The 134200-nt window shown below is 38.3% G+C and overlaps 1 protein-coding gene across 1 annotated transcript; it reads right to left on the bottom strand.

The window, feature by feature from the left end:
• Positions 1-15098: 15098 nt before the first annotated feature.
• Positions 15099-124525, bottom strand: LOC121385624 (transient receptor potential cation channel subfamily M member-like 2). The gene is made up of 34 exons (XM_041516371.1): positions 124420-124525; positions 120695-120875; positions 119246-119316; positions 113306-113492; positions 111133-111313; positions 109349-109512; positions 108226-108409; positions 104439-104545; positions 100463-100560; positions 99484-99686; positions 97935-98035; positions 97129-97263; positions 94758-94811; positions 83166-83376; positions 80939-81057; positions 77330-77430; positions 72854-73079; positions 68897-69019; positions 64008-64072; positions 62578-62680; positions 59595-59978; positions 58316-58499; positions 57145-57298; positions 47596-47786; positions 45490-45625; positions 40502-40640; positions 38193-38301; positions 35695-35852; positions 32351-32439; positions 28679-28876; positions 27210-27315; positions 25331-25474; positions 19815-19928; positions 15099-17883 (listed from the first exon to the last, which is right to left on the bottom strand). Exons 2-34 carry the CDS (start codon positions 120851-120853, stop codon positions 17767-17769), a joined length of 4815 nt encoding a protein of 1604 aa, XP_041372305.1. The 5' UTR covers positions 120854-120875; positions 124420-124525; the 3' UTR covers positions 15099-17766.
• Between the last annotated feature and the right edge of the window lie 9675 nt (positions 124526-134200).

Raw genomic sequence — 134200 nt, 5'->3', positions numbered from 1 at the left:
ATAGACGTGTAATATATTCACTACTTATACCCCTGAATAACTCTTTATGATTTAACTAGGACAGCAAAACACGGACTACATTGTGGTCGTTGGCCTTCACAAATTCAGGCCCGGTTACTTAAATAAAATCAAGGGTGGAACAAGATATGTTCAAAGAGCTCGATCGCAGGTCGGGTGTACTTACGTTTCTTACACCCCCGTTGTTGAGAACACTATGCATTATTTTTGATAACACATGGTTGTTTACACATGCACGTGTGTTAAAGGGACATTCCTGAGTTTGCTGCAATTTTTAAGATGTTATTTAACAAAGACTTTTTGACAACTGTAATTACATATCAAATATATTTCCCTGCATATATTAGTGGCTGTATATTAAACGTGTTTCTGATCGTTCATATATTTGTACCAGGTTAAATTTTATTTTATTTCCTAAAAACTATTTTTTTCGTCCGTACGAAATTATTTGAAGACAAAATCCAGTTTGGACTTCTTACAAATATTAAGACGACCAGAAACACATTGAGTATACAGACACTAATATTCTAAACAAGAAAATATATTTAATCGTAGAAATAGTCGGAAACATCTTACAATGCCGCAAACTCGGGAATGTCCCTTTAACACTTTCAAGACATACGACTGGCTGCTCCTAGGTGATGACCAGGTCACCACTTCCATACATTCAATGAAAAACTACACGATAGAAATCGATTACATTGTGATGTATAATTAACCTGACAATCATGGTTCTGTGACGTGTAAGTAGCTACAAGTACAACGGCTGTAAATAACTTTTAGTCGAAAAAGATCTTAAAATTTGCTTACAACCTGGTTTTTGAGGATGTGTAAGAAATAGACTAATACATTCGTGTCCGTTAGATACCAGTTATCCCACAACTCGTTGTTTAAAAACGTAGCAAACTCGCTTTCGCTCGTTAGATACATTTTAAAATAACTTGTTGTGAGATAAAAGGTATCTAACGGCCACTCGTGTATTATTCTCTATATGTTATGTCAAAACACGCACCTATAAACCAAGGCCGTACCCTGATCAAAATTCTAGGGGGTGGGGCATTACTTTGTATAACACTTTGAAACACTACAAATTAAACCCTGAGATGTGTATGCTATTTTCTGGAGTAAAAAACGAAGAAAAACGTGAGATTCTCAGGGGGCAACTGCCCCCCTTCCCCCTACCCACCCCCCACCCCCTGAGGGTACGGCCCTGTAAACTAGTATATCATTAAAGTCACGGACCATGTTTTCAAGCCGTGTAAATTAACACTGAGTTAGGTCAATCTACAGAACAGTATCACACCTTTATAAAAACGTTTGTTTTGTTTAACGACACCACTAGAGCACATCAAACATTTGTGAAAGTGACATACCCTAGTTTCAACCCGTGAAAATGCACACTAAGTTTAGTTAATCTACAAACCTGTATCACATGTGGATAAAATTACAATTGAGTGAAACATGACTTTGAAATGTTGAAATACCCTCTAAAAATAGACTAAAACTCGACTCCATAACTGTTACTTCTCAGACGCACGTGCGTTTTTAAAAATATGAGAAATGCATTTTGTGATATTAAAAAAAACAGGATGACCAAAAACACTTCGAATGTACGGAAATTGATAATCTAAACAATAAAATATAAGTAAAGTATGATTTAAGTTATTAAAAACGGTTATAATAGTAAAACATATGCGTTAGTGTTTAAAAACTAGGGTATGTCCCTTTAATTCTGGAGGGGCGGGACGTAGCCCATTGGTACAGCGCTCGCTCGACGCGCGGTCGGTCTGGGGTCGATTCCCGTCGGTGGGCCCATTGGGCTATTTCTCGTTCCAGCCAGTGCTTCACAAAGGCCTTTGGTATGTGCTATCCTGTCTGTGGGATGGTGCATATACAAGATGCCTTGCTGCTAATCAAAAAGAGTAGCCCATGAAGTGGCGACAGCGGGTTTCCTCTCTCAATATATATGTGGTCCTTAACCATATGTCTGACGCCATATAACCGTAAATAAAATGTGTTGAGTGCGTCGTTAAGTAAAACATTTCCTTCTTCCTTTTCAATTGACCGCCCCACCCACCCCTCATTATTTTTATACAGGTTCGGCCCTGTGTGTTATGTCATGTACCGTACTGTGCTTTAGGGCCCAATCGCAATCTGCATATAACATTTAACGTCGTTTGCTCTTTGGCAATAACAATTTTGTTTGTCTTATTGCCCGAGAGAGCATCAAGTTGAGAATGTCAAGGCTATGACACCAAAGTCATTATTTTACTTGAGAGAGATAGGTATAGTGTGTTAAAGGTTGTTTTGTTTAACGACACCACTAGAGCACATTGATTTATTAATCATCATCGGCTGTTGGATGTGAAACATTTGATAATTGTTTTATATGTATTTTTAGAGAGGAAACCCGCTAAAAAAAAATAATTTATTAGTAGCATTCCATTATTTACGGTTATATGGCGTCAGACATATGGTTAAAAACCACGCATGTATTGAGAGAGGAAACCCGCTATCACCACTTCATAGGCTACTCTTTTCGATTAGCAGCTAGGGATCTTTTATATGCACCATCCCGCAAACAGGATAACACATACCACGGCCTTTAATGTACCAGTCGTGGTGCACTGGCTGGATCGAGATATAGCCTAATGGGTCCACCGGCGGGGATCGATCCAAAACAGACCGCGCATCAGGCGAGCGCTTTATAATTTTATATTTTATAATGTTATGTACAATTTTTTTTTAATAATAATAATAATCAAGGTCGGAACATAAATGTTTGTCATCTATTTGCGGATAATTAATAAATCAATATACTCTGAACAGAAATAAACTTTAACTTTTAATGTCTGAAAATCCATTTAAGCTGTCTTAATATTAATGTATATACAATGTAGTTTAATTTGGAGACCGTTTAATTCGGTCAACGTGCCCCGGGGATGCAATATTTGGCAATGGCGCACATTAATTTTGACTTCGTGGGTGGTGAACGAATGATTGAACATTTTGAGTGTATACCACACACTTCATAAGTTGCACTATACTTGAGACTGGGGAGATAACAGAACTCTATAGATTTCAAAACGACACGGCGAGTTTCCGTAGGCGTGGTGGGTGGTGAGAGGGTGGAGGTGGGTGGTGAGAGGGTGGAGGTGGGTAACTCGGTGCTCTCGCTCGATGAAAGGAAGAAATTAATGTTTTATTTAACGACGTACACAACACATTTAAATTACAGTTATAGTATAGGGTCCAAACGAATCACTACGTGCGCGCGCCCGCTCTCTCTCTCTCTCTCTCTCTCTCTCTCTCTCTCTCTCTCTCTCTCTCTCTCTCTCTCTCTCTCTCTCTCTCTCTCTCTCTTTCTCACACACACAAGCACACACAGACATACACACACAACCTATACACGCACGCACACACACACACACACACACACACACACACACACACACATAGGCACACACATACATACACACACAACCTACACACACGCACATACACACATAAGCACACGAAAACACACACACAATATAGATACACACCACACATACACACACAGACACACACACTGTGACACACACATACACAGAGACACAGACACACACACATAGACACACACACACACACAGAGAGACACACACACACACACATATACAGAGAGAGACACCCACCCACACACCACACACACACACACACACACACACACACAGACACACACATACAAACACAGAGACACACACACATACACACACATAGAGAGATACACACAAACAGACACACACATACACAAACACAGAGACACGCACACACACACACACAGACAGAGAGAGAGAGAGAGAGAGAGAGAGAGAGAGAGAGAGAGAGAGAGAGAGAGAGAGACACACACACACACATACAGATACACACACACACACACACACACACACACACACACACGACACACATACACACAGACACATATACACACACACACACGCAGAAAGACACACGCACACAGACAGACACACACACACACACACACACACACACAGACACACACGCACACACACCATGTTTGTCCGGAGATTTCTGCTGTTGAGTTTGTTTGTTTTGTTTAACGACACCACTAGAACGCATTCATTTATTAATCATCACCGGCCTCAGTGGTGTCGTGGTTATGTCATTGGACTTAAGGCTGGTAGGTACAGGGTTCGCAGCTCGGTACCGTCTCCCACCCAGACCGAATTTTAACGACTCAGTGGGTAGGTGTAAGACCACTACACCATCTTCTCTCTCACTAACCACTAACAATTAACAACTAACCCACTGTCATGGACAGACAGCCCAGATAGCTGAGGTGTGTGCCCAGGACAGCGTGCTTGAACCTTACTTGGATATAATCACGAAAATAAGTTGAATTGAAATGAAAATAAATCATCGGCTATTGGATGTCAAACATCTAGTAATTTTGACATACCGACTAAGAGAATTGTTTTATAATTTGGATATATGGATTAACAGAATCGTTTTAACGACAAAAAATACATTAGAAATAAGTGTTGCGTTTTTACTTCAAAATAAGTTACATTTCTGATGCTAAACTCATACGGTTGCGTTGTAATTTCCCCAACTCCCTACGTACGTAGGAGTTGTATACGACGAGAATCGAGTTGTAAGAGCGCTCAGACTAGAAACTGGACAGTCGTAGAAGTCGCGAGAGCAGAATGTTGTCCAACTTTGTCGTGGCAGTTGGTAGTGTGATTCTAGCATAATAAAATATGCAGAGAGATCATTACAAGGGTTATTGTTTATAACTTCAATCTCTTACAGATAGAAGTCGTGAGAACAAAAGTTGGCACACTTTGTGCTGGCAGTTGGTAGTCTGAGTTTAGCATAATGATATAGTGTTTGAATTTAGCTCAAGAAGACACTGTATGAATTTAAACATGCAAAATATCACATTAACAGATCAGTCATATTTGACATATACAGAACATTTTGATAAATATTTTGACAATTTTCTCTGAGCCTGAGTGACAACAAACTGACAAGTGACATATTAAACATTAATATTATTGTTATTAATTAAGTCTGTCAATTATCAATCAAAATTCAATGATAACAAATATACTTTTTTAATTTATTTACTTACTTACTACCTTGCTTATTTAGTTTTATATATTTATTTATATACTTATTTATTTATATTTATTTATTTATATATTTATTTATTTTATATTTACTTATTCATTTACTTATGTATTTATTTATTTATTTATTTATTTATTTACATTCAACATTAACGTTCAGTAATAATTTCTACAGTTTTCTTTAAATACGGCAACAATAATTACAGATTCTTCTGTTGCAAGGTGTCGACGTTGTGGTATGTTCATAAACTTAATGATTTAAACAACAATTGTAAGCAAACGAAAAGACATGTATCGTTTCGTGTAATAAATCCTTAACCGAATGCGCGTTTATAGTCGCTGTCGCCAATGCTCCACAACTGGTGTAACAAAAACCGTGATTTGTACTGTCCTGTATGTGGGATAGTGCATAATTATAAAAGATCCCTTGCTACTAATCGAAAAAGAGTAGCCCATGAAGTGGCGACAGCTGGTTTCCTCTCTTAATATCTGTGTGGTCCTTAACCATATGTCCGACGCCATATATCCGTAAATAAAATGTGTTGAGTGCGTCGTTAAATAAAACATTTCCTTCCTTATAGTCGTTCCCACGGGGAACGCTGTTTTCTTACTATGGTATTTACTACAAGTTATTTAGTTCTAAGCCGATTGTCTTCTAAACTGCACACATAAATAATGCATTTTTTGTTTTAAAAAAACGGGGTGATGTAACCGAGTGGTAAAGCGCTTGCTTGATGCGTGGTCACCGGCCTCGATGTCGTCGTGGTTAGGCCATCGGTCTACAGGCTGGTAGGTACTGGGTTCGGATCCCAGTCGAGGCATGGGATTTTTAATCCAGATACCGACTCCAAACCCTGAATGAGTGCTCCGCATGGCTCAATGGGTAGGTGTAAACCACTTGCATCGACCAGTGATCCATAATTGGTTCAACAAATTCCATGGTTTGTGCTATCCTGCCTGTGGGAAGCGCAAATAAAAGATCCCTTGCTGCCTGTCGTAAAAGAGTAGCCTATGTGGCGACAGCGGGTTTCCTCTAAAAAACAGTGTCAGAATGACCATATGTTTGACGTCCAATAGCCGAATGATAAGATAAAAAAAATCAATGTGCTCTAGTGGCGTCGTTAAATAAAAGACACTTTGATGCGCAGTCGATCTAGGATCGATCTCTGCTGATTGGCCCATTGGGCTATTTCTCGTTCCAGCCAGTGCTTCAATGGCCGTGGTATGTAGCGGGTATCCTTCCTCAGTGGGCCCAATGGGCTATTTCTCGTTCCAGCCAGTGCTTCAATGGCCGTGGTATGTAGCGGGTTTTCCTCAGTGGGCCCAATGGGCAGTGGGCCCAATGGGCTATTTCTCGTTCCAGCCAGTGCTTCAATGGCCGTGGTATGTAGCGGGTATCCTTCCTCAGTGGGCCCAATGGGCTATTTCTCGTTCCAGCCAGTGCTTCAATGGCCGTGGTATGTAGCGGGTTTCCTCTGAAGACTTGTCAGACGGGACGTAGACCAGTGGTAAAGCGCTCGCTACGACTGGTATATCGAAGGTCATGGTATGTGCTATCCTGTCTGTAGGAAAGTGCATATAAAAGATCCCTTGCTGCATTAGGAAAGATGTAGCGGGTTTCCTCTAATGACTACGAGTTAAGACATACCTAATGTTTGACATCCAGTAGCCGTTGATTAATTAATCAATGTTCTCTAATGGTGTTGTTAAACAAAACAAATTTTAACATGTCCTGATTCATTGGTCTTTTTTTGTTGTTGAATCCCCCACCACCCCACCCCCTATTTACAATTTGTATTGGGTATTCTGTCGAACATTTGTACCGTGCGATCATAGCCGTCCAAATCTCCGTCTAGCTCTCGAACGGCAGAATATATATCAAAAGCCGTGGTATGTGCTATCCTGTATGTAGGACGGTGCATATAAAATATCCCTTGCTACTAATTGAAAAATATAGCGGGGTTTTTCTCTCTAAGACTATATATCAAAATAACAAATGTTTTACATCCAATAGCAAATAATTAATAAATCAATGTGCTCTAGTGGCGTCTTTGAACAAACCAAACTTTAGTACTAGTAGTAGGGCTATCTGCCTCCAGAGCACACTGGACGGCGTTTAGAAATAGCAAGCAGCACTAAGCTTAAACGTCCCTGAACTCAGACTTGCTAACATATTAAAGTGATATATGCGCACTCACAGAACATTCTTTGTTTACCAACACCTGTGAAACACTACAAAGGAAAGAGTTGAATATTAGCGCCAAGTTGCGCAAGATTTATGACATTTTCGTGTCTCACCTCGGCGCGATACAGACTATACTAGGTAACGTTGTACCAAAGAAAAGTTTAAAGTTTGTTTTGTTTAACGACACCACTAGAGCACATTGATTTATTAATCATCGGCTATTGGATGTCAAAAATTTGGTAATTTTGACATAGTCATAGAGAAAAAACAACCCCGTTATATGCACCATCCCACAGACAGGATGGCACATACCACGGCCTTTAATATACCAGTCTTGGTGCATTAGCTGGAACGATAAATAACACCATGGTCCCACCAACGGGGATCGATCCCAAACCGACCGCGCATCAAGCAAGCGCTTTACCACTGGGCTACGTCCTGCCATGGTACCAAAGAAGAAAGTTCCGTGTTGAAATTTCATTTCCTTATTTTCGTGCTTATATCCAATTAAGGTTCAAGTACGCTGTCCTGGGCACACACCTCAACTTTCTGTCCAGGACAGTGGGTTAGTTGGTTAGTGGTTAGTGAGAGAGAAGAGGGTGTAGTGGCCTTACACCTACCCACTGAGTCCTTAAGAACTTGCTCTGGGTTGGAGCCGATATCGGGCTACGACCCATATACCTACCAGCCTGTAGTCCGATGGCTTATAACCAATGCGCCACCGAGGCCGGTCACACACCACAATTATTTACGATATGCTCGTATATTTCAATATAGCGTTAATGGCTATAGCACTTTTATTATTATCAGTAGGCCCATGGATTTTTATGCACCTTTGTCTGCCTGCAAGGTACCCTAAAAAGGACATCCCCTGTTGTCCAGCTCTTTCTCCCAGGATATTGGTATACCCACTACTTTTGCATAGGACGAAATTACCACAAAAACGGTTTCAATGTCAGCACGTTACACCTATTTGCAAACTATATGGTCACATCCGTCAACTTTAGTCTAAATACTTTAGTAGCCACTTCAAAGCTGTCTGCCATGAGATAATCAGTCAAACAGCAGACTACATACGCGGATATATTTCCGGATTTTTTTTTTCAACCACATTTTGAAGATAACTGTGATCGGAGACCAGGTGCACAGAATAATTATGGAGTAAAAACAGTTGCGGCTCTGGGGGTGTAATGCATGAGGAGTGGATAAAACTAAACGCGGATAAATTTATTCGCTTTTTGGTATGCATAAACGTAAATAGGTACTATTCCCGGATAGTGGACTTATCCGCCCCTCATGCATATGGCCCCTGATTGGTAGTAATATGTGACATAACTTGTCCAAATACTATTATCCATAAATAAATACAATTCCATTAGTTATATAGTTGTTATGCACTAGAAGTTGAAACTTGTGTAGTCACCCTGCACTGTCTGGAATGATAAATAGCCCAGTAGGCGCACCAATTGTTAGTTGGGATTATTCTCGACTTCAGTCATGACATTAAACTTACATGTTGTTAACCAGTACCAACACCACACGAGAAGGTAGCAGCGAAGTAAATCATAACATACCGTCCACCATAACATAAATTGAAAAAAAATAGAAAAAGAGAATTTTCCCAGGTGAATCACACATGTAGTGATGATGGCCAGTCCTTGTTTTGTGCAGCAAGAAGATAATGTCGATCTAAATCTGGAAATAATCTTTCATTTTTGGAGGCACCCCTCAATTTGCCATTTCACGGCTGCTAGGAAGTCTCTCCACCCCGACCATGTATTCATACTCGGTATGTACAAATCACTCATGGAAAGTGAGATCTCATTAAACACAATTGTGCACTATAAATGTAGGTGCAATTCCTGTCAAAGATCCAATTTCTTACCTATTTTCAAACTCATAAATTATTTTATTAAAAAAATGGGGTGCATTTTAAAAGCACTAACTTCGTGGGCAAAACGACACTGTTTCGTCAATTTACTTGTCTGCTACCAGAAAACCCGAATCCTCTATGGCTCTTGTGGTGACGTAGAGCAACGTGTGTGCAAGAGGTTACTCGAGCTAAATGAGTAGGTTCACGGTCACTCTACCGACTTCTCTCTCACTATAAGCACTAAAACAATGCACTTTTCTGGACAGACAGCCATTATAGCTGAGGTGTGAGCCCAGGACAGTGTGCTTGAACCTTAATTGAATATAAGTACTTTTTTAAAAAACATTTAAAATATGAAATGAAATGTAACACGTCTTGTCACTAACAAACAAAACAAACAACAAACGATGATTTAAAATTGATATCTAATCTTGTAATAAAGAAAACACGCGAAATATTTCTGTACACTAAAAACATTTAAACAAATGTGACAACTACAGTATTATTTGGTGTAAAATATCACAGGTGATTTATATAAATATATCAAGAAAATTGGTGTAATGATGGTCAACCAAATGCGACTAAAAGTCTCTGGTATGCGTCAGTAAAATAAGTTAAATTCAGATATGTAAGTCTCGTTTACAACATACAGGTAACATGTTCATGATGAACACACACGCACGCACGCACACGCACACACACTGATTTAATGTATCATATGTTCTTAAGACTATATGAAAAAATAGCATCAGTAAATACAAATATAAATTTAAAACTGTATTAAAACAACATTTCTTCAAATAAAGAATTTGACCTTTTGTGCAGTGATAACAGTAAAAAAGAAACAACAACACGGATTGTCTGGGAGCTGTGTGTTAGGATAGGAGTCAAATTAACGTTGATGATCTCTGACCTGACCAATCAAAACACAATGCCAGTGAAATGTCACCTGGACATCACACAGTATTGGCTAATGTCAGATCAAGTCAGTAAGATCTATGTTCTCGTCACAAAACTAAAAACAGAATCAAATTAAAGCTGCAGACTCGCATTGACATTTTATAACAATATTTCTTAATACAAAATACAAAGACAGTTGCTGTTTTAATAAACTCACAGGCCGGAGTTACAAAGCCTGTTTATGTCTTACACATATGTAACTACATGTAAACAGAGAATAATATATGAGTGGCCGTTAGATATCATTTATCTCACAACGAGTTGTTTTAAAATGTATCTGAATGAGCGAAATCGAGTTTGATACGTTTTTAAACAACGAGTTGTACAGGGGTGGGAATTGGTGAACTGTAAAAAAAAAAAAAGAGGAAATCTAGAGGGGTCCCGGAAATTCTTGAAATCCTAGGTTAAAATCTGTGCCATTTGACATATTTTGGAGGAACGGACGATTAAAATGTGAGGAAACGCAATGTTCAATGAGATGAAAACAGCTGATCCGAGGAGAATTCCCACCCCTGGTTGTGAGATAAATGATATCTAACGGACACGAATATATTATTCTATTTCTTACATATCCTCAAAAAACAAGTTTTAAGCAAATTTTAACAACTTTTTCGACTAAAAGTTATTTACAGCCGTTGCAATTGTAGCTGATTTATGCGTCACAGACACGTGATTGCCAGCTTAACCATACGTCACAGTTTAATTGATTTCCACTGTGCTGTTTTTTTGTTTTTTTTACTGGGACGTATGGCACTGGTGACGTGGTCATCACCTAGGAGTAGCCAGTCGTATGTCTTAAAATTGTTAACATGTGTATGTGTGTAAACAACTATGTGTTATCAAAAATAATGCATGGTGTTCTGACCAACGGGTGTGTAAAAAAAACATTTACAACACTTAAATACATGCTTTTAAGAAAAACAGACTTCGTACATCCGGCCCACGGTCTCACATCTCCCCATCGTATAAATCTGTTTCCTAAAGCACAATACAAACACAGCAATAGTTATAATGAACTCTCAGTGTCACAATCAATCCCACATTAAAACATTGTTTCCTAATGTAAAATAAAACACAACGTACTGCAGATCTAATAAACATTAAAAAATAAATATATATAAATATTAACATTCACAACCAACTGAAGACAAAAATCATAAACTTTTGAGATCATCACGAAAGCTGTTCTTTAACTGTAATATATATATATATATACACATACATATATATACGGTTACCGGGTGACACCTCAAAACACAATAACCCCACTGAATATGGAATTGTATTTTTAAAAGTATGGGGACTGTAACTGTAATATTTCACATTCATTACTACGTGGATATTTATTACCTTTAGTGAAATCAGCACTTCTACAATTGTTATAAAAATCCACTAGGTAGTACTAAACCAAATAACTTCCGGCTGGGTCAAAGTTCGAGGTGTAAAGAACTTTTGATAGAGAAGTGAACACCACAAGTCCTGTGATTGGTGATAAATGTGAGTGTGTTGGTTGTCAAAAAAAACGAGTTTCATCTGGACAAAAACTGTATGTAATTATAGTTGTGAAATACAGTTACAGCCCCCATATGTTTAAAATAATTCCATATTCGGTAGCTAGGTTATTGTTGTTTTTCAGGCCACCTGATATAAATTGTACAGGTACATGGGTCGTTGCAATAATCAAGGTATGTTATATACATATAACAAATAACTCTTTGACAATCGAAGTTAAATCAACGTCATTCATACACAATGATCGTATTTATAGCATAATGCTAGTGTCAGACTGTCAACTGTCACAACGAAGTTGGCCAACTCGATGGTTGCGCTGTAATTTCCCAAACTATCTACTTACAACAGATGTGCTCAGATTAACTAAGCAGTCGTAGAAGTATACAACGAAAATCAAGTTGTAAATGTGTGCTGACTAGCAGCTAGACAGTCGTAGAATTAAGTCATGATAGCAGAGTTGGCCAACTTAGTCATGGCAGTTGGTAGTCTGACACTAGCATGATAAAATATATATAGAGATCATTAAAGAGGTTATTGTTTATAACTTCAATATATTACAGGTAACGGGTTGTTAAAATAAATCAAGGTTTGTTGTATACCGGCACCCAATAACACTGTAACAATTCATAAGTCATACATGAAAAAAGTATGTATAAAAATAATATTGTGCAATGAAATAAAAAATAATATTGAATGAACAAGCCTTCTGACAGTACTACTAAAGCAATACATGTCCCTTACCGGGCCCAACACATTTTTTGTATCTCCTAAATTCAAGGGCCATAACTCTGTGAACGAGAGTACCAGTGAGGTACATGATATGCACATCAGAAGTTAATGGAAAACCTTACATATTAATGAATATGTTATGAGTATTATTCAATTCTAATTATGTGAATACAGACAAATTATTTGATTTATTTGTATAACAGTAATCAAATAATCATATGTGACACACCACCATCCCAAGTTGTTCCTACATGTGAGGTTTGATGATCCTGTATGCATCTGTATGCAAGATATGATCTGGACAAGGATTTACTGTTATGTGCAGTAGACAGTGAAAAGTAGGTCACAGTGACCTAGTACTAGTACGCGACACACCGCCAACCAAAGTTGTTCCTACATGTGAGGTTTGATGGTCCTGTATGCATAATATGGTCCGGACAAGGATTTACTGTTACATACAATAGAACATGAAAGGTAGGTCACAATGACCTAGAAATAGTACACGACACACCACCATCCCCATGTTGTTCCTACATGTGAAGTCTGATGGTCCTGTATGCATCTGTATGCAAGATATGGTCTGGACAAGAAAAAGTTAACAGACGAATGGATGGACAGACAGACAGACGACAACGCCATACCATATTACGACCCATCATAGACGTGTGTATAAAAATGGGTAAAATGCCATGAAAGTTAAATGTGATGTATAACGGTACTTGATAAAGCTACATGATAAAGCTATATGCATATAGACAATTTCATCTCATCATCTATTCAGGTATTGCAAATATTGCTATGAAAGTCAAACCTGATTTGTAACCATGATAAAGCTATACACAAAATTTTAGTTCAATATCTTGAGGCATTAATTGCCAAAAAATAATGTGGATTTTTTTTTTCTTCATATTTCCTAAGTTCAAGGGCCATGACTTTGCCAAAAATGAGTAAATCGCTATGAAGTCAAACTTAATCTGTCACAAAACATAATAAAGCTAAACATAAAATTTCAGTTTTATATCCCAAGGCATTGTGAAAAAAACACCCCATCAGGAAAACTATATGTGGGACTGACGGATGGATGGACAGACAGAAAGACACACAGAAGGACAGATATGAAACCCACAGACCCCTCCGGTTGGACTGGTAGGGAACTAATAAATAATAATATTGAATGAACTGAGCAACAATACTTTAATATTTTTAATGATTTGTTTTTGTTATTATACATGTCTGAAATTAATGTTTTTTTAAACCCTGTGAAACAGAAACAGTTACATAGCCCGCACCATTAGATAGTCCACAGGAAGTATTTTTAGGTGTTTGAAACGTATAGCCCTTGGCCAATAGACAGAAAATTATGGCAACGTGTACAGAGGGTGAGGCAAATAATTTATTTATGTGACCCAATAACACACGTTATTAAGTAACATATATACACATGAACCGTTAACATACATGTAAGCCAAGGTACTAATATCATACGGAAAAAAAAATCTTACGGGGCATTTATACTCTGTGACTTACAGAAACAACTTTAAGCCTGCACTGAAGTTTTAGTATTTGAATCCCAACCCGTGCAATTGCCCAATGCAATTGGCAATGCCATGGAAATTGCTGTGCAGATTTTTATTCTCCACGGCACTTTGTTTTGCCGTGGACTATATTAGAATTTTTGCCACTGCTTGTTTTTTCCCGTGGACGTTCTTTTAATTGCAGGGGTTGAAATCCCTAAATTTTATCTCTTAAAATTTTAAAAATAATTTCTTAAGTTCATGCATATATAGATACACATGTATGTGATATTCATACTTACATTTTTGCATTCTATATGAGGAGTTCTTTTTCAATGTTTAAAACAAACAAAAATTTTAAAGGCACTATCACACAAATAAACACTTTCTCATTCAATAACACATACACAGGAATATAAATATCAACACACGTACTAACAAACATTAAGTGGTAGAAGCATATCATGTAACCATTACTCAAATTAAAAACTTACAGGCAGTAAAATGTTTAAAAAACCACAACAAAAATGCCAACAACACACACATAACCTAAAATAAAGAACAGCTATTGCTGAATCCTCAAAACAATAAAATAATTCTCCAGCAAAGCTTTTGAAAACAAATTACTTGTACTTTTAATTAGTGTTTAAAAAAAGCACCTTTAAAAGTGCAAATTTAAGACCTGTAAAAGTCACCTTGAACACTTTGACTTAGGCTGACATAGATAGGAAGGGAAATAGGTTTAATGTCCGACAAGTAACATGAATGTAATGTACCAGTAACATTGGCTTTAGAAAAAATTATTAATGACTAAAATTAAGGGTCCTGGGACATTGAACCTAAACAAAATGGACCCTCTGTACAAAGGAAATTCCTTGTATGTATAGAGGTGTGTGTGCGTGCTTGAGTGTGCATGTGCCCGTGAATGTGTGTTTGTGTGCATGTGCGCGTGAATGTGTGTTTGTGTGCACGTGTGTGTGTGTGCATGTGTATGTGTGTGCATGCGTGAGTGTATGCATGTGTGAGTGTGTGTGTGTGTGTGTGTGTGTGTGTGTGTGTGTGTGTGTGATTGCGTGTGTGCATGCGTGAGTGTATGCATGTGTGAGTGTGTGTGCACATGTGTGTGTGTGTGCATGCGTGTGTGTGTGCATGCGTGAGTGCATGTGTGAGTGAGTGAGTGAGTGAGTGAGTGTGTGTGTGTGTGTGTGTGTGTGTTTGTGAGTGTGAGTGTGAGTGTGTGTGCAAGTCTACATGTAATTCACGGAAAGTGGCATACAAATATTAATTATAATGACTAGCAACGCTAAACCCAACACGTAAAACACACACAAATCACATCAATCAAGTTCACGCACACAGTAATAAATATTGTAAACATGTACATGTATATCTCAATCTCGACACAGAACATTTAATTATTACAAACCAACTCAATTCGGTCATTAAATTTCAATATTTGCAAAAGTAACGGGTAAATATTACCGAGTGTTGACATCAGTTGAGAAAAAAATAAAATACAGCTAGAAGGCACAATCCTGTCAATATGTTTGTACAAATGATAAATTATATACTTCAATTAAAGTGACAGACCCTAGTTCTTTAAACACTACTACATAGGTTTCACCATTAAAGCAGCTAGTTTTTGATAATTTAAATTAGAAGTTGCTCTATTTTATCATTTTGATAAATTATCCACTTTCCTACATCCAAAGTGTTCCTAATCATCTTGGTTTTTGTAATCGCCCATAATACGTTGTTGTTTTTTAATTCTAAAAATATACATTTCTGAGAAGTAATGGTTATTGAGCCAAGCTCTAGTCTACTTTTAGAGGTTAATTTCCCCATTTCAATGACAAAGATTGTTTCACTCTATTGTAACTTTATTCAGATGTGTTACAGGTTTGTAGATCAACCAAACTTGGTGTCCATTTTCACAGGTTGAAACTTGGGTCTGCGTCTTTATTGTCAAAATGGAACAAAATGTTGAGAAAAAAAAAAAAACTTACATGTAAGTACAAGCTAATTAATCCAATTTTGTGTCTATGTATGTGTGTGCATGCTCAATGCATGTTGGTGAGCATGTGCGTAAAGCGACAGTATTTTACAAATTTCAAAGTAAAAGAAATGTAACAGAATGAAGGGGAGGTAACTGTATGTACAACAAACAAATAAAATATCTTATAATATACTAAAACAAACCTACGAAAGAGGCATCCTTCACAAATTAATCTTAAGAGAAAAAGTTGGTGTTTTTTGGTGTTTTTTATCTACACCACTAGAGCACATTGATTTACTAATGACATGGCTACTGGATGTCAAATATTTGGTAATTTATAAGAGAAAGACAAATTATTATATACACAATTTAAAAATAAATAATCATCACTACCAATAATTAAAATGGTGATTGAATCCATACAATATTATGCAGAACAGGTATTAAAATTTAAAAACATAAACATTTATCAACAATATAAATAAACTTCTCCAAAAAATATGGAATACATGCAATATATTGTACACAGAAAGTGATTTTGTAAAATTATATTTTGAGCAAATTAAGTTTAAAGAAGTATCACAGGCAGAGTTGAAGGTACAAAATGTAACATTTGCTACATTGTGATAAGGACGAGTAAATATTAAAATATATCACACTGTTCAGTAACATCACATTCAGTCCTAATGAGTTACTAGATACATTAAATAGATTTGCAGGGCACAATATTTCAAAATCTTAGGTAACTGGAAGTCAGTTCATGTGAGTTTTACTTAGGTAACCGATTGTTCGGTTCCGTGAATATAGTTCTCGTAGCCGATGTGTTACGCCTACCTAATTGTAAAGCTCTTGAATTATAGTTCTGTGTTACATTGGTGGATCAAATGTATTTAAAAACATAAAATGATTTTCACTTTCATTACCGATATATGGTACTTTTAATTTTAGAATGTAATTGTTCACCACGTAACCGATTAGCGGTTCTTGTGATTTTAAATTTGCATAACTGACACGCGAACAGAACAACGGTTCTCGTGAAATATTGTGCCCTGGTTTTGGATGGAACAATGGACGGAATTTCTCAGACAAGTATAATGCATAGTCTAAACTCTAGTACAAGTTGAAAGCTGTAAATGGCTGTTTATGCATTTCCCCGAAACATTCTTCAAAGCTGAAACCATTTTGCACTGGGAGTTTTGAAGATGTTAAATATAACATGTATGTCACATAGTGATATAATTACAAACTTTCAACTGTTATACAGTTTACTCTATATTATGACTGGACTTTCAGTGGTCTCTCCAGTATTCAGGAAAGGGATGGAGGGAATCGGTAGAGCTGGTTTCACTTATAGGAAGGGGTGGTACCTAAGATTTGCATGGTACAAGTATTTAGAAAATGTCTTGTAAATGACGATGAACCTGATTACTCTGGTAGTAGTTCAAGACGATGGCACGACCTGTGATTTTGGATGCCGGATATTACTATCGCTGCCAATGGATGGCAGGTGTATTGGAAATAAGTCTTAAGAGATGTTATTTTACAGACACCTCAGCACATTGTTTAATCAGTGGCTCTTAAGAAAGGAAAGGAATGTTATTTTACAGACACCTCAGCACATTGTTTAATCAGTGGCTATTAGGAAAGGAAAGGAATGTTTGTTTAACAACACCTCACCACAGTTCTATCACTGACTATTAGGTGTCCATATATTAACCATATTAACGGACCGAGAAGAAACCCATTGCATACATTTTCCTAAAAAACAAGGAAAGGAGAACCAGTCCATCGTTGAGGATCGACCCTGCAACCCACTGCACGTCAGATGCACGTGATGCTGCTGGTTCCTAGAAGGCGGCGTCAAGTTTCTTAGCAACCAGACTGAGGTAGTAGGAGTGTCCACCGTACATCGTCATCGTTGTCGACATTGTCTGCCACGTGGCCATCAAAGTGTCATCACCAGCCTGAGAGAGAAGATATTGAGATTATTATACAAGCTTACGTGCACGTGTGTCATACTATATTTTACAAGTTTCGTCAAACCAGTATGATTCAAAAGCGAGTGTAACAAGCAATACAATGTCATGTCCCCTACTGGACCCAACAAATTTTCTTATCTCCTAAGTTCAAGGGCCACAACTCTGTCAAAAATGGGTAAATCGCCACGAATTTCAAACATGATCTGTAACAGTATGTGATAAAGCTATACACAAATGTTCATCTCAATACTGAAGGCACTGTGAAAAAAAAAAAACATTCGTAAAACTATATGTGGGACGGACGGACGGATGGATGGGCAGACAGACGGACAGAAGGACGTGATGAAACCTATAGCCCCCTCCGGTTAGACTGGTAGGGAACTAATAAACAAGTTACCAGTTATTATCAAATTTATGTCATGAGTGAAATAATGTTCACTTGTTATAAGCTTTAATAACTGAAATCAAGTTTGTTATTCTATTTATTATCCCAGCTACATGTATGTTTTTTTCTCTAAAAGCCTTCTATTTTCGATGTGTAAGTATACATGTATATAGAAACGATGTAAGGCACTTTACACACTGTAGTAGTGCTATAACTTTGTATTTTAATCACATTTGCTGATAATTTATTATGTTAAAAACATCTATAATGAATAGCATTAAAATACATTTCAGTGGCGGATCCAGAAAATCCATTTGGGGGGGGGGGGGCAATGACATGAGGTGGAATGCCAAGGGAACTTTGGGGGATGTTTTGAGTGGGGTCGTAAAAAATGAAAATGAATATATAATAAAATTATAACTGTCGCAAACATTTAAAGGGGGGGGGGGGGGGGGGGGGGGGGGGGGGGGGGGGGGGGGGGGGGGGGGGGGGGGGGGGGGGGGGGGGTACCTGGGCCTCCTAGATCCACCTCTACATTTTATTACAAATTTAACAATGAAAAAGACAACAGTAAATATTAACTCTTCAAACTAAGTGATAGTTGTTTTGGGTGTGTGCCAAGTAATGTTGACTAATCTTTAGCAGGGCTCGAAACAGCCTGTGGCCAGGTCCCCAAATGCGACCAATGTCCCATTTGAGTGACTTAAATATTAAAAGATAATGGCGTTAGTCGCCTAAATAATATCTTCTTTAGAGCTATAACATATGAGCCACTATTAATATTTGTATTGCATATATTTATTCCACATTCAAATCTTGCTCGTGATCTGTGGTTTACTTACCTTAATTTGCCAACATCCATTATTATATGCTGGGCCACCATAGTCAATGGTTTGTAATTGTTAATTCATTCAACACTAGCTACTGTACATTGAACAAATACAGAATATTTCTCACCGAGAAAATATGAAAAATATTTTCCCCGTTATTCATAAGTAAGCGCTGGGGTAATAAATTTATAGAGATTATTCTACGAGTCTGTGTGTCGTACTGATTTTATTAACGGAGTGTCAGGATTCTTGTATTGACCAAACAAGAGCAAGGATAATACATGAAACCTGACACAAGTTTCATAAAATGAGTACGATTCACACGCGAGTAATAATTTCTTTATTACTCATAATATTATTTTTTTATGAATATAGGCTAACAATTAAGGACCATTTCAAAACGTTTTGAACGTAACCAGAAGAAAATGACAAATCAACGTCAGTTTCAATTTTGGAACACGATCACAGAGCTAGGACTCGGGAAGCCACAGCATTTTTAAACAAAAAAGTAGAAAAAAGCTAGGTATTTTAAAGAAAAAGTAGAAAAAATAGCAGAAAGTCAAAAAAGTAGGATAGCTGGACAGCCTGCGTCGGGACATATTTTTCACATTGATATCTTGATCACATTGATTTTATGATTTACAGTATATAATGTAATCCAGTAATGATTCTACGAGAATACGAAGACGAGAACATCTCACCCTGAGTATGAAGTGCTGTAGAATGGATCCGTCCTCATCATGGTAACTGAAGACGTGCGTCTCCAGCCAGGCGTTGTCGGTGTTCCTGGGATCATCGGCGTAACCCTTGAATACCTGCAGACAGAAAACACACAAAGACTTAATACATCTTACTTAAAAAGTCGCAGACCCTAGCTATAGTTTCAACACATTAAAACTGACACTAAGTTTGGTTAATCTCGAAACCTGTAACACGTACGTTTGAATTAAAAAAAATAAAGTTTGTTTTATTTAACGACGCCTCTAGAGCACATTGACTTTTATCTTATCATCAGCTATTGGATGTCAAACATATGGTCATTCTGACATATTTCTTTAGAGGAAACCCGCTGCCGCCACATACTCTTTCCGATAAGCAGCAAGGGGTATTTTATATACACTTTCCAACAGACAGGACAGCACATACCACAGCCTTTCATGAAACGGTTCTGGACCACTGGTTGGAACAGAAAATAGCCCAAACTGCAAATGGGTCTACTGAGAAGGATCGATCCGATGACTAACCGCTTCACAGGTGGACACGATACCGCTTGAGCTACATCCAGCTCCCACGTTTGAATAAAGTTACAACAGAGTGAATGTGTGATGTTGAAACAGAGAATTAACCTTAAACAATAGACAACAGAGTTTGTCTCCATAACCCAACGTTCATCCCTGTACATCAGACGTTGGTAAATGGTCAGGCCCAATTTTACAAAACATCGTAAGCCAAGTTTTGCACATAAACGTAGACCTACGACTAAACTACAATTCTTATTACTATCATAGTACAACAAATATATACTCTTCAAAAAAAGTAGGAGAATTCTAATAAGAATTTACAATTGCCAAAATTGTAAGGTATATTAGCTGTGGGGAATGGTTATATGATAATAGTGAATTAATTGGGCAAACATTACAATCAGTAGTTCAGTATTACAGTAGGTTTTATGACCACCAAAGATCTTGCAGAACGATTTGGGTCAGAAGTGAAATTTGAAAGTTGAAATTTTTTTTTATCAGTAAATCGCAAACTCAAACAATAAAAATTACTAATACCAAAATAATAACAACTGTATGATCAACAGAATGAAAAAGATTAACAGAAATAATGTTCCACAGTGATTAATAGACCTTCTTGGAAATTGTCAAAATCGAGAATGACACCCCACACACGTGTACGGGGAAACTGTGTGATGTATGTGCAAAACTATGGAATGTGTTTCGGTGTGTTGATAAACAGACCTGAACGTTCTTTACTAGAACGTCTGTGGTCATAACGTATGTTTGGTCTAATAGTTGATATTAACATTAATATTTCAGGTTCCCCTACTTTTTTTGAAGAGTATAGTTTAAAATACACATATTACACTTGCTTTTGTACTTAAAATACTCCAGCTTCGGTACTGATGTAATTGTGTACATGAAATAAACGCCAAACACGTGTAAACGCACGGTCGGTATAACTGCTAATAGCAAACACAAACTTATGAAGTTTAGTGAAATGGGCCCCTAGCCCGTACGTACAAATGGAAAGAAAGAAAAAAATGTTTTATTTAACGACGCACTCAACACATTTTATTTACGGTTATATGGCGTCAGACATATGGTTAAGGACCACACAGATTTTGAGAGGAAACCCGCTGTCGCCACTATATGGGCTACTCTTCCGATTAGCAGCAAGGGATCTTTTATTTGCGCTTCCCACAGGCAGGATAGCACAAACCATGGCCTTTGTTGAACCAGTTATGGATCACTGGTCGGTGCAAGTGGTTTACACCTACCCATTGAGCCTTGCGGAGCACTCACTCAGGGTTTGGAGTCGGTATCTGGATTAAAAATCCCATGCCTCGACTGGGATCCGAACCCAGTACCTACCAGCCTGTAGATCGATGGCCTAACCACGACGCCACTGAGGCCGGTACGTACCAATGGGGTTCATTGGGTGTGTACTGGTTACTAAACTCCTTCAAAGTATATTTACCCAACAAAAACACCGACCATCTTTTACAATCCTGTGCTCTGAGCAGATAAGAATAATACAAGCTATGAATGACTGAGTTAATAAATTACTAAAGGAAAGGAATGTTAATTTTATTGACACCTCAGCACATTAAAAGCATGGCAGTCTGATGTTTAAAGTTGAAAATTGTATTCGATGCCAAACATGTAGTAATTGTGACATACCCCAAACAAAAATTGCAAGCTTAATAAATAGCTGGTAACAACCTTGTGGCAAGGTAGTAACTACCGCGTTTCGAGCTAGTATTTGGAACCTTTTTACAACCTTGCCGCAAGCTTGCGACGAGCTTCTTGCAACCTTGCCGCAAGCTTGTTGCATGCTTGCGACAAGCTTCCTGCAAGCTTATTCAGTTTAAGCTAGTATTTGGAACCTTTTTACAACCTTGCCGCAAGCTTGCGACGAGCTTGCGGGAAGCTTGTTGCAACCTTGCCGCAAGCTTGCGACGAGCTACCCGCACGCTTGCGACGAGCTTCCTGCAAGCTTGCGAAGATCTACCTACAAGCTTGCATCAGTGGCAGCCATCTTGCATCTTGTATAATTCTTTTAAAAAACAACAATGGTTTTAAAGTGAAAAACATGAACAGTTAAAACAAAAAAATAGGTGCTACATGTTGTCAGATACTTAGGCTACAAAATTAGTTTACCTGTCTGATAGACATGTTCCATTTATGTGGGATAGTCTTGATTAAACTAATATGCTAAAAAAGCTCCTGGTACTATATTCTTCTTCTTCTTCTTGTTTTAGGTTATATTCCTCCACTATCTGGAGATCCACACTGTGGTGTAAAGTCATTTGTTTGTTTCTTCTTGTTTTCTTTTTTCTCCTGTTCCACCAAGCAGGATTCAACCAAACTTGGTCCAAATGATCCTCTTATAGACCTGACCAAGTGTTGTTATTTTTAAGGCCAATAAAAATTCCAAGATGGCCGCCCTGGCCTCTGAATAACTGAGACATTTTTAACTTTTACTCAAGTTCCACCATGCAAATTTAAACCATATGTATTCCTAATGATCCTCTCATGGCCTGACCAAGTTTGTTATTTTTTGGGCAGATTTAAAATCAAGATCGCTGCCCTGGCCTCTGATTGACAGAGAAATTTTTTTGCTTCTTTTCAAGGTCCACCCGGCAGGTTTCTATCAAACTTAGTCCAAGTGATTCTCTCATGACTTACTAAGTGTTGTTATTTTTGTGGCTGATTCAAAATCCAAGATGGCCACCCTGGTCTCTGATTGGCTCAGACATTTTCAACATCATCTCAAATTCCACCAGGCTAATTTCAACCAAACATGGCCCATGTCATCCTCTCATGGCCATGCATATGTTATTATTTTTGGGGCCAATTGAAAATCCAATCATTACAAGATGATTCTGTTTTAACCATATTGTATTATCATTCCTATGTATTAATATTAATTTTGTTTTAATTATTATTGTAAATACTATCTAAATCTGTTACATGTATGTTTGGTTGTTTAGCCACTGTTCCCATTGAATTTGATAAATCATATGAGAAGTTATGAATTAAAAAACAAATAACCATGAAAATTATTTGGACTTAGCTTATTCTCCACAAGTGTAGACATGCTTTCACAGTTGAAGATATACATGCAGCAAGCTTGCAAAAATGAAAACATGCTTGCGGGAAGCTTGCACAGTTGAAGATATGCATGCAGCAAGCTTGCAAAATGAAAACATGCTTGCGGGAAGCTTGCACATTTGAAGATATGCTTGCAGCAAGCTAGCAAAAATGAAAACATGCTTGCGGGAAGCTTGCACAGTTGAAGATATGCATGCAGCAAGCTTGCGCATGCTTTCACAAATGAAAACATGCATGCGGCAAGCTTGCAGAAATACTGACTACCTTACGCGAGCTAAATGTTAGCTTGCAAATAGCTTGCATTGCTTGTACTACCTTGTAACAACCTTGTAACTACCTTGCAACAACCTAGCCGCAAGCATGCATTTTTGTTTGGGACAGACTTAAAGAGGAAACCTGCTACATTTTTCTTACATGTATCACTATCACACAGGCTACCCCTACCAAAAAAACCCTTATTTTTCTTGAATGAATGAATAAATAAAAGAATAAAAGAAAGTAAAATAGAATGAATGAATGAAAGTGTACCCCTGAGAACGGACTTACCAGAATCCTGGACTTGGACAGCGTGTTGAGTTTGTTGAACCCTGAGAATGGACTTACCAGACCCTGTGAGAATAGACTTACCAGAACCCCTGAGAATGGACTTACCAGACCCTGTGAGAACGGACTTACCAGACCCCGTGAGAATGGACTTACCAGAACCCCTGAGAACAGACTTACCAGAACACCTGAGAATGGACTTACCAGACCCCATGAGAATGGACTTGCCAGACCCCGTGAGAATTGACTTACCAGAATCCCTGAGAACGGACTTACCAGAATCCCTGAGAACGGACCAGACCCCGTGAGAACGGACTTACCAGATCCTGTGAGAACGGACTTACCAGACCCCGTGAGAATGGACTTACCAGAATCCCTGAGAACGGACTTACTACAATCCCTGAGAACGGACTTACCAGACCCCGTGAGAACGGACTTACCAGATCCTGTGAGAATGGACTTACCAGACCCCGTGAGAATGGACCTACCAGAACACGTAAGAATGAACTTACCAGATTCCGTGAGAATGGACTTACCAGAACCCCTGAGAACAGACTTACCAGATCCTGTGAGAATGGACTGACCAGAACCCCTGAGAACGGACTTACCAGACCCCGTGAGACTGGACTTACCAGATCCCGTGAGACTGGACTTACCAGAACCCATGAGAACGGACTTACCAGACCCCGTGAGAACAGACTTACCAGATCCTGTGAGAATAGACTTACCAGAACCCCTGAGAATGGACTTACCAGACCCTGTGAGAACGGACTTACCAGACCCCGTGAGAATGGACTTACCAGAACCCCTGAGAACAGACTTACCAGAACACCTGAGAATGGACTTACCAGACCCCATGAGAATGGACTTGCCAGACCCCGTGAGAATTGACTTACCAGAATCCCTGAGAATGGACTTACCAGAATCCCTGAGAACGGACTTACCAGACCCCGTGAGAACGGACTTACCAGATCCTGTGAGAACGGACTTACCAGACCCCGTGAGAATGGACTTACCAGAATCCCTGAGAACGGACTTACCAGAATCCCTGAGAACGGACTTACCAGACCCCGTGAGAACGGACCAGACCCCGTGAGAACGGACTTACCAGATCCTGTGAGAACGGACTTACCAGACCCCGTGAGAATGGACTTACCAGAACACGTGAGAATGAACTTACCAGATTCCGTGAGAATGGACTTACCAGAACCCCTGAGAACCCCTGAGAACGGACTTACCAGACCCCGTGAGACTGGACTTACCAGACCCCGTGAGAACAGACTTACCAGATCCCGTGAGAATGGACTTACCAGAACCCCTGAGAACAGACTTACCAGATCCCCAGACTTGGACAGTGTGTTGAGTTTGTCTTCGATTCGTTTCTTCTCTTCCGGGTCGTCCATCAGTGAGCCGAGAGACTCCTCCGTGAAGTCTGTCCTCAACACATTCCACGCATTCTCACCGGGCTCACAGATACCCTGCAGTACACAGATATATTACACAGATACCCTGCAGTACACAGATGTATTACACAGATACCCTGCAGTACACAGATATATTACACAGATACCCTGCAGTACACAGATATATTACACAGATACCCTGCAGTACACAGATATATTACACAGATACCCTGCAGTACACAGATATATTACACACAGATATATTACACAGATACAGTACAGTACACAGATACACTACACAGATACAGTACACAGATACCCTGCAGTACACAGATACACTACAGTACACAGATACCCTACATTACACAGATACCCTACATTACATATATACCCTACAGTACACAGATACCCTACATTACACAGATACCCTACAGTACACAAATACCCTACAGTACACAAATACCCTACAGTACACAGATACCCTATATTACACAGATACACTATATTACACAGATACCATACATTACACAGATACCCTATATTACACAGATACACTACAGTACACAGATATTACACACATTCATGCTTAGCTCACGGATACTCTATATTACACAAATACATTATTATACAAATACCCTACATTACACAATTACCATACATTATATGTATATGTGTGTGTGTGTGTGTGTGTATATATATATATACACACACACACACACACACAGATATATATATATATATATATATATCACACATTTTCTCCAAGCTCACAAATACCCTGCATTACACAAATATCCAACATTTCACAAATATCCTATATTTTATTACACAAATACCCTACATTTCACAAATACTAGCTTGCATTATGGAAATTACAGAACTATTCCACATATCCCAGGAATAGTTAACATACCCCAGAAATAAACCACATACCCGGGAATAGCCCACATACCAAAGGAATAGCCCATATACCCCAGGAATAGCTCACATACCCCAGGAATAGCTCACATATGTCAAGAATATCCCATATACCTTGGAAATAGCTCACATACCCCAGTAATAGCTCACATACCCAGGAATAGCCCACATACCCCTGGAATAGCTCACATACCCAGGAATAGCTCACATACCCGAGGAATAGCTCACATACCCAGGAATAGTCTACATACCCAGTAATAGCCCACATACCCCAGTAATAGCCCACATACCCCAGGAATAGCTCACATACCCCAGGAATAGCTCACATACCCCAGGAATAGTCTACATACCCAGGAATAGTCCACATACTCTGGGAATAGCTCACATACCCTAGGAATAGTCTACATACCCTAGGAATAGCCCACATACCCAAGTAATAGCCCACATACCCCAGTAGTAGCTCACATACCCCAGTAGTAGCCCACATACCCCAGTAGTAGCCCACATACCCCAGTAGTAGCCCACATAACCCAGTAGTAGCCCACATACCACAGTAATAGCCCACATACCCAAGTAATAGCCCACATACCCCAGTAATAGCCCACATACCACAGTAATAGCCCACATACCCCAGTAATAGCCCACATACCCCAGTTATAGCCCACATACCCCAGTAATAGCTCACATACCCCAGTAATAGCTCACATACCCCAGGAATAGCCCACATACCCCAGGAATAGCTCACATATGCAAGGAATAGCTCACATACCCCAGGAATAGCCCACATACCCCAGGAATAGCCCATATGCCCTGGAAATAATCCACATACCCCAGGAATAGCCCACACGTGCCAGGTATTATAGCCCACATACCCCGGTAATAGCCCACATACCCCAGGAATAGCCCATTCTTTGTTGTCAGATCTCTTGACGGCCACAAACTCCAGCATGGGTTTGTTGTCCTGTAGCACCTTGTTCCCACTGCTGTCCAACTTCCACCTGGAACATCAATAATAAACCTTTTAGATAATGTGACCAACTTGTATAGCACCCCTAGAGGCGTCGTCATTTTCTCTCCTGTGGTCTGGTTTCTGCTTTAGATTGGTTGTAGCTAGTTGCATTGTGAGTATCAGTTATAACTTCCTTCATTTGCTATATACATAACAAGAATTACTAATAGTTATAAAAAGATTTATTACTGAAGTTTGCTCAGCTTCGTACTTGTGTGTCTATCTCGGTTGTACTTGTGTGTCTATCTCGGCTGTACTTGTGTGTCTATCTGGGTTGTACTTGTGTGTCTATCTGGGTTGTACTTGTGTGTCTATCTTGGTTGTACTTGTGTGTCTATCTTGGTTGTACTTGTGTGTCTATCTGGGTTGTACTTGTGTGTCTATCTGGGTTGTACTTGTGTGTCTATCTTGGTTGTACTTGTGTGTCTATCTTGGTTGTACTTGTGTGACTATCTTGGCTGTACTTGTGTGTCTATCTGGGCTGTACTTGTGTGTCTATCTGGGTTATATTTGTGTGTCTATCTTGGCTGTACTTGTGTGTCTATCTTGGCTGTACGTGTGTGTCTATCTGGGTTGTACGTGTGTCTATCTTGGCTGTACTTGTGTGTCTATCTGGGTTGTACTTGTGTGTCTATATTGGCTGTACTTGTGTGTCTATCTTGGTTGTACTTGTGCGTCTATCTTGGTTCTGTGAGGGTTCCCGGTGGGTATCTTCCGTCGCCTCGTGTGATCTAGTCGGTGTCTGTGAGCTGATCATTGCTTGGTGTTTGTCGCGATGGCTTTAATGCAAGGGAGCCAATGTCGGGGTTTCGTCTGTATCACGTCATTCCGTCTGTCCACCTAGCTGGTGACACTTATTAGTATTTATCTGGCTACTAGTCTTGCATTGGTGACACTTACATGTATCTCCATTTCAATTTATTTTCATGCTTATATCCAATTAAGGTTCAAGCACACTGTCCTGGGCACACACCTCAGCTATCTGAGCTATCTGTCCAGGACAGTGAGTTAGTTGTTAGTGGTTAGTAGACCAGACTCATAGTAAGACCAAAAAGAAAGTAAAAGACCAGTACAAAGTTTGTTCTGTTTAACAACACCACTAGAGCACATTGATTTACTAACCATCAGCTATTGGATTTCAAACGTCATTTGGTAATTTTGACTTATAGTCTTAGAGAGGAAGCCCAAGTCCTAAATTTTTACATTTGTAGCAAGGTATTTTTTATATGCACCATCACGTAGACAGGATAGCACATACCACAGCCTTAGATATACTAGTTGTGGTGCACTGGCTAGAGCGAGAACTAGCCCGGTGGGAAAGACGAGTCAGAAATAAAGTAAAAACATGTTACCTGGTAACAACAGGGTCTCCTGCATGATTTGGTCCCCATCGACCCAGAACTCCTCGACCAATCAGACCGGTCCGACCAATGGGATTCAAGGGCAGCCCGTCCTTGACCTGGTATCCTTTATCAAGGTTACTTTTCCGGTTGACATTGAAGCGAGTGTCATACGCGTTGAATGTAATCTGACTTCTCTCTTTCTGGGGTCTGAGAAGAAAATTATTACTGTGAAATAAACAGCCACATTCACTCACACCAAAAATAAATAGTGTTAGTTAAACAGCCACACTCACACCAAAATAATACTGCGAGTTAAAGAGCTGCACTAACACCAAAACTAATAATTTGAGTTAAACAGCCACACTCACACCAAAATATAATAATGTGAGTTAAACAGCCACACTCACACCAAAAATAATAATGTGAGTTAAACAGCCACACTCACACCAAAATATAATAATGTGAGTTAAACAGCCACACTCACACCAAAAATAATGTTTGTTAAGAAACCACACACACCAAAAATAAATGTTAGTTAAGCAGCCACACTCACACCAAAATATAATAATGTTAGTTAAGCAGCCACACTCACACCAAAATAAATAGTGTTAGTTAAACAGCCACACTCACACCAAAATAAATAGTGTTAGTTAAACAGCCACACTCACACCAAAAATAATAATGTGAGTTAAACAGCCACTCACACCAAAAATACTAATGTGAGTTAAACAGCCACTCACACCAAAAATAATACTGTGAGTTAAACAGCCACACTCACACCAAAAATAATACTGTGAGTTAAACAGCCACACTCACACCAAAAATAATACTGTGAGTAACAGCGATATAATCACACCAAAAATAATACTGTGAGTTACATGGTGACTCTTTCACAAAAATAATACTGCAAGTTAAACCACTCTTTCACAAATTTAAAATAATATTGCAAGTTAAACCACTCTTTCACAAATTTAAAATAATACTGCAAGTTAAACCACTCTTTAACATAATAATGTGAGTTAAACAGCCACACTCACACCAAAAATAAATATGTGAGTTAAACAGCCACACATTTTCCCTAGCTTGTTTTAGCATGGTGCAGCACCATGCCTCAATAGTCTAGCACCATCTTGCCTTAATCAGCACCATGCATGCTGCCCTGAGATTAAACAAGCCTTTTTCACTAATTAATTCTAAAATTGCCTTTATAAAACACCAAAAAAGGTATTATTAATTAATAAAATATGCATTTTATATCTTTTACTATTCATTTATTAACGCAAGCACATAAATTACATTAATGTTTATTTCAATTAATTTTCTGTTTATTTTTAATGAAAAGCAAGTGCCCCGAAAATGGTTAAAATGCCCCAAAAATGTACCATGCCTTGCCTAATTTCTAGGGAAATCACTATACACTGAAAATAATACTGTGAGTTAAACAGCCACACTATAGAGCTCACACCAAAAATAACAGTGAATTAAACAGCCACTAACTCACACCAAAAATATTACTGTGAGTTAAACAGCCACTCACACCAAAAATAATAGTGAGTTAAACAGCCACACTCACACCAAAAATAATACTGTGAGTTAAACAGCCACTCACACCAAAAATAATAGTGAGTTAAACAGCCACACTCACACCAAAAATAATACTGTGAGTTAAACAGCCACTCACACCAAAAATAATACTGTGAGTTAAACAGCCACACTCACACCAAAAATAATACTGTGAGTTAAACAGCCACACTCACACCAAAAATAACACTGTGAGTTAAACAGCCACACTCACACCAAAAATAATACTGTGAGTAACAGCCATAATCACACCAAAAATAACACTGTGAGTTAAACAGCCACACTCACACCAAAAATAATACTGTGAGTAACAGCCATAATCACACCAAAAATAACACTGTGAGTTAAACAGCCACACTCACACCAAAAATAATACTGTGAGTAACAGCCATAATCACACCAAAAATAATACTGTGAGTTACATGGTGACTCTTTCACAAAAATAATACTGTAAGTTAAACCACTCTTTCACAAATTTAAAATAATACTGTGAGTTAAACCACTCTTTCACAAATTTAAAAATAATACTGTGAGTTAAACCACTCTTTCACAAATTTTAAAATAATACTGCGAGTTAAACCACTCTTTCACAAATTTAAAATAATATTGCAAGTTAAACCACTCTTTCACAAATTTAAAATAATACTGCAAGTTAAACCACTCTTTAACATAATAATGTGAGTTAAACAGCCACACTCACACCAAAAATAAATATGTGAGTTAAACAGCCACACATTTTCCCTAGCTTGTTTTAGCATGGTGCAGCACCATGCCTCAATAGTCTAGCACCATCTTGCCTTAATCAGCACCATGCATGCTGCCCTGAGATTAAACAAGCCTTTTTCACTAATTAATTCTAAAATTGCCTTTATAAAACACCAAAAAAGGTATTATTAATTAATAAAATATGCATTTTATATCTTTTACTATTCATTTATTAACGCAAGCACATAAATTACATTAATGTTTATTTCAATTAATTTTCTGTTTATTTTTAATGAAAAGCAAGTGCCCCGAAAATGGTTAAAATGCCCCAAAAATGTACCATGCCTTGCCTAATTTCTAGGGAAATCACTATACACTGAAAATAATACTGTGAGTTAAACAGCCACACTATAGAGCTCACACCAAAAATAACAGTGAATTAAACAGCCACTAACTCACACCAAAAATATTACTGTGAGTTAAACAGCCACTCACACCAAAAATAATAGTGAGTTAAACAGCCACACTCACACCAAAAATAATACTGTGAGTTAAACAGCCACTCACACCAAAAATAATAGTGAGTTAAACAGCCACACTCACACCAAAAATAATACTGTGAGTTAAACAGCCACTCACACCAAAAATAATACTGTGAGTTAAACAGCCACACTCACACCAAAAATAATACTGTGAGTTAAACAGCCACACTCACACCAAAAATAACACTGAGTTAAACAGCCACACTCACACCAAAAATAATACTGTGATTAACAGCCATAATCACACCAAAAATAACACTGTGAGTTAAACAGCCACACTCACACCAAAAATAATACTGTGAGTAACAGCCATAATCACACCAAAAATAACACTGTGAGTTAAACAGCCACACTCACACCAAAAATAATACTGTGAGTAACAGCCATAATCACACCAAAAATAATACTGTGAGTTACATGGTGACTCTTTCACAAAAATAATACTGTAAGTTAAACCACTCTTTCACAAATTTAAAATAATACTGTGAGTTAAACCACTCTTTCACAAATTTAAAAATAATACTGTGAGTTAAACCACTCTTTCACAAATTTTAAAATAATACTGCGAGTTAAACCACTCTTTCACAAATTAAAAAATAATACTGTGAGCTAAACATTATTTCTCACAAAAATAGTTAAACAGCCACACTAGCTCTCATGTCAAACTTTTTGCAGATAAGTAGGAGAGGAGAGGAAAGGAATGTTTGTTACAGGACACCTGAGTACATTTAAAACTATGGCTACTTTAAAACAGACCAACGTACAGTGATAAGTAGGAAGGGAAAGGAATGTTTGCTAAATGACATCTGAGTACATTAAAAACTACAGCTACTTTAAAACAGAACCAACTCACAGTGCGAGCAGGTCAAGAGGATCGGCCCAGGACTTGTTGATGATGAAGTCGGATGTGTAGCGCACTGGGTCGTACTCCGGGAAGCTGATCTGTAAGACATACAAAGTCACTTTGAGTAAGTTGAGAATGATTGTTCACATAGCAGGCATTGGAATAAGTTGAGAATGATTGTTCACATAGCAGGCATTGGAATAAGTTCAGAAGGACCGTTCACTTAGCTGGCATCACAATAAGTTGAGAACGACCGTTCACTTAGCAGGCATCGCAATAAGTCAAGAACGACCGTTCACTTAGCAGGCATCGCATTAAGTCGAGAACAATCGTTCACTTAGCAGGCATCGGAAATAAGTCAAGAATGACCGTTCACTTAGCAGGTGTCGGAATAAGTCGAGAACGACTGTTCACTTAGCAGGCATCGCAATAAGTCGAGAATGACCGTTCACTTAACATGCATCGCAATAAGTCGAGAACGATTGTTCACTTAACAGGCATCAGAATAAGTCGAGAACGACTGTTCAATTAGCAGGCATCGGAAATAGTTGAGAACGACTGTTCACTTAATAGGCATCGGAAATAAGTCAAGAACAACAGTTCACCTAGCAGGCATCGATCGGAATAAGTCGAGAATGACCATTCACTTAGCAGGCATCGCAATAAGTCGAGAATGACCATTCACTTAGCAGGCATCGGAAATAAGTCAAGAATGACCATTCACTTAGCAGGTGTCGGAATAAGTCGAGAACGATTGTTCACTTAGCAGGCATTGGAACAAGTTGAGAACGATTGTTCATTTAGCAGGCATTGGAACAAGTCAAGAATGATTGTTCACTTAGCAGGCATCGGAACAAGTCGAGAATGACCATTCACTTAGCAGGCATCGGAATAAGTCGAGAACGACCGTTTACTTAGCAGGCATCGCAATAATTTGTCGAGAACGACCGTTCACTTAGCAGGCATCGGAATAAATTGAGAATGATCGTTCACTTAGCAGGCATTGATCGGAATAAGTCAAGAATGACAGTTCACTTAGCAGGCATCGATTGGAATAAGTTGAGAATGACCGTTCACTTAGCAGGCATCGGAAATAAGTCAAGAACGATCATTCACTTAGCAGGCATTGATTGGAATAAATTGAGAACGACCGTTCACTTAGCAGGCATCGATCGGAATAAGTTGAGAACGACCGTTCACTTAGCAGGCATCGGAATAAGTTGAGAACGATCGTTCACTTAGCAGGCATTGATCGGAATAAGTCGAGAATGACCGTTCACTTAGCAGGCTTCGATCGGAATAAGTTGAGAACGACCGTTCACTTAGCAGGCATCAGAAATAAGTCGAGAACGACCGTTCACTTAGCAGGCATCGGAATAAGTCGAGAATGACCGTTCACTTAGCAGGCATCGGCAATAAGTCAAGAACGATCGTTCACTTAGCAGGCATTGATCGGAATAAGTCGAGAATGATCGTTCACTTAGCAGGCATTGGAATAAGTCAAGAACAATCATTCACTTAGCAGGCATCGGAAATAGTCAAGAACGATTGTTCACTTAATTAGCAGGCATCGATCGGAATAAGTCGAGAACAATCATTCACTTAGCAGGCACCGGAAATAAGTCGAGAACGATTGTTCACTTAGCAGACAGAGCTGCCAACCCCTAGCCACACGTGAGAGTAGCATTCATGACACGCTGAGTCAAGAATGATCGTTCACTTAGCAGGCATTGATCGGAATAAGTCGAGAACAATCATTCACTTAGCAGGCACCGGAAATAAGTCGAGAACGATTGTTTACTTAGCAGACAGAGCTGCCAACCCCTAGCCACACGTGAGAGTAGCATTCATGACACGCTGAGCGTAGCAAATGATATTTGAGCGTAGCATGGCCGAATGTCATAAACAGCAGCAAAAGAAAACATCAAATAACAATGTCATAGTAACCGCAAAAGACTGGGTCATGCTATTTTTAGCATAGATAACGCTTGTCATCGGTTAAGGGATACAGACATACCCGAAATGTAACGAATGTTGTCAAATAAGTCGGGCGATTTTAACAGGATTATGAATGACAAGAATTTTGTTTTTGAAACAGCATCGAAATCCAATAAACCCAAAATTAATTGTTGTGCAATGATGTGATCAATACTAAATTTGAATGCTTATATTCTTATTTCAAGTTAAAATTAAAATTACTCTATTCCTAACTGGCATATGTTCACATGCAATTTTCTATATTCACGGCATGCAAGCGTAACACAACTAAAGAACAGTTCTTTGAAGGTTTTATAGTACGCAACACTGGGGTTGGCCTACAGTAAAACTACATGTCTGTTATTGACTACATCTTACTATAACTGTTTTACAATGGTTCTTAATCTGCAAATTATACTTTTATATGTTGGAATAAAAAAAAAAAAATCCACAGAAATGACGAATTCAGTTTTTAGTTACTGTATTCCAAGATAATTTTAGCATAATTTCCAGAAATCCCCCGCTTTTCAATTATACTCTATAGACCTATAATTTGTGATACAGATGAAACGTATACACTTGTCAAATAAAACATAATTCGTTAGTAGAAAATTTGGTTAAATACACTAATCATCCAGTTATATTTATTTGTTGCAAAAGTTATTACAATCTAATTAAAATTAGCTCCACTATTACATGTGGTATTACTGGTAGACCCAGTAGAGCTAATTTTAATCAGATTGAAATTATTACTGGTTTTCATTAGTGTATCATACTGGAGTTTTTTCAACTGAGTGTAGCAATTTGGGCATGAGCGTAGCAGCATAGCAAATGTCGACTAAGCATAGCAAACTACACCCAAAGCGTAGCAGTTGGCAGCTCTGAGCAGACATCAGAAATAAGTCGAGAATGATTGTTCACTTAGCAGGCATCGGATATACGCTGAGAACAATTGTTCACTTAGCAGGCATCGGAATAATTCATATTTGAATAGGTAAGTATTATTTTTGTGGTTGTTTCTAATTTTTATGAAATTTTAGATCAGTTAATCTCGATTAAAATTAGGCAAAAAATTTAAAAAGTTGCATTTACTCACAGACATTTGTGTCCAGATGATCCAGAAAATCCATTTAGGGGGGACCCCAATGACATAAGGCAGAATGCCAAGGGAACTTTGGGGGGAGGTTTGGAGAGGGATCGTAAATAACATTAAAATTAATATATAATAAAATTATAACTCACAAAATTTAGGGAAAGCCCGAGCCCCTGGGGCCACCCCCCCCCCCTAGATCCACGTCTAGGTTCTCACCAACTGGGTGTGTTAGAGACCTCTGTACATGATCTCACAGGGTAAGTGTGATCTGTTTGCAGCTTACCTCCCACAGCACCTTCTCGTCGGGCACAGGGAAGCGGTGAATGGTGGACCCGGGGTAGATCTGCTGCCGGGACTTGAAGTGCGACTCGATCCTCTTCTCTCGGAGCATCTGAACGAGCCTCTTCTCTTCCAGGGCCTGTTTCTCCTTCTCCTGCTGGTCTGGATAGTCGAAGAAGAAAGGAAGGTTTTATTTCACGACGCACTCAACACAGTTTATTTACGGTTATATGTAGGGAAGAAGGAAATGTTTTATTTAACGATGCACTCAACACATTTTATTTACGGTTACATGGAAGGAAGGAAATGTTTTATTTCACGACGCACTCAACACAGTTTATTTACGGTTATATGTAGGAAAGAAGGAAATGTTTTATTTAACGATGAACTCAACACATTTTATTTACGGTTATATGGCGTCGGACATATGGTTAAAGACCACACAGATATTGAGAGAGAAAATCCGCTGTCACCACTTCATGGGCTATTTTTTTTGATTGGCAGCAAGAGATCTTTTATATGCACTATCAAAGGCTGTGGTATGTACTACCCTGTCTGTGGGATGGTGCATATAAAAGATCCCTTGTTGCTAATCGATAAGAGTAGCCCATGAAATGGCGACAGCGGGTTTCCTCCCTCAGTATCTGTGTGGTCCTTAACCATATCTCTGATGCCATATAACCATAAATAAAATGTGTTGAGTGTGATGTTAAATTATAACATTTCCTTCCTTCCTTCAACCATATGATAAATTTATCATGGACTTTGGATGGCAAACATTTGGTAATTTTGACATATTGTCTTAAGAGAGGAAACCAGCTATATTTGATTACGATCAGGTCAGGTCAGGTCAGGTCAGGTCAGGTCATATGTTTTAACGTGCCCATTCAGGACAAGCTGTTGTAGCACACGGCCGTCATGGGTGCAGGTGTCCACTTTCACCAGCTCCTCTGTCCAGGACAGGAAAAGGTTTGGGCATAGGCACTCAAAGGCAGTTTCTTTTATAATCTTTCTTTAGACAGAAAATGACAGGATTTATTGTTTCCATGGATTAGTAGCAAGCAGGGCCGGACGTAGCCCAGTGATAAAGCGTTCACTTGATGCACAGTTGGTCTAGGATCGATTCCCGTCGGTGGACCCATTGGGCTATTTCTCGTTCTAGCCAGTGCTCCACAACTGGTGTAATAAAGGCCGTGGTATGTACTATCCTGTCTGTGGGATGGTGCATATAAAAGATCCCTTACTGCTAATCGAAAAGAGTAGCTCATGAAGTGGCGACAGCAAGTTTCCTCTCTCAATATCTGTGTGGTCCTTAACCATATGTCTGATGCTATATAACCGTAAATAAAATGTGTCGAGTGGTGCGTCATTAAATAAAACATTTCTTTCTTTCTTTAGTAGCAAGGGATCTTTTAAAACATCTCTTGGTACTAATTTTTCCATTAGTAGCATGGATTCGTTTATATGTACCATCCCACACAGGATAGCACATACCACAGCAATGATATACCAGTCATGCATGGTGCACTGGCTGGAATGAGAAATACCTGAGTAGGGAGAATTGTGTTAATACAGGGCTTCTAGAATTTTTACAAAATCCACTAGACATGGGATCAGTGATTAAAAAAATTTACTAGCCATACTTTATTTTATACCATTTTACTAATATGTTACCTAAAGAGGGAGATGGAGATTAAAAACATTAGGATTGGGGGGTTGGGGTTGGGGGTGGGGGCAGGACATTCATATTTACTAAATAGATTTAAATGTAGCATTTAACAACTTTTTTTCACTAGTCGTCGGGCATGGCAATAGTTGTTATTTACTAGCCCAACACTGAATATCACTAGCCATGGGAGTGGGGCTACCATAATCTAGAAGCCCTGTCGGGCATGGCAATAGTAGTTATTTACTAGCCCAACATTGAATATCACTAGCCATGGGAGTGGGGCTACCATAATCTAGAAGCCCTGTCTGGCATGGCAATAGTAGTTATTTACTAGCCCAACATTGAATATCACTAGCCATAGGAGTGGGGCTACCATAATCTAGAACCCCTGTCTGGCATGGCAATTGTAATTTACTAGCCCAACATTGAATATCACTAGCCATGGGAGTGGGGCTACCATAATCTAGAAGCCCTGTCTGGCATGGCAACTGTAATTTACTAGCCCAACATTGAATATCACTAGCCATGGGAGTGGGGCTACCATAATCTAGAAGCCCTGTCTGGCATGGCAACTGTAATTTACTAGCCCAACATTGAATATCACTAGCCATGGGAGTGGGGCTACCATAATCTAGAAGCCCTGTCTGGCATGGCAACTGTAATTTACTAGCCCAACATTGAATATCACTAGCCATGGGAGTGGGGCTACCATAATCTAGAAGCCCTGTCTGGCATGGCAACTGTAATTTACTAGCCCAACACTGAATATCACTAGCCATGGGAGTAGGGCTACCATAATCTAGAAGCCCTGTAATAGGTAAGAACTATGTTACCTTTGTTGCGTTGTTTCTGCAGGTCAGGTAACATGGGTGGCTTGGTTCCCAGCTGACTGTCCGACAAGGACTGCATTATCCAGTTGAGGGCTTTGTACGTGTGCATCATCTGAAAAACAACCAGCATATAGATATAAGGAAGGAAATGTTTTATTTAACGACGCACTTAACAAATGCTATTTACGGTTATATGGAAGGAAGGAAGGAAATGTTTTATTTAACGACGCACTTAACAAATGCTATTTACGGTTATATGGAAGGAAGGAAGGAAATGTTTTATTTAACGACGCACTTAACAAATGCTATTTACGGTTATATGGAAGGAAGGAAGGAAATGTTTTATTTAACGACGCACTTAACAAATGCTATTTACGGTTATATGGAAGGAAGGAAGGAAATGTTTTATTTAACGACGCACTTAACAAATGCTATTTACGGTTATATGGAAGGAAGGAAGGAAATGTTTTATTTAACGACGCACTTAACAACTGCTATTTACGGTTATATGGAAGGAAGGAAGGAAATGTTTTATTTAACGACACACTAAACCATTTCAAAAAATTGTAAATGTAACCAGGAGATGACAAATCAAATCACACAGAGCTAGGACTGGGGAAGCCACATTATGTCATGAAATTACTTCTCAAAATGAATGAAAGAAAGAAATGTTTTATTTAACGATGCACTCGACACATGTTATTTATGGTTATATGGTGTCAGATATATGGTTCAGGACCACACAGATATTGAGAGACGAAACCCGGTTGTTGCCATTTCATGGGCTACTCTTTTTCGATTAGCAGCAAGGGATCTTTTATATGCCCCATCCCACAGACAGGGTAATACATACCACATCCTTTGATATGCCAGTCATGGTGCACTGGCTGGAACGAGAAATAGCCCAATGTGCCCATCAATGGGGATTGATTCCAAACCGACTGCGCGTCAAGCGAGCGCTTTACTACTGGGCTACGTCCCGCCCCTGCATATAGATATATTTAACCTTCTGGGGGTGATACGATATATACTGCATGTACTGGCAATGTTAATTCTTACTTCAACAAAAAACAACAGGCATATATCTGCCTATGTGTATTGAGGAGCTCTGCTATTTAATTTTTCAGTTTCGTCAGTGGTAGATACTGTATACCTTCGGCTATATCAGTAAACTTTGGTTCACCAAAAAATTATTTTATAACTTGGGGGGGGGGGGGGGGGGGGGGGGGGGGGGGGGTCGACTTATAACAGGGTGAAAACATTTCACCCAAAAATATTACTGTTTTGGGATAATTTTACAAGTTTTGTTATTGAATTATGCCCTGTATTTACATTCAAATATGTTAATTTGAAACATTTATTTTTTATATAACTAATTTTTTTGGCATTAGACCGGTTTTGGTATGGGCAAAAGGAGTGCAATCTCACTCACATGCCAAGACAGCAGTCCACTTAGTTAAAAATAACAACCATCCCTAATAGCAAAAGTTTAAGCAATACTAACTACCTGTTTCCCGAGTTTATTCTGAAATCTGGTCACTGGCATTAATCATTGTTCAAACAATCTTTTGTTGATGAATAACTTCATGAATATTAATGAGCTTTCCCTAAAAATAACTTATATTGGTCTCTCCAGTTCACTAGGGCTAACGGGACACATGTTATTTGGTACGAAAACCAGTGTACACTCCAAAACAGAGTTATCCTCCTTACATATATTAATATGGTGGCAAGACATGTGATTAACTGATATGGTACTTTCAGTTTTATCCTAATGATCTGTTGATAAATAAAGTTGTTGTCTGTGTACAGAACCACGCTGTACAGTGCCAATGCGGTAACAGTCAAACAACTTTCACTATCTACTAAGGGAATATTTTGTTTTGATGCTATGTGGTTTGATTATAATATTGCGATGTAGGCCTACAAAACGGGGAAAACCCAAGTTTGTAAAATAATTCTCTTTTGTTCAAATATCGTATATATGAGCCATTTATTGTTCTCATGTCCTGAAATAAGAAATACTTCAATATTTATAAGTTGTTTTTCATGGGTCGACTTATAAACAGGTCAATAAAAAATGTACATTTTCATGGCTTGAAATTAGAGGCTCGACTTAATTATAGCCGAGATCGACTTCATTTTCCCGTAAGAATACTTATACTATGTTTCAGAACTATAACGGTTTGTTATTACCTGGTCTTCGAGCACCCCGAGTCTTCTATCAACTACAGGAGATATTTTCAGTTATTACCTGGTCTTCGAGCGCCCCGAGTCTTCTATCAACTACAGGAGATATTTTCAGTTATTACCTGGTCTTCGAGCGCCCCGAGTCTTCTATCAACTACAGGAGATATGTTCATCATCCCCGACTGTCGTGACATGGACAGGCTCTGACCGTTGCTCTGTATCTCCTGTAGTTCATCAATCTTCACCATCACATTGTCCAGTCTGCAGAAACAGAGAAACACTTAAAGTGACAGACATTAGTTTTTAAACACTATGGCATATGTCTCACTATTAAAGTGACAGACCCTAGTTTTTAAACACTACGACGTATTGTTCACTGTTAAAGTGACGGACCCTAGTTTTTAAACACTGTGGCGTATGTCTCACTGTTAAAGTGACGGACCCTAGTTTTTAAACACTGTGACGTATGTCTCACTGTTAAAGTGACAGACGCTAGTTTTTAAACACTACGACGTATTGTTCACTGTTAAAGTGACGGACCCTAGTTTTTAAACACTGTGGCGTATGTCTCACTGTTAAAGTGACGGACCCTAGTTTTTAAATACTACGGAGACCCTAGTTTTTTAATACTACGGCATATTAATGTCTCACTATTAAAGTAACAGACCCTAGTTTTTAAATACTACGGCATATTAATGTCTCACTATTAAAGTAACAGACCCTAATTTTTAAATACTACGGCATATTAATGTCTCACTATTAAAGTAACAGACCCTAGTTTTTAAATACTACGGCATATTAATGTCTCACTATTAAAGTAACAGACCCTAGTTTTTAAATACTACAGCATATTAATGTCTCACTATTAAAGTAACAGACCTTAGTTTTTAAATACTACGGCATATTAATGTCTCACTATTAAAGTAACAGACCCTAGTTTTTTAATACTACGGCGTATTAATGTCTCACTATTAAAGTAACAGACCCTAGTTTTTAAACACTGATGTATTTTTCACTATTAAAGCGACAGACCCTAGTTTTTAAACACTGATGTATTTTTCACTATTAAAGCGACAGACCCTAGTTTTTAAATACTACGGCATATTAATGTCTCACTATTAAAGTAACAGACCCTAGTTTTTAAATACTATGGCATATTAATGTCTCACTATTAAAGTAACAGACCCTAGTTTTTAAATACTACGGCATATTAATGTCTCACTATTAAAGTAACAGACCCTAGTTTTTAAATACTACGGCATATTAATGTCTCACTATTAAAGTAACAGACCCTAGTTTTTAAATACTACGGCATATTAATGTCTCACTATTAAAGTAACAGACCCTAGTTTTTTAATACTACAGCGTATTAATGTCTCACTATTAAAGTAACAGACCCTAGTTTTTAAACACTGATTTATTTTTCACTATTAAAGCGACAGACCCTAGTTTTTAAACACTACGACGTATGTTTCACTATTAAAATGACACCCTAGTTTAAAGTAACAGACCCTAGTTTTTAAATACTACGGCGTATTAATGTCTCACTATTAAAGCGACAGACCCTAGTTTTTAAACACTACGACGTATGTTTCACTATTAAAACGACACCCTAGTTTAAAGTAACAGACCCTAGTTTTTAAATACTACGGCGTATTAATGTCTCACTATTAAAGTGACAGACCCTAGTTTTTAAACACTACGACGTATGTTTCACTATTAAAACGACAGACCCTAGTTTTTAAACACTACAGCGTATTTTTCACTACTGGAGCAGTTTCTTGAACTGAAATCCAGTTCTGTATATCCAAAGTGTTTCTGGTCATCATGGCGTTTCTTATACCCTGAAATCCATTTTTAACATTCACAAACTTCTGCAAAGTAATGGTTATGGAAACGAGCTCCAGTCCATTTTTAACATTCACAAACTTCTGCAAAGTAATGGTTATGGAAACGAGCTCCAGTCCATTTTTAACATTCACAAACTTCTGCAAAGTAATGGTTATGGAAACGAGCTCCAGTCCATTTTTAACATTCACAAACTTCTGCAAAGTAATGGTTATGGAAACGAGCTCCAGTCCATTTTTAAAGGTATTTTCTCATTACAACATCACAGAGACTTTATTCACTTGATTGACCAAATCTGGGTCTGTGTTTAGACTCAAGACTCAAATTATTGAAGACGTCAACCGCATACAATTTGTATGGCGTTGTCATGGCTTTAGACTTTCAGACTCTATTGTAGTCTTAAGTCTAGACTTTAAAAAGTTTTATAAGCAACAGGCCAGGTGTCTATTTTCATAGGCTGAAACTAGGGTCTGTGCCTTTATAGGTCCTTGTCGTTTTTAGGGGTCCCGACACACCAAATGCATCAATGTATCATGATACAACTGGTGACGATACAATACCCTTGCTTGCATGTGAATCAATTCCTATTTTGACCATGTATCGATTCCTATTTTAATTTTGTACAGATTTTTACCAACACCAATTCCTATTTACTGACAAGTTATTTCCGAAAAGGAAAAACAGTGAAGTTACTTCCTCAAAGGAAAGCTTACAGAATTAATGTTTTGCTACTTTGAGCTGTGTTGGGAAAGGAAAAGAATCAATCACTGCTGTGAGGTTTTGGTAAACCACGGCCCTCACATTTTATCCCTTAGGTTGGAACTGCCATATCTATACCTCAGAATGGTGTAATAGGTTCTATTATTTCACCTTAGCATACACACTCTCTACCTGGAGATGGACATCTTGGCTTGGTGCTCCACAATCTGGTACTCACCTGGAGATGGACATCTTCACTTGGTGCTCCACAATCTGGTACTCACTTGGTGCTCCACACTCTGGTACTCACCTGGAGATGGACATCTTCACTTGGTGGTGCTCCACACTCTGGTACTCACCTGGAGATGGACATCTTCACCTGGTGCTCCACACTCTGGTACTCACCTGGAGATGGACATCTTCACCTGGTGCTCCACACTCTGGTACTCACCTGGAGATGGACATCTTCACTTGGTGCTCCACACTCTGGTACTCACCTGGAGATGGACATCTTCACTTGGTGGTGCTCCACACTCTGGTACTCACCTGGAGATGGACATCTTCACCTGGTGCTCCACACTCTGGTACTCACCTGGAGATGGACATCTTCACCTGGTGCTCCACACTCTGGTACTCACCTGGAGATGGACATCTTCACTTGGTGGTGCTCCACACTCTGGTACTCACCTGGAGATGGACATCTTCACTTGGTGGTGCTCCACACTCTGGTACTCACCTGGAGATGGACATCTTCACCTGGTGCTCCACACTCTGGTACTCACCTGGAGATGGACATCTTCACTTGGTGCTCCACACTCTGGTACTCACCTGGAGAATGGACATCTTCACTTGGTGGTGCTCCACACTCTGGTACTCACCTGGAGATGGACATCTTCACCTGGTGCTCCACACTCTGGTACTCACCTGGAGATGGACATCTTCACTTGGTGCTCCACACTCTGGTACTCACCTGGAGATGGACATCTTCACTTGGTGGTGCTCCACACTCTGGTACTCACCTGGAGATGGACATCTTCACTTGGTGGTGCTCCACACTCTGGTACTCACCTGGAGATGGACATCTTCACCTGGTGCTCCACACTCTGGTACTCACCTGGAGATGGACATCTTCACCTGCTGCTCCACACTCTGGTACTCACCTGGAGATGGACATCTTCACCTGGTGCTCCACACTCTGGTACTCACCTGGAGATGGACATCTTCACCTGGTGCTCCACACTCTGGTACTCACCTGGAGATGGACATCTTCACTTGGTGCTCCACACTCTGGTACTCACCTGGAGATGGACATCTTCACTTGGTGGTGCTCCACACTCTGGTACTCACCTGGAGATGGACATCTTCACCTGGTGCTCCACACTCTGGTACTCACCTGGAGATGGACATCTTCACCTGGTGCTCCACACTCTGGTACTCACCTGGAGATGGACATCTTCACCTGCTGCTCCACACTCTGGTACTCACCTGGAGATGGACATCTTCACCTGGTGCTCCACACTCTGGTACTCACCTGGAGATGGACATCTTCACTTGGTGCTTCACACTCTGTTACTCACCTGGAGATGGACATCTTCACTTGGTGCTCCACACTCTGGTACTCACCTGGAGATGGACATCTTCACCTGGTGCTCCACACTCTGGTACTCACCTGGAGATGGACATCTTCACTTGGTGGTGCTCCACACTCTGGTACTCACCTGGAGATGGACATCTTCACCTGGTGCTCCACACTCTGGTACTCACCTGGAGATGGACATCTTCACTTGGTGGTGCTCCACACTCTGGTACTCACCTGGAGATGGACATCTTCACCTGGTGCTCCACACTCTGTTACTCACCTGGAGATGGACATCTCCACCTGGTGTTCCACACTCTGGTACTCACCTGGAGATGGACATCTTCACCTGGTGCACCACACTCTGGTACTCACCTGGAGATGGACATCTTCACTTGGTGGTGCTCCACACTCTGGTACTGACCTGGAGATGGACATCTTCACTTGGTGGTGCTCCACACTCTGGTACTCACCTGGAGATGGACATCTTCACCTGGTGCTCCACACTCTGGTACTCACCTGGAGATGGACATCTTCACTTGGTGGTGCTCCACACTCTGGTACTCACCTGGAGATGGACATCTTCACCTGGTGCTCCACACTCTGGTACTCACCTGGAGATGGACATCTTCACCTGGTGCTCCACACTCTGGTACTCACCTGGAGAATGGACATCTTCACTTGGTGGTGCTCCACACTCTGGTACTCACCTGGAGATGGACATCTTCACTTGGTGCTTCACACTCTGGTACTCACCTGGAGATGGACATCTCCACCTGGTGCTCCACACTCTGGTACTCACCTGGAGAATGGACATCTCCACCTGGTGCTCCACACTCTGGTACTCACCTGGAGATGGACATCTTCACCTGGTGCTCCACACTCTGGTACTCACCTGGAGATGGACATCTCCACCTGGTGCTCCACACTCTGGTACTCACCTGGAGATGGACATCTCCACCTGGTGCTCCACACTCTGGTACTCACCTGGAGATGGACATCTTCACTTGGTGCTCCACACTCTGGTACTCAGCCTGCTCCTCATTGCTGCGGTAGTTGTCGGCGATCACGTTCTCCCACTGCACGAGTTGCTTCTCCTCCAACTTGTTGTCAAACTTCTTCCCTGATAGTCGAAAAAACAGTCAACTAATAAGCGTGTAATAATAATGCAAAGTAAAATTATATACACCACAAAATTAATTAAGGGCCAGTACATAGACTAATGTTTTGCTCCTGTCACATTATTTTAGCACAAAATTAATAACGGTAAACTACTTTTTAACATAAAATGAAGGAATAGGCTATAAAAGGTAAAAATTACACATTTTAAGTAAATATTTCAGGAATTAATACATGTACATGTAGTACGCATTTATCAAGTTATTTTACAGCTGATTTAAATTGGCAGAGTTTGAAAGTACAACATCAAAGTATATACAATGAAACTCCTCTAAACCGGACACCCTAGGGACCAAGACAAATGTCCGGTTTTAAGAGGGATCCTGTTTACAGAGGTTAAGTTCTGTCCTGGTTTTTAAAAAGGGGACTCTGTGAAACGTCCGATTTTGAGGGAATTCCGGTTTACAGAGGGTCCGGTCTTGAGCGGTTTCACTGTATTTGTATCTAAATAAATCATGTTACGTATATTTTAGCTGTAACTGAAAACATAGTGAAAATAAATCAATCAGGTTATGTGACAATTAAGCTAAGCGACAGACTACTGTAACAGTAGTAGCAGTTTATCCTTTTGCTATAAACAGTCACAATAATTATTAATATAAAAACTAGCTACTGAATAAATACAGAATAACTAGTTAATGACGTTCGATATCTGCTTTATCATGTGCAGGTAAGAATGGGAAATTTCACGAGGCTCTGCCAAGCGGAATTTCTCATTTGGCCTGAACAGGATAAGGCAGATATCCGACGTCATTAACTAGTTATTATTTATTATCCTGCAAACCATTAAAAAATAAGGGGAAAAGCTATTATTTCTGTTATTTCAGCCACACTGTATGATGACCTATGTCAAAAGTCATAACCTGCTAGTAGCATTAGGATATTACTTTTCTTTATCCGTCATCATATTCTGTAGTGTTTTCCCTAGCTTGTTCTAGCATGGTGCGGCACCATGCCTCAATAGTCTAGCACCATCTTGCCTTAATCAGTGCCATGCTGCCCTGTGTCTGAACAAGCCTTTTTCAGTAATTAATTCTAAAATTGCCACACCCAAATATTTATTATTAATTCATAAAATATGCCTTTTATATCTTTTGCCATTCATTTATTAAAGCAAGCACATAAATTACATTGATGTTTATTTCAATTAATTTTGTGTATTTTTAATGAAAAACAAGTGCCCCGAAAATGGTGAAAATGCCCCAAAAGTGTTTGGTCTATAGAACTGGTGGTTGCAGGATAAAAGATTATTTCCTGCCAAATGTTATGTCCAATTTTCTTTGAAAGTCGTTGTCCCCAAGTTTCAACCCATGAAAATTAACACTCAGTTTGAATGATCACCTGTAAACATTTGGATAAAGTTACAACGTACGGAGTGAAACAAGAGTCTGTGATGTTGAAACAGTGAAATACCCTTAAAGAGTAGACTTATAGAGCTTATATTCATAAACCTTACTTCTCAGAGGTTTATGTATGCATGTGCATTTTTTAAAAATATGAAACCAATTTTTTTGTGGTATTATAAAACACATGGATGACCGGAAACACTTCGGATATAGAGAAATGGATAGTCGAAACAACAAAATCTAATTAATATATCTGATTTTCAGCTATTAAACACAGCTCTAATAGTGAAAAATATGCTGTAGTGTTTAAAAACTAGGGTGTGTCCCTTTAACTACTAAACTGAATACAGCAACGTACAACACAAAGGATGCAGAACTACATATTGGCTAATTGGGTGTCACAAATGGTTCATATATTTTCATATACTTACCATTTGTGACACCCAATAGCTGATATGTATTTTTGTGCTGGGGTGTTGTTAAACATTCATTCATTCAACAAGAGACGGCTAGCAATTTTTTTTTTAAATTGGGAAAAAAAAGCCATTCTACAAGGGAGGTAACTCACGTAGATCACTGGACTGCTCTGTGAGTAAACAGCAGCACCTACAGATGGTATACTTGAAGAACTGCCACAGGTGGGTGAATATAATGAAGGGGGGAGGAAGCGGTGGGCGGGAGTGGTACTCCACGACCAGCAGGAAGCGATGGTAGTTCCAGTAGTCGTTCGTCTTGTCCTGGATCTTCTGGAACGTGTAACTGGGAACCAAAACGGAAACAAAACGGTGCAACAACAAAAACGTAAAGAAACAAAAGTAATAAACAACACAAGAACAGATAAGGAACATGAAACTAAGTACTACAAGCAGACCTGTGAATTTAATCCTGTGAGAACAATCTTTTTCGTTTCCGTTTTGCTCAAGCACATATCTAAGGTTGATGATAGTCACTTTTCGCACCCTTGTTTTGGCTTCGTGCACAATAAATATAACATATCTTACCATAATTTCACTTGAAATCCGTATTTCGTAAAAGTACAATTTTTTAATCACAAGATTTTCTTGAAACACATTCATGTGCATTAGTAATGTTCAAACAAAAACAATTCAATAGCAATTTTGCATTGTAATTTTTCCAGCATTCTTAAATGTAGTCATTGGTATATATTAAAAAAAAATCTTTAACAGCACCACTAGTCTAAGAGTTGTTTTATATGCAGATAAGAACTAGACAAAATGATTGAAAAAAAAAAAAAAAATCCTTATTCGACCAAATGTTTGAATAATTTCACACCATTATTATGTTAAAGCCTTCTTAACATTTATTTATACCAAGATGCTACATGTATGAAAGGGGAGGAACTTACAAATCACAGAAAATTATATAATTAATCTACATTGTAACATACAAAAATAACAAAACATAAAACTACCAAAAACAAAAACAGAAACGAAAACCACCCTAGAAACGTATCTACATATACAAAGTGTTATGTGCCAATGACGACAACAAAGTCAACACAAGAATTAAGTGAGGATTTTACAACACCTAGCTAACAGCCAGCTATACAGACCGGTGCACTCTAACACCCTCACTTACGAAACTTGGGGTTTCTAAATTTGTTTCTATGACAACAACTGTCAAAGATGATTTTAATGTGCTCCAGGATAATCACAGGGGGAGGTAATGCTGGGCGGCTGCAGTATTCTAATATAACGTGCAGGCGGACAAACTTCCAGATACTATCGGTATTCTGCTGCATCTGTTCGAACACGTAACTGAAATTTTGAGATATTAGATAATTATGAATCATTTTATTCTGAAAAAAAAGAAACCCACAAATGATATGAAGATTATAAAGAGTGTTCTCTTTCAAGAAGTAATTCTTTACTAAACAACTTACAGTAATTATGTGAGTGGAAATTTAGACCTATAAATCTAACAGTTTAATGCAGACCTATAACTAAAATTGTAATGGAAACCTACATGTATAAGAGTAATATAAATTTCATATAAAGGTGTAACACATACATGTAGGTCAAAAGTAAATGTGAAAATTTCATGTGCTTGAGCTTGAACTTTTTTAACATGCCCCATATACCACTAAGGTTTCAGGCATGTCCATCCCAGGTCCTGTCTCTGGATAGCCAGGGACTTCACCCGGGACAGAACATTAAGAGGAGAATTTAGAATATATAGAAGTAATATTACTTCAAAAAATGACAATGGGGACATTACTAATTTAAGTGAGCATGCCTAATATACTCTTCAAAAAAAGAAACGCAAAAGGGTACAAATGGGTTATAACTCCGATTTTATGTTTCCTACTGGTTCATGCTTTGTGAATATAAGGTCATTGCATGTCCCAAACACATTCCCACGGTTACATTCGATAAAACGCAGCTACTGTACAATAAAGTTCCAAAATGTGAATATTCGCAAAAACGCAGCCACATGCAAACCATGTCACCACTGCACGTGCGTTGTCTGCACATGCAACATGAACACCGACAGTATAAAAGTGCAGGGTGTTCGCTTGCCTGGCCTCTGTATCTGACCGACAGTTGACAATCCAGGACATGCCACGTCTCAGTGAACCGCAGAGAAACAATGCCATCGGCCGACTAGACGCAGGCGAATCCAGAACGGCCGTTGCCAGGGCATTCCATGTGTCCCCAAACACCATCTCCAGACTGTGGGACCGTTACCAGCAACATGGATCAACACGTGACCTCCCTAGATCCGGTCGACCACGGGTCCGCTACATCCGGGTACGCCACCTTCGGGAATGATTGACTACTGCCACCTCCACAGCCGCAGCAATATCAGGTTTGCGCAGGATATCCGACCAGACCGTACGGAACTGCCTACGTGAGGTAGGAATTCGTGCCAGACGTCCAGTTCGAGGTGTCATCTTAACACCACAACACCGTCGACTCCGACTGCAGTGGTGCCAGATTCATCGACAATGGCCTCAACTGCGATGGAGACAGGTGTGGTTCAGTGACGAGTCCCGATTTCTGCTCCGACGTCATGATGGAAGATGTCGCGTGTATAGGCGTCGTGGTGAACGTTATGCGGCAAACTGCGTGCAGGAAGTGGACAGATTCAGCGGGGGTAGTGTCATGGTGTGGGCAGCCATCTCACACACTGGCAGAACTGACCTGGTCCACGTGCAGGGCAACCTGAATGCACAGGGCTACATTGACCAGATCCTCCGGCCACACATCGTTCCAGTTATGGCCAACGCCAACGCAGTGTTCCAACATGACAACGCCAGGCCTCACACAGCACGTCTCACAACGGCTTTCCTACAGAACAACAACATTAATGTCCTTCCTTGGCCATCGATATCACCGGATTTGAACCCAATTGAGCATCTATGGGACGAGTTGGACCGACGCCTCCGACAGCGACAACCACAGCCCCAGACCCTGCCCGAGCTGGCAGCAGCCTTGCAGGCCGAGTGGGCCACCATCCCCCGGGACGTCATCCGTACTCTGGTTGCTTCAATGGGCAGGCGGTGCCAGGCAGTTGTCAACACACGCGGAGGCCTCACCCGGTATTGACTCCAGATGACCTTGACCTTGGTGGTGTGTCCTATCACTTACTCACAATGGACTAGAGTGAATTGTGAACAATCCTGCAACATTTGGTAATTATCGGACTCACCATTCAATAATTAAATCAATTCTCCAAATGTTACGACAATGTGGTTTTGCGTTTCTTCTTTTGAAGAGTATAGTAATATAGTTGTCCTAAATTTGAACTCACTGAGAAATTTTTGTGCAATTTTTATAACAGGCTACCTAAAAATGAAATTACTTTATTTATTTATTTATTTTTACCATTATTTATTCCATGTACACCTAAAAGTAAAAGTGTAACATATAGGCCTAAATCTGAAATGTCATTGTACACCTCAATGTAGAAGTTTAACATAGGCCTAAATCTGAAATATTTATGTACACCTGAATGTAGAAGTTTAATATATATAGGCCTAAATCTGAAAAACTGATGTTTAAAATTGGCCTAAATATACTGAACCACAAAAGAAACGCGAGATTTTTAAATGTCATTTCTATATGGTAAATTATAACAATTTATTTCGGGGATGTAACTGTCAATATTACAAGACATGCTGGTTTATGACTGAGACCCAAATTGCAGGTACCCTTTCAACTTTCCATGAAACGAAACGCCAAAACGCACCTGTCTCGAAGGCCGTGGGTGGCAGTCGCAAACAATTGTCATGAAAACCGAAATGCACGTGCATCTCGTGGAGGTTATGGGTATAAAAACCAACTTGAACCGCATTCCTGGCATTCGTAATTTGCACGCATCAGGTATGACCCGATTGTCAGCAGCGCAGAGAGAACAAGCTATCGGCCGATTGCAAGCCGGGCAGCGTGCCCTGGTTGTTGCTAATGCTTACAATGTCCATGTCAGCACCATCCATCGTCTACAGCAGCGGTACATCAACACCAACAGCACTGCAGACAGTCACCGCAGCGGGCGCCCCCGGGTGACCACGCCCAGGCAGGACCGCTACATCAACCAGCAACACCTCCATGATCGCTTCAGAACGGCCAGCATGACAGCTTGCGCGACCATTGGCACTGAACAGCGACCCATCAGTGACGACACGGTACGACGTCGACTGGCCGCCAACAACCTGTTTTGCCGACGTCCCGCTCGAGGACCTGTCCTCACCACCCGCCACCGTCAGACACAACTACAGTGGGCTACACAGCACCAACATTGGCGGCATCAACAATGGAGGTTGATAGTCTTCTCTGACGAGAGCCGGTACTGCGTTTCCAACTCGGATGGCAGAGTGAGGGTGTGGCGTAGGAGGGGTGAACGCTACAGAGACGCATGTGTCCTGGAGAGAGACCCGTGGGGTGGCCAAAGCATCATGGTTTGGGGTGCTATAGGCCTGAATCAGAGAATTGGGCCCCATTTGTTCCAAAATGTTGGTGCAGGCAGAGGGAATGGCATCACAGCGCAGCGCTACGTTGACCAGATTCTAACACCTCACATAGTGCCCTTCTTCACGCGTCACCATAACCACGTGTTCCAGCAGGATAATGCTCGCCCCCACACGGCCAGGATCACCATGGACTTCCTGCGTCAGCACAACATCAGAACCATGCCGTGGCCGGCTCTCAGCCCTGATTTGAACCCGATTGAACACCTGTGGGATGAAATCCAGAGACGGCTTAACCAGGTGGTCCCACGGCCGACAACTCGTGTGCAACTGGAGGCAGCTTTCCTGAGGGTGTGGGCACAGGTGCCAATGGCTTTTGTGAACCGCCTCGTGCACTCCATGTACCGACGGTGTATGGCCGTTTTGAACACCCAGGGAGGACATACACGGTATTGAACATGTCACGCCCTACAATCTCGATGTGCTGGATCCCCCCACTACCTGAACACAGGCAAACGACCCAGAGACTGTGGTCAAAGTGCATCCAATAAATTGACTTTATCAGATTTTTCAAAATTTATCTTTGATATTAATAAACTGAAACATATTTTCTCAGCCACACATGTGTCGCGTTTCTTTTGCGGTTCAGTATATAAAAGTTTAATGGCATCTGAATATAAAAGATGAACATGTGCCTGAATATCAAAATGTAATGCAGACCTACATGTAAATGTAAAAACTAAATTAGCTAGACCTCACTGTAAAAACCTGATCAAGACCTAATATAAAAATGTAAAACAGGACCTACATGTAAATGCAAACTCTCAATGTAAACTAACTGTTAACATGCAGAAGTAGGTCAGGGGTGGATGCAGGAAATATTTTGTGGGGGGTGGGTAGGTGGGTGTGTGTGACTAACACGATAAGGGAACATCCCAATAAAAAAAACAAAGTTTTAAAACGGGAGCACTTGAATATTTTGTAAAAGGTCGGATCCCGTAATTCCACAAACCCCACCCCACTGAGCTACATCCCGTCTCCAAGACAAGACATCCCACTGACCTGAACTTGTCATGAGTAGATTATACATTACAATGTTTGAACACAAGACGTCCCACTGACCTGAACATGGCGATGAGTAGATTATACATTACAATGTTTGAACACAACAACACACAAGACTTCCCACTGACCTGAACATGGCGATGAGTAGATTATACATTACAATGTTTGAACACAACAACACACAAGACGTCCCACTGACCTGAACATGGCGATGAGTAGATTATACATTACAATGTTTGAACACAAGACACAAAGCTTCCCACTGACCTGAACATGGCGATGAGTAGATTATACATTACAATGTTTGAACACAACAACACACAAGACTTCCCACTGACCTGAACATTGTGATGAGTAGATTATACATTACAATGTTTGAACACAACAAAACACAAGACTTCCCACTGACCTGAACATGGCGATGAGTAGATTATACATTACAATGTTTGAACAAAGACACAAGGCTTCCCACTGACCTGAACATGGCGATGAGTAGATTATACACTACAATGTTTGAACACAACAAGACACAAGGCGTCCCACTGACCTGAACATGGCGATGAGTAGATTATACAACAATGTTTGAACACAAGGACACAAGGCGTCCCACTGACCTGAACATGGCCACACTGACCTGAACATGGCGATGAGTAGATTATACATTACAATGTTTGAACACAACAAGACACAAGGCTTCCCACTGACCTGAACATGGTGATGAGTAGATTATACATTACAATGTTTGAACACAACAAGAACACAAGACATTACAATGTTTGAACACAACAAGACTGACCTGAACATGGCGATGAGTAGATTATACATTACAATGTTTGAACACAACAAGACACAAGGCTTCCCACTGACCTGAACATGGTGATGAGTAGATTATACATTACAATGTTTGAAAACAAGATGTCCCACTGACCTGAACATGGCGATGAGTAGATTATACACTACAATGTTTGAACACAACAAGACACAAGGCTTCCCACTGACCTGAACATGGCGATGAGTAGATTATACACTACAATGTTTGAACACAACAAGACACAAGGCGTCCCACTGACCTGAACATGGCGATGAGTAGATTATACACTACAATGTTTGAACACAACAAGACACAAGGCGTCCCACTGACCTGAACATGGCGATGAGTAGATTATACACTACAATGTTTGAACACAACAAGACACAAGGCTTCCCACTGACCTGAACATGGCGATGAGTAGATTATACACTACAATGTTTGAACCTGACCTGAACATGGCGATGAGTAGATTATACACTACAATGTTTGAACACAACAAGACACAAGGCTTCCCACTGACCTGAACATTGAGTAGATTATACATGAGTAGATTATACACTACAATGTTTGAACACAACAAGACACAAGGCTCCCACTGACCTGAACATGGCGATGAGTAGATTATACACTACAATGTTTGAACACAACAAGACACAAGACGTCCCACTGACCTGAACATGGCGATGAGTAGATTATACATTACAATGTTTGAACACAACAAGACACAAGGCTTCCCACTGACCTGAACATGGCGATGAGTAGATTATACACTACAATGTTTGAACACAACAAGACACAAGGCTTCCCACTGACCTGAACATGGCGATGATTATACACTACAATGTTTGAACACAACAAGACACAAGGCGTCCCACTGTAGATTATACACTACAATGTTTGAACACAACAAGACACAAGGCTTCCCACTGACCTGAACATGGCGATGAGTAGATTATACACTACAATGTTTGAACACAACAACACACAAGGCTTCCCACTGACCTGAACATGGCGATGCGATGAGTAGATTTATACACTACAATGTTTGAACACAACAAGACACAAGGCTTCCCACTGACCTGAACATGGCGATGAGTAGATTATACATTACAATGTTTGAACACAACAAGACACAAGGCTTCCCACTGACCTGAACATGGCGATGAGTAGATTATACACTACAATGTTTGAACACAACAAGACACAAGGCTTCCCACTGACCTGAACATGGCGATGAGTAGATTATACACTACAATGTTTGAACACAACAAGACACAAGGCTTCCCACTGACCTGAACATGGCGATGAGTAGATTATACACTACAATGTTTGAACACAAGACACAAGGCTTCCCACTGACCTGAACATGGCGATGAGTAGATTATACACTACAATGTTTGAACACAACAAGACACAAGGCTTCCCACTGACCTGAACATGGCGATGAGTAGATTATACATTACAATGTTTGAACACAACAAGACACAAGGCTTCCCACTGACCTGAACATGGCGATGAGTAGATTATACACTACAATGTTTGAACACAACAAGACACAAGGCTTCCCACTGACCTGAACATGGCGATGAGTAGATTATACACTACAATGTTTGAACACAACAAGACACAAGGCGTCCCACTGACCTGAACATGGCGATGAGTAGATTATACATTACAATGTTTGAACACAACAAGACACAAGGCGTCCCACTGACCTGAACATGGCGATGAGTAGATTATACACTACAATGTTTGAACACAACAAGACACAAGGCGTCCCACTGACCTGAACATGGCGATGAGTAGATTATACACTACAATGTTTGAACACAACAAGACACAAGGCGTCCCACTGACCTGAACATGGCGATGAGTAGATTATACACTACAATGTTTGAACACGAGACGTCCCACTGACCTGAACATGGCGATGAGTAGATTATACATTACAATGTTTGAACACAACAACACACAAGGCTTCCCACTGACCTGAACATGGCGATGAGTAGATTATACACTACAATGTTTGAACACAAGACACAAGGCTTCCCACTGACCTGAACATGGCGATGAGTAGATTATACATTACAATGTTTGAACACAACACTGACAACACAAGACTTCCCACTGACCTGAACATGGCGATGAGTAGATTATACACTACAATGTTTGAACACAACAAGACACAAGGCGTCCCACTGACCTGAACATGGCGATGAGTAGATTATACACTACAATGTTTGAACACAACAAGACACAAGGCGTCCCACTGACCTGAACATGGCGATGAGTAGATTATACATTACAATGTTTGAACACAACAAGACACAAGGCTTCCCACTGACCTGAACATGGCGATGAGTAGATTATACACTACAATGTTTGAACACAACAAGACACAAGGCGTCCCACTGACCTGAACATGGCGATGAGTAGATTATACACTACAATGTTTGAACACAACAAGACACAAGGCTTCCCACTGACCTGAACATGGCGATGAGTAGATTATACATTACAATGTTTGAACACAACAAGACACAAGGCGTCCCACTGACCTGAACATGGCGATGAGTAGATTATACACTACAATGTTTGAACACAACAAGACACAAGGCTTCCCACTGACCTGAACATGGCGATGAGTAGATTATACACTACAATGTTTGAACACAACAAGACACAAGGCTTCCCACTGACCTGAACATGGCGATGAGTAGATTATACACTACAATGTTTGAACACAACAAGACACAAGGCTTCCCACTGACCTGAACATTGTCATGAGTAGATTATACATTACAATGTTTGAACACAACAACACACAAGGCTTCTCACTGATCGACCTGAAAATGGCGATGAGTAGATTATACATCAAGGGATCTGTTATATGCACCATGCCACAGACATGATAGCACATACCACAGCTTTTGATACAATAAGACACTGACCTGAACATGGCGATGAGTAGGTTGAACACCATCACACAGACATGAAAGCACATACCACAGCCTTTGATACAACAAGACACTGATCTGAATGTGGCGATGAGTAGATTATACAGTACAGTGTTTGAACACAGACATGAAAGCACATACCACAGCCTTTGATACAACAAGACACTGACCTGAATGTGGCGATGAGTAGATTATACAGTACAATGTTTGAACACAGACATGAAACCACATACCACAGCCTTTGATACAACAAGACACTGACCTGAATGTGGCGATGAGTAGATTATACAGTACAATGTTTGAACACAGACATGAAACCACATACCACAGCCTTTGATACAACAAGACACTGACCTGAACATCGCGATGAGCAGGTTTAGCAGCAGGACATTGGTGAGGAGGATATAGATGCCCATCAGGACGGGAACCAGGTACCTCCCAACCGTCGACGGACACCGCACTGCCTTGTGGTCTGCGTACAGTAGTGGGTCGCTTGTACACTCAACACCTACATGGGTTTATTAACAAACAAAGATAAAATTGGTTCTGTTAACAACACCACTAGAACACATCCATTTGTTTAGGATTAGCTAAAGGAGAATTGTTTTTAAATTTGTTTATCAATGTCTATCGGAGAAGTTAAAATTTGTTCTGTTTAGCAGCACCACTAGAACATATTCATTTGTTTAGGATTAGCAAATGCAGAATTGTTTTTAAATTTGTTTATCAATGACTATTGGAGAAGTCAAAGTTTGTTCTGTTTAACAGCACCATTAGAACACATTTATTTAATTAGCATTAGTCAATGGAAAATGTTTTTTCAATTACTTTACCAAAGGCTATTGGAGAATTTGTTTATCAATGACTATCAGAGCAGTTAAAGTTGGTTTTGTTTAATGACACCACTAGAGCATATCTGATTTATTATTCATCAGCTATTGGAGAAGTTAAAGTGATCGGTGATAAACGTGAGTGTGTTGGTTGTAAAACAAAACAGTTTCATCTGGGCAAAAAATATTTGCAATTTTATTTCATCTAGTACAACCGTGTCGAAAAAGTACTCAAATTTTGTGCGGAACTACGATAGTCATAGACACTACCCGTTATCTCAGAAATGTGCAGCTTGACCCCCAAATTTTTCTGATTCACTTTAAGGGTGATGGGTGGTAGTATTTATATACATGGTGTTTATGTCGATTGATACGCTGCAGGGCCCCGTTCCACGAAGCCATCTTAGCGCTAAGATCATCTTAAGGGCATAAGGTAGCTATGCACATACGATGATCTTAGGGCTAAGATTGTTTCGTGGAACGGGCCCCTGGTAGGAGTTTTAGCCACATGTTACTATTGTCGTCTATGGGATTTGATTTGGTGGTATACACCCTTTAAGGGTGAGGGGTGGTAGTAATTATATTTGTGGTGTTTATATTGATCGATATACTGCAGGTAGGAGTTTTAGCCACTATGTTACCATTGTCGTCTATGGGATTTGATTTGGTGGTATACACCCTGTAATTGATCTCACCATCGACGGCTTCGAGCTCGTTAAGGAACAACTCTCCGTACACAGTCCAGTAGGCCTTGCGAATCGTGTAGAACAGCAGGTAGGGGTCAAAGGGCGTGTTCGGGTAGAGGATCGCCTCGGACGCAATCGCGTACGCCAGGATAAACACCATCAGGATGATTACAAATGACAGCAGATCTTCCAGCTGCAAACACAACACATCGTCTATTAATTTGAAGAAGTAAATGTACCACCTACATGAACCTATACAACTGTGTAGTTGGTCAAACAAAATGTGACATAATTAAACAAGAATTGCATGGAATTAAATGTGTCAATTCAGTTTAATTGATAGTTGCATCCATAAGATATTCATCTCAATACATATTTTTTTAAATATTAATAAAAACACAACAATTTAACTTTTTTTTTATTAAATAACAAAAATTACAATAATTTTTTTAATGAATCAAGTTTGATTGATCAAGGACTTAATCAAGAAATGGAGATAAATGTGAAACTTTACGATTGCATGAGCTAAATTTTTGCAAAAGTTGATAAAATCATTACATCTGCCATTGGGAAATTAATACCTAATGTACATGTATAGGCCTACATCTTATCGTTTCACTCCTTGAAGGCGAGACAGTAAAACTAATTAAGTAGATATGTCATTTGCTTGTGAAATACACTTTCCCAGAATCTTCAATACACAGATCAACTCTGTTTAACAAATGTAGGCCTAATTCCATTTTGTTTTTATTATTATTTTAATTTAATTTAATTAATTTTATTGATTAACAATTCTAAGAGTTCTCCTTAGTTCAAGGACTGCAACTCTGTCAAAAATGAGTGAATTACCCTGAAAGTCACACTTGATCTGTAACAGTACATGATAAAGCTATATACAAACTTTCAGCTCAATATCTTAAGGTATTGTGAAAAAAACCCAGTCTGGAAAACAATATGTGCGACAGACAGACTGAAAGACCGAGACACAAGAAGAGTAAAGTTTGTTTTGTTTAACAACACCACTAGAGCACATTGATTATTAATCATCGGCTATTGGATGTCAAAGATATGGTCATTTTTGAGTCATACAGAGGAAACCCGCTACATTTTTCCATTAGTAGCAAGGGATCTTTATATGCACCATCCCACAGACAGGATAGCACATACCACGGCCTTTGATATACCAGTCGTGGTGCACTGGCTGTGACGAGAAATAGCACTGGAATAGAGATGAAATCTATAGTCCCTTCTAGTTGAACTGGTAGGGGACTACTAATAAAACTCTTACCATTCTTCGGATCATGACAAGCTTCGGTCCCAGCTGCTTGTTGACAGAAAATATATGTAAAATACGCAGGAAGAACGACACGAGATTCAAGGCCAGGATCACTCGGGCTGCCTCTAGGAAATTGTCACCCGGGATGAATCGCAGAATCATTCCGACCGTGAAGAGAACGAGAGTGATGACATCGAGAATATTCCAGGAGTCGGTGAAGTACGATGCAATCTTGGACCGCAGCGAGGTCGCGGTCCCCATGAAGACTTGACGGATCTCCTCGACGAATATCGTGAACACCCAGCCAATGAGCACGCCCTCGTAGATGGAGAATGCGCTGCGGAACTGGACCAGCAGAATGTAACTGTACAGCATCAGAAACAGGAGGTACGAGATCTGAAAATACAAGAATTTTTTTTATAATGAATTTAAATATGATGGAGAAAATATTGGATTGTTTTCTCTTTGCATGATTACGTAACCTGACCTCAAGGGAAACAGGAGGTATAGCTAGGAGATCTGAAAGAACAAGGAAAAATGTCAGGAAGAATTTATATATAATGGAGAAAATCTTGGATTGTTTTCTCTCTGTGATTATGTAACCTGACATATGACATACATTTTGTATCACTTCATTTAATACCCATATGGTTAAAAATATCTTGGTACTAGAACGCCAAGTGGGACATAACACTTCGACGTCATACGATGATGCCATCGATTGGTGTACTACAACCTTACAGGAATTTCAACTAAACAAGTTGAGTGATATAAATTAAGACTGATTATGGGTAATAAATAGGATGTTAAACTTAATACCATTTTTTATCATGTTTATGTCTCAGAACCACGTACCAGCTGTTTTGCCATGCTATGTATTAAACTCGTGCAATACACAATTTAATGGTAAAACAACTTGCACGTGGTTCTATTTACTATTAGCATTTATCACCATTAAGGCGATGGATGTAGCCCAGGGGTAAAGTGCTCACCTGATGCGCAATCGGTCTAGGATCGATCCCCTTCGAAGGGCCCATTGGGTTATTTCTATTTTCCAGCCAGTGCACCACAACTGGCATATCAAAGGCTGTGGTATGTACTCTCCTGTCTGTGGGATGGTGCATATAAAAAAATTCCTTGCTGCTAATCGAAAACAGTAGCCCATGAAGTGGAGACAGCAGGTTTTCTCTCTCAATATCTGTGTGGTCCTTAACCATATGTCCGACGCCATATAACCGTAAATAAAATGTGTTGAGTGCGTCGTGAAATAAAACATTTTCCTTCCTTCCTTCCTATCAGCCTTGTGAGGTGTAGATAACCCAATTCCAACCTAAGGGACAAAATGTGTTTCTTGGAAGGGCCCTCACAAATAACATTTTGTCTCTCGGGTTGGAATTGATTCTTTTTCTTTCTCACTTAATTACAATAAAACATTATAAGTTGTAGAAGCATCACAAGGGGTATATGGCTTTTTATGTACCCTCTGTGTGTTCTTTTACCCCGAGCCGAAGTCGCGGGGGTAAAATAGCACACAGAGGGTACATAAAAAGCCATATACCCCGAGAGATGCTTCTACAACGAATTTATCCTGCCGACATGTTAAACCATATAGCCAAATAATCAAAATAACGCCAGACAATAATTGTTAACAATTTATTAACGGAGCCGTACCACGTGGACGCGAACGAAACCACTTGCCAGTGACGAAAAATAGTTCCATCAATAAACAAGTTTTTAACTTCAAATGTTTGTAATACGAAATTGTTTGAAAAAGATATTAATAAAAAAAAAAAAAAAAAGTTTTTAATAATTTTTCAGAAATGTATGTAAAAAAAATAAAAATATTTAAAAACAACAACAAAAAAACAACTGTTGCTATTCGCGCAGTAATACAATAACACCACAACCGTAATTAGGTGGCCGAGTTCAACATTGCAGCTTTTAAAAGTATTGAAATAGTGTATTTTATAGTAAAAATAAAATAAATTATGTTTACTTGATTGATTATCAATGTTATTTATAATCTAATTATTGCTTTAGCATTAACTGGGGTGGCTGGAAACTGTTGAAAATTACAGACGGGGTATAAGAGAATTTAGCTCCGCCCACAGGGGTATAAGGGATTTGTCCAACGGCAAACAACCAATGAGATTAAAGAATTTTACATGAAGGCGAGATAATAAATCTTTTAAGCTAAGGATTGTTTATTCTTTACTAAGTTTATTCATATGCAGGAAAGATATAGTCCATGTTATGCAACATCATAAAAAGTTAACTTAACCACAAATATGAAGTTAAAAAGATTAATTTGTTTTTAAAACAATGATTCAACGTGAAATATCAAATTGGGGAATAAATCATCAGTTATGATGTCACTTGTAGTAACACAGAGAAGTATTTGGAAATTTTCTTGGTTAAGTTGAAAAATTAGTAATAATGTTACTAGCAAAAATCTAAAAAAAAGACATGTTTTTAAAAATTTGATTAGCAACTGTTATGATGTTTGAAAATTCATTATCAACTAGTATTTAATGTTTGGGAATTGCATGTCTAGCAATTCTGAAACTTGCATGTCGAATCAAAATACAATACAGACAAAAAAAATTTCCCTAAAACTCACTTAAAAAGTGATGAATACTCAACAATAAATAAGAAAAACCTAAAATAATAATTAAAATAGTGTAAGAAACAGAAGATATGAGATTTTGAAATACAATTAAAAATTAAAGCTAATAAAATGAAAGAAAAACAAGATTCCATAAATATCGGGATTTGTTTGTTCGTTTGTTTAACAACAACACCAGAGCACATTGATTTATTAATCATCGTTTACTGGATGTCAAACATTCATTAATTTCCATAAGTAACAAGGGATCTTTTATATGCACCGTCCCACTGACAGGATAGCACATACAACAGCATTATAAATATCTGGAGGTATTTCATCCATGATAAATTTGTATAAATGTATCAAATTTTAGTAAAAATGTCTTACAACGTTGAGGTAGAAAATGATAACTGGAGCAGTGTAGAACAATTTCAGCTTCTGCAGGGGAGTTAACTTCTGGGGTCCATGGAACTCTAGTTCTGTTTCTTTTCTGAAAAGAAATTTAATTTTGTTTTCTTTTTACTTTAAAAAAAAAGAAGTTTATTTCCATTTTTTAAAAACAAAATAAAGCTGAAATATCCATGTTATTAAAAATTAAACCAGCAAACAAAACATATCCTGTAAATCCTGGTATCACTTCACAAAGGATAACAGAGTTATCTACCCCTAATAGTTTGTATGTGTAATACAAAACTTCTGTCAAAATAACTAACTATTCTGCCATCCAATGGCAAAATCCAGTAGCTTGCCTTCTTGGTCAAAACTGTAATCATAATAAAAAATTTCAAGATACTAAGTTCTGTCCAGTTTATTTTCCGTTGAAGCACTGCAGACATAATTGTAACCATTCGCTAGTCAGTAGAATCGCCACCATTACCATGACAGAAACTATCTAAAGTAACAGATTCTTCAACAACCATATAATATTTGCTTTAAGCAGGATAAATAGAGGTTATTACCAGAGTGTTTTTCGGTATCGTCAATATCATATATTAGGAATAAAAATTGTATTATGCGAGCCTCTGGCTTATGTTTAATCTAAAAACCTGTAACACATTTGGATAAAGTTACAATTGAGTAAAACATAAGTCTGTGACTTTGAAATGGTGAAATACCCTCTAAAATAGACTAAAATTCGACTCCATAACTGCTACTTAATTCTCAGATGCACGTGCATTTTTAAAAATATGAGAATTGCATTTTGTGATATTAAAAACACCAGGAAGACCAAAAACACTTTGAATGTATGGAAATTGATAATCTAAACCATAAAATCTAAGTAAAGTATGATTTCAGTTATCAAAAATGGCTATAATAGTTTTTAAAATATACCTTAGTGTTTAAAAACTAGGGTATGTCCTTTTAATTATTCTAATTTTTAAATTAGCTATTTGGTGAATTTTTTATCAAATATATTATCTACTTTAAACAGTTTATTTCATTTCAAATTTGGCACACATCTGTATATATATATATATATATATATATTATTTTTTTGTTTAAATCAATTAAAGTACTTGAAAGAAGTGAAGAGTTCAGATGCAATAACAATAACGCCATTTTATCTAAAAACTGACTTCTATTATCATTATTCAGTTCATGGCTTTATGTTCTGATTTTTATCCTAGTTTTTTTAAATTCTGTCATTTAATATTTACTTCACTTATTTCAAATTAAGATCTCCATTTTGGACTTGATATAGAAATCATAACAAAAACTCCTCTTTTGCAGAAAATTACTAAAATGGATTTATCACTTTTTGCCCCTGAACTCTTCACATATTTTAAACAAGTGATAACAAATAATAAAAGACTTACTCATTAACCGTCGTTTCCTGCCGGTTGAGTTCTATATGTCTGGTTGAATGCGCACTTGGGGCCCTCTATAAAATTGAAATTAGAAAGAAAACCTGGTAGTTCATGACCACTTCTGACAACACATGTCAGCCATTTGAAATATTCTCTGAATGGTTACGACCGGCCTCGGTGGCGTCATGGCAGGTCATCGGTCTACAGGCTGGTAGGTGCTGGGTTCGGATCCCAGTCGAGGCATGGGATTTTCAATCCAGATACCGACTCCAAACCCTGAGTAAGTGCTCCGCAAGGCTCAATGGGTAGGTGTAAACCACTTGCACCGACCAGTGATCCATAACTGGTTCAACAAAGGCCATGGTTTGTGTTATCCTGCCTGTGGGAAGCGCAAATAAAAGATCCCTTGCTGCTAATCGGAAGAGTAGCCCATGTAGTGGCGACAAAGGGTTTCCTCTCAAAATCTGTGTGGTCCTTAACCATATGTCTGATGCCATATAACCGTAAATAAAATGTGTTGAGTGCGTCGTTAAATAAAACATTTCTTTCTTTCTGAATGGTTACATCTAAAATGGATTAAGTTATATATCACTTAATGGGAAAGAAGAGGGGAGAAAAAAGCAAATGTATCAATTTCAAAACAATTGTCTTTTTAGCAAATATATAATAAAATATATTATAATCAGCAGACTTTAATTTACATTAGGCAAATCATTGCCTAATGGGGCATTCGTATTATGCAATTAGTCGTACCGACTTGTCGCATGTCATTAAATCATACTGTGAGAATACCTAAATCGGAACGACTTTAATCTTAAAATATATATGTTGTTCCTATTTTTGTAGGGCCGACAAATAGTATGTGACAAGTCGATGCGACTAATCAAATAACGAGAACGCTCATCTAACACTGCTAAAACTGTTTCAGCTTCCATGTCATTTTATAGGTTAATTTATTTTCATAATTACATGTATATCAAATTAAGGTTAAAGAACACATTGTAAATATCTGAGCTACATGTATCTGACCATATCAAAAGTATAGTGTTAGTCATTAGTGTTTGAATTAAAAGTTTGGTACAATACCTGCAGTACATGTGTGTAGTTAGGTAAATACTGTGTTAACTGTGCATACAGCGACTGTAGTTAGATAAATGCCGTGTTAACTGTGCATACAGCGACTGTAGTTAGATAAATGCCGTGTTAACTGTGCATACAGCGACTGTAGTTAGATAAATGCCGTGTTAACTGTGCATACAGCAACTGTAGTTAGATAAATGCCGTGTTAACTGTGTTAACTGTGTTAACCGTGTTAACTGTGCATACATCAACTGTAGTTAGATAAATGCAGTGTTAACTGTGCATACATCAACTGTAGTTAGAAAAATACCGTGTTAATTGTGCATACAGCAACTGTAGCTAGCTAAATGCAGTGTTAACTGTGCATACAGCAACTGTAGCTAGCTAAATGCCATGTTAACTGTGCATACAGCAACTGTAGCTAGCTATATGCCGTGTTAACTGTGCATAAGCTACTGTGCATACAGCAACTGTAGCTAGCTATATGCCGTGTTAACTGTGCATACAGCAACTGTAGCTAGCTAAATGCCGTGTTAACTGTGCATACAGCAACTGTAGCTAGCTACATGCCGTGTTAACTGTGCATACAGCAACTGTAGCTAGCTACATGCCGCGTTAACTGTGCATACAGCAACTGTAGCTAGCTAAATGCTGCGTTAACTGTGCATACAGCAACTGTAGCTAGCTACATGCTGCGTTAACTGTGCATACAGCAACTGTAGTTAGATAAATACTGTGTTAATTGTGTATACAGCAACTGCATGTACTTGTCAATTGAAACATCTAGGGCGTAGGAAGGTGCCAAAATGGGGTAGGCACACACACACACACACACACACACACACACACATATATATATACAAAACATCACTGCTGCTAAAAGGTGGAGGGCCCCAGCTTCCTACGCTACTGAATATTGTAAATCATGTAATTAATGCGAGCAAAAGTTAAACTTTATTTTGTTTAATGACACCACTAGAGCAAATTGTTTAATTTACTCTCAGTTATTGGATGTCAAACATTTCGTAATTCAGAATCAGTCATCAGAGAAAACTTGTTACATTTTTTCTAATGCAGCAAGGGATCTTTTATGTGCACTTCCCAAAGACAGGAAAGAACATATCACAGCCTTTGACCAGTTGTGGTGCACTGGTTGGAATGAGGAAAAAACTCAATCAGTTGAATGGATCCACCAAGGTGGTTCGATCCTGCGACACAAGCACTTCATGCGAGCACTCAACCGACTGAGTTAAATCCTGCCCTTGATGCCAACAGGATACAGTAATGTGAAATTCAAGGTATTCGCACAATGCTTTGCTTAACACACTTACATATATTCAACCAGTAATTCACAAAGAAAACAATACAAAAGAGAACAACAAGAAAACAATACAAAAGAGAACAACAAGAAAACAATACAAAAGAGAACAACAAGAAAACAATACAAAAGAGAACAACAAGAAAACAATACAAGAGAACAACAAGAAAACAATACAAAAGAGAACAACAAGAAAACAATACAAAAGAGAACAACAAGAAAACAATACAAAACAGAACACCAAGAAAACAATACAAAAGAGAACAACAAGAAAACAATACAAAAGAGAACAAGAAGAAAACAAACGTCAACACGTGATGGGTATCTGTTACAATGAAAGTATTATGTTATGTCGTTAAAAAGTCATCAAGTAATGAACTCAAAACAAATGCATTTTAACAAGCAAAACAATCAGTCTATAAACTGATGTTGTTGGTCACACTTACTAGATTTACAATGTTCCCTCCATTCTGTGTTATTTGTGCGGTGCTCTGCATAAGAAGTGGCAGAAATTACTACAAACTACCAAACTGTGAAACATGTTTTACTGGAGGACATTACTACAAACTATGAAACGTGTTTGACTGGAGGAAATTACTACAAAGTAACAAACTATGAAATGTGTTTGACTGGAGGAAATTACTACAAACTATGAAACATGTATGACTGGAGGAAATTACTACAAACTATGAAACATGTATGACTGGAGGAAATTACTACAAACTATATGAAACATGTATGACTGGAGGAAATTACTAGAAACTATGAAACATGTATGACTGGAGGAAATTACTACAAACTATGAAACATGTATGACTGGAGGAAATTACAACAAACTATATGAAACATGTATGACTGGAGGAAATTACTACAAACTGTGAAACATGTATGACTGGAGGAAATTACTACAAAGTAACAAACTATGAAATGTGTTTGACTGGAGGAAATTACTACAAACTAACAAACTGTGAAATGTGTATGACTGGAGGAAATTACTACAAACTATATGAAACATGTATGACTGGAGGAAATTATTAGAAACTATGAAACATGTATGACTGGAGGAAATTACTACAAACTATGAAACATGTATGACTGGAGGAAATTACAACAAACTATATGAAACATGTATGACTGGAGGAAATTACTACAAACTGTGAAACATGTATGACTGGAGGAAATTACTACAAACTGTGGAACGTGTATGACTGGAGGAAATTACTACAAACTGTGGAACGTGTATGACTGGAGGAAATTACTACAAACTGTGAAACATGTATGACTGGAGGAAATTACTACAAACTGAAACATGTATGACTGGAGGAAATTACTACAAACTGTGAAACATGTATGTCTGGAGGAAATTACTACAAACTATATGAAACATGTATGACTGGAGGAAATTACTACAAACTGTGAAACATGTATGACTGGAGGAAATTACTACAAACTGTGGAACGTGTATGACTGGAGGAAATTACTACAAACTGTGAAACATATATGACTGGAGGAAATTACTACAAACTGAAACATGTATGACTGGAGGAAATTACTACAAACTGTGAAACATGTATGTCTGGAGGAAATTACTACAAACTATATGAAACATGTGTGACTGGAGGAAATTACTACAAACTATGAAATGTGTATGATTGGAAGAAATTACTACAAACCATGAAATATGTATGACTGGAGGAAATTACTACAAACTGTGAAACATGTATGACTGGAGGAAATTACTACAAACTGTGGAACGTGTTTCACTGGAAGAAATTACTACAAACTGTAAAACATCTATGACTGGAGGAAATTACTACAAACTGTGGAACGTGTTTGACTGGAAGAAATTACTACAAACTGTAAAACATGTATGACTGGAGGAAATTACTACAAACTGTAAAACATGCATGACTGGAGTAAATTACTACAAACTATGAAATGTGTATGACTGGAGTAAATTACTACAATTAAACTGTGAAACGTGTTTGACTGGAGGAAATTACTACAAACTGTGAAACATGTATGACTGGAGGAAATTACTACAAACTGTGGAATGTGTTTCACTGGAAGAAATGACTACAGACTGTAAAACATGTATGACTGGAGGAAATTACTACAAACTGTGGAACGTGTTTGACTGGAAGAAATTAATACAAACTGTAAAACATGTATGACTGGAGGAAATTACTAAACTGTAAAACATGCATGACTGGAGGAAATTACTACAAACTGTGAAACATGCATGACTGGAGGAAATTACTACAAACTGTGAAACATGCACGACTGGAGGAAATTACTACAAACTACCAAACTGTGAAACATGTTTGACTGGCAAAGCAAATGTGACATTATAGCATTGGAGACCTGGTCATCACCTAGGAGCAGCCAGTCGTATGTCCTGAAATTGTTAACACACATACGTGTGTAAACGAGTGTGTGTTATGATAAATAACGCATGGTGTTCTCACCAAACGGGTGTGTAAGAAATTAAACAAAATACCTTGTTAACAGTGGCCTTGGCATCAGCCACACTTTGAATGAGAGCATCTTGCTTCGCCTTCTCCTCACACCGGAACTTAATAGTGAGGAAAATCATCGGAGGAAACACGATGCTCGACAACAGCTAACAACAAGAAAAAACAAGCATTATGAGAGTACTACAGAAAGAAAGAAAGGTTTTATTTAACAACGCACTCAACACATTTTATTTACAGTTATGTGGCGTCAGACATATGGTTAAGGACCACACAGATTTTGAGAGGAAACCCGCTGTCGCCACTACATGGGCTACTCTTTCCGATTAGCAGCAAGGGATCTTTTATTTGCGCTTCCCACAGGCAGGATAGCACAAACCATGGCCTTTGTTGAACCAGTTATGGATCACAGGTCGGTGTAAGTGGTTTACACCTACCCATTGAGCCTTGCCAGCCTGTAGACCGATGGCCTAACTACGATGCCACCGAGGCCGGTATGAAGGTAAGAATGTGAAATTCCACAAGGCTCTGCCAAGTGGAATTTCTCATTCGACCTGAACAGGATAAATCAGATATCCAACATCATTAACTAATTATTATCTTTACCTTGCAGACCATTAAAAATAATTGGAAAAGCTATTATTTTTGTTACTTCAGCCACATTGTACGATGACCTAGAGGTCAAATGAGCAATTTTGCAATGTAGCTATGCGTATGAGGTCACATGAGTGACGTTAAAAGTCATATCTTGCTAGTAGTAGGATATTACTTTTGTTTATCCGTCATCATATTCTGTGCAATGGAGTACTCACTCAGGGTTTGGAGTTGGTATCTGGATTAAAAATCCCATGCCTCGACTGGGATCCGAACCGAGTACCTACCAGCCTGTAGACCGATGGCCTAACCACAATGCCACTGAGGCCGGTAGTACTACAGAGAAACCTCTCAAAACCGGACCCTAGCTCTGTAAACCGGAATTCTCTCAAAAACAGACGTTTCTCACCGTCCCCTTTTAAATATGAGTACAAAAGAGAACCTCTCTAAACCGGACCCTAGCTCTGTAAACCGGAATTCTCTCAAAAACGGACGATTCTCACCATCCCCTTTTAAATATCAGTACAAAAGAGAACCTCTCTAAACCGGACCCTAGCTCTGTAAACCGGAATTCTCTCAAAACCAGACATTTCTCACCGTCCCCTTTTAAATATCAGTACAAAAGAGAACCTCTCTAAACCGGACCCTCTGTAAACCGGAATTCTCTCAAAACCGACGTTTCTCACCATCCCCTTTTAAATATCAGTACAAAAGAGAACCTCTCTAAACCGGACCTTAGCTCTGTAAACCGGAATTCTCTCAAAACCGGACGTTTCTCACCGTCCCCTTTTAAATATCAGTACAAAAGAAAACCTCTCTAAACCGGACCCTAGCTCTGTAAACCGGAATTCTCTCAAAACCAGACGTTTCTCACCGTCCCCTTTTAAATATCAGTACAAAAGAGAACCTCTCTAAACCGGACCCTCTGTAAACCGGAATTCTCTCAAAACCGACGTTTCTCACCGTCCCCTTTTAAATATCAGTACAAAAGAGAACCTCTCTAAACCGGACCTTAGCTCTGTAAACCGGAATTCTCTCAAAACCGGACGTTTCTCACCGTCCCCTTTTAAATATCAGTACAAAAGAAAACCTCTCTAAACCGGACCCTAGCTCTGTAAACCGGAATTCTCTCAAAACCAGACGTTTCTCACCGTCCCCTTTTAAATATCAGTACAAAAGAGAACCTCTCTAAACCGGACCCTAGCTCTGTAAACCGGAATTCTCTCAAAACCAGACATTTCTCATCGTCCCCTTTTAAATATCAGTACAAACGAGAACCTCTCTAAACCGGATACTCCTTAAAACTGGACTTTTTACTTGGTCCCGAGCGTGTCCGGTTTAGGGGGGTTTCACTGTAGCTGCTAAAGCAATTACATGTCCCCTACCGAACTCAAATGTTTTTTTTGTATCTCCTAAATTCAAGGGCCATAACTCTGTGAAAAGAGAAGTTAAAACTTGATCAGTAACAGTATATAATAAAGGCATATACAACATTTCATATCAATATCTTAAAGGCATGCTGTCACGGATTTAAGGACCTTATTTCTCTAAAAATGGATAATAAATAAAACTTACATGAATTGTTGGAAACCAAATCTAGCTATTGCATCACCTTAACTGAACCATGATGGAGTGAAATCCATGTCAACCCTCTCGGGAATTTTAGTTTTTGAATTATGGACCATTGCCATAATTCAATTATTTTTACAAAATATCACTGATAAATGGAGTATGGTGGTTATGAAGATGGTTGAATAAAGTACATTTAGGGACAAATCAAATAATTTCTGTTCAGGTAATAATTTGTTAGACCATTAGATAGGTCAGTGGTCTGTGACAATATGCCTTTCAGGCATTGCAAAACAAGTCTGGAATTCTTTTTTTAATATATATATCTCCTAAGTTCAAGGGTCATGACTTAATTGAAAATATGTAAATTTCCATGAAAGTCAAACTTGATCTGTAACAATGATACATGATAAAGCTATATACAAAATTTCATCTCAATATATTCAGACATTGCAAAAAAACGTTTATACTAGACCAAATAACTTCCGGCTGGGTCAAAGTTCGAGGTGCACCCAACTTTTGATAGAGAAGTGAACACCACAAGTCCTGTGATTGGTTATAAATGTGAGTGTGTTGGTTGTAAAAAAAAATTGCAATTTTATTTCATCTAGTACCAATGTGTCAAGTAGCCTTGTGCTTGAAACATGTATGGGGTACCTGTAAAAAAAAGTACTCGAATTTTGTGCGAAACTAGGGTAGTCATAGACGCTACCCGTTATCTCAGAAATGAGCAGTTTGACCCCCATTTTTTTCTGATTCACTTTAAGTGTAAGGGGTGGTAGTATTTATATCCATGGCGTTTATGTTGGTTGATATGTTGCAGGTAGGAGTTTTAGCCACATATTTTACTATTGTCGTCTATGGGATTTGAGTTGGTAATATACACCCTTAAGGGCTATAACTGTGTCAAACAATGATAAATTATAATGTGGCCTGATGGACTTAATGAGTATGACCCAAGCAGTCATTGACTCTTCTGTTGTCACTTTCCCCCAGTCGGCTTATCCTGTGATTTTTTAGGTCTTTTAACTTGACATTTTCACTTGAACTGTTTTTATTCACCTGTTTTTAATGCTGAACTCCTGGTTTTATGTTTAGTTTGCTCCTGAGGATGTCAGCATTTAGCTGACGAAACGTTGAGCTTTTTAACTTGAGATTTTTAATTGTGGTTTTTAGACAGAGACTTTATTTTATCAAATTATAATTTTGACAGACATATGGCCCTTGAATACATTCCTAAGGAAACCATAATTTGAAAAAGGGTAAATCGCCATGATAGTCAAACTGGACCTGTGACAGTACATGATAAAGCTATACACAAAAATTCCAGCTCTGTACCTTGAGGCATTACGAACAAAAAAGAACAGAAAACTAAATGTGGGACAGACAGAAGGATGGAGATGAAACCTATAGAACAGTTTTGTGGTTACAACAGAGGTAGTCAGAAGCTTTAGAAGTGTCTCAGTTTACATGCAGGTACTCACGGCCAACAGTGTTTCTGCAGAAAGAAATTCTTGGGTATGGCGCTATGGAATTGAATGCAACCACAGTCAACAGGGGGTATGGGGGGCCTCCCCCAGGAAGAAAATGGGTTACGTTTAGGGTTAGGGTTAAGAAAATCATACAGTAATGATAAAGAGTAATTAATTTTGTCAAAAGGTTAACTTAACAAAAAAATCTACCAAAAAATTGGGTATGGCGCCATACCTGTTTTACCCTCTGGCAGAAACCCTGGCTAAGATGTTGTTGTGTGACATCTGGCCCATCCAGATGTAGTCAGAAGGTTTAGAAGCATCTTAGTTTACACACATTGTACTCACGGCTATGATGTTGTTGTCGTGTGACATCTGCCCCATCCAGATGTTGTTGAGAAGGTTCTGACAGGCGGTCTGCGACACGAAGCGCTTGTTGTCGGCCTGCACCGCTATCAGCACCGACGTCGTGCAGCCCCAGTTGGCCAGCTCGCGGATCAGCAGCTCCTGGGCTCGCCTCTCGTCAGTGTTGTAGCAGAAGTTCAGAATACCGATGGCCAGGCTCTCAAACTCCCTGAAAAAGTCAGTACAGCATGCTCATTGTTTTGGGTAATACTAATTACCTACAAAAACCCCAGTATATGCTCTTTATTTTGGGTAAAGCAAACTACAAAACAGACAGTATGCTTATTAATTATTATGGGTAATGTGAACTACAAAAGAGACAGTATGCTTATTAATTATTATGGGTAATGTGAACTACAAAACAGACAGTATGCTTATTAATTATTATGGGTAATGTGAACTACAAAACAGACAGTATGCTTATTAATTATTATGGGTAATGTGAACTACAAAACAGACAGTATGCTTATTAATTATTATGGGTAAGGTGAACTACAAAAGAGACAGTATGCTTATTAATTATTATGGGTAATGTGAACTACAAAACAGACAGTATGCTTATTAATTATTATGGGTAAGGTGAACTACAAAACAGACAGTATGCTTATTAATTATTATGGGTAAGGTGAACTACAAAACAGACAGTATGCTTATTAATTATTATGGGTAAGGTGAACTACAAAACAGACAGTATGCTTATTAATTATTATGGGTAAGGTGAACTACAAAACAGACAGTATGCTTATTAATTATTATGGGTAAGGTGAACTACAAAACAGACAGTATGCTTATTAATTATTATGGGTAAGGTGAACTACAAAAGAGACAGTATGCTTATTAATTATTATGGGTAATGTGAACTACAAAACAGACAGTATGCTTATTAATTATTATGGGTAAGGTGAACTACAAAAGAGACAGTATGCTTATTAATTATTATGGGTAATGTGAACTACAAAACAGACAGTATGCTTATTAATTATTATGGGTAAGGTGAACTACAAAACAGACAGTATGCTTATTAATTATTATGGGTAAGGTGAACTACAAAACAGACAGTATGCTTATTAATTATTATGGGTAAGGTGAACTACAAAACAGACAGTATGCTTATTAATTATTATGGGTAAGGTGAACTACAAAACAGACAGTATGCTTATTAATTATTATGGGTAAGGTGAACTACAAAACAGACAGTATGCTTATTAATTATTATGGGTAAGGTGAACTACAAAAGAGACAGTATGCTTATTAATTATTATGGGTAAGGTGAACTACAAAACAGACAGTATGCTTATTAATTATTATGGGTAAGGTGAACTACAAAACAGACAGTATGCTTATTAATTATTATGGGTAAGGTGAAGTACAAAACAGACAGTATGCTTATTAATTATTATGGGTAAGGTGAACTGCCTTAAAATGAGACATTATATGCTCATTATTTTGTGTAAAGCAAGAAGGAAATGTTTTTATTTAATGATGCACTCAGCACATTATATTTACAATTATATGGTGTCGGGCATATGGTTAAGGACCACATAGATATTCAGGGAGGAAACCCGCTGTCACCACTTCATGGGCTACTCTTTTCGATTAGCAGCAAGGGATCTTTTATATGCGCCATTCCATAGACAGGATAGCACATACCACGGCCTTCGATGTACTAGTCATGGTGCACTGGCTGGAGCGAGAAACAGCCCAATGGGCCCACTGATGGGGATCGATCCCAAACCAACTGCGCACCATGCGAGCGCTTTACCACTGGGCTACGTCCAGCCAACTCCCTGATAAAGTCAGTACTGTATGTTCATTGTTTTGAATATTAATGCAAATTACCTACAGAACCCCCAGTATATATATGCTCTTTATGTTGGGTCATGCAAATTACCTACAGAACCCCCAGTATATATATGCTCTTTATGTTGGGTCATGCAAATTACCTACAGAACCCCCAGTATATATATATATATGCTCTTTATGTTGGGTCATGCAAATTACCTACAGAACCCCCAGTATATATATGCTCTTTATGTTGGGTCATGCAAATTACCTACAGAACCCCCAGTATATATATGCTCTTTATGTTGGGTCATGCAAATTACCTACAGAACCCCCAGTATATATATGCTCTTTATGTTGGGTCATGCGAACTACAAAACAGACAGTATATGCTTATTAATTATTATGGGTAATGTGAACTGACAAGAAATGAGACAGTATGCTTTTTATTATGGGCAAGGTGTGCACTTGGGATTTTGTTTCAATTTGCCATTAAGGCGAGTCATGTTAGCGCCTTGACTTGCCTGTGCTATTTTTGAGTCGCCCCCATTTAAAAAAAAATGTATTGTACTTGGCATAGATCAGCTTTAATGGGCACATGCAATTTGGAACAAAAGTATATCAATGTTTATAAACAGATAGTTGTTATGCAAATAGTTAGCTTTTTATTTCTATTTCTACCCTTCAAATGAGTACAAAAATTGGCTGGAATGTATCAAAGTTTACCCGCATAATCTGAAACATTTAATGGACTAGATTACAACCACAACTAATTAAAATAAAATAAATATTTTAAAAAACCTGTTCAGTGTGTTATCAAAACATATTGTTTCTATATTTGCTAGACGTGTTTATTTATAAAAATTATAAAAATAATTTAAGGCAATTTACAAAACAGATTACATTTTTGGAACATGGATATATATATATATATATATATGTTTTGTAGTTATATATATATATATAGCAATTTTCATGTCTTAGTTTTCTTGCAAATTAATGGTCATAATGGTAAATTTGTTTGGTTAACAAATAAAAAAAAATTTAAGGTGTGCACATGGGATTTTGTTTTACTTGCCATTCGGGCAAATGTACATGTATGTACTGTTGCACAGTCTTTGCATAATGTTATTACAACAGGCTCCACAGCAATACAGCGAACTGTATGATAAACACTTTAAAAACCTGGTTATTGTTTTTTTATTATTAAATTAAATTAAATTAAATTATTTATGCATTTATGCATTTATTTATTTCAAACGATGTAAACATTCGGACACAATGTGTACGCTACTTAATTGGGCAATTCTAAAAATCAGAATAGCTAGGCCTACTCAGAATTCCAAATGAGTGACGCATTCAGCTCCGACAAGATTCCAACACTTCCCGACCTGCCGTGGGCAGAATCATAGATGACAGATATTAGTGTATTCACGTGCAAACGCAGCACTGTTGAACAAAGTTTATGCAATGCTCTGAAACAACGGTGGACCTACATAGGGCTTTTGTTTCACTTTTAATGTAGCTGCATGCTAGTAAACGAAATCAGCTGAAGTGTTCCGACTACTTTTTATTTCAATAGAGCGCTTGGCCCACAAATTTCCCCAGAAAACACCCATTGGTTTGGCTGCATATTATCCCTCCAATTAATTGAATTGTTGTCAAAAATAACCTTTTGGTTGTTTTACAATAATTACATTTTGCACATTCCTGGGTCAACCAGGCGACCGCAAAATGCACACCCTGCTATGGAAAAAAGAAAAAGAAAGAAATGTTTTATTTAACGACGCACTCAACACATTTTATTTACGGTTATATGGCATCAGACATATGGTTAAGGACCATACAGAGTTTGAGAGGAAACCCGCTGTCGCCACTACATGGGCTACTCTTTCTGATTAGCAGCAAGGGATCTTTTATTTGCGCTTCCCACAGACAGGATAGCACAAACCATGGCCTTTGTTGAACTAGTTTCAGTGGTTGGTGAAAGTGGTTTACACCTACGCATTGAGCCTTGCGGAGCGCTCACTCAGGGTTTGGAGTTGGTATCTGGATTAAAAATCTCATGCCTCGACTGGGATCCAAACCCAGTACCTACCAGCCTGTAGACCGATGGCCTAACCACGACGCCACCAAGGCCGGTACCTGCTATGGGTGATGTGAAATACAGCATGCCCATTATTTTAAAAAGTGAAAACAACCAACAAAACAAGATATCGTGCTCATTAGTTATTTGTATTCTTAATGGGCATCACTGGTAAAAAACCCACACAAAAATCAGAAAGAACTGTTTTATTTAATGACGCACTCTACTCATTTTATTTATGGTTATATGACATCGAACATATGGTTAAGGATCACACAGATACTGAGAGAAAACCCGCTGTTGCTACTTCATGGGCTACTCTTTTCGATTAGCAGCAAGGGATCTTTTATATGCATCATCCCACAGACAGGATAATACATACCACGGTCTTTGTTGCACCAGCTGTGGAGCACAAACTGGAAAGAGGAATAACCCAATGGGCCTTAATACTGACAGGGATCAATCCTAGATCGATGGCACATTAGCCAAGCGTTGTACCACTGAACTACGTCCCAGCCCCTCAAAACCATCCGAGGCAAACTGTTACTCACACTGCGTCTTTTGTGAAACTGTTGATTTGTTCGGCGTCATCCGTGTGGCGTTTCAGCGCGTTCAGCAAAGCATTGGCTACCAGTGCTCCGGCGATCTGCTCCTGGAACACACAATCACAAACAGTGATGTAGATCATACTAACACCATAATGTACTGTCCTCGAACAGTTTAAACTTACATTACCTTCTTTCTAAACATTTTGACACAGCTAGGAGTTTTTGTGTGTGTGTGGAGGAAAGGTGGGCCGGTGGAAATAAATTCTTGGCATAAACGAGCATGGAAGGCACAAGACACTAGGGGGGTCCAGGGTATGCCCCCAGGAAATTTTGAAATCTAGAGGCTTTGAAATACCATTTTGCAAGTTACATACTTAAAATGTCAATATCAATAAACAGTACAAAAAAAAACCTTTGGGTGTGTGTGTGGCAACTTCCCCCTATGCTCCCTCCCCCCCCCCCCCCCCCCACTGGCTACAGCGTTGAGAATGCACAACTTTAAAAAATATATGGTTGAATTTACACTGGTTTCTTTTACAGTTTTTGCTTTAAAGTGTTCCATAAAAAACCCACAAGGACCTTTTACAATAAACTGAATTAAGCCTTACATTGTCTGCTTGAATAATTATTATTTGAAAAAAACATATAGATTACATTGAATTTCTTAAATACTTTGAAATTGAACTTACCTTTAGTTTGTTTTTATAGTTTTGTTAACATTTTAAAATATTCTGTTAAACGTTTTAAAACCTGACATATCGTCTTCTTGAAAAATTAATTACTTTGAAATTGAACTTACCGGTACCTTAAGTTTGTTTCTGTAGGTTTGTAAACATTTTAAAACATTCCGTTAAACTTTTTAAAGCCTTACACCATCTTTTTGAAAAATTATTATTTGAAAAAAAAAAATTGCATTCTTAAATACTTTGAAATTGAACTTACCTTAAGTTCTGTATATATATATATAGAACTTCAAAAACTGCAGAAACCCACAATTATTTTCCAACAATGTATCAATTAATTAATAAAAAAATGCACCATTTGTATTTCCAATTCGCAAATGGCAATTTTGCGAGTGGCAGAGCTAACCCTGTTATCAGTTTGAACTTACATCGCCTTCCCTCCAGAAGAGTTTTATTACCAGTTTGAACTTACATCGCCTTCCCTCCAGAAGTTTTATTATCAGTTTGAACTTACATTGCCTTCCCTCCAGAAGAGTTTTATTACCAGTTTGAACTTACATCGCCTTCCCTCCAGAAGTTTTATTACCAGTTTGAACTTACATCGCCTTCCCTCCAGAAGAGTTTTATTACCAGTTTGAACTTACATCGCCTTCCCTCCAGAAGAGTTTTATTATCAGTTTGAACTTACATTGCCTTCCCTCCAGAAGAGTTTTATTACCAGTTTGAACTTACATCGCCTTCCCTCCAGAAGAGTTTTATTTTCAGTTTGAACTTACATCGCCTTCCCTCCAGAAGTTTTATTACCAGTTTGAACTTACATCACCTTCCCTCCAGAAGAGTTTTATTATCAGTTTGAACTTACATTGCCTTCCCTCCAGAAGAGTTTTATTACCAGTTTGAACTTACATCGCCTTCCCTCCAGAAGAGTTTTATTACCAGTTTGAACTTACATTGCCTTCCCTCCAGAAGAGTTTTATTACCAGTTTGAACTTACATTGCCTTCCCTCCAGAAGAGTTTTATTACCAGTTTGAACTTACATCGCCTTCCCTCCAGAAGAGTTTTATTTCCAGTTTGAACTTACATCGCCTTCCCTCCAGAAGTTGTATTACCAGTTTGAACTTACATTGCCTTCCCTCCAGAAGTTTTATTACCAGTTTGAACTTACATCGCCTTCCCTCCAGAAGTTTTATTACCAGTTTGAACTTACATCGCCTTCCCTCCAGAAGAGTTTTATTATCAGTTTGAACTTACATCGCCTTCCCCCCAGAAGAGTTTTATTTCCAGTTTGAACTTACATCGCCTTCCCTCCAGAAGTTGTATTACCAGTTTGAACTTACATTGCCTTCCCTCCAGAAGAGTTTTATTACCAGTTTGAACTTACATCGCCTTCCCTCCAGAAGAGTTTTATTTCCAGTTTGAACTTACATCGCCTTCCCTCCAGAAGTTTTATTACCAGTTTGAACTTACATCGCCTTCCCTCCAGAAGAGTTTTATTATCAGTTTGAACTTACATCGCCTTCCCTCCAGAAGTTTTATTATCAGTTTGAACTTACATCGCCTTCCCTCCACAAGAGTTTTATTATCAGTTTGAACTTACATTGCCTTCCCTCCAGAAGAGTTTTATTATCAGTTTGAACTTACATCGCCTTCCCTCCATAAGTTTTATTATCAGTTTGAACTTACATCGCCTTCCCTCCACAAGAGTTTTATTATCAGTTTGAACTTACATTGCCTTCCCTCCAGAAGAGTTGTATTATCAGTTTGAACTTACATCGCCTTCCCCCCAGAAGAGTTTTATTTCCAGTTTGAACTTACATCGCCTTCCCTCCAGAAGTTGTATTACCAGTTTGAACTTACATTGCCTTCCCTCCAGAAGAGTTTTATTACCAGTTTGAACTTACATCGCCTTCCCTCCAGAAGAGTTTTATTTCCAGTTTGAACTTACATCGCCTTCCCTCCAGAAGTTTTATTACCAGTTTGAACTTACATCGCCTTCCCTCCAGAAGAGTTTTATTATCAGTTTGAACTTACATCGCCTTCCCTCCAGATGTTTTATTATCAGTTTGAACTTACATCGCCTTCCCTCCACAAGAGTTTTATTATCAGTTTGAACTTACATTGCCTTCCCTCCAGAAGAGTTGTATTATCAGTTTGAACTTACACTGCCTTCCCTCCAGAAGAGTTTGGCGAGTGGCTACTGTGTTACCAGTTTGAACTTACATTGCCTTCCTTCCAGAAGAGTTGTATTACCAGTTTGAACTTACATTGTCTCAACTCCAGAAGAGTTGCATCACCAGTTTGAACGTACATTGCCTTCCCTCCAGAAGAGTTGTATTACCAGTTTGAACTTGCATTGCCTTCCCTCCAGAAGAGTTGCGTTACCAGTTTGAACTTACACTGCCTTCCCTCCAGAAGAGTTGCATTACCAGTTTGAACTTACATTGTCTCAACTCCAGAAGAGTTGCATCACCAGTCTGAACGTACATTGCCTTCCCTCCAGAAGAGTTGCATTACCAGTTTGAACTTACACTGCCTTCCCTCCAGAAGAGTTGCATTACCAGTTTGAACTTACATTGCCTTCCCTCCAGAAGAGTTTGGCGAGACTCTGTCTGTTGAGCAGTACGGCCCAGATGAAGAGTTGCGTTACCAGTTTGAACTTACATTGCCTTCCCTCCAGAAGAGTTTGGCGAGACTCTGTCTGTTGAGCAGTACGGCCCAGATGAAGAGTTGCGTTACCAGTTTGAACTTACATTGCCTTCCCTCCAGAAGAGTTTGGCGAGACTCTGTCTGTTGAGCAGTACGGCCCAGATGAAGAGTTGCGTTACCAGTTTGAACTTACATTGCCTTCCCTCCAGAAGAGTTTGGCGAGACTCTGTCTGTTGAGCAGTACGGCCCAGATGAAGAGTTGCGTTACCAGTTTGAACTTACATTGCCTTCCCTCCAGAAGAGTTTGGCGAGACTCTGTCTGTTGAGCAGTACGGCCCAGATGAAGAGTTCCTGAGCCGGGCGGTGGAAAAACTCGGTTGAGTCAGCAACCATGCGTGGATCTGTAAAACAAATAAAACAAGCTTTATTATATACCAATATGGTTAAAAATACCTTGGTACATGTCAACGTGATACGTCCCACTAGAACACCAAGTGGAACATAACACTTCGACCTCGCATAATGACGTCATATAGACGGGTGCACTACAACCTAACAGGAACATCAACTAAACAAGTTGAGCGATATAAATTAAGATTGATTATGAGTAATAAATAGGATATTAAACTCGCTACCATTTCATATCATGTTTATGTCCCTCATGAAATAATTTTGATTGTCACTCGTGACAACTGAACATTATTTAACTCGGGACATAAACATGATATGAAATGAAAGCTTGTTTAATATCCTACAATTATGAGAATACTGCTAAAGCAATACATGCCCCTTTTCAATTCTCAATCCTCTCCTAAGTTTAAGTGCCATAACTCTATGAAAAATGGGTCAATGTGCGTGCAAGTCAAACATGATCTGTAAATCTATCATACACAAAACGTCAGCTGAATATCTTGATGTATATTGCAGCAAAAAAAGGATGGAAATGTTTTATTTAATGATGCACTCAACACATTTTGGTCAGGTACTGAGAACTGCAGCCATGCAGCAAATATCTCGTTTTGTCAATATATATATAATGCCGTCAAAAACAATCTTCTTCATTAGTCAAGAAAATTAACTGATCCTGTCCTATAATTTGCCACATTCGAGATCTGGATTGGACCTAGAGATAGGGATGTCCAATGATCTAAAATTGTCGCCCTCTTCCAGAATATATGTAAAGTATCAGCCAAAACCATATCATATGTTTCGGACAAAAAATTTTAAATTCTGAGGCCTGTAAATGAATTAAAATTTTAAATTCTGAGGCCTGTAAATGAATTAAAATTAACTGGCCTCAGAAGTATCGTGGTTAAGCTACTGGACATAAGGCTGGTACATGTAGGTACTGGGTTCGCAGCCCGGTACCGGCTCCCACCCAGAGCGAGTTTTAATGACTCAATGGGTAGGTGTAATAACAACTAACAACTAACCAACTGTCCTGGACAGACAGCCCAGATAGCTGAGGTGTGTTCCTAGGACAGTGTGCTCAATTGAATCTTAATTGGATAGAAGTACGAGAAGAAGTTGAAATGAAATGAAATGAAATGAAATGAATTAATGTTTAAAAAATAAGATCCCATCACGAAAACGTATTTTAAAATATATCTACATGTCATAGTTGGAGAGACAAGGACTGGAATGTGGAGATGGACAGCAAAAGAAGTTGAAAGATAGGAGTTGCCAAATTGGGAAGAAATTAGATAGAATTCAAAAGAGAGAAAGGAAAGGGGGCAGAGGGAAAGAAAAAAAAGTCAAACCTGTCCTAGCGGCCACCTGTATTCAGCGTCACCTGCCTTAAGCGGCCACTTTTTCCCCTCCCAAACGATTTATAACGTAAATGCACCTGTAATATAAGCGGTTACCTGTCTAACGCAGCCAGAGGCCACCAAAATCGGATCCCAAATCGCTAAAATACCTGTATTAAGCGGCCACATAAATATGTTTACTATTATATAAAAGGGATATTTAACAACAGCAAATAAGGTGCAGCAAAGAACTGATTTTCACACCTTCAGGAATACAAGTACTCATTCAGTCCCGACATCTCTACTGTGTATCAATTAAGAAAGTATGACTGGGCAGGCTAAACTTGACATTTGTAGGTTTACTTATTAAATGGAAAGAGAAAACAAACTTGTTGAAAACTGTTAATTTAATACATTCCAGTTGCAGTTTTTCCTGAAGGAGGCGACATGTCTAAAGTTTATTTATAGTACACTGTGAAGCACACTTCCGTTAATTAGCAGTACAGATATATGCCAAACCAAGAAACAACAACAAATGTTATGAAGACTATATGTCGCAACCTGTAATCAGCGGCCACCTGTCTTAAGTGGCTACTTTTATCTACTCCCTTGTGTGACTGCTTAAGACAGGTTTGACAGTGTGTGTGTGTGTGTGTATATGTGTATATATATATATATATATATATATATATATATATATATATACTGTATATACATGTATATATATATATTTGCACCGAGATGAAAAAACACCAAATAACCTATTGCCGCAGTCCCCGCATTTCCGATCATATGAGCGGTCTGCATCAAGCCTCCCGTTGCCGTGACGTCGGTGCTGGTCTTGTCGCCGAGGACGATGTCTGCGTCGAGGTAGCGGAAGGAGCTGTTGGTCAGGTAGTACGGCTGGTAGTAGTCGCCGAGCAGGTCCTGGATCAGCAGACCCACATCCTCCAGGTTGAAGTTCACGCGCGTCTACAAACACACGCATATAGCACGTCTTACACTTTGTTCTGTTTAATGATCAACACCACTGGAGCACATAGATTAATTAATCATCTGCTAAAAATGGATGTCATATATTTGGTAATTATTCTTGCATTTCTTTACCAGTTAAATAAATATAAATAAATTTATCTTGTAATCAGGGGTCGAAATTGGAGAAAAAATGAAGTTTTCTTTTGAGAACACTTTGTGTACTTAACCTGCCCTCAAACAAAAATGAATTTTAAAAATATATTTTTTATTACTTTCACGTTGATTTATTAATCATTGGCTATTGAAAGAAAGGAAGGAATTGTTTTAGTTAACGACGCACTCAACACTTTATATTTACAATTATATGATGTCAGACATATGGTTAAGGACCACACAGATATTGAGAGGAGAAACCCGCTGTTGCCACTTCATCGGCTACTCTTTTCGATTAGCAGCCAGCGATCTTTTATATGCACCATCCCAGAGACAGGGTAGTACATACCATGGCCATTGATATGCCAGTTGTGGTGCACTGGCTGGAACGAGAAATAGCCCAATGGGCCCACTGACGGGGATCAATCCCAGACAGACTGCGCATCAAGTGAACACTTTACCACTGGGCTACATCCCGCAATAATATTTTACACCGATATGTAAATCAATAATTACGAAAATGCCCCATAAAAGTATTAAAACATCACTCCCGTAGACCACTGCCGGAAACGACCAAGTAAAATTCTCAGTAAAAACATTTGCCTGTAAATAGCCGTGACGTCACGAAGGGAAAGCGCTTCACAGAAACCTACCACGAGATGACTTCCAGCGCAAGCGAAAGTGGGACCGACAGCGACTGCCAAGCTCATTGATCATGCGATTCTTCTTTCGATGATGAATAGTGTAGTAATGACGACTGGACTAATATTTGTGCAACACAACAAATAATGCCTTATCAGTTTGAACCTGGAACATCTTCCGATGAACCACTGGCCTGACAGATGACGATGAAAATGGTCGTGGAGACCGCTTACCACTAATTTACAACTTTTATTCTTGTTTTGTTCTTTAGCTTTTCGTGCGAATTATTTTGCTACACTGTATGTTCTAATACTTGTGATGTAGTAGAAAAGACGATAAATAACTCTTGAATTCTACGAGTCAAGTGGACCCTATATTGGTAATTTTAAGAAATAAACAAAAACGACTTTTAGTCTGTTCCATCCCTCTCTGAAAATGTGTTTTTTGTGTGAATAATTTCAGTTTAGTTTGACGTAAAAAAAAAAAGTAAAAGTGTTTTGGAAATGACAAAACAATACTATTTTTTGTGTGCAGTTGTAAAAACAGTCTGCTCAGAAATAAATAACTTATTTTAATTTTAAGAAATAAACAAAAAACGACTTTTAGCCCGTCCCATCCATCAATGAAGATGTTTTTTTGTGTGAATAATTTCAGTGACGTAAAAAAAAAGTAAAAGTGTTTTGGAAATAACAAAACAATACTATTTTTTTGTGTGCAGTTGTGAAAACAGTCTGCTCAGAAATAAATAACTTATAGTACATTCCATAGTATGAAAAAAGGTTTTCTCTGTGGGAAGGTATAGGAAAATTAATTTAATGTATTTATAGTCTGTTTTACAGGGAACGACTTTTTTTATACTATGGAATTTACAAGTCATTTATTTCTGAGCCGATTGTTTTCTAAGATGCATACGAAATTAGCTCTTTTTTTCACAAAAAAAACCCTACATTTTTGTAGGATAGGACGGACTAGGCTATAGATACTTACTTGTTTGTACTTTATTGTTTTAATGTTCTCGAACTGTAAAGAAAAATCTTACAAATGAACGAGATGCAAACGACAACAAATCGGATCTCGATGATTGCACGAACCGTGCATGAAAAAAACTAAACTGACCGGAGTTGAAAGCATAACGCAATTTGGGACATTGACTATATGCACCCCAAGGTCGTTTCGGTGTGGATGGCGTCAGCTTGTTGTCATTTGTTTTGTGTCGCAGAAAAATTGTTGGTAAGGCATATTTTTTTAAAAGCCATAACACATGGTATTCCCATATCTCGCCTACGCCGACAAACCAGTTCGGACGAATCGAAACTAAAGTGTCTGCTGTCGCAACAGTCTCCGACATTTTCTTCCTGTCCAGTATTTTCACGTTGTTTTAATCAAATTCACACTCAGCTTTCTCACAGCAACATTACTAGGAAATGCGTGAAGACCAAATGTATCGGCTTTTGTATTGCTACAGCCGCCAACAACACGCCGTTTAACCATAATAAACACAAAAGAAGCAATGAACAATGGCGCTGACTATCGAAAGGGGTTCCCTTCATGACGTCACGGATCAAATCTTACGGAAATTCCCGAAACGAATTCAGCTGGTTCTGTTTTTCAGGGGAATATTTTTAAATGGAAAATATACCGGTATATACCGGTAATTTTAAAAACATTTTTTTTTTATATTTTCTAATCATATTAAATAATATCTTGATTGATATAGCTCAATACATCATACATCTGGAACAGCACTGGTTTGAATGAAGCAAAGGGAAAAGATATCATAACCTTAACAGCATGGAGAAAGAAAGAAAGAAGTGTTTTATTTAACGACGCACTCAACACATTTTATTTACGGTTATATGGCGTCAGACATATGGTTAAGGACCACACAGATTTTGAGAGGAAACCCGCTGTCGCCACTACATGGGCTACTCTTCCGATTGGCAGCAAGGGATCTTTTATTTGCGCTTCCCACAGGCAGGATAGCACAAACCATGGCCTTTGTTGAACCAGTTATGGATCACTGGTCGGTGCAAGTGGTTTACACCTACCCATTGAGCCTTGCAGAGCACTCACTCAGGGTTTGGAGTCGGTAACTGGATTAAAAATCCCATGCCTGGACTGGGATCCGAACCCAGTACCTACCAGCCTGTAGACCGATGGCCTGCCACGACGCCACCAAGGCCGGTCACATGGAGAAAGACGGAAGCAAATAGCAGATTCTAGTTTTAACCCATAAAAGGGACACCAAGTTTAGTTAATCTACAAACCTGTAACACATTTAGATACAGTTACGATAGAGTGAAACAAAAGTCTGTGATGCTGTAATAGGAAAATAGGAAAACTCCATAACACTTACGTCTCAAGACCCATGTGTGTTTTAAAAACTAAGAAAAATTTATTTTGTGGTATATTAGAAACACCAGGATGACCAGAAACACTTCGGTTGTACGGAAATGGATAATCTAAACAATAAAACATATACAGTGTTTGATTTCAGTGATCATAAATTTCTCTAATTGTGAAAAATATGCTGTAGTGTTTAAAAACTAGAGTCTGCCCCTTTAAACAGTGGCCCGGGTCAAGGTGCCTGGGTCAAGGTTCCCGGGTCAAGGTTCCCGGGTCAAGGTTCCCGGGTCAAGGTTCCAGGGTCAAGGTTCCCGGGTCAAGGTGTCCTGGTCACGGTGTCCTGGTCACGGTTCCCGGGTCAAGGTTCCCGGGTCAAGGTGCCCGGGGCAAGGTGCGTATTGCGCCCCCATACCAATGAACTGTTAACACCCTCCAAGTCCCTTCCACCAGTCCAGAATTTTGCACATGGGGCAACCACCCTGGTGACCCCGCCCATGCTGCGCCACTGCCTTTAACTATGATTATGTATTTCAAATAGAATTTGTTCAAATTAGTGACTCCACTCGTGCATGTACATTGAGGGACCACCTCTATAAATAGGTCACTTTTCTTACAGGACACTTTAATATCCTAAAATTATGTACAGCTAACAAATAAAACAATTAAACCAGGATCCTGCAGAAAGCAATACACAAAAACTGTTAGCAATAATAAGCTGAACACAATCTGGCCAAACTATTTCTAAATATAATATGCAGGGTACAAGCTGAAGTGTTACGAAGGTGTTAAATGTATTACTTATAGTACAGGGTACAGTCCAAATTGCTACGAAGGTGTTAAATGTATTACTTATAGTATAGGGTACAGTCCGAGTTGCTACGAAGGTGTTACATGTATTACTTATAGTATAGGGTATAGTCCGAGTTGCTACGAAGGTGTTACATGTATTACTTATAGTATAGGGTACAGTCCAAGTTGCTATGATGGTGTTAAATGTATTACTTATAGTACAGGGTACAGTCCAAATTGCTACGAAGGTGTTAAATGTATTACTTATAGTATAGGGTACAGTCCGAATTGCTATGATGGTGTTAATGTATTACTTATAGTATAGGGTATAGTCCAAGTTGCTATGATGGTGTTACATGTATTACTTATAGTATAGGGTACAGTCCGAGTTGCTATGATGGTGTTAAATGTATTACTTATAGTATAGGGTACAGTCCGAATTGCTATGATGGTGTTACATGTATTACTTATAGTATAGGGTACAGTCCAAGTTGCTATGATGGTGTTACATGTATTACTTATAGTATAGGGTACAATCCAAGTTGCTATGATGGTGTTACATGTATTACTTATAGTATAGGGTACAGTCCAAGTTGCTATGATGGTGTTAAATGTATTACTTATAGTATAGGGTACAGTCCAAGTTGCTATGATGGTGTTAAATGTATTACTTATAGTATAGAGTACAGTCCGAGTTGCTATGATGGTGTTAAATGTATTACTTATAGTACAGGGTACAGTCCAAATTGCTACGAAGGTGTTAAATGTATTACTTATAGTATAGGGTACAGTCCGAGTTGCTACGAAGGTGTTACATGTATTACTTATAGTATAGGGTACAGTCCGAGTTGCTACGAAGGTGTTACATGTATTACTTATAGTATAGGCTACAGTCCGAGTTGCTATAATGGTGTTAAATGTATTACTTATAGTATAGGGTACAGTCCGAATTGCTATGATGGTGTTAATTAATGTATTACTTATAGTATAGGGTATAGTCCAAGTTGCTATGATGGTGTTACATGTATTACTTATAGAATAGGGTAGTCCGAGTTGCTATGATGGTGTTAAATGTATTACTTATAGTATAGGGTACAGTCCGAATTGCTATGATGGTGTTACATGTATTACTTATAGTATAGGGTACAGTCCAAGTTGCTATGATGGTGTTACATGTATTACTTATAGTATAGGGTACAGTCCAAGTTGCTACGATGGTGTTACATGTATTACTTATAGTATAGGGTACAGTCCAAGTTGTTACGAAGGTTTTACATGTATTACTTATAGTATAGGGTACAGTCCGAGTTGTTATGATGGTGTTAAATGTATTACTTATAGTATAGGGTACAGTCTGAGTTGCTATGATGGTGTTAAATGTATTACTTATAGTATAGAGTACAGTCCAAGTTGCTATGATGGTGTTAAATGTATTACTTATAGTATAGAGTACAGTCCGAGTTGCTATGATGGTGTTAAATGTATTACTTATAGTACAGGGTACAGTCCAAATTGCTACGAAGGTGTTAAATGTATTACTTATAGTATATGGTACAGTCCGAGTTGCTACGAAGGTGTTACATGTATTACTTATAGTATAGGGTATAGTCCGAGTTGCTACGAAGGTGTTACATGTATTACTTATAGTATAGGCTACAGTCCGAGTTGCTATAATGGTGTTAAATGTATTACTTATAGTATAGGGTACAGTCCGAATTGCTATGATGGTGTTAATTAATGTATTACTTATAGTATAGGGTACAGTCCAAGTTGCTATGATGGTGTTACATGTATTACTTATAGTATAGGGTACAGTCCGAGTTGCTATGATGGTGTTAAATGTATTACTTATAGTATAGGGTACAGTCCGAATTGCTATGATGGTGTTACTTGTATTACTTATAGTATAGGGTACAGTCCAAGTTGCTATGATGGTGTTACATGTATTACTTATAGTATAGGGTACAGTCCAAGTTGCTACGATGGTGTTACATGTATTACTTATAGTATAGGGTACAGTCCAAGTTGTTACGAAGGTTTTACATGTATTACTTATAGTATAGGGTACAGTCCGAGTTGTTACAAAGGTTTTACATGTATTACTTATAGTATAGGGTACAGTCAGAGTTGCTACGATGGTGTCACATGTATTACTTATAGTATAGGGTACAGTCCGAGTTGTTACGATGGTGTCACATGTATTACTTATAGTATAGGGTACAGTCCGAGTTGCTATGATGGTGTTAAATGTATTACTTATAGTATAGGGTACAGTCCGAGTTGATATGATGGTGTTAAATGTATTACTTATAGTATAGGGTACAGTCCAAGTTGTTACGAAGGTTTTACATGTATTACTTATAGTATAGGGTACAGTCTGAGTTGTTATGATGGTGTTAAATGTATTACTTATAGTATAGGGTACAGTCTGAGTTGCTATGATGGTGTTAAATGTATTACTTTAGTATAGGGTACAGTCCAAGTTGCTATGATGGTGTTAAATGTATTACTTATAGTATAGAGTACAGTCCGAGTTGCTATGATGGTGTTAAATGTATTACTTATAGTACAGGGTACAGTCCAAATTGCTACGAAGGTGTTAAATGTATTACTTATAGTATAGGGTACAGTCCGAGTTGCTACGAAGGTGTTACATGTATTACTTATAGTATAGGGTATAGTCCGAGTTGCTACGAAGGTGTTACATGTATTACTTATAGTATAGGCTACAGTCCGAGTTGCTATAATGGTGTTAAATGTATTACTTATAGTATAGGGTACAGTCCGAATTGCTATGATGGTGTTAATTAATGTATTACTTATAGTATAGGGTACAGTCCAAGTTGCTATGATGGTGTTACATGTATTACTTATAGTATAGGGTACAGTCCGAGTTGCTATGATGGTGTTAAATGTATTACTTATAGTATAGGGTACAGTCCGAATTGCTATGATGGTGTTACTTGTATTACTTATAGTATAGGGTACAGTCCAAGTTGCTATGATGGTGTTACATGTATTACTTATAGTATAGGGTACAGTCCAAGTTGCTACGATGGTGTTACATGTATTACTTATAGTATAGGGTACAGTCCAAGTTGTTACGAAGGTTTTACATGTATTACTTATAGTATAGGGTACAGTCCGAGTTGTTACAAAGGTTTTACATGTATTACTTATAGTATAGGGTACAGTCAGAGTTGCTACGATGGTGTCACATGTATTACTTATAGTATAGGGTACAGTCCGAGTTGTTACGATGGTGTCACATGTATTACTTATAGTATAGGGTACAGTCCGAGTTGCTATGATGGTGTTAAATGTATTACTTATAGTATAGGGTACAGTCCGAGTTGATATGATGGTGTTAAATGTATTACTTATAGTATAGGGTACAGTCTGAGTTAAATGTATTACTTGTAGTATAGGGTACAGTCCGAGTTGTTATGATGGTGTTAAATGTATTACTTGTAGTATAGGGTACAGTCCGTGTTGCTATGATGGTGTTAAATGTATTACTTATAGTATAGGGTACAGTCCGAGTTGCTATGATGGTGTTACATGTATTACTTATAGTATAGGGTACAGTCTGAGTTGTTACGAAGGTGTTACATGTATTACTTATAGTATAGGGTACAGTCAGAGTTGCTACGATGGTGTCACATGTATTACTTATAGTATAGGGTACAGTCCGAGTTGTTACGATGGTGTCACATGTATTACTTATAGTATAGGGTACAGTCCGAGTTGCTATGATGGTGTTAAATGTATTACTTATAGTATAGGGTACAGTCCGAGTTGATATGATGGTGTTAAATGTATTACTTATAGTATAGGGTACAGTCTGAGTTAAATGTATTACTTGTAGTATAGGGTACAGTCCGAGTTGTTATGATGGTGTTAAATGTATTACTTGTAGTATAGGGTACAGTCCGTGTTGCTATGATGGTGTTAAATGTATTACTTATAGTATAGGGTACAGTCCGAGTTGCTATGATGGTGTTACATGTATTACTTATAGTATAGGGTACAGTCTGAGTTGTTACGAAGGTGTTACATGTATTACTTATAGTATAGGGTACAGTCCAAATTGCTACGAAGGTGTTACATGTATTACTTATAGTATAGGGTACAGTCCAAATTGCTACGAAGGTGTTACATGTATTACTTATAGTATAGGGTACAGTCCAAATTGCTATGAAAGGTGTCACATGTATTACTTATAGTAAAGGGTAAACTACACCGCATATATTGCCATGTATTAGCTGACTCTCTGGATAAACCGACTCCTTATTTTGCCCATTAATATCTGGTACAACAAGGCTGGTATGATGTATAAGCCAACTCTAACTTTTATGTAGTTATAATGGACAAAAATATAGACACGTGTATATCTTATCGACATAATGTTGGTCTGATGCAACAGTCAATCGGTGGAATTTGTTTTGGTGAACCAATCAAAGTACAATGTACAAAAACTATTTTAATAAAGATTTCTAGACAGTTAAAAAAGAATCAATGTTTTGTAAAAATCCCATAATGTGGGATCACATTGTTCTGTTCTTTTACTTCTATCTTTTTTAATTAATTCCATTGTATGGACATCGCTAACTGATAATTAATGTAGTTTCTCTTTTATGAGGCGGTGTAAATATTATTTTGACACCCCTGCAAATGCAATGATGAACACAACCTCTTCCATTCTTTTCATAGGTAGTGATATCTCTAATAAAACATATAGTTTCTAATAATTTATTAGGAATTGCAGAATAATCAATAATGGTAAGTAAAAATCTGACCAATTAAAGCTGCAATTAAGTACAAAATATTAGCGGTCACAAAAAGACTTAATGACTGTTCCGATCATGTGACAAATGGTGCCAAATACGGGTACTACTTGTTGGTAACTTTTGTCGACACTATAAAAATTTAATAAAATGGAATTCAGTTCTCAAATATAATATAACTTTTATTGTGTGTATCAAACAAGCAAATAGATGCTGCTATATGGCTCCTAATAGAGGCTGCTATATGGCTCCTAATAGATGCTGCTATATGGCTCCTAATAGAGGCTGCTATATGGCACCTAATAGAGGCTGCTATATGGCTCCTAATAGAGGCTGCTGTATGGCTCCTAATAGAGGCTGCTATATGGCACCTAATAGAGGCTGCTATATGGCACCTAATAGAGGCTGCTATATGGCACCTAATAGAGGCTGCTATATGGCACCTAATAGAGGCTGTATAAAATACTGGTTATAATAACGCACCGCTAAGGTTTTGAAACCTAGTTAGAGTTACCAACAAGTTTTTGTTATAGTACGTATTATATTTCCTTACACGTCAATATTTTATTGTACTTTCTTAGACATTGTTTGTTGACTCTGTGTATGTACTGGCTGACCCTTGTTCTCATGATGGTATTTAGAGGCTTGAAAAGACAGCTAATTAATACATGCCGATATATGGTATTACTTGTAGTCTCGGGTACAGTCCGATCGAGTTGATATGAAAGAGTTACATGTATTACTTTTAGAAAAGGATACACTGTTGCTTTTAGTATAGGGTACATGCAGTCAGCTGTTATGAAGTTGTTAACGGGGGTGTGTGCAGAAAATTATGCAGGGGGGTCAAGACTCACGAGCAAAGTTTCATTGGTTTTATACACACACATGACACACACACTGTGACACACATACACATACACAGTGACATACACACAGTGACACACACATACACACACACACAGTGACATACACACTCAGTGCAACACACAGTGACACACACACACACACACAGTGACACACACATAGTGACACACGCACACAGTGACACACACCCACAGTGACACACACCCACAGTGACACACACACACACAGTGACACACACAGTGACACACACACAGTGATACACAGTGGCACACACCCACGCATTGACATACACACAGTGACACACACACACACACACAGTGACACACACATACAGTGACACACACATACAGTGACACACATACACACATACAGTGACACACATACACACACACAGTGACACACACATACATTGACACACACACAGTGACACACACATAGTGACACACACACACACACAGTGACACACACTCACAGTGACACACACAGTGACACACACACACACAGTGACACACACACATACAGTGACACACACACATAGTGACACACACTCACACAGTGACACACACACACAGTGACACACACACTCAAAGTGACAAACACACAAAATATATAATAAACACAAACTTTGCCGTATCTTCTTTTTGTCCTCTGTAAAACATAAACATCAAAGGAAATAGCTTCAGGCATGCACATGCAAGAACAAATAAAAACAAATATTACAATATAGTCTACTACATCACGTGCAAAACACAAAAATAGAACAGATGTTTATAGCGACATCCCAGCAAGAAAAATACATCGGTTATTGAGTGTCAAACTGTGGTATCAAAACACTACAATAGCAAAGCCAGAATGGATTGTGAAAGGATGGATATGTATATAGTGCATTAAAAGATAAATCAATCCAAATATGTGCTTATTAAAACAGTTACAGGATGTTAAAAATTAAGCAGGGCAGCTAACACTATCATTTGAAACATTATTATAAACATTTGTCCACCGGACACCACAAGATGCTGAATGCAGTTTTATTCTGAGCAATCAGAAACATCGTTCTTGTTTTCTTGACTTGTTTATTTGGACAGGCGAAAATAATGGGAGACAAATAAATGTGGCCTGCTGTGTAATTGGTTTTAAAACCAGGTCGAAAGAAAATGTCCTGCTAAAACAAAACAAAAACATATGGCCTACTGGAAATAAGATAGCATGGGAAGGGAGTGGTTGGAGTTGGGATAGCATATAGAAAATTATGACCTCTGAGATGTATTTTAGAGCATCATGGAATTAAATAGCAGATGAGATCATGTACATATATAAAAAATGAAAGAAATGTTTTATTTAACGACGCACTCAACACATTTTATTTATGGTTATATGGTGTCGTACATATGGTTAAGGACCACACAGATATTGAGAGAGGAAACCCACTGTCACCACTTCATGGGCTACTCTTTTCGATTAGCAGCAAGGGATCTTTTATATGCACCATCCCACAGACAGGATAGCACATACCACGGCCTTTGGTGTGGTTTTAGCACGTGAGTTTCTATTTAACCAGCTTGATCCTAGAAACAAACTACTTTTGGCTTTTCGCTATTTCAGTCCCTGAATTACGTCTTTTTTCTCTTTTTTAAATGTAATAATTGTTTTTTATTGGGGGTTAGGGATTTTTTTAACGAACATTTAACAGGAGAGATAAAAAACTGATTAGTTTGAAAAAAATAAAGAAAAATTCAGAATAGTTATTAGCCCACGACATGAACCATTATCACGATGTGAACCATTATCGAGACGAACCTTGCGAGATTTCAGCTTCGAAAGCAGGGAATATTGCACAGATTTCTGGTTTATCTAGAAAGAAATTCAAACAGAAAACAAGTCACATGAAGAATAAAAGCAATATAAGATAGATGTATGAATACAATCCATTTTTCTCTCTATTTTCTTCCAAATATCCATGTAAGATATAAAAAAGAGGTTATAAAGTACCATTGAACAACTAATTTTAAAAGATATATATAAGCATTTCTTAAAGGTCATGTATAGGACCCAATGTAGTGGTGCACAATGTTTCACTTTTTCTACCAACCTTTTGAAAAAGGTTTTAAACACTAATAAAATAAAATTCAATTCAAGTCATATCATTCACAAAGTCTGAAATTTGATCCGTATTTCTTTATCTATTGTTAATAAAAATTGTTAATTAAATATTTACTAATAGATTTATTTTTTCAAAATTAAAATGACCTTGACACAATCTAATTGATAAGGCAGCTAGGGGTTTCTTTAGCCTGCAGTGTTACGGTGTTGTAACTATGACCCTATATTGCAGTAACTATGACATTACATTGTTGTAACTATGACATTACACTGTTGTAACTATAACATTACATTGTTGTAACTATGGCATTACATTGTGGTAACTATAACATTACACTGTTGTAACTATGACATTACACTGTTGTAACTATGACATTACACTGTTGTAACTATAACATTACATTGTGGTAACTATGACATTACATTGTGTTAACTATGGCATTACATTGTGGTAACTATGGCATTACACTGTTTAACTATGACATTACACTGTTGTAACTATAACATTACATTGTTGTAACTATAGCATTACATTGTGGTAACTATGACATTACATTGCTGTAACTATGACCACATATTGCAGTAACTATGACATTACAATGTTGTAACTATGACCCTATATTGCAGTAACTATGACATTACATTGTTGTAACTATGACCGAATAGTGCAGTAACTATGACATTACATTGTTGTAACTATGACCCTATATTGTAGTAACTAAATGACATTACAATGTCGTAACTATAACATTACACTGTTGTAAATATGGCATTACATTGTTGTAACTATGACATAACATTGTTGTAACTATAACATTACATTGTTGTAATTATAACATTACATTGTGGTAACTATGACCGAATAGTGCAGTAACTATGACATTACATTGTTGTAACTATGACATTACATTGTTTAACTATAACATTACATTGTTGTAAATATGACATTACATTGCTGTAAATATGACATTACATTGTTGTAACTATGACATTACATTGTTGTAACTATAACATTACATTGTTGTAATTATAACATTACATTGTGGTAACTATGACCGAATAGTGCAGTAACTATGACATTACATTGTTGTAACTATGAACCTATATTGCAGTAACTATGACATTACATTGTTGTAACTATGACATTACATTGTTTAACTATAACATTACATTGTTGTAAATATGACATTACATTGTTGTAACTATAGCCATATATTGCAGTAACTATGACATTACAGTGTTGTAACTATGACCGAATAGTGCAGTGACTATGACATTACATTGTTGTAACTATGACATTACATTGTTGTAACTATGACCCTACATTGCAGTAACTATGACATTACGTTGTTGTAATTATAACATTATATTGTTATAACTATGACCATATATTGCAGAAACTATATGATATTACATTGTTTTAACTTTTACATTACATTGCTGTAACTATGACCGTATATTGCAGCAACTATGACATTACATTGTTGTAACTAAATGACCCTATATTGCAGTAACTATTACATTACATTGTTGTAACTAAATGACCCTATATTGCAGTAACTATTACATTACATTGTTGTAACTAAATGACCGTATATTGCAGTAACTATTACATTACATTGTTGTAACTAAATGACCCGATATTGCAGTAACTATTACATTACATTGTTGTAACTAAATGACCCTATATTGCAGTAACTATTACATTACATTGTTGTAACTAAATGACCCTATATTGCAGTAACTATTACATTACATTGTTGTAACTAAATGACCCTATATTGCATTAACTATGACATTACATTGTTGTAACTATGACATTACATTGTTGTAACTATGACATTACGTTGTTGTAATTATAACATTACATTGTTGTAACTATGACCCTATATTGCAGTAACTATGACACTACATTGTTGTAACTATGACCGTATATTGCAGTAACTATTACATCACATTGTTGTAACTAAATGACCCTATATTGCAGTAACTATGACATTACATTGTTGTAACTATGACCCTATATTGCAGTAACTATGACATTACATTGTTGTAACTATGACATTACATTGTTGTAGAGACTGAGCAGTCTCCGTGGTGTGAGGAAATCTTTGAGAATGATGCCGTGATCGAGGAAGAGATCCACGAAATCAGCGCGGTTCAGCTGAATCGCAGACAGCATCACGTCGTCAAGGGAACCAGGCTGAAATTGGACAGAAAGAAATTAACATGGAAATTATGGGAGTAGAGAGAGGAAAGGAATATTTATTTAACGACACCATTATGACATTTTTCGATCACATATTTTCACAATTTGATAACTTTGTAAATTAGATGTAAATTAATCGAGTTCACGGCACTATGTTTATTGGCATTTAAACAAACATCCTATGGCGACACTCCATAACTGACATATACATTGTACATTCAGTCATCAAACAAAAACATTTCAATAGGAACTTTACACTGAAAGGTGTCCAGTGTTCAGAAAACAAAAAACATTAAGCACTATAGTTCATTTTGATGTAAGGATCGACATCCAAAATGACGTCATTCGAGTTTGATATCATTTCCATTCAAAAAGACACCGTGTCACATATTCTTACGTCATCTGAATATCAGGTAATGGCTGACTGGAAATAAAGTTGAGTGTACTGTTTACAAAAACATGCTGTATTAAGCTTGAAATTATATAGGATAAAGATATTATTACTGTCATGTGTTTTAATATCGTCAATACCATATATAAAATAATGAATTATGCTCGCTTCTATTTATGCTAAAACCAGCTACTAAAGTTAATACACCCAAAATCTCACAGATTTCAAATCTTCCAAGTAATGAGGAAGGAAAACACGTTAAAATAAGAGTTACCAGCCACAGTCGTTCTTCTGTGAAAATGTCACTCTTGGCGATGTCAATTCTGTTCCACGCTAAAGCGAGTTTAAGCTGATCCATTACTTCATTCTTATTGGCTAAGAAAAAGAACAAATGTTCCATTAAAAAACAAAATGGAAAACTGATTTTAAAATAAACAATATAATTTATTTATAATATATTTAAATTAACAAACTAGTTTAATTTATATTTGTAAATTGCATTTTAAGTTTTCATATATATATATATATAAAAAAAGAGAACAATTTTTTTTAATTAATCTGTAACATTTTCTTTAGTTAAACTGACTTGGAATATTTGTTAACAGTTGCATATTAAAAAACCTATATTTTAAAATACTCTATCTGGTTTATTAAGTCAGATGGACCTAAATAAGTAGGGGTCTGTGGTGTATTTTTAATAAAAGGTTAATGGTTATAATGAGATATAAGTCTAAGTGCAGTGACCTACAATCAAAACTCACAGGTGGGTGCTGACACCATCATACACACCTAACATCAAGCACCTTATAAAGCCGATAGTCGACCCACCAGACTGCTGCATGGTGCCAGTAGGTGTACTCAGGTTTAGGCAGAAGACCGTGAAATATTAGAAATTTGGCCAATTTGCTATGGAAATCTGTAGTCAAAGTCAAGGTTTGTTTAGCCAAACAAGAAAAATGGCAGTATGTCTAAAAACCGACAGTCATGCAGGTATCAGTTTTGAACTAGCCTTTTAGCAAATTGGTCATGACATATCTTTGCCAAATTCAACTTTAAATCATATATGGCATTTTGGCAAATGACAGCTAAAACCCTATGTACCATTCATTCATTCATTCATAGTTATTTTTATGCTTATATCCAATTAACGTCCAAGCATCCTATTCTGGGTACACACCTCGGCTATCTGGACTGTCTGTCCACTGTCCAGGATAGAGGGCTAGTGGTTAGCGAGAGAGAAGTTGGTGCAGTGGCCTTACACCTACCATGGAGTCGGGTGGGAGCCGGTATCCCAGGATGTCAACCCAGTACCTATACTAGCCTTATAACTTGCAGGCCAGGGACTTGCAGGCTAGACAACAAAGCATCTTCTTTTCAAGTCTTTTAGCACTGCCCCAGGCTAGTTCTGAGTCAACAGAAAATTTCACCAAATTATCTATTAAACTACAAAAATTTAAGAAACCCCTGCAGGGTTTTTTGTTAACAAAACAAAATATTAATTATTACATGCAATTATTTTCCCAGATTATAAGACAGAGACAGAGAGAGAGACAGACAGACAGACAGACAGACAGACAGAGAGAGAGAGAGAGAGAGAGAGAGAGAGAGAGAGAGAGAGAGAGAGAGAGAGAGAGAGAGAGAGAGAGAGAGAGAGAGAGAGAGAGAGAGACAGAGAGAGAGACAGAGAGAGAGAGAAGTCGGTGAGGTGGCCTTAAACCTATGGTACCCATGGAGTCATTAAACTCGCCCTGGGTGGGAGCCAGTACTGGGATGTGAACCCTGTGTCTACCAGCCTTAAGTCAAATGGCTTAAGCACAGCCTACCTTTGAGCAAAGCTTTAAGTATGGCCATATCAACGTCGCTGGCCGAGTTGCGCGAGTCCAGCTCGAAGACGGTGAGGAGATCGCGATTGTGCAGACACTGCCGCACCCAGCCCACGCGCCGTGACAGTTCTGACTCTGTGAACTCAGCCTTGACCTTCTCCGTGATCTCCAACTCCAGCGCCGTGTCGATCACAGTCTGAGATCTGAAACACAAATCACAAATAGTGAGCCTCCAGTGTCGATCACAGTCTGAGATCTGAAACACAAATCACAAATAGTGAGCATCCAGTGTCGATCACAGTCTGAGATCTGAAACACAAATCACAAATAGTGAGCCTCCGGTGTCGATCACAGTCTGGGATCTGAAACACAAATCACAAATATAGAGCCTCCAGTGTCGATCAGAGTCTGAGATCTGAAACACAAATCACAAATATAGAGCCTCTGGTGTCGACCAAAGTCTGAGATCTGAAACACAAATCACAAATATAGAGCCTCTGGTGTCGATCACAGTCTGAGATTTGAAACACAAATCACAAATACAGAGCCTCCGGTGTCGATCACAGTCTGAGATCTGAAACACAAATCACAAATATTGAGCCTCCGGTGTCGATCATAGTCTGAGATCTGAAACACAAATATTGAGCCTCCAGTGTCGATCACAGTCTGAGATCTGAAACACAAATCACAAATATTGACAAGTTAATGTTAATGTTAATGATATAATTTAAAATTAATTATGGGTAATAAATGGGATATTAAACTTGCTACCATTTCATATCACATTTATATCCCTTGTGAAATACTTTTCATTGTCACTTGCTAAAGCTTGTGACAATTGAAAATTATTTCACTTGGGAAATAAACATACATTGTATGATACGAAATGGAAGTTTTATTTAATATCCTATAAAAGCCAGCTAACCAATACATTATTATTGTCTGGGAACAGCCGTTAAGAAAGCGGCACGATACTCACTGCTTGTGAACTCTGCCCTCTTTATCGGTGACCTCCACCTCCATTTCCTTCGAGTTCTGATACGCATATGCCAAGATGTCGGCTGCCCGGCCAGAACCCTAAATTAACAATCAAAATTATAATACAGTCTGTTATTTCAGCCACATTGTAGAGGTCAAATGAGCAATTTTGTAATGTAGCTACATGTGTATGTGTATAACGTCACAAGAGTGATGTCAAAAGTCATACAATGTATTGACTTAATTTGCTTAATCCATCATCATATTGTCAGCAGAAACAGTGGTTGCAGGATAATTACAATTATAATACAGTCATGTTTATATTATAATTATAATACAGTCATGTTTATATTAGAATTATAATACAGTCTTGTTTATATTACAATTATAATACAGTCTTGTTTATATTACAATTATAATACAGTCTTGTTTATATTATAATTATAATACAGTCATGTTTATATTATAATTATAATACAGTCTTGTTTATATTACAATTATAATACAGTCTTGTTTATATTACAATTATAATACAGTCTTGTTTATATTAGAATTATAATACAGTCTTGTTTATATTAGAATTATAATACAGTCTCATTTTTATTAGAATTATAATATAGTCTTGTTTATATTAGAATTATAATACAGTCTTGTTTATATTCATGTTTATATTAGAATTATAATACCGTCTCATTTATATTAAAATTACAATACAGTCATGTTTATATTAGAATTATAATACAGTCTCGTTTATATTAGAATTATAATACAGTATCGTATATATTAGAATTATAATAGTCATGTTTATATTAGAATTATAATACAGTCTCATTTATATTAGAATTATAATACAGTCTTGTTTATATTAGAATTATAATACAGTCATGTTTATATTAGAATTATAATACAGTCTCGTTTATATTAGAATTATAATACAGTCATGTTTATATTAGAATTATAATACAGTCAAGTTTATATTAGAATTATAATAGTCATGTTTATATTAGAATTATAATACAGTCTTGTTTATATTAGAATTATAATACAGTCTCATTTTTATTAGAATTATAATACAGTCTTGTTTATATTAGAATTATAATACAGTCTTGTTTATATTTGAATTATAATACAGTCTCGTTTATATTAGAATTATAATACAGTCTTGTTTATATTCATGTTTATATTAGAATTATAATACCGTCTCATTTATATTAAAATTATAATACAGTCATGTTTATATTATAATTATAATATAGTCTCGTTTATATTAGAATTATAATACAGTATCGTATATATTAGAATTATAATAGTCATGTTTATATTAGAATTATAATACAGTCTCATTTATATTAGAATTATAATACAGTCTTGTTTATATTAGAATTATAATACAGTCATGTTTATATTAGAATTATAATACAGTCATGTTTATATTAGAATTATGATACAGTCTTGTTTATATTAGAATTATAATACAGTCTTGTTTATATTAGAATTATAATACAGTCTTGTTTATATTAGAATTATAATACAGTCATGTTTATATTAGAATTATAATACAGTCTCGTTTATATTAGAATTATAATACAGTCATGTTTATATTAGAATTATAATACAGTCAAGTTTATATTAGAATTATAATAGTCATGTTTATATTAGAATTATAATACAGTCTTGTTTATATTAGAATTATAATACAGTCTCGTTTATATTAGAATTATAATACAGTCATGTTTATATTAGAATTATAATACAGTCTCGTTTATATTACAATTATAATACAGTCTTGTTTATATTAGAATTATAATACAGTCTTGTTTATATTAGAATTATAATACAGTCAAGTTTATATTAGAATTATAATAGTCATGTTTATATTAGAATTATAATACTGTCAAGTTTATATTAGAATTATAATAGTCATGTTTATATTAGAATTTAGAATTATAATACAGTCTTGTTTATATTAGAATTATAATACAGTCTTGTTTATATTAGAATTATAATACAGTCATGTTTATATTAGAATTATAATACAGTCATGTTTATATTAGAATTATAATACAGTCAAGTTTATATTAGAATTATAATAGTCATGTTTATATTAGAATTATAATACTGTCAAGTTTATATTAGAATTATAATACAGTCTTGTTTATATTAGAATTATAATACAGTCTCGTATATATTAGAATTATAATACAGTCTTGTTTATATTAGAATTATAATACTGTCAAGTTTATATTAGAATTATAATACAGTCATGTTTCTATTAGAATTAGAATACAGTCTTGTTTATATTAGAATTATAATAGTCATGTTTCTATTAGAATTATAATACAGTCATGTTTCTATTAGAATTAGAATACAGTCTTGTTTATATTAGAATTATAATACAGTCATGTTTCTATTAGAATTATAATACAGTCATGTTTCTATTAGAATTATAATACAGTCTTGTTTATATTAGAATTATAATACAGTCTTGTTTATATTAGAATTATAATACAGTCTTGTTTATATTATAATTGTAATACAGCCTTGTTTATATTACATGTAGCTAACAAATTCTTAAGTTCGAGGCCTGCCAAAAGCAATTTTGAATTTTTTTATTATTAATTAGATTTACATGTATGTATGCTATGAAAATCAACTTTCCTCCTACATTTAATTGTAATCAACTCTTTGGAACGTGTATGTAGATATATAGATAGATATATATATTGTATAAAGTAAAAACACATTTATTTATGTATGTACTATTAGTCCTATTTAATGTAGTTAAATCTTTGGACAGTGCATAATGTACATGCATAAAGTGAAAACAAATTTATTATTTATATAAAAATAAAAAAACCCAATTATGCCAAAAGTCCTACTTAACCCTTTCAGACTCGTTAACCCATTGTCTTCAAAGTGCCCCAGGAATTGATATATTTGACAGTTAAACAAAGGATACATTTACAGATGTTTTTTTGATAACTTATTTATTATTCATAGTAGAAGACTGGTTCAAGCATATTTGTAAACGTAAGTCAATTTTCTACGAGAAGGAGCTATTATTATACATGTATAGAGGTATATTAAACAAAATCACTGGTTATAGAAACATACCAAATTTCTATGAAAATGTGTAAATGAATAAACCCATTTAGAAAATGTTTCCGACCACGTGCAAATCTCGACAGTGGTATGTCATCTTGAATTCGTGATAATATTTCAGCTAGTGGAATTCCATCGGAATTATCACTGTTACATTACGATTAAACATCACTATCGCAGTAATTTTCCGTGAAGGTCGTATTATACAAAATAGATGTCACCATTGTAGTTAACAGAACACCTATACCAAATAGGCTAAAAAGTTCCGAACAAATGAGCACATTCTCACGGCAAACCATGTAACACTTCTACAGGATATTATTGTTAACACTGCCTCTATTGCGCATGTCAACCTGTGACAAATTTGGTGGTAAATACAAACCGAAAACACACAACGGGATTTCCCGTTCCATAGTCGGAAAGGGTTAATGTAATTAACTCTTTGGAGAGTATTTGATGTACATGTATATAGTGAAAAGAAAATCATTGGTGGTAATGTATTGTAGAGCAAATACACGATTGTATTTGTAATATTTAGTTATATGTACCATACCTGAACGAGGGGCAGGACGTAGCCCAGTGGTTAAGCATTTGCTTGATGCGCAGTCGGTCTAGGATCGATCCCCGTTGGTGGACCTATTGACCTATTTCTCATTCCAGCCTGTGCTCCACAACTGGTGTAACAAAGGCCATGGTATGTATTATCCTGTCTGTGGGATGGTGCATATAAAAGATCCCTTGCTGCTAATCAAAAAGAGTAGGCCATGAAGTGCCAACAGTGGGTTTCCTCTCTCAACATCTGTGTGGTCCTTAACAATATAACCGTAAATAAAATGTGTTGAGTGCATCGTTAAATAAAACATTTCCTTCCCTACCTTAATGATGACGGCTGGTGTGCCTTTGGCCACAGCACTGCTGCATGTTTCCAGAGTTCCCGGGCCACCTTCCAGAACCAGCATGCAAACAGGAACTGTGACAGCATCTGTCAGGAAAACAAGCATTCTCAGAGTACTGCTAAAGAAATACATGTCCCCTACCGGGCCCAACAAATGTTCATATCTCCTAAGTTCAAAGGACATAGCTGTATGAAAACCAAGCATTTTGAAAGTACTGGTATGTCCCCTACCATGGCCCAACAAATGTTCCTATCTCCTAAGTTCAAAGGACATAGCTGTATGAAAACCAAGCATTTTGAAAGTACTGGTATGTCCCCTACCAGGCCCAACAAATGTTTGTATGTCCTAAGTTCAAAGGACATAGCTGTATGAAAAACAAGCATTTTGAAAGTACTGGTATGTCCCCTACCATGGCCCAACAAATGTTCCTATCTCCTAAGTTCAAAGGACATAGCTGTATGAAAAACAAGCATTTTGAAAGTACTGGTATGTCCCCTATCAGGCCCAACAAATGTTTGTATGTCCTAAGTTCAAAGGACATAGCAGTATGAAAAACAAGCATTTTGAAAGTACTGGTATGTCCCCTACCAGGCCCAACAAATGTTCGTATCTCCTAAGTTCAAAGGACATAGCTGTATGAAAACCAAGCATTTTGAAAGTACTGGTATGTCCCCTACCAGGCCCAACAAATGTTTGTATGTCCTAAGTTCAAAGGACATAGCTGTATGAAAAACAAGCATTTTGAAAGTACTGGTATGTCCCCTACCATGGCCCAACAAATGTTCCTATCTCCTAAGTTCAAAGGACACAGCTGTATGAAAAACAAGCATTTTGAAAGTACTGGTATGTCCCCTACCAGGCCCAACAAATGTTTGTATGTCCTAAGTTCAAAGGACATAGCTGTATGAAAAACAAGCATTTTGAAAGTACTGGTATGTCCCCTACCATGGCCCAACAAATGTTCCTATCTCCTAAGTTCAAAGGACACAGCTGTATGAAAAACAAGCATTTTGAAAGTACTGGTATGTCCCCTACCAGGCCCAACAAATGTTTGTATGTCCTAAGTTCAAAGGACATAGCTGTATGAAAAACAAGCATTTTGAAAGTACTGGTATGTCCCCTACCAGGCCCAACAAATGTTCCTATCTCCTAAGTTCAAAGGACACAGCTGTATGAAAAACAAGCATTTTGAAAGTACTGGCATGTCCCCTACCAGGCCCAACAAATGTTCCTATCTCCTAAGTTCAAAGGACATAGCTGCATGAAGACCAAGCATTTTGAAAGTACTGGTATGTCCCCTACCAGGCCCAACAAATGTTCCTATCTCCTAAGTTCAAAGGACATAGCTGTATGAAAAACAAGCATTTTGAAAGTACTGGTATGTCCCCTACCATGGCCCAACAAATGTTCCTATCTCCTAAGTTCAAAGGACATAGCTGTATGAAAAACAAGCATTTTGAAAGTACTGGTATGTCCCCTACCAGGCCCAACAAATGTTTGTATGTCCTAAGTTCAAAGGAAATAGCTGTATGAAAACCAAGCATTTTGAGAGTACTGGTATGTCCCCTACCATGGCCCAACAAATGTTCCTATCTCCTAAGTTCAAAGGAAATAGCTGTATGAAAACCAAGCATTTTGAGAGTACTGCTAGAGCAATATATGTCCCCTATGTTCCCATCTCCTAAGTTCAAAGGCGATAACTTTGAGAAAAACTAGCATTTTGAGAGTATACTGCTAAAGCAATTTATTACCCCAGCAGGCACTCATAACAGGGAAAATAAAAATCATAATTTCTCACCGACAAATTATCATGCATTAACATACACTACTATTGGATGATTTGACGCTAACAAACCAATCACCTTATCGGTACTAAATATGACGTCATCACGATTTGGCAAAGCACACACAATGATGCCACATAGTTTAAAGCATTTACATTTACCTGGTTTCAGTGTTAAACTTGTAATAAAATGATAGTTTAATGAAATTTATTACAGATTTATTTTTATTGGCCCAGAATTATACAGAACATTGGGTTTTGAAAATTATCTGTGAACCGTGAATAAAATACAAAGGTAAAGCAATACCCAGAACAGCAAAGTAGTTTAAGTCGTTTCTATATACATGGACATGTAGCCGATGTAGGCTATATCGAAAATAAAGGCTTTAAAAAAACCACCCAAATAGTTGGGGTAATAAATAGAATAACAAACTCGGCACCAGTTATAATCAAATTTATGTCCCTCGTGAAATAATTTTCACTTGGCACTCGCTAAAGCTTGTGACAAGTGAAAATTATTTCACTCGGGACATAAATTTGATAATAACTGATAACTTGTTTATTATCCTCTATATACGTCCCCTACCGGGCCCAACAAATGTTTGTATGTCCCAAGTTCAAAGGCCACAACTCTGAAAAATAAGAATACATTGCCATGAAAGTACATGATAAAACTATTATACAAAATGTCAGTTTAATATCTTGCAGCATTGCAAAAATAAAGAGAAAAAAGTCCAGAAAACTAATTTTCTTATCTCATATGTTCTATGAGACTAAACTCTTGGACACCGGGGACTCTCGGAGAATGTGTCCAAGACAGTCGTGCTTGACCCTTCAGTGGATGTAAGCACAAGTGAAATGGTTGACTGACTGACTGACTGTCAAAAATGGGTAAACCGCCATGAACGTCAAACCGCCACGAACGTCAAACCGCCATGAACGTCAAACCGCCATGAACGTCAAACAACCATGAATGCCAAACAGCCATGAATGTCAAACCGCCATGAATGTCAATTAACCACCATGAATGCCAATCTGCCATGAACGTTAAACCGCCATGAATGCCAAACCACCATAAACGTCATGAACATCAATTAACCACCATGAACGCCAAACTGCCATGAACAAAATTAACCACCATGAACGCCAAACCGGCATGAATGTCAAACCACCATGAACATCAAACTGTCATGAATGTGAATTGACCGCCATGAACACCAAACTGCCATGAATGTCAAACTGCCAAGAACGTCAAACCGCCATGAACGTCAAACCGCCATGAAAGTCAAACTGCCATGAATGTCAAACAACCATGAACGCCAAATTGTCATGAACATTAAAATACCATGAACATTAATTAACAGCCATGAACGTCAAACCGCCATGAACACCAAACAACCATGAACGCCAAACCGTCATGAACGTCAAACCGCCATGAACGTGAATTAACCGCCATGAACGTGAATTAACCGCCATGAATGTCAATTAACCACCATGAACGCCAAACTGCCATGAACGTGAATTAACCACCATGAACACCAAACCGCCATGAACGTCAAACCACCATGAACGTCAAACTGGCATGAACGTGAATTAACCGCCATGAATGCCAAACTGCCATGAACGTCAAACTGCCATGAACGCCAAACCGCCATGAATTTTAAACCGCCATGAACGTCAATTAACCACCATGAACGTCAAAGTGCCATGAACGCCAAACCACCATGAACATCAATTAACCACCATGAACGTCAATTACCCGCCATAAACGTCAAACTGCAATGAGTGTCAAACTGCCCTGAACGTCAAACAGCCATGAACGTCAATTAACCGCCATGAATGTCAAACCGCCATGAACGTCACACCGCCATGAACGTCAAACCGTCGTGAACGCCAAACCGTCGTGAACGTCAAACTGCCATGAACGTCAAACCGCCACGACCGTCAAACCACCATGAACGTCAAACTGATGCTCAAACTCACCTTGCCCGGTGTCGGTCTTCATGTTGGCGATCTTACTCTCAAGTTTGGCACGAAGCGGAATCTCGACAGCATACTGATGCTGCGTTCCGTTGTCGACCAGGATGAAGTGAGAGTGATTCGGGTCGAGGAAACTCTCCTTCTTGTTCTGTTCTTTGGTTATCTTGTAACTGGCAGGCCACTTGCCCTAAAACAGTGCAGTGAACTTTCTTTACATACTTCATGATTTACTTTGGTTGTCTTGTAACTGGCAGGCCACTTGCCCTATAACAGTGCAGTTGCTATGTCGATAACTATATTAAAAAAAAAACTGTGTTTACCATTTAGTCCTGTCTGTTCTGAATGATGCCCCACATCACTATGCTGACAACTATATTAAACCTGTGTTTACTCTTTTGTCTACGAGATCCTGTCTGTTCTGAATGATCCCCAACGTCGATATGCCAATAACTATATTATTAAACCTGTTTACCCTTTTGTCTATGAGATCCTGTCTATTCTGAATGATGCCCCACATCACTATGCCTACAACTATATTATTAAACCTGTGTTTACCCTTTTGTCTACGAGATCCTGTCTGTTCTGAATGATGCCCCACATCGCTATGCTGACAACTGTATTAAACCTGTTTACCCTTTTGTCTATGAGATCCTGTCTGTTCTGAATGATGCTCCACATTGCTATGCCTACAACTATATTATTAAACCTGTGTTTACCCTTTTGTCTACGAGATCCTGTCTGTTCTGAATGATGCCCCACATCGCTATGCTGACAACTATATTAAACCTGTGTTTACCCTTTTGTCTACGAGATCCTGTCTGTTCTGAATGATGCCCAACGTCGATATGCCAAAAATTATATTATTAAACCTGTGATTACCTTTTTCGTCTACGAGTTCCTGTCTGTTCTGAATGATGCCCCACGTTGCTATGCCGATAACTATATTATTAAACCTGCGTTTACCCTTTTGTCTATGAGATATTGTCTGTTCTGAATGATGCCCCACGTTGCTATGCCGATAACTGTATTATTAAACCTGTGTTTACCCTTTTGTCTATGAGATCCTGTCTGTTCTGAATGATGCCTATTGCTATCTTGATAACTATATTATTAAACCTGTGATTACCTTTTCGTCTACGAGTTCCTGTCTGTTCTGAATGATGCCCCACGTTGCTATGCCGATGGCTATCACCTGACCCTGGTTTTTCGCTGTCAGGCCGAAATCTCGGACAGCCTCGCCTACATGCTTCATGACTCCGGCATTTGTACCTCCTGTGATGATCCAGGCTCCTGTCACACAAACATTATTAAAGCAACTGTCGGAACAACCACAGAGTACAAAATTAAAAATTTTGCTAAACGGCCCAATATGTCATTTGATTTTTTAACAGGCCCTTTAAAGATTTTAGCAGACCCGTCCAAAATTTAACAGGTCCAGATTTCAAAATAACAACATATTACAGGGATACCATTTATTTTACGAGTTGTTTTAAAACGTAATTTGAATACATTTTTAAAGAACAAATTGTGAGATATATTGTATCTAATGGACATGTCGAATGTAGTATTCTATTTCTTACCTGTCCCCCAAAAACCAGGTTTTAAATCAATTTAAACATATTTTCTAAGTGATCATATTTACAGCCAACTTATGCATCACAGACTATTCAGTTTTAGGGGGTTTTCCCCCAAAGGATGATCTGGCTATCGCGACCGGGTCGTTACCTAGGAGCAACCAGTCATATGTCTTTAAATTGTATAACACACCTATACATTGTATATGTTATTAGTGTTATCAAAAATAACAAATGGTGTTCTTAGCAATGGGTGTGTGCGTAAAAAAATTCATTACAAACCAGTGCTGCGTAAAAAGGAAATTAATACACTGCAAACCTGTACCATGTCAAAAGGGAGATCATCCACTACAAACCTGTGCTAAGCATAAAGGGAGATAATCCACTACATAACCATGGCAAGTAACAAGGGAGATAATCCACTACATAACCATGACAAGTAACAAGGGAGATAATCCACTACATAACCATGGCAAGTAACAAGGGAGATAATCCACTACAATCATGTGCCAAGTAAAAAGGCAAATAATCCACTGTAAGCCTGTGCCAAGTCAAAAAGGGAGATAATCAACTACAAACCTGTGCCAAGTCAAAAAGGGAGATAACCCACTGTAAACCTGTGTTGAGTAAAAGGGAGAAATCCCACTACAAACCTGTGCCAAGTCAAAAAGGGAGATAACCCACAGTATACCTGTGTCAAGTAAAAGGGAGAAATCCCACTACAAACCTGTGCCAAGTCAAAAAGGGAGATAACCCACTGTAAACCTGTGTCAGGTAAAAGGGAGAAAATCAACTACAAACCTGTAGGGCTAAAATTCTTTTTTAAATATTATATTTATTTTTAGAAATGCCCGCTCTAAAATGCTACTAACCAAAATTTTGATTTAGATCTGCGCATGTTAATTTAATAATTATTAGTTCCCTACCCCTATTCCAAAAAATAATGAGTCAAAATTGTCCCAGAGACAGGGCCCGGGACAGTCATGCCTGAAACCATAGAGGTATATGGGCATGTTAAAGGTACTCTCTCTCTCTGTGCCAAGTCATAAAGGGAGCTAATCCACTATAAGCCTGTGTCAAGTAAAAGGGAGAAATCCCACTAAAAACCTGTGCCAAGTAAGAAGGGAGATAATCCACTACAAACCTGCACTAAATGTAAAGGGAGATAATCCACTACATAACAATGCTAAGTAAAAAGGGAGATAATCAACTATAAACATGTACCAAGTAAAATGGGAGATAATCCACTGCAAACCTGTTCTAAGTAAAAAATAAGGGAGACAACTTAGTACAGACCTGTGCTTAGTAAAAATAAGGGAGACAACCAAGTACAGACCTGTGCTGAGTGCAGCCTTCATGAGCCCTCGTTTGAAGGCATCTTTTAGCTTGGTTTTCAGGTGGAAGGTGCTGGCGCCCCCGGTTACGGAGATGAGCAGGTTGGGTTTGACGAGTCGCCACTTGTTGACCATCAGCTCGACGATCGTCTCTGTGTCCGAGTCCACATCCACTCGACAGTACTGGAAACAAAAAACAAGCACTCTGAAAGTACTGCTACATCGACTCGACAGTACTAGAAACAAAAAACAAGCACTCTGAAAGTACTGCTCAAGCAATATATTTATTACCCGTGTTTCTGCCAGAAAGAAATTTGTGGATATGGCTCTATGGAATTGATGCAACCACAGCAATACTAGTGTTTCTGCCGAAACATGACTCCTAGCTACTTTGAAACATGGCTTCTACTAGGAAACACGACTCCTAGCCACTTTAAAACATGACTCCTACTAGTAAACACGACACCTAGCTACTTTGAAACACAACTTCTACTAAGAAACATGACGCCTAGCTACTTTGAAACATGACTTCTACTAGGAAACACGATGCCTAGCTACTTTGAAACATGACTTCTACTAGGAAACACGATGCCTAGCTACTTTGAAACATGACTTCTACTATGAACCATGACTCCTAGCTACTTTGAAACATGACTTCTACTAGGAACCACGACTCCTAGCTACTTTGGAACATGACTCCTAGCTACTTTGGAACACGACTCCTAGCTACTTTGAAAGATGACTTCTACTATGAACCATGACTCCTAGCTACTTTGAAACATCACTTCTACTAGGAAACACGACTCCTAGCTACTTTGAAACACAACTTCTACTAGGAAACATGACGCCTAGCTACTTTGAAACATGACTTCTACTAGGAAACACGACTCCTAGCTACTTTGAAATATGACTTCTACTAGGAAACACGATGCCTAGCTACTTTGAAACATGACTTCTACTAGGAAACACGATGCCTAGCTACTTTGAAACATGACTTCTACAAGCCTTGAAATAAGCGGCCAGTCACGGTCATTGTCCGGTACAAATTTGTAACTTGTCAGTAACAATGTCGATTGTGCCGATCAACATGTCCGAAGCTCGCGTTGTAGTAAAAACCGGCTGTTTTGGAGTCGAATACAATACAATATTTGCACCGATTAAATTTTTTTTTTATTACGAATGAAAAAACACAATGTGTACCAGTGGGATTCGAACCGGTTCGTGGGGCACTTGACAGTCCAACACGAAGTTCATCTACAGTCCGTGTACCTGTTTAATAGGATTTTTCATAGTCTCGATTTTGCAGGAACTTTACATTGTGAAAAATGATGTCACGCATATTAGTCATTGACCTTTCGTACTTAGTATATACTTCCTGTGGCGTTTAAAGTTTCCAATTCAAATTTCCTCGTGGTTAACAATTAAAGGATGTTGAACAAAATAACTCCAGTCTTTGCTGTAAAAGAACAGACAGGTACCGATAATGACAAATCAACTGCCCCTGTTCCCAGTATCCAAGGCATGCGGCCTCCGATTAAATCGTGCCCTGGAAATTCCCAAACGAATATCTTGCGGAGTAGGATCTTAAAATCTAGCACTGAACTAAAATGGCAAAAGGAGGATTTAGTTAAAACAAATGCCTGTTTGTGGCTACAGTTTGAAGAAAACACCAAAGGTTACACTTAGGACTTGCTCGCTCTGCAAAACATTTCTCAAAGAAATGCAATATAATTACGATTTTTCGGACGCGTGGATCAAAGGGTCCACAAATCCATGTATCAAATGCAACCACTTTGAAAGATGACTTCTACTAGGAAACACGACTCCTAGCTACTTTGGAACACGACTTCTAGCTACTTTGAAAACATGACTCCTAGCTACTTTGAAACATGACTTCTACTATGAAACACGACTCCTAGCTACTTTGAAACATGACTTCTACTATGAAACATGACTCCTAGCTACTTTGAAACATGACTCCTAGCTACTTTGAAACATAACTTCTACTATGAACCATGACTCCTTGCTACTTTGAAACATGACTTCTAGCTACTTTGGAACATGACTCCTACTTTCAAAGACTCCTGTACTACTGAAACATGACTCCTACTTTGAAACATAATGAAATCAACTTTGACAAATGCTGCACACACACATTGAAATTTGCTTATATACCTTGGAGACTTTGTCACCGAATCCTGAAAACTCGATTTCTCCAAAGGCATCCGTCTTAGACGTCTTTGTGTGGTCATCCTTCGTCCATGTGTCAGTCGGCCGGACGCTGGCCATTTTAGTCTTGTCCAGTGACTTGTGATCTGATTTCTGGTAGCCGCAGAAACACACAGGATCATCGCTGATAAGGCTGGTTAATAAATCAAATACAAGGTTCAATTTTAAGAATTTGTCTCACACAGCACTTTAAAAACAAAACTGTTGTGGTTGAAATAGACCACCGACGGCAATTTGAAACCTGCAAAAGGCAATGGTTTTTAGAATAACTTTTGCAGCAAATAAATAAGACTGAAGGTTATTTTGCTGTATGTAGATATATTTTAAATGTACTGATATTATATGCTGGCAGATAATGTACATCAGGCTTAAACATTTTGCCATCATTTAGGAGCTTTAACGATGGCACTTTTGAGTTGTGATATGCTCCCGACAGATGGCAATTTATAATGCGACAACGGCAATTGCTGTCGGTTTCGTTGTTACGTTTAAGCCATGAAATACTATGTAGAATTACAGAGATTCATCCAGGCATTCTCTGTGGGTCCGAACATATAGGCCCCTTCCCAAAAGAAAGTGGTACCGAAAATATACAATTTCTGGGCTAAATATTCCCAATATACACGTATATATGTAACTCTTCAAAAAAAGTAGGGGAACCTGAAATATTAAAACATACGTTTCGACCACAGACATCCTAGTAAAGAACGTTCAGGTCTGTTTATCAACACACCAAAACACATTCCATAGTTTGCACATGCATCACGCAGTTGCCCCGTACATGTGCGTGGGGTGTCATTCTCGATTTTGACAATTTCCAGGAAGGTCCATTAATCACTGTGGAACATTATTTCTGTCAATCTTTTTTACACTGTTGATCATACAGTTGTTATTTTGTTTTGTTTTTAGTCATTTTTATTATTTGAATTTTCGATTTACTGATAAAAAAAACGTCAACTTTCAAATTTCACTTCTGACCCCAATTGTCCTTCAAGATCATTGGTGGTCATAAAACCTACTGTAATACTGAACTACCAGTTGTATTGTTTGCCCAATTAATTCACTATTGTCATATAACCATTCCCCATAGGTAATATACCGTACAATTTTGGTAACTGTTAATTCTTATTAGAGTTCCCTTCTGTTTTTTAAGAGTATAGTAGTATTCAAACACTGGGGTTAAAGCAGTTTATTTTCAAATATCCAGCGGGAGGTGTGCTATATAACCATGTTTTTAGGTGGTTGATAAAAAACGCTTCTGAAATAAAATTAATTAGGGTATGCTAGGTGCACAAGCATGATTGTGCACCTCAGATGTGAATTAACGACCGATATATATTTCACTATGTCTCTTCTGATACATATACAGAACTTTACATGTTGTTTTCGCTTCCTATTTATTGCACAAGTTTATTTTGCGCAAGAATATATACCACGAGATCGCATAGCAGTCGAGTGGTATGTTCTTTCGCAAATAAATATGCGTGCAATAAATAGGAAGCGAAAACAACGTATGTGAAGTTCTGTATTTATTACATAACTTCTTTTATGTTTTACAAAAATGTTTTTTAATTTAACGTCATAACACTTTGTTAAATCTATGATCAAAACTCTTCATGGGTTTATTTAATGTTATATTAAATTAAGAATCATACTCTGCGACTGCCTTGTGTAATGTTTCAAATACGATGTGACGTAGTCTGTAAATTAGACATTACGTCAGTAAATAAAAGGCGCTAACGGCAGTAAAAATAAAAAGGGAATTCCCCATTTAAAAATTCCAGTCCAATTCACACATATGTGCGATACAAAATAAGTTTATCACACGGTTTCAAAATGTTTATATCACTATCACCCCACATGTAATAAAGTGGTGTACTGCATCGTTCAAAGGCCTGAAAACATATCCCAAGTATGAAGGAAGGACGGAAATGTTTTATTTAACGACTCACTCAACACATTTTATTTACGGTTATATGGCGTCATACATATGTTTAAGGACCACACAGATATTGAGAGGAAACCCGCTGTCGCCACTTCATAGGCTACTCTTTTTGATTAGCAGCAAGGGATCTTTTATATGCACCATCCCACAGACAGGATAGTACATACCACAGCCTTTGATATGCCAGTCGTGGTGCACTGGCTGGAACAAGAAATAGCCCAATGGGTCCACCGACAGGGATCGATCATCGAGCGAGCGCTTTAACACTGGGCTACGTCCCGCCTGGCGAAACATCTTGTATAAATCCCCCGAGTTATCTAAATTATCTAACAGTGTTTGAGGACCGAGATAGAAGCAGAAATATCTTGTATAAATCCCCCAAGTTATCGAAATTATCTAACAGTGTTTGAGGACCGAGATAGAAGCATTCTAGTGTGCAAAATCACCACACTGTGGTCTAAATAAAACTGGTTCCCTGCATGTTCACAAATTGTATAAAATTGTGTAGCGTAGCGTTTTTTTAATTCTAAATTTATGACTGTTATATACATCAATAAATTCACAATTTTTTTTAATGACAAACAATTTTTATCATTACAAACAAGTTAACAGACTTATTTGGTTAGAAATGTATACATATAAATATACAGAACTTCATATACATGTATGTTGTTTTCGCTTCCTATTTATTGCACAAGTTTATTTTGCGAAAGAATATATACCACGAGACCGCATAGCGGTCGAGTGGTACGTACTTTCGCAAAATAAACGAGTACAATAAATAGGAAGCGAAAACAATGTATGTGAAGTTCTGTATTTATCGCATACCTTCTTTTATGAAAACAGTTTTTAATTTAACGTCATAACAACACTTTGTTAAATCTATGATCAAAACTCCTTTCATGGATTTACTTAAAGGTAGACTAAACTCCAACAAGAGCCTTACGTGTTGGAAAGATGCATACCCGGACCACCAACATACTGACACTTTAACAAGTGAAAAACGCGTAATTTTAGATTTAATAAAAAAAACCATGATTATTCCTGCTAACTGGGGGTAGCCATTTTGTTTTGTTTTCGTGACGTCCGATGGTATAGCTTGGGGCGAAGTGACGTCAGCTCCGTCTAACTATTATGCACAGTGTAAACAAATGCTCTAATTTACGACAAAGTGCTTCGCTTTCATCAACCAGACTTGTAAAACAACACAAATGACTTGATAGTATAATAAACTATTTAACTAAATATATTTCAATTTGCATCAATATAAAGAAATGGAGTTATAGTATTTTTTTCTTTTAAAAAATCCAAAAAAAAAAATGCATATTATTAAGCCTATTGGTAGGATACGTCGTTCGAGCAAAAACAACCACTCACGATACCCAAGTGATAATTTTTTTCTTTTTTTTAGAACTACGTAATTGGTCAGTTTTGTGATTTTAGATGGGAAAGTCTACTTAATCAAGTGTTTTACAAAATTACTTACAGTAATAAAGCAGCAGGACGGCTGGTAAGGTCCATTACGATTTGAGGGTATCCATGCGGTTACTACACAATACCCTGTGATCTTAATAAAAGAGGCATGTCTTTTTAGTGTGTTTAGACACAGTGTCTGGGGACCATCTAAATATACACCTGCCAATCAAGAACCACAGATACAGGCCACGGAAAGAAAAGACCAATTAACCAAGAAAACACTCCGACTATTATTTCAGTACGTGGCTTAATTTATATACAAAACATAAAACAGTTATTTTAACACTGTAACAATGGTGGTTTATTTTGTATTGAAAACTAAACCACATATACACGATGCTATGTTACTGGGATGGATATTATTACAGAACATTGCGATGCATCCGCAAAAATCAGGTATGTTTTGTTTCTTCAGTTCGAAGACGAATTCCTGACGTGACACGTTAGGTATTATGTAACCACCAGCTCGCCAGAGGGCATATTCACTGGGATGGTACAAAATGGCTGCGCCCGTTATATATAATAGCCGTCACATTTAACCGTTTTATTAATTAACTATACAATTATACTTATTGATATTAAGCAACAATGTGCATTATGTATTGTTGAATATGCATACCAGTCCAAAAGCCTTGCTTTAGCATTCCTTTAAAGCCAAGAATCATACTCTGTGGCAGCCTTGTGTAATGTTTCAAATACAATGTGACGTCATTTGTAAATCTCATATGACGTCAGTAAATAAAAGGCGCTAAGTAACCAGAAAAAGGGAATTCGATCCCCATTTAAAAGTTCTGGTCTATATTGCACATATGTGTGATACAAAATAAATTTATTACACTGTTTCAAAATGTCCGTATCACTATAGTAAGATTGAATCAGTATGTAACAAATCAGTTTCTAGCATCTTTTCCATGACCTTTTTAATGCAATGATGTACAATTTGATGTTATATGACATCATATTTTCTGATGTTTATCAAGGGATAATATTCAGTTTTTAGTGACATCGTCCAATCAGGATAGAATAAATGATATAACTGCGGGACGTTTGTAATTATAAATCAAGTTTAAAGTTTGTTGTTTGTTTTGTTTAACAACACCACTGGAGCACAGTGATTAATTAATCATCGGCTATTGGATGTCAAACATTTCATAATTCTGACTCGTAGTCATCTGAGGAAACCCGCTACATTTTTCCTAATGCAGCGAGGGATCTTTTATATGCACTTTCCCACAGACAGGAAAGCACATACCACGGCCTTTGTCCAGTTGTGGTGCACTGGTTGGAACGAGAAAAATTCTAATCAGCTGAATGGATCCACCAAGGTGGTTCAATCCTGTGTCGCAAGCACCTCAAGCGACCACTCAACCGACTGAGCTAAATTCCGCCCCTTAAATAAAAATCAGTGAAATTGTATCCAAAGCGGTCTACAACAAGCACTATATAGAAACATAACCGGTATTTGCATATGATTTATAAACTGTACAAGGGCAGGGAAAATTTTTTTGGTTGTTGTTAGTTTAATATGTTATGCTATGCAGCCCCGATTGCTCCCGATTTTTTGCAGCAAAATGTGCATGATTCGGTTTCTTTCCCGAACTGCGAACGAATGCTCACGACTGCTCTGCTGCAAGAACTAATACGATACCATTACGATCTTGAACCTGATTCATTACGAATCGGGACGACCTACTACGTGTACCCTAGGATGCCTTCCCAAATATGCTATGAATCATGACGATTAATGTGGAACGCGTCAAGAATTATTACAACATGCCAACGAATCCGCATGACTGCTACACAAATCAGTACGACTTCCTCAAGAACCAGTACAACTGCCGCAAGACACCTATATGAAGGCTGCCGAACAGGCCAAATTTCATTCGACGTTCTTTCTGCATGCAGGGAACATCACCATGCCGCCTTTCAAGAAGTCAGCAACCGGCCGCAAAGAACGAGGGAAGAGCCAGCGTACCCGTGGAGAACCAGAGGCAGAGAAAGAGCCAGAGAGTCGTATGAATACCCCATGTTTAACCACGAATATCCCGAATGCGTCTACAAACATACTACGGTTACACAAGATGCCCTCAAGAACTCGTAAGATTGAGTCACGATTTCAACTTTATTCACGATTACTCCCGACAGTTTTGAACATGTTCCGCATGTTTATCATTTTGTGTGAATGTATCAGTGTATAACAGTTAACTTACAAATTGTATAAAATTACACAACATGCATATCATGTTCAAAACAGTCGGGAGTCGATCTAGAACATTCAAGAATACCGACGAAAGGCCAGGAACCCCCTACGGTCTCAGTACGTATATCCAAGAATCACCAAGAATTCGTAAATCAGGTCAATTCGGGATATAATTTGTGTATGTGAGACTGGGGTTTTAAAGATACACCAAGCATATAGCACCTATAAAACATATTGCAGAATCATACACATTTGGCCAACTTACTCTGGTTTCTGTATAAAACACACACACTCTCTCTTTTTGATGTTTTTGCGGATCCAGGCAATGTCTTCATTCTACAAAAGACAAACAGCAATAATACATTTTATATAAGAAAATGTTTATCATTTTGTGTGAATGTATCAGTGTATAACAGTTAACTTACAAATTGTATAAAATTACACAACATGCATATCAATGCGATTTTAAATACTGGTACTAAATGTTTAAGTGCTATACATCGATAAATTCACAACAAGGCTTATAGTTATGAACAAAACAATTTAATTAGTGTTAATTTCTAACATCTTATTCATGTTCCATTTTACATAATGATGTTCTATTTTACAATGATCATGTTCCATTTTACATAATGATGTTCCATTTTACATAATGATGTTCCACTTTACATAATGGTGTTCCATTTTACAATGATCATGTTCCATTTTACATAATGTTCCATTTTACAATGATCATGTTCCATTTTACATAATGATGTTCCATTTTACAATGGTTATGTTCCATTTTCCATAATGATGTCATTTTTCTGCACTTATAATATATATATAAGGATAACATTGGATATTTTTCAGTGACATCAAAAAAGAAGTTTGTTTTGTTTAACGACACCACTGGAGCACACTGATTAATTGATCATCGGCTACTGATTGTCAAACATTATATTGGTAATTCTCACTTGTAGCCATCAGAGGAAACCCGCTACTAATGCAGCAAGGGATCTTTTATATGCACTTTTCCTACAGACAGGAAAGCACATACCACAGCCTTTGACCAGACTAACGCTCAATCGACTGGCCTAATTCCCTTCCACCAGTCCAGAATTTTGTGCCCAGAGCAACCGGCCCGGTGGCCCCACCCATTCTACGCCACCGGTTATGGAGATAAACTCACGTTTATTTTGTGAGGTATTTTCTCCATTTCAACGTCGCGTGTTTCACTCTATTTAACTTTACCGAGATGTGATACAGGTTTGTAGATTAAGCAAGCCTAGTGTTTGTTTTCACCGGATGAAACTAGGGTCTGCACCTTTAAAGAACATGGGCGGGTCGTAGCCCCGTGGTAAAGCGATCGCTCGATGCGCGGTCAGTCTGGGATCGATCCCCATCGGTGGGCCCATTGGGCTATTTCTTGTTCAAACCAGTGCACCATGACTGGTATATCAAAGGCTGTGATATGTACTACCCTGTCTGTGGGATGGTGCATATAAAAGATCCCTTGCTGCTTACTGAAAAAGAGTAGCCCATGAAGTGGCGACAGCGGCTTTCCTCTCTCAATATCTGTGTGGTCCTTAACCATATGTCCGACATATATAACCATAAATAAAATGTGTTGAGTGCGTCATTAAATAAAACATTTCTTTCTTTTGTTTTTAAACAACAAGCTACATGTAGTGTGTTGCTAAACAAACATTCCTTTCCTCTAATCCGCACTCACCGTCTGCCCGGCTGACGCGCCAAAGTCGTCCACTGTTCTCGCCTCCTCATGGTACTGTCGTACGACTGCTAGTTTCTCCTCTTCCTCCAGCTTGGGAACTTCGGGCGGGATCGACTTCATTGGAAGAGCTGACTCCATCGGGGAAACCCGTGATGCCATCACGTCACGCTACTGACTGGCTCTGAAATAACACAAGCAGTGTTCGAAATAAGCACCTGTCTGTTTGTTAGAGCTTGGCAGTATACTCTATATACCGTTCGGTATCAGTATTATGTCAATATCAATTTACCGTACCAAGCAAATCTCAAAATACAAAAATATTGGTACTGACATTTTTTTTTTAACGTCATTTAGTAAAAGCACTAACAATATATCTGACGAACACAAAAGAGCTGAAAAGAAGATATAGATGATGGTCATGTGTATGAAATTTAATTTTATTTAGATGAAATTAGGTTGTGAGACTTAACTCAGGCATGCACTTAAAGTCAAGTATCCTGAAAATACTTATGTGTGACCGCATATGAAGAGGATTAAGTAAGTAAGTAAGTATACCGAAAATACTGCTCAATTAATATCGATACTATATCAATACCGGATACTGTACCGATACGGAGGTAAACCACTCCCAAAATACTGATACTGATACTGAACCTGAAATTTCAATACCACCCAGCTCTACCATTTGTCCCGACAAGTGATAATCTGCTGGGACAAGCAAAATGAACATTAGTGGTTGGCTAGTGGACAAGTAAAAATTTATAATGCGGTTTCATTTTGAACAATCAAAAACATTGACCATGCTCTTGAATAAAACTAACAACTTATTAGGACAAGTAAAAATACTGATGGACAAATAGATTTGTAGATGTACATATACAGTGGACTAGTGAAACATTCTGCTTATTTCTATCACAGACAAGGAACATTTTGTTTTGAAAATCTTCATTTTAAGTCTGTTTGTGTGATGAATTGGCATATTTCTGAACATACTTGTATATATGCATGATCACCACATTTTATTTTCAAAATGTTTATTACCAACATTTCCAGGCAATTCGAAATTGATTAACAATTAATGTTTTAATTGTGTAGTGATCTCTGAAACTTGTGTAGCAAATTGAAAGACGATACTCTACTAAATGTTCCCTGTTATAACTGTGATATCATAAATGATATGCATAGTGTTATTGCCAATGTTAAAAACAGTTTATTTTGTTTAACGACACCACTAGAGCACATTGATATATTAATTATTGGCTAGAGGATGTCAAACATTTGGTAATTCTCACATACAGTCTAAGAGAGAAAACCTGCTACGTTTTGCCATCAGTTCAGGTCATAGGGTTTTACATGCACATTCAGAGCAAGCTGTTGTAGCACACGCCTGTCATGGGCACAGGTGCCTGCCTCGGCCGGAACCTCTGTTTAAGAGAGGAAAAAGGTTGGGGTGGGTAGAAGAGGGGACCGCCCATACTGGCAGGTACAAGAGAGCACCAGCAGCCTGATTGGCGTCGGTAGTGGGCTGGGGGTAGTTTTGGTGCTATATTGAATTTTGAAAGTCCCGTAGGATTAAGCCAAAAAGAAAGGTTGTTAAGTTTTTATGAAGGGGTTTGGGTGCCTTTTTTTTAACAGTCCGCCAAAAAATAAAGGGGAGCTAGGTATAATTTTTGAATTAGTCGTATATAGTATATCGAGACTGGTTTCTCAAAGGCTGTGGTATGTACTACCCTGTCTGTGGGATGGTGCATATAAAATAAAAAATCCCTTGCTGCTAATCGAAAAGAGTAGCCCATGAAGTGACAGCGGGTTTCCTTCCTCAATATCTGTGTGGTCCTTAACCATATGTCTGACGCCATATAACCGTAAATAAAATGTGTCAAGTGTGTCGTTAAAACATTTCCTTTTCTTTCCTTTCTTGTATGTGGAAAAGTTCATATAATTTAAGATGACTTGCTGCTAGTGTAAAAATGTTGCGGGTTTTTTCTGATGATTACGAGTCAGAATTAAAAATTTTTTAGAAATACAATAGCCGATTAATTAATTAATAGATGTGCTCTAGTGGTGTCATTAAACAAACTAATTTGGGACACTATCTTGAATGAGAAATAGCTAGTCCAGTGGGCCCAACAAATATCAGCATGGGCGTAGGTAGCCCGAGTACTCTGACTGTAAGAGAGCTAGACGGACATTTGGACATAAACACGCTCTCATTACAGTCAGAGACCAACCTATGTCTTTTTTTGGCAATTCCTGACTACCAAACGGTAGGCAACGAGTCCCGCTCTAATACCACAACAATCCTATGTTTGACGTCAAATACCTTTACATCAATCATTTTCGAGTTAAGTGATACAAAAAAATCCACATATTAATCACTAATACACTTACTACAGAAAGAAACCCGACAGCACCCACATTCAGCTACGCTTCGTGACACTCCGTCGCAACAATTGCAAAGCTCGGCGATCTATTTCGAGACGTAGACCACGTGATCGCGCACTGGGCGATTCCGCCTTGTGCAGCAGTTACAGGGGCCGTCTCATATCAAGCGAAGTTACAACATGGAAGAGTTGGCTAATGCCGTTTTGGATGAATTTGGATTTCATTACGTCATTAAACCAAAACAATTTCACATTATTGATTCCATTTTGAATTTGAAGGATACATTTGGGGTGTTATCGACAGGATACGGCAAAAGTATGTGCTACGTACTGCCTCCTCTTATGAGATGACCCCTGTAACTGCTGCACAAGGCGGAATCGCCCAGTCTCGAAATAGATCGCCGAGCTTTGCAATTGTTGCGACGGAGTGTCACGAAACGTAGCTGAATGTGGGTGCTGTCGGGTTTCTTTCTGTAGTAAGTGTATTAGTGATTAATATGTGGATTTTTTTGTATCACTTAACTCGAAAATGATTGATGTAAAGGTATTTGACGTCAAACATAGAATTGTTGTGGTATTAGAGCGGGACTCATTGCCTACCGTTTGGTAGTCAGGAATTGCCAAAAAAAGACATAGGTTGGTCTCTGACTGTAATGAGAGCGTGTTTATGTCCAAATGTCCGTCTAGCTCTCTTACAGTCAGAGTACTCGGGCTAGGGCGTAGGAAGACGCCAAAAAGGGGGGGGGGGGCACACACACACATATATATATATATATATATATATATATATATATATAAAATACATGTAAAAATATATTAAAACAATCCATGCTCCTCTCATCCCACCAGCCCCACCCCACCCCCCGCCAGTGATCAGACTATTGTCAATGAAGAGTATGTAAGAATGAAAATAATATATAACATTAACAGGGCAAACATTGGGGTGGGGTGTGGTGGGGTTGGGGGTTGTTCCTAGGCGACAACACGTTTTCACTCACTAAGTAAGTTAAAAAAATTTAAAATCTCATATCAAACCCAAAAATAGCTTCAATACATCAGCTTCTTAAACGCGTTAAATTAAGACAAAATTATCAACATCTTCTATAGTGAGATAGCCTATATTATATAATATATTATTATATAAAATATATAATAAAATTGTCTTTAAAACTATCTAAAAATCCCAACGTTTCGTTTAAAAACTTTAAACTTCCTCAGGGGAATAAAACACAAAATATAAAAATCACTGATCCACAAATATGGCTTCCCTCCCCTTTCCATTTTTGGAAGTAGCTTAAAGTTGCACGCGGCGAACTCACAGTGACAACCTGTTTTATTTACCTGTAATGGTAGAAGGGCCTGAACTGCGTAAACCGCCGACATCTTCATCTAACCACTTCAAATTAATAGCTTACTGTCAATCTTCGACATGTCAAAACAAAGCATGCCAATAATCGAAAAGAATACACTGTCTGCGTTTTTTTGTTTCGTATTTTTCGTTTCAACTTTAACTTTGCTATTTGTTATGTTAAAAACTAAATTAATTCAGATAATAATTAATACAGTAATAATTATGAATGTTTACGTGCAAATTAGTGGGATAATGTAGATTAAGCATTTCAACGTTGTGGGAGCACCTGTTAGTGTTGTGAGTTGTTATGGATACACCATAACAAAACTACTTCACTTATTCGGGAATACTCGGGAATTTTCGTAACATAAATTACAGGTAACACGGGGCCATTCCAATCGGAACTCCTCGTACATTTCTACATCTAGCGTAGCGGAATGTGACAAGGTGTTCCGATTGGGGGCCATTCACGTTTGCATGCATTTCGATAGTTCATCAAGCTGTGATAAAGCTCGGCATAGCAATGGCGTAGCGCCAGCATGAGGCAGACGAGGCACTTGCATCGTCTTTAATATCCCCAGATTTATTTAATTTTTCCCATTAAACTGATATTTCAGGCGCGTGCGCGGGGGGGGTTTGGGGGGGGTCGAAACCACCACCCACCCCTGCTCAAGGCCATTTTTTTTTCATATCCCGATTTTTTTACATTCCTGTGAATGGATATGGAAGTACTGAGATGTTATCGGGCTTCTCCAGACACCTCGACCCCCCCCCCCCCCCCTGCAAAATTTCCTGCGCACGCCCCTGTATTTATTTTACAGGTCTGGGTTTTTCTTCGGCGTTTTTTCCACTCTGGCTACGCCCCAGCATATATAGAGGTTTTTCAGTTGAACGTAATTTTCAGGCTGTAAAACGGATAGTTGTTCAGGGCAAACATTTCACACCTTAATCGTGTAAAATAATCCATTAATTTCGAGCTTATGGAATTCGGGGGCATCCTCCGCCAAGACAGTTTGAATTTCAGGTACTCAAATACAGGGATTCCCAGTCTGTAGCTCCACGCGGTAAGACGTGTTTGTTTCGCTGGTGCACACTGCACGTGCTTTCATGTGCTCGACTTGGGGATCCTTCATTTTGTTGTTTTTGTCAGCGAAATGAAGTTTTCTACTGGGATGTATGCGGCCATTGGAACTGATAGAACGCTGGAACGCTTCTCGTTTCGACAGTCTGCACCACCAGGTTGGATTCTTTTTTAGCGAGATTCCTCGCCTCCACGTCATTTCTCCGTCTAACTATGTTGACTTGTTTTTTCGTGACTCGTATGACGGCCATTCTGCAGAACGCCACGGTTGTTCGCGTTTAGTCTCTACATGTCCGAGCCTGTCCTAGCAGCACTGGAAGATTGATCGCCCCACTCTAAGAAGAAATAGGAAGCGGGGTCGGCCCCTACTACTCTTTTTCTAGACTTTATTTGCTTTATAGTGATACCATCTCGTATCCTCCGGAGTCGGGCCCGTCCGCACCACTATACCAACCCATGACGACTGGACTATACCCTAGTCTGATACTCTCTCTCGTTTAGACGGATCCGGCTTCTCAAGATCTGTATTTCAGCACAGCACTACACCTTCAACGTCTATCGACTGTCAATCTAGGGGTTTTCTTGACGGGATGCAACCCATCTCGTCCCTATAAGCTGTGCACCCAAACGGCCTTAACGAGGCCACTTACGTGGACATATCGATCGGACTTTAAACTTTTAGATCTGCGTTCAAAAGATTATGTCGAAATTACTCTCTTTTTTTTATTTTATTATTAAATAGTCCGATCCTCTCTTCTTTTTCTTTAATTTTGGACCGTCCTTCTAAAATGCTCCAAATTATATAAATATTATTCGGCCGAGCAGTCAATTATTTTTATTTTTGGCTTGTAAGTTTTTTTTGTTTTTTTTAATTTATTCTATTAACTTTTTTACTAATTGCTATTTTCAAAATTCTGCCCATTTTCAACTCTACCCCCCCCCCCCCCCCCCTCCATCCCGAGTCAGGTCACCGATCTTATCGGAGGTCGGACTCGGGATGGGCGTGTTCGAAACCCTAGTGGTATATGGGCACGTTAAACAAGTTATCATCATCATCAAATACAATATTTCTAGCCTTCTAAACACAATACTAGGCAAAAGTGTGGGATCCATGGCCACCAAAACTCTCCCCACCCCCATCCAATAAATAGTTTCAGATAACTGGATAAATTAGTACTATATTTGAAATGACATTTTGACTAACCATTTCCCGGGGAGGGGGTGGGGGTAGGGGATCCCGATTTAGCTCAGGCGGTTGAGTTGTCGCTTGAGGTGCTTGCATCGCAGGATTTAGCCCGAGTACTCTGACTGTAAGAGAGCTAAGGGGCTGTGCCGTACCACTTTTTTTTTTTTTTTTCCGTGTGTTATATTTGTTGTATCTGTGAAAATGTCCTTCACAGGTGAATGTGAAAGGCGTATGGAAACCTCGAGCCGTACCACTGTCTATGATTTAGTCTCTCCCATTTTTTACACTGTGCCGCCCCTGGCCTCAGCTAGACGGACATTTCCAGAAGGTTATACGCTCTCGTTGGATTTTGTGCATACCGGCCAACAGGGGACTATCCCAACTTGTATGCGGTGATTTTTGAAAACCTTATTCCCAAAACTAACAGTGACACCATGCCAAATTTCAAAAACTTCTCACAAAGTGCACATTTTTTATGAATTCGCTCAGGTCAGGTCAAGTCAGGTCTTGGTTTTAATGTGCACATTCGGGACAAGCTGTTGTAACGCACGCCTGTCATGGGCGCAGGTGTCGACTTTCGCCGCTACTCCGTCCACAATCTAATTAAAATTAGCTCCACTATAATGGTAGACCAGTAGAGCTAATTTTAATCAGACTGCTCCGTCCAGGACAATGAATTCCCTTGTCATGGGCATAGGGTTTAATGTGCACACAGTGACGTAGCGTGGGCGGGGCCAACGGGACGGTCGCCCCGGGCACAACATTCTGGACTGGTGGAAGGGACTCTGGGAGTGCTAGCGGTCCATTGGTTAGGGGGCGCAATAGCTTACTTGCCTTGCCCCGTGCGCTGGCAACCCACGGTGTCTACCGGTGACTTTCTTCTCTTTTTTTTCAATATTCGAGAACGCACAATTGCACCTCAAACGTGGCAAAATAATTTAATTTTGTGTCGTGCCTCACCATAAGCCTAAAGGACCCACCCCTCTGAAAATTCTGGCTACGGACCTGCGCTATGAATTACCTCTCCGCTATCTTCCTTTTATTGTAATTTACGTGAATTACAAAAAATCTTTTATGACTGAGCCCATGGGTAGCGTTTCATGACCCAAATTACGGTAAATGGTGCGAGTGCGCTTTATTTTTACACGCTCATAAAGCCTACCACTAGAGTTTCGAGCATGTCCGTCCCGGGGCCTGTCTCTTGATAGCAGGGCCTTGTCCCGGGACAGAACAAAATTAAGCGGACAATTTTGAAATTTACATCCAAAAATTAAATAGTGGGCCTTTAAAATTTTGATGCGCATATCTAATTAATATAATTAATAAAGAAAATTCTACTCATTAAATTTGGTCGCTAGATTAGATCGGGTGGTCAAAAAGAAATTAGATAAGATCGGTGGCCTGACTCGGGATGGAAGGGGGTTGGGGGGGGGGGGGGGGGGGGGGTAGAGTTGAAAATGGGCAGAATTTTGAAAATAGCAATTAGTAAAAAAGTTAATAGAATTTATATAAAAAAAAAAAAGTTACAAGCCAAAAATAAAAAGAATTGACTGCTCGGTCGAATATTTATATAATTTGGAGCATTTTAGAAGGACAGTCCAAAAATAAATAAGAGAAAGAAGAGAGGATCGGACTATTTAATAATATTTAAAAAAAGAATAATTTCGACATAAACTTTTGAACGAAGGTCTAAAAGTTTAAAGTCCGATCTATATGTCCACGTGAGTGGCCTCGTCAAGGCCGTTAGGGTGCACAGCTTGTAGGGACGAGATGGATTGCATCCCGTCAAGAAAACCCCTAGATTGACAGTCAATAGAGGTTGGAGGTGTAGTGCTGTGCTGAAATACAGATCTTGAGAAGCCGGATCCGTCTGAACGAGAGAGAGAATCAGACTAGGGTATAGTCCAGTCGTCATGGGTTGGTATAGTGGTGCAGACGGGCCCGACTCCGGAGGATACGAGATGGTATCACTATAAAGCAAGGTAAAGTCTAGAAAAAGAGTAGTAGGGGCCGACCCCGCTTCCTATTTCTTCTTAGAGTGGGGCGGTCAATCTTCCAGTGCTGCTAGGACAGGCTCGGACATGTAGAGACTAAACGCGAACAACCGTGGCGTTCTGCAGAATGGCTGTCATACGAGTCACGAAAAAAACAAGTGAACATAGTCAGACGGAGAAATGACGTGGAGGCAAGGAATCTCGCTAAAAAAGAATCCAACCTGGTGGTGCAGACTGTCGAAACGAGAAGCGTTCTAGCGTTCAATCAGTTCCAATGGCCGCATACATCCCAGTAGAAAACTTCACTTCGCTGACAAATACAACAAAAGTGAAGGATCCCCAAGTCGAGCAGCGAAAGCACGTGCAGTGTGCACAAACACGACTTACTGCGATGAGCTCCAGACTGGGAATGACGGTAAATGGTATGTTGAAAGTTTCTAACCGGCCTCGGTGGCGCAGTGGTTAAGCCATCGGACTACAGGCTGGTAGGTACAGGGTTCGCAGCCCGGTACCGGCTCCAACCCAGAGTGAGGTCTTAAGGGCTCAATGGGTAGGTATAAGGCCACTACACCCTCTTCTCTCTCACTAACCACTAACCAACTAACAACTAACCCACTGTCCTGGACAGACAGCTCATATAGCTGATGTGTGTGCCCAGGACAGCGTGCTTGAACCTTAATTGGATATAAGTTGAAATGAAATGAAATGAAACAAATGAAAGTTTCTAAATATATTAGACTTAAACAGTTCTTCTTCTTCTTCTTCTTCTTCTTCTTCTTCTTCTTCTTCTTCTTCTTCTTCTTCTTCTTCTTCTTCTTCTTCTTCTTCTTCTTCTTCTTCTTCTTATTCTTATTATTATTATTATTATTTTACACCTAATACTCGAGAGTGAAACTCGACCCGGACCCGAGTACCCGACATTTACTAGACCTTACTAGGTGATAATGAGACTAAGGAATAAAGTAAAATAGCATTATGCATCTTAATTCTAGGTGTTTTCTTGTCTGCATTAGAAATAAAAATACAGCGGGTTTCCTCCGATGAATGGGGCAGGACGTAGCCTAGTGGTAAAGCGGTCGCTCGATGCGCGGTCGGTGTGAGATCGATCCCCGTCGGTGGCCCCATTGCGCTATTTCTCGTTCCAGCCAGTGCACCACGACTGGTATATCAAAGGCCGTGGTATGTACTACCCTGTATGTGAGATGGTGGATATAAAAGATCCCTTTCTGCTAATCGAAAAATAGTAGCCCATGAAGTGGTGACAGCGGGTTTCCTCTCTCAATATCTGTTTGGTCCTTAACCATATGTCTGACGCCATATAATCGTAAATAAAAATGTGTTGAGTGCGTTGTTAAATAAATTATTTCTTTCTTTTTCTCTAATGACTACGAGTCAGAATTACGAAATGTTTTTACATCCAGTAACAGATGATGAATTAATCAATGTGCTCCAGTGGTGTCGTTAAACCAGTGGCGTAGCGTGGGCGGGACCACCGGGGTGCAAAATTCTGGACTGGTGGAAGGGACTCGGGCAGTGCTAACGGTCCACTGGTTAGGGGACGCAATACTTGCCTTACCCCGAGCGCTGACAACCCACGCTACGCCACTGCGTTAAACGAAACAAACCTTTTACTTAATTTCAGCGTTGAACACGAATGCCAAATCATGCCCTTGTATTGCATTTAGAAACTGGTTGAAACGTTCAGTATTATGTCGAACGGACGGCCAGATTGAAAACAGAAACTAGTACATTATCATATAATTATTGTGTAACTTGTAGTGCTGATTAGTTACTGCTGATTTCAAGGACGGGACGTAGTCCAGTGGTAAAGCCCACCGACGGGGCTATTTGTCGTTCCAGCCAGTGCACCACGACTGGTATGTGCTATCCTGTCTGTAGGGTGGTGCATATAAAATCCCTTGCTACTAATGTAAAAATGTAGCGGGTTTTCTCTCCAAGACTATATGTCAAAAATTACCAAATGTTTGATATACAATAGCCGATAATTAATAAATCAATATGCTCTAGTGGTGTCGTTATACAAAACAAACTTTAATTTACTGTTGAAATTAATGTTCTACACTGTCTCACTTGTACGGATACGCGAGTCCTGTGAACGGAATCTTCCTAGACTCGGTCCGTGCCCAAGTACTCGAGGATTCATGGAGACCCCCTACACAGATGTTTTTTTTTTTTTTTTTTTTTTTTTTTTAAACATTTTTTTTTAATTTTTAAAAATAAATTTAAATAAGGAAATGGTTTATTTAACGACGCACTCAACACATTTTATTAACAGTTACATGGCGTCGGACATATGGTTAAGGACCACACAGATATTGAGGGAGGAAACCCGCTGTTGCCATTTCATGGGCTACTCTTTTCGATAAGCAGCAAGCGATATTTTATATGCACCATCTCATAGACAGGATAGTACATACCATGGCCTTTGATATACCAGTCGTGGTGCACTGGCTGGAACGAGAGATAGCCCAATGAGCCCACCGACGGGGATCGATCCCACACCGACCAGGCATCAAGCAAGCGCTTTACCACTGGTCTACGTCCCGCTCTACACAGAATGGAAGCTTTAATTTATGAAAGGAAAGGCCAACAGTCAAGACATAAATAAATAATTCTAAAGTCACTTGGAAGAAACATATATCTTCTTTTATTCCCGTCTTTATTTACGGCCTGTATCTGATACCTTATATCGATTTTCTTTCTAAACATTACTTCTGTATGGCATGCTTTATAAACCCAGAGCAGAACATTTGTACAGAGATAAGAGGAACACTCTTCGTCGTCTGTTTGTCAATATACTGTCTTCTATAAAACAATCTCTGAATGATTTTGAAAACTGTATCACCAGTAAGAAAACAGACACTATTTCCAAAACTAATCCTGGAATACAGCAGTTTACTTCTTTGGGAAAATGTGGATTTTGAAATCACATAATAACGCCCTAAATTACAGATGTGAATTTTGAAATCATAGAAAGACGCCCCAAATTAAGGATGTGGATTTTGAAATCACAGAGTAACGCCCTAAATTACAGAAGTGAATTTTGAAATCATAGACTGACGCCCCAAATTATGGATGTCGATTTTGAAATCATAGAGTAACGCCCTAAATTATGAATGTGGATTTTGAAATCACAGAATAACGCCCTAAAGTTACGGATGTGGATTTTGAAGTAATAAAATAACGCCCTAAATTACGGATGTGAATTTAGAAATCACAGAGTAACGCTCTAAAGTTACGGATGTAGATTTTGAAATCATAGAGTAACGCCTCAAATTATGGATGTGGATTTTGAAATCATTGTGTAATGCTCTAAATTAGAGTTTCATCGTATGGAATGAAAACCCCAAGATACGAGATAGGACTGTGCCTGTATCGTCAGTGCAACACAACACCGTGCCAGCTTCTAGTATAAATCCATCACACAATTGCAGAAATGAAAAACAAAAGCAAATCCAGAAATCATGCAAAACTTGTGCAAAATAACAATAATATCGTGCAAAAGATAACAACAATACTGAAAATCGGTGACGAATGTTAATTATGTGTGCAAAATATGATTTAAAAAAAAACAATCAAAAAAAATCAGTGATATTGTAACTTGGAAAGGATATCAGACTGAATCAACCATTTAGCTTCTGGAACTGGCGACATACATGTAAGTATACAATTCTGCTAATCAAAGATTCTTCTTCTTCTTCTGCGTTCAAGCTATAGTTGATCATGCTTTAGATTTGGAGTCCGGTTGTGATGATAAAAAACGCTGTCTCTGTCAAGTCTTCTTTGGAACCCCAAAGCTTGACGGTCAGTGTTGCTCCGTTTGGCCAGTGCTTTATCCTAGCTTCATTGTAGAGGGCGCATAATTGCAGGGTGTGCTCTAGGGACTGTGGTCCTGTTTGACATGGACATTCATCAGTGTCTGCCAGTTTCAGGCGATACATATGAGATCTGAGATGGCAGTAACCGGTTCTTAGCCTGAAAATGGTTGTCTCATGGTATAATCAAAGATTCATTTTGGTATCATTCGTGTTTTACGGATTTTGACAAACATTAATCAAGAATAATCCTGTAGCATTTATAAAGGTGAGAAAAAAAAGATGCAACAACAAAAACTTATAATTTCTTGTGTGCCAATTGCGAAAAACAAATTATTGCCAATCAAGGATTATTATTGTAGCGGGCGTGCACAATAAGGATACACAAAAAGGAAGTGAAAATTCTTCACAATTCCGTCTAGAAGTAATTAAGAATCGTGTTGTGGTGTTCGTCTGCAACAATATATATATATATATACGATACGGATACGATATTGTTAAAGGGACATCCCTCAATTTGCTACAATCTTTAAGATGTTATCGACTAAAAGAGACTTTGTAACGACTGTAATTACATATCAAATATATTTTTCTGCATAAAATATTAGAGGCTGTATATTAAACGTGCTTCTGATTGTTCTAATATTTGTACTAGGTTATATTTCATTTTATTTCCTAAAATATTTGTTTTCGTACGTACAAAATTATTTGAAGACGAAATCCAGTTTGGGCTTCTTACAAATATTAAGACGACCAGAAACACAATGAATATACAGACACTGATATTCTAAACAAGAAAATATATTTAATATGTAAGTTTAATCGTAGAAATATTTTATTAGTCGGAAACATCTTACAAGGCAGCAAACTCAGGAATGTCCCTTTAATTACAATGCGTCTACAAAAAAAAAAGTCCAAACAAATAAATAGATATATTGACAGGTTAAATGAGACCACACAATTAATTAATTCTCAAAAAACTGTTCGCTCATTTCATTTCAGCTTATTTTCCGTGCTTATATCCAATTAAGGTTAAAGCACGCTGTCCTGGGTACACATCTCAGCTATCTTGGCTGTCTGTCGAGGACAGTGAGTTAGTTGTTAATTACTAGTGGTTAGTGAGAGAGAAGATCGTGTAGTGGCTTCACACCTACCCATTGAGTCGTTAAAACTCGCTCTGGGTGGGAGCCGGTACCGGGTGGGGAACCCAATACCTACCAGCATTATTTCCGATGGACCGGCCTCGGTGGCGTCGTGGCAGGCCATCGGTCTACAGGCTGGTAGGTACTGGGTTCGGATCCCAGTCGAGGCATGGGATTTTTAATCCAGATACCGACTCCAAACCCTGAGTGAGTGCTCCGCAAGGCTCAATGGGTAGGTGTAAACCACTTGCACCGACCAGTGATCCATAACTGGTTCAACAAAGGCCATGGTTTGTGCTATCCTGCCTGTGGGAAGCGCAAATAAAAGATCCCTTGCTGCCTGTCGTAAAAAAGAGTAGCCTATGTGGCGACAGCGGGTTTCCTCTAAAAACAATGTCAGAATGACCATATGTTTGACGTCCAATAGCCGATGATAAGATTAAAAAGCAATGTGCTCTAGTGGCGTCGTTAAATAAAACAAACTTTACTTTACTTTTATTTCCGATGGCTTAACCACGACACCAGCGAGGTG

Source organism: Gigantopelta aegis, chromosome 11, assembly GCF_016097555.1.
Source record: "Gigantopelta aegis isolate Gae_Host chromosome 11, Gae_host_genome, whole genome shotgun sequence".
Taxonomy (NCBI): domain Eukaryota; kingdom Metazoa; phylum Mollusca; class Gastropoda; order Neomphalida; family Peltospiridae; genus Gigantopelta; species Gigantopelta aegis.
The sequence above is the reverse complement of the archived record's forward strand: the minus strand, read 5'-3'. Positions and strand labels throughout refer to the sequence as shown.

Coding starts and splice junctions, on each gene's coding strand:
- LOC121385624 (XM_041516371.1), bottom strand. CDS start 120,853: ATGGCATCACGGGTTTCCCCGATGGAGTCAGCTCTTCCAATGAAGTCG. Junction 64,073..68,896: donor CCAAGGCCACTGTTAACAAG/GTATTTTGTTTA, acceptor TCAATTTTATAG/AGGGCCCCAAGTGCGCATTC. Junction 59,979..62,577: donor TCATTTTCTACCTCAACGTT/GTAAGACATTTT, acceptor TTGTATTTTCAG/ATCTCGTACCTCCTGTTTCT.